The sequence below is a fragment of the Drosophila elegans genome, unplaced genomic scaffold, assembly GCF_018152505.1.
Source record: "Drosophila elegans isolate 14027-0461.03 unplaced genomic scaffold, ASM1815250v1 contig_476, whole genome shotgun sequence".
Taxonomy (NCBI): domain Eukaryota; kingdom Metazoa; phylum Arthropoda; class Insecta; order Diptera; family Drosophilidae; genus Drosophila; species Drosophila elegans.
The window spans coordinates 9,973,281-10,081,930 of NW_024545863.1; the positions used below are offsets into that span (position 1 = coordinate 9,973,281).

Below are 108,650 nucleotides of genomic sequence, written 5' to 3' on the forward strand. Positions count from 1 at the left end.
CATGATTGCTCAAAAATTAATACAAATTTTTGACAAACTTATGAAACCCATTACAGTGGCAATTGCATGAACTATAACCCCGGTCGTTAATGGAATTTGGCAGGCTTTAACCCGCCTGCTGTTGAAATAAAATCCGACTTTATAGCACAGAGCACCGAACACATGGAGAATCATTAAAAAGCAATTACACAGAAGACACGAAACAGCTGTAGAAACGACAAGTGGACGGCCCCCCCCGCGCTTATCAATCGTGATATTCTACTTCCATATTCTCCGGCATATGTTTCGGTGTTTCGGTGCAGCACTCAAACTGCGATAAGCGTCGGGCGTGATTAAAGCCGCAACTGAATTGAGGCTGCTGTGGTTCTACTGGCACTCGAACCGACAGATCGGATTGCACGGCACTCGCTGCTCGTTTCAGTTGTTGCCCGTCGATCGCGGACTGCGGAAGTGTTGACATCACTGACATCCTCGCACCGGACTACATTGTCCACCCTGAGCCTTATCCTTACCACACAGCGGTAGTGAAAACCCTGCGGTCACGAGCCATGGAGATCCGAGTGGGAGTGGGCGATCTGCTGAAGATGGGCACCAAGTAGGTGGGCACACCGGTGTGCATTTACAGTAAAAGCTCTTGTGAAAAGTCTCACAAAAGTATTCGAGAACGGGGTTTAATCAAAACACACGATAAGGTTTATTGAGCCTCGAAATAATCACAAATAGTTGACTGTTTGAGTGCCGATTATTGTGTACTTCAAGTGCACAAGAAAGTATTTTTGGAAAATACCTTAATGGCGTATTTATTTGTGTGTTGCGATTTATTTAGTTGTTCGTCAAAAGAAATAACTTTTCTAAAGACAATATTTTCATTTAAGTGATATTGTTCTGTTTTTATTTTCACTTTCTTAAATATTTTTTTGTAACTTAGGATATAGTTAAACAAATACTTTCACATATAATGTCTAAAATCATGTTTTTTTATAGCTGGTTCTTAATAATACGAATAGTCCTACTTATTTTGACTTAATCATATTTGTCGTTTGCTTAATTTGTTGTCAAAAGAATGGTTCACTACAGTAGATTTTACAGTACTCAATTGATCGGTTTTAGGCTCTCTCTCAGCGATAAGATAAGAAAAGCTTGTTATTAAACCGAATAATCTCTCTTACTCTTAAAACGAGGTACACAGAACAAAAAAGATTCAGATAGTCTTGTAAATTAACAAACAAAGAAGTTTGATTCCATAAAATCAGACAGCTTTCTAAAATATAAAGAGGTTTAATTGTAAAAAAATTGTAGTTTTCATATTGATTTTTAAAACAGACACACATTGACATTTCTTATACCACATTGACATATACCAAACTTTTTTTCTTTTTAATTTATGTTTTTTAAGTAAATCCCTATTTTTCGCGCAGGCTCATTGGCCACAAGATCGTCCAGTACCGCCTGGCCACCAAGCAGACGAAGGTGGTCTGCACCAGGGACGGTCAGGTGCGCGGACTCCGCCGCAGGACGCTGTACGACGACGAGCTGTACTTCGCCTTCGAGGGAATCCCCTTTGCGCAGCCGCCGGTGGGCGAGCTGCGGTTCCGAGCCCCCCAGCCACCACGCCCCTGGCTGGGAGTCAGGGATTGCACCTACCCGAGGGCCAAACCCATGCAGAAGCACTTCGTGCTCAGCATCGTCGAAGGCAGCGAGGACTGCCTGTACTTGAACGTTTACTCCAAGCGGCTGAGATCGGACAAACCACTGCCCGTGATCGTGTGGATATATGGCGGTGGATTCCAGATCGGCGAGGCCGGTCGCGACTTCTACAGTCCGGACTACTTTATGCAGCAAGATGTGGTCGTTGTCACATTTAACTACAGAGTGGGCGCACTGGGTAAGCTATTTAAGCTATTATTGTTCAAGATGTGTAAAGCAACTGTAGCAGATCGGATAAAATGTCCTCATTTGAGACTAGATGGCTAGGGTGACACAAGGTAAAAACTTTAAAAAGTTCCATCTTTTGTTGCAAATGCAATAATATAATTCAGATGGGGGATGCAGGAGTATTTTTCAAGTGATCACTGAAGTGAATTACTACTGTTTTTGATTCATTGTCCTCGAAAAATCAATATAGAAACAAAATTTGAATGACATTTGCTTGTTATGAGAATTATTATGTTATTAAGAATTCAAATACGAAGCATTTTACACGGAAAATGACAGGGAATGCTAAATTTGAACCTATAATTATAAAAAAATAAATACACTTTTCTTTTAATTTATTATATTATTAATTAAAAGTCATTTTTTTTTTTGGGCGTTTGTTCTAAATGAAGATTTTGTGTGTGTGTGAGTTCTTCATTGCATTTTTGGCTAATAGAAATTTCGGTTATTTCAAAAAAGTATACTTGCTTTGATCGGCTACCACCCTGGACTATACCCACTTTCGGGAAAATCTATAACAAACAAATTATACGTTGCACTTGCCATGCCATGCTAAGTCAATTGCTCTCGGAAATAATTTACAGACTGTAAAGTTTAATTGCCCCCTACTGCCAATTCCACAGTCAATCATTAGCAAAGAGATCATCACAACACCTGCAATTACTGCAATTATTATTACCTTAGCAATCAATTAAAATAATATAACAAACCAGATAATATATCGGTGAACGCCATTATTGTACCCTTGCAGAGGGTATTATAGTTTCAGTCAGAAGTTTGCAGTGAAGGTGGCTTTTCCGACCCTTTAAAGAATATACATTCTTGATCAGCATCACTAAGAGAGTCGATCTAGCCATGTCCGTATATCCCTCTACGCAAACTAGTCCCTCAGTTTTAAGGCTGCCAAAAAAGTTGTCCTTCTGTTGCAGGTAGTATATAAGTCCCATGGAAACAATCGAAAAAACGAAAATAAAATTTTGTCTTCTACATTTTTTACTTTTTTTTTTATTTCTTTGGGACCATAACTAAGATTTAATAATTTCAAATTTCGTTTTTAGTTTTATTCAAATCAAAAAACGATACGATCTAATAATTGAGCTGAAAATCATCATAGATTTAATTTGTTTTAAGACATATACGCTTATAAATGTTAATGTATGTTTTAAAGAATATTTAATTGTGCAATGCCTGCAAGGGTATAGAAACTCAAAGTATAATTATTCGATTAAGTTAAGTTGAAATATTTGCATTGATAATGAAGTTCAACTTAATATCATGTATAATAAACAAACATATTTATAGCTTTTAAAAACGGCATAAAATCGTAATTAAATAAATAATTACGACTGATTGCTTAAATGTATTTATTAAATATTTATTTTAAATGAAACCTCTGTCCCCTTGCAGGTTTCCTCAGCCTCGCGGATCGCGATCTGGATGTGCCCGGCAACGCTGGCCTCAAAGACCAAGTAATGGCCCTCCGCTGGATCAGCCAGAACATAGCCCAGTTCAACGGAGATGCCCAGAACATAACGCTGGTGGGCGAGAGTGCGGGGGCGGCATCCGTGCACGTGATGATGACCACGGAGCAGACGCGCGGACTGTTCCACAAGGCCATCATGCAGTCGGGCTCCATGTACTGCGAGTGGGCCAACGAGCCGAGGGGCAGGTGGGCGTACCGCCTGGCCCGCCAGCTGGGCTACACGGGGAGCGAGAACGAGAAGGAGGTGTTCCGCTTCTTGCAACGAGCGCCCGCCACCGAGATGGCCGCCCAGGGAATCGGCCTCGTCTCCCAGGAGGAACGGCGCGAGTACGTCCTGTTCCCCTTCACGCCCGTGGTGGAGCCCTATGTGACGGGGCACTGCGTGCTGCCCCGCTCCCACAGGGAGATGCTGCCGGCCGCTTGGGGCAACGACCTGCCGCTAATCCTGGGGGGCAACTCCTTCGAGGGTCTCTTCTCCTACCAGTCCATCCTGCACGACGAGGAGCACATGCTGAGCGCCTTCGAGGCCTTGATGCCGCGTGAGATCAGGCAGCGGAGCTCACAGTCGCAGCTGAAGGATCTGCTGCGTCAGTTCAAGGTGGACCAGTTCGAGGACCCAACTCGGGGGCGCATGGAGTTCAACGAGTGCCTGCAGATACTCTCCGCCAAGCACTTCTGGCACGGCATCCATCGCACCGTCTTGGCCCGCCTCCGACAAGCCCCCACCACGCCCACCTACCTGTACCGCTTCGACGTGGACTCGCCCCACTTCAATCACTTCCGGCAGGTGATGTGCGGCAGACACGTTCGCGGGGTCAGCCACGCCGATGACGTCTCCTACCTGTTCTATCACATCCTGGCCAACAAGGTGGAGAAGTCCTCGCTGGAGTACCAGACCATCCAGAGGCTGGTGGGGATGTGGGTGGCGTTCGCCCGCAGCGATAATCCCAATTGTCCACAGATTAGTCCGACCAGGTGGGAAGCCTTGGCGGAAAAAGGTCCGCAGATGTGTCTCAACATAGGGAAACAGCTGGAGTTTATGGTGCTGCCGGAGTCAAAGCAAAATCGGATTTGGGATAGCCTTTACCCTAAACACGACTTGTTATAGGTGGGAGGTTGGATAATTTGTAAATAAATCGCAACTGGCTGTTGCCACTAATAAAACTAGACCAAAGGAGGTTTTTGAAATTTAATACATCAAATGTCATTTGCTTAACATGAAAATAAAAATATAGTAAAATTGTAGATAAACCTTAAAAATGTTAATTTCTTTAGCAAAATACAAAAATGTCATATGCTTAACATAAAAATAAAAATAAAATTCTAGATAAACTTTAAAAATGTTAATTTCTTTAGCAAAATACGAGTAAGTGTTGTTCGCTTATATTAAATATGTACAATGATGCATGAATATAACAAAACTGGTTAAGGTGCTCGCATTAATCACAATAAGAAAACCTATTCGCCAGTGTAATGTACTTTTCCTTCACCATCGAGTCAAACTTGACCCTTGACAAGTGACTCGACGATGTTTTGTACTTAAGTTGAGTTAAGTGCTAGCGGTAACTGAGCGAACTTTTGTATTTTAACAAAGTACTTTAATATCATGTTTTGCATTGAAACAGTTTATTTGGAACTTTGTGTGATTTTTCCATTTGCTTTTATGCCAATTTAATTTGTACCTCGAGTTCTGATTAGCCGATTTTGGTCATCAACGATTTGTTAAACTTTCTGATACACAATAATTTGTTATTTGTTGTCGGAGAATCTGGAGCTACTATTTCTGCTTTAAAATGGATCTTTCAGAAAGCTAACAATTAATTTATCTCAATTATTTCTCGTTAAATCATTTTAAAAATTGGTATATGGATATTTTCCAGAGGGGCAAGCACGATCAGAAACATCCAAGTCAAAAAAGTATTTTTTTTTTTTATAAGGAATCTACTAAATTTAACTAATATAAGCAAATATTACATTTATTCATAGCACATTTTGAAACATTTCAATGCAAAGTCAAAAAAGTTTGAAATTTTTGTTTAGAATATATATATATTTTTTGTTTTGATTTATTTTTACATTCTAGGGTATAAATATTACCATATTGCATGTATTGGGACCAACCCTGATTAAACGGAGCTTAAGTCAAAAGAAATGTTAGGTGTTATTTTCTTAATCATGACTCCATGCAAGGAGTTCAACTACACCACAAAATTCAACTTTCATTGAGCACTTGAGTTAATAATCTACAATTTTGTAATTCATAATTGAAAGTCATTCAATCTGTTTGGTTTAAAAATTAGTACATTTTTCGGTCCAGATAACCAATAACCATTTATTTATAGAACAAATAATAGAAAACGTAATGTGTTAATCTCTAATTTCATATTTATAGATTTGGTAGTTCAAAATATGACCGAATACAAATCATTCATGTATTTTTATTTTTGGCAAGGCGATTAAAAAAAACATACATAATTAAAACAGTAAACAATAATGTTTTGTAAAAAAATAAATGATAGGGCAATTAGAATAGGCAATACGGCAATTTAAGAGGCGTTTAAGAAACTAATTATATTAAAGCGATTTTTAATAATTTTAAAAGAATGCATAGCTGTTTAAAAACGATCATTAGAACTATTCATTTTGCACACACAAGTGATACACAAATTTAAGGTCTAGTAGAGAGCCTCCTTGTAATAGAATGAATCCCACACGTCCATGAACTCGGCCTCCGGCAACTCCCGCATTTCCAGCTCAGAGCTGATGTTAAAGCACCGCTCCACGTCGTTTCCTGAAAGACGGACTGGCTCCCATTCGGCAGATCCCAGTTCCGGGCAGTTGGGATTCCCACTGGAGGCAAACGACGTCCACATGCCCACCATCCTCTCGATGGTCCTGTACTCCATCGACGACCTCTGCTGCCTCGAGGCTATGATGTTGTAGAAGAGATACGACAGCTCATCCGCATGGGCCACTCCGCGAATGCGATCCCCGCAAACCAGTCGCCGGAACTGATTGAAGTGCGGGGAGTCGAAGTCGAAGCGGTACAGGTAGGTGGCCGAGTTGGGGGCGTAGCGCTGACGGGCGAGAACCAGGCGGTGCAGATCATGCCAAATTTGGCGATGGGAAAATATGTTAAGAGCCTCAAACATCCCCATCGCTTCCTGCATCTCGTTGTTGAAATAAAGCTTCTTCAGCCGTCGAACCAGAAGGTCCTGCTCCTCCAGACTGCTGGATTGCCTGACTTCCCGCGGCAGGATGTTGTGGAAGTTCCTCATGCACCACGGATCACTTCGCAGCACTTGGTAGGAAAACAGGCCCTCGAAGGAATTTCCACCCATGATGATGGGTATATCGTTGCCCCAGGCCTCGGCCAACAGTTCCTTGTGCATCCTGGGCACCACGCAGTGGTCGCTCTCATAGGGCTCCACCACCGGCCCAAAGGCGAAGAGTAGGAAGCTCCGTATCTCGTCCTGCGTGATTACGTCCTGGTCAATGGCCGCAATCTGTCGAGCGGAAATCGTGCTGAGAAATCCGAGCACATCCGCATCCTTTTCTTCCCCCTTGTAGCCCAAGTTCTTCGCCAGCCGGAAGGCCCAGTTATGATCCGGACTCTCCGCCCACTCGCTCAGGGCACAGCCCGATTGCAGGATGGCCTTGTGAAAGAGACCGCGTGTCTGTTCAGTGGTCATCATCACGTGGACGGAGGCTGCCCCGGCACTTTCCCCCATCAAAGTGATGTTGTTGGGGTCGCCGTTGAAGTGGGCAATGTTCTGGCTGATCCAGCGGAGGGCCATCACTTGGTCCTTCAGTCCTGCGTTGCCTGGAACATCCAACTTGGGATCCTTAAGGCTGAGAAAACCTGTGAAAGAACAATGAAAGGTTTAACAAGAAAGGAGGCTCACTTCGGCAAGCCGAATTTTTTATACCCCTGCCGCTTTTGCTAAAACTAAAAAGTATTTTTTGCATCTAAATTTCGGTGTAGGAACATTGAAGCCAGTTTGATTTTTAGCTAAATTATATTATTAATGTTTTTGTTATAAAATGACTTGTCTTCCTAAAAATCGAATTAAGTCCAATTAAACAAAGAAAAAAATATGGCGTTGTTGCAAACAAACTATACATACCTACATCCGTTAAACAATTAATAAAATTGCTGATAAAGATTATATGATCGCGTCTAACTATAAATCTATAGTAGGTACTTTTGGTGCTAAAAACGCTTCCTTCTACTGATTAATTACGATTGAATGAGTAAAAATTAATATTTAACACAGTCCTTCTTCTTCCTCAACTCAAGTAAGTTTATATATATATTTGAAGTCAACAAAACGCAGGAAACTTACCTAGTGCTGCCAGCCTGTAGTTGATGGAGACGAAAACCACCGGTTGCTTCATGAAGTAATCGGGACTGTAGATATCCCTGGAGGCCTCGCCCTTCTGGAAGCCACCTCCATATATCCACACGATGACGGGCAGCGGCTTCTCCGACTTCAGGGTTTTCACATAAACATTTAGGTGCAGGCAATCCTCACTGCCCTCCACGATCCCCAAGAGCATGTTCCTCTGCAGGGGCTTCGATCGGTACGTGGTGCAGTTGAGCACTCCCTGCCAAGGTTCCGCCGGCTGGGGAGCCCTGAATCGGAGCTCGCCCACCGGTGGCTTGGCATACGGTATGCCCTCGAAGGCGAAGTAGGGTTCCTCGTCGTACACCGTCTTCCGCTGGAGTCCCCGAACCTGTCCGTACTTGGTGTCCAATGTCACGGTGTGACCTGTCGCCAGCCGGAACTGCTGAATCTTGTGGCCCACCAGCCTGTGGGGGAAATCGGGTGAGATCGGGGGTAAGGGAGTTTGGCTGTCCCGCGCGATAAGCGGTCAGGAATGATAACCGCAGGCAGTGGGTCGCACCAGGTCCGAAGGTAGCGATTCCCCAACCTTAGCTCTCTACTTTGGTTTTCGGTCGAATGTACTCACTGGGTGCCCATTTTGAGCAATTTTGGCCATCCCACTTGCACTTCCATAATTTTGTGGTTTTTGGATTGCTTTCGTTTATATATAATAGTATTTAATGAGTTTTATATCCACAGTTTTTATTTGAAGGCTGGTTGGATGGCCGGAATATTGGATTGATCTAGGTTTGCCGTGCGACTAATCGCTGATGTTTGGTCGCAGTACCTTAAATCAGCAGAGATGAAGGCAGCACACTCGAATGCATGTATATATAAATATTTATTTACGAGTTTTCCGGAGCTTTGTTCCTTATCCGCAATCGCACACAACAACGGATAGGCAAATAATACATTTCAACTTTACTATGATAGAAATAGGTAGCGGAAATCTAATTGATTTCTTAACACTTTTTCTACAATTAAAAAAAATATGATATATATATTATATGATTGAAAAATTTAAGTTTACTCCAATCTTTGTATGTTTTGCAAAAGCGTACTCATTTTATGTAATTTAAATTGGGTTTATAAAGTTTATGTTCAAAATCTAAAAGAACTTATTCGAATTTGTCAAATTTTTTTCAAAATATTTTAATATCTTCCCAAAAATCTATGATTTGGTAATTTGCCGAAACTAATAAGTTTTTAGTCACAATGAAATTGAAAACATACAGTTTTAAAGTGCGCATTTACTACCAAGGAACATGTGTACATAAGTGATTTTTCTAAACGTTTAATATTTTTATGTCTTTTGTTTACATATTCTGTTTTATTAAATATTCTGAATTGACAATGAACTATCACACAAACAAAAGATTATGTAAAACAATAGGAAAATAAAACAAGAAAGAAAACAAACTTCGGCAAGCCGATGATCATATACACTTGTAGATATTGCAAAAATGAAATGTTCTTAAAAATATTTAAATTTCGATTTATTTGCATATACTCTATGTTCAAACATATTATAGCTATGATGAGCCCAATCCTTCCTATGGCTGCTATATGATATCGTTTTCGATAGCTTTAAAACTGAGAGACCATTTTTCGTAGAAACAGACGGACATGGCTAGATCGAATCTCGTAGTGTTGCTGATCAAGAGTATATGTACTTAATGGAGTCGGAGATGTCTCCTTCAAAAATGGAAAGCTTTAAATACCGAAAGAATATCAATCAAGCTAATATCTATCAAGCTATTTACAAAATACACGTTTTTATTACGGTTTAAATTTCATCAAAATCGGACGACTATATCATATAGCTCCCATAAAAACAATAGAAATATATAATTTTTTTTTTTTAATGTAACTTTTCTATTTTGTAATTTTTAAAAAATTCTTTTTGACTTATTAATAATTTGACAGTTCAGAATACCGCTTTTAATTTTATTTAAATCGGGAAATGATATCATATAGCTGCAATAGGAACTATCAAATAATTGAGCTGCACATCGTCATAGCGAATCAATCATAACTTTAATGTCTTCAATAGCTGCAAAAGCTACAATAAATTTCGGCTTACCGAAGTTTGCTTCTTTTCTTGTTTAAAATATTTTATATGAATAACGGTTTTAATTTTGCTAACAAATGTAAATGGAATATTACTGTTTTAATGAAGAATTCATTTTTGAAAGAGCTGCAATGCATTAAAAACTGGAATAGCTGCAGGGCATATAAACTTCGGCTTGCCAATATTTGCTCCCCTTCTATTTAAAAAAAAATCTTTCAACAAATTTAATCTTAAAACCAACTAACTAACAAAAAATTAATAATATTTATTATTATTTTCAATTTTAAACTACGTGTAAATAAATGGAAAGACATAGATTTAATGACTAAAAGAGGTCCTCTTTGGGGTAAAGGGTGTCCCACACGGCCATGCTCTCGGCTTCTGGTAGTTCACGCATTTCCAGTTCATGGCTGATATTGAAGCACTGTTCTTTGCCACTTTCCATTGGCCGAATGGGCTCCCATTTGGCAGTTCCTATTTTTGGACAGTTGGGACTACCATTGGCGGCAAACGAGGTCCACATGCCTACCATCCTCTCTATGGTTATGTATTCCATCGAAGATTTATCCAGCTTTGAGGCTAATATAGTGTAAAAGAGGTATGATAAATCATCGCCGTGAGACACCCCGCGAACCTTGTTCCCACAAACCAATCGCCGGAATTGGTTAAAATGCGGGGAGTCAAAGTCGAAGCGGTACAAATAGGTTGGCGTGTTGGGGGCGTAGACTTGGCGGGCGAGAACCAGACGATGCACATCGTGCCAGACTTGGCGATGGGAGAATATATTCAAGGCCTCAAATGTGTCCATCCTTTCCTGCAGCTCATTCTTCAAGTAGTGTTTTTTTAACCGCCTAACCAGTGCATCCTGCTCCTCCCGGCTGCTGGCTTCACTCACCTTCCTGGGCAGAATGTTGTGGAAGTTTCTGGTGACCCAGGGGTCACCTATCACCAGTTGGTAGGAGAACAAGCCCTCGAAGGAGTTTCCACCCAATATGAGCGGCAAGTCATTGCCCCAGGCCTCGGCTAGCAGCTCTTTGTGCCGCCTTGGAACCACGCAGTGGTCGCTTTCGTAGGGCTCCACCACTGGCCCAAAGGCAAAAAGGAGGAAGCTATGAACCTCATCCAGTGTGATCACATCCTGGTCGCTATTCGCTATCTTACGCGCCGAACTCCTACTGAGGAAAGCAAGTACATCGGCGTCCTTTTCTTCCCCATTGTAGCCCAGGTTCTTTGCCAGCCGGAAGGCCCAGTTGTGATCCGGACTCTCCGCCCACTCGCTCAGGGCACAGCCCGATTGCAGGATGGCCTTGTGAAAGAGACCGCGTGTTTGTTCAGTGGTCATCATCACGTGGACGGAGGCTGCCCCGGCACTTTCCCCCATCAAGGTGATGTTGTTGGGGTCGCCGTTGAAGTGGGCAATGTTCTGGCTGATCCAGCGGAGGGCCATTACTTGGTCTTTCAGTCCTGCGTTGCCTGGAACGTCCAACTCTGGGTCCTTTAGGCTTAGGAATCCTAAAAGCATGAGTTACAAACTGGATTAAAGGGAGTTTTCTAAAAAAATACTGATAAATTTAAATGGATTTATTTGGTAAAAATCACCGAAAAGAAATTGAAGAATGATGCGTTTTACATTTCGTAATGATTACCGTATTACAGTAAATTAAAAAAAAAAACAGTAAAGGGACCCACGATTTACAAATATTTACTAGAATTTTAGAGCCACCGCTGATATAGTAAAATGTAACTAAATTGATTTCAAGCTAATTGATTACAGCTAAGCATAAACAAAAGAAGTAGACAAGTAATTAATGCGATTAAAAGTGTTTGGTTAAATTGATTGAAAAGTAAATTACTGTAAGAATTTGTTGATCATACAAGAATGAAAGCAAGCTTAGGCAAGCCAAAATTAATATATCCTTGCAGGTTTAAATATTAAATATTCTCTAAAACTTCTAAATTTCGAATTATGTGCGTACATGTTTACAAAACAATGAAGCTATGATTATTTTTACCTCAATTACTCAAACATAAAACATTATTCTGAACCGTTAGACCAATACTGTGTCCAAAAAAACTTTAAGAAAATTATAAATTATAGAATTACATTTTTAAAATTTTTTTAAATATTGTGATTGTTCTATAGGAGCTATATGATAAAGTCGACTACTTTTAATCAAAATAAAACCGTAATTGTAAAAATCTAAACCATTAATATATGACCGAACATAATCATTATTTATTATTTTGTAAACAAAAAACGCATGGTCACGGAAAGCTTTTAGAAGTATTTACTACTAAAGCCTTAAAGTTTCAAAATCCGGTTTAATTTCTATTTTTTCAATTTGTATTTAAAACTTGAAGAATAATAGATATTATTTTATAAAGATAACGATTATTTGTTATACCTTTGCAGAGGGTATTATAATTTTAGTCAGATGTTTGCAACGCAGTGAAGGAGACATCTCCGACCCTATAATATATATATATTCTTGATCGGCATCACTAGGCGAGTCGATCTAGCCATGTCCGTCTGTCCGTCTGTTTTTAGTTCTTTGACATATAGTAATGGTAAAATATTTCAGAATTACGGTTTGAATTTCATCAAAATCGGACAACTATATCATAATAGCTCCCATAGAAATAATAAAAATATAGAAATAACTATCTAACAATTAAGCTGCAACTCATCATAGCTTCAATTTTTTTTAACATATACGCAAGTAAATCATAATTTTAATGCTTTCAAAAATATTTAATTCTTGCAATAGCTGCAAGGGTATATGAACTTCGGCTTGCCGAAGTTTGCTTCCTTTCTTGTTGAGTTTTATTTTCGGCTCTACAAATAATGATTATTCTATGAGTTCTATTTTGTGTTTGACAAATAACGCTTGGCTTTTAAGTTTTATTTTTTGATACAAAAAAATATACTTATTCCTTGAGTTTTATTATTTCGACTGAAATAATTGCGAAGGATGGGGCAGAAGGACAGACATTGCTAGATCGACTATCCCAGTGGTGCTGATCTAGAATATATGCACATACTTTATAAGGTCATTGTAAGTTTTCTTATCTATCAGACGTGTATTTCGCCACTTCTCCTTAACATCTTGTTTTCGCTGTGTTCATCTCATCGATTCATCTCAATAATTTGACAATTTGTCAGTTACCCTGAAATTTGGTTGAATTTGGTTGCCTACATTTCGAACTATGTATAAACTTACCTAGAGCTCCTAGCCTGTAGTTGATGGAGACGAAAACCACCGGTTGCTTCATGAAGTAATCGGGACTGTAGATATCCCTGGAGGCCTCGCCCTTCTGGAAGCCACCTCCATATATCCACACGATGACGGGCAGCGGCTTCTCCGACTTCAGGGTTTTCACATAAACATTTAGGTGCAGGCAATCCTCACTGCCCTCCACGATCCCCAAGAGCATGTTCCTCTGCAGGGGCTTCGATCGGTACGTGGTGCAGTTGAGCACTCCCTGCCAAGGTTCCGCCGGCTGGGGAGCCCTGAATCGGAGCTCGCCCACCGGTGGCTTGGCATACGGTATGCCCTCGAAGGCGAAGTAGGGTTCCTCGTCGTACACCGTCTTCCGCTGGAGTCCCCGAACCTGTCCGTACTTGGTGTCCAATGTCACGGTGTGACCTGTGGCCAGCCGGAACTGCTGAATCTTGTGGCCCACCAGCCTGTGGGGGAAATCGGGTGAGATCGGGGGTAAGGGAGTTTGGCTGTCCCGCGCGATAAGGCGGTCAGGAATGATAACCGCAGGCAGTGGGTCGCACCAGGTCCGAAGGTAGCGATTCCCCAACCTTAGCTCTCTACTTTGGTTTTAGGTCGAATGTACTCACTGGGTGCCCATTTTGAGCAACTTTGGCCATCCCACTTGCACTTCCATAACCTTTTGTTTTGGGTGTAGTTGCTGGCGATTCTAATGCGACTAAAGTTTGTGGTGGTGAAATTCAAGGAATTTATTTCCAGGCGATGCGGGATTATTGGATCTATCGAAGTTTGCCGCGCGACTGATCGCTAATGTTTGCCGGCACCCAACTAAATCAGGAGCAATGCCGGCAGCGTTCGCAAATGAACAACACCAATACCGAGGCACTATCTTTTGTTGCCACGAACACACCCGGTCAACTCAATCAAACTCTTTTGGGGCTGTCCATATATAACATAATCACCTAGGGGTGTATAATAACTTTTGATTACCAGGGTCCAAAATCATTTAAAACGAGACAGCTTCTTTAATAAAAACATCAGAAATTAATTTTGTTTATTTGAATATTTATTTAGAATTTGTTTGTAACATTTTGAAAAAAATGGAAAATAGTTGATGCATTATCACCAGAGATTGAAACTAGTTGTCTTGACCGCAACATTATGTTTCGGTAAGTGTATGAGTGCTTGCGTATTTATAATCCGTGTCGTTTTTTCTTTACTCGTTTTATACCCCTTACTCGTAGAGTAAAAGGGTATATTGTAATCGTTGAAAAGTATGTAACAAGGAGAAGGAAGCGTTTCCGACCCTATAAATGTATTCATGACTAGGATCAACAGACGATTCGATTTAACCAAGTCCGTCTGTCTGCCTGTCCGTCTGTCCGTCCGTATGAACGTCGAGATCTCGGAAACTATAGAAGGTATTTGGGATTTGAAATGCAGATTCTAGTTATTCTTACGCAGCGAGTGCTTTTTTCAAAACGGAGCCACGACTACTCTAACGCCCACTAATGGCAAAAGTCTGTCACGACACTGCGAGACATATAGAGTGCTGCACGATCTTAACTTCTAGTGTTGGGGATGCAGTTCGACAGTTTGGGAATATTTAGTTTGGAATTTGTGAGCTGAGTAACGAGTATCTAATAGTCGAGGAACTCGGCTATAGCGTTCATTCTAGATTGTCATCGAGTTGTGTGAAATGCGCAACAAAAATAGAGCTGCTTTCAACAGTGCTTTTACATCACAACATTAAAAAGCTTTTCTTTATTTAAAAAATACGAATGTATGTACATTAGGGTGGACGCTAGTTGTTTAAGTATTAGAAGGCCGTCGATTGACCGTTTACATAAAGGTGCACCTTAACCAACAATTGGTCAGCAATAACTTTCATGTGCGTAGCTTTTAACGGAGATAATACCTTTAATTTTAAAAGCAGAATATTTAATTATATTATATATGAAATATGCCACACTTAGAACTTTTATTGCCATACTCATGCATTCGCGCTAATTTTTAGCGATGATTCATTGATGAAAAGGTGAATGCACAATGGGAAAAAACAGATAAAATAATTAAATTTGTGTAATGCTTATTTTATTTTTAAATAATAATTTTTTTTTATGATCTGACTCTTCTACTATAAGAAAACGAAATAATCAAGTTACCAGCTCTCTCTCTAATTTTCTTTTTCGGGAAATAAATACAAATATTCCACTCTTCCTTCTACTAGGAGGAAAAGTGATACGACTGGCGAAATTCATACACTTTGAAGGCTTAGCGATAGTACCCCTACAATTGCCTGCCTTTCGATTTCTTTAGATTGACCGCTACTGTGACTGTTAAAGTTTAATGCTGTTAGGGGCAGAAAGCTTTTTGCTGTAGATCACTGCACACTGGCAGTCTTTCTGTAAACGCCAAGGCCAGCTGATAGCAACAATGGATATTGCTCAAATACAACAACCATGGCATTAACCCTAAACTTTGACGCACACTGAGGCAGCGAAAGCTACAAAAGCAAACTGGAAATCAGCTGTCTCAGAGAATTTGTTGTTTCACTTGTATTTTGTTTTGCGCGATAAAAAGGGCCATAAATGCTTTTCCACCGCTAGATAAAATTGTTCGTGAGTGGCGCTGGCAGTTAACTGTGGATCATGGAGAGGTGAGGTCGAAAAAGTGCCCTGTTTTGGGCGAGAACTAACTTTGGCGGACTTGCACTTGCAGCTTGCAGGTGAACACGACCAGCGGCCCGGTGCGCGGAAAGCTGCGCAGAGGTGTCTACGGCGACGAGTACGTCAGCTTCGAGCGGATTCCGTACGGCCAACCGCCGGTGGGTCCGCTCCGCTTCAGGGCACCGCTGCCCGTGGAACCCTGGTCCCAAGTGCTGGACTGCAGCACGCCGGGCAAGAAGCCACTCCAGTTCAACCAGTTTACCAAGCAGCTGGAGGGCGTCGAGGACTGTCTGTACCTTAATGTCTACGCCAAGGAGGTACCACTGTCGTTGCATTAAGTACTCTACCCCAAGCTATCTATACATTCAAGGGGCAATAGGTTCATAAGACACCCAAAGAAGTAACTTAAGGTAACATGTGACACGTGAATTGCAGTCTATAATCTTGAGTTCTGAAACAAGCAACTCTTGTCGCTTTAATTTACTTCTTTTAAATTTACTTAAAATATCTACTTGGCTGTTTCAGAAGCAATATTTTCTAGTCACTCGCTGTTTCCACCCATTGCGGTCCGGGTAATGAAAATTTTATTCATTTAGATAAGTTTACCTACATACAAGCTAGTCGGTTTTTCAGAGGGCAAAGTTCTATATCAGTGCCTAAGCTTTAACAAGCTATAGAAGGGATTTGTTCAGATAAGACTTCTTAAAGATAACTACAGTCTGGATTGCCTAAAAACAGCAACTAATTAAAACTTTGAATTTTGTTACAATAAGCAGTCGACATTTATTTTTATAGCTGAAAATCTAGTTCCCTCAAGGTGGAAGTTCCATTGCAAAGAGACATTGTAATACAAATGCCACATAATGCATAGATAATCCTTTGTAAATATATTAGTTTCTGAAGAAATGGAATAATTTAAACTTATGGACAACTGATGAGTTAGGTTTTAAAAATTTATATTTATATTTCAGTATATATTGAGTGTGTGATGCTACGAGTGTAATCCAATTCCATCAATGCGTCAGTCATAAAATATTCACAAATAACTTAATATACATATTTTTTATTAAATTATTATATTATCACTAAAATTTATTTAACTGGCAAAATTTGTTGAATAGTTTTATATGAATTTTTTTTTTAATGTTTTGATTTTACTCTGTTAGGTTTTTAAAATGTAATTATATATTTCTGTATATATTTAGTGTGTGATGCTACAAGTGTAATCCATCAATTTCATCAATGCATCAGTCACAAAAGATTCACAACAAATAACTTAATATACATATTTTTTATTAAATTATTATATTACCACTAAAATTTATTTAACTGGCAAAATTTGTTGAATAGTTTTATTTGAATTTTTTTTTTAATGTTTTGATTTTAATCTAAGTGTTTGATGTGTATTGTTTATATCATGTTGTGAGAAAAGGTATGCTCGTTCCAGCTTTCAAAACTAATTCATTTTTTATATTGGTAGCTCAACTCGGCGAGTCCTTTGCCGCTGATCGTCTACTTTTTTGGCGGTGGCTTCGAGAAGGGCGACCCCACGAGGGAGCTGCACAGTCCTGACTACTTTATGATGCGCGACGTGGTCGTGGTGACGGTTTCCTATCGCGTCGGTGCCCTCGGATTTCTGAGCCTGCACGATCCCGCTGTGGGAGTGCCCGGAAACGCTGGTCTCAAGGATCAACTGCTGGCGCTGCAGTGGATCAAGGGAAATGCGGCTAATTTCAATGCGGATCCCAACAATGTGACCGCGTTTGGGGAAAGTGCCGGGGCCGCCTCAGTTCACTACCTGATGCTCAATCCCAGGGCAGAGGGTCTGTTCCACAAGGCCATCATGCAATCGGGCAATGTGCTCTGCTCCTGGGCCTTCTGTTCCACGGAGAACCTGCCCCATCGGTTGGCTGTCAACTTGGGAATGGATAGTGGCGGGCATGTGACCGACGCCATGGTCTTGGACTACCTGCAGAGTGTGCCGGGGGAGAAACTCGTGCGACCGTATCTCCTCACCGAAGCGGAGCTCCTGGACGACTGCTTCTTCCAGTTCGGACCCATGGTGGAGCCCTATAACACAGAGCACTGTGTGCTGCCCAAGCGGCCGCAGGATCTGATGCACACGGCCTGGGGAAACAGGATACCGGTCCTGATGAGCGGCACTTCCTTCGAGGGACTGCTGATGTACCCCCGGGTGCAAATGGCTCCGTTTTTGCTGACCAGCCTCAAGAAGGAACCGGAGCACATGCTGCCGCTGAATGTGAAGCGGAATCTGCCCCAGGCACTGGCCCGACATCAGGGCCAGCAGCTCCAGGAGACCCACTTCGGCGGATGCGACCCCTCGTCCATGTCGCCGGAAACCTTAATCGCATATTGCGAGGTGGGTAGTTTCATTGCGCACATGGTTCATATACACATAGCTATTTAAATGTATTAACAGTTTATATTTTAAAGTTCATATTTATGAACGGCACTTTCTAAACTAATTTAATCCCTTCTGCATTTCCTGCTTAAAAGCTTTCGGTGATTGCTTGAACTAACTTTCCAAGATGACGACACACTTAGTCTTGACATTCAAATTGCTTCGAAAAATCTAAACAAAAAACAAAGCAAGCAAGTTTAGGCAAGCCAATGCTGATAGAGCCTTGCAGCTATTACAAAAATTAAATAATCTACAAAAAGTCTATAGAAAGAAGAAACAATTAAAACTTGTCGATGTTCCGATGAATTTTTGATCGTGCCCATGGCAGGTAAATTATATCGTTGTCCGATATTAATACAATTACAACTGCAATTGCTAAATTGTAAACCATGACAATATCTCGAAGTACATTTGTATAAACTATTGATATTTTTGTACAATTGTTTCTAGGAAAGCTTTTTGATATATTCCACGCCAGTTTCGACAAACCTGCAACATAAACCTTTTAGAAAACTTTCAATCAGACAGTTTCAAAACTGGGGGCCTAGAATATATACATAATCAATAGTGTTAAAAAATAGCGTTTGCCCGTTTGCTAATACTTAATCATGTGTGTTGTACTGCGCCCTTAACTGCATAGTTTTATTAATTTATATTATAAGCTAAAGTAAAAATCAAAATTCAAAATGTCATTGTCCGTTTTCAATACAAGTTACATAGCGTTTTAGAATTACTTAATAACTGAAAAATCATAGTGAAGACTTTATCCCACACCTCAGGGGAACAATTCGCCAAAAAAAGAAATCAGAAACATTTTTTTTTAAATTTATCTGTTAAGGTAATGGAGTAACATTAACTGTTGCATTGAATATGCATTTAATAGTATAACTATATTATCAAGGCCTAATTCGCTATGAAGTTCTAATGTCACGCCGGACTAATACAAAATGAATGCATTTTTTCAACTAATGGATTCTTTAACGAAGGCAGTGCCCTACTAACTTTCAAACTTACGATTATCGGCAAGCACCGTCAAAACCACTTAACTTCTTAGATATTAGCTAGATTTTTGTGTCTACCGATGGATATGACCGAAACACACACATAGTGTCCAAAACCTAGGATGTAACAGTATATACATTCACGATTTCTAAATACAATACAATATACCATTTAAGAACACTCCTCATGGGCCATTTATCTTTAAGATAACTCTTTTTCAGTGATATTAATTTAAAACGAGATAAAACAAGAATGTACTGATCGAAGGTTTCATAATTTATTTTAGTACGCCAGCTACAAGGTCTTCTGGTATCCGATCCTGAGAACCCTGAAGTCCCGGCTCAGCAACTCAAAAGCGCCCACCTATCTGTACCGCTTCGACTTCGACTCGCCCACGTTCAATCACCAGCGATTAAAGTACTGCGGCGACAAGTTACGCGGCGTGGCCCACGTCGATGATCACTCTTACCTGTGGTACGGCGACTTCTCCTGGAAGCTGGACAAGCACACGCCCGAGTTCCTGACCATCGAGCGGATGATTGACATGCTGACAAGCTTCGCCAGGACCTCGGATCCGAACTGCAAGCTCATCGAGGACCAGCTTCCGCGAGCCAAGGGATGGAAGCCCCTGGGCAACGACTCCGCTTTGGAGTGCCTCAACATCTCAGAGAACATTAGGCTGATGGAACTGCCGGAGCTGCAGAAGCTCAAAGTCTGGGAGAGTGTCTGCCAATGAAATTAATGTCTTTAGAATTTACAATAATAATTATAATCAAATATTATTTGTTTTGATTAGGGGGTCATTTGGCTACTTAAAGTTTGGGCTTGACCGTCCTACCAGACCATGATGCGAAGTCCTATGAATTCTATAAGTTCAACACTATTGAAGTTATCGTTTCCTAGTAGCTTTATAAATATAATTCGCTCGTCTAAGCTTCCAGATTATTTTAATAATCTATTATTTTGCAATAATATCGTTTTTTATTTTCTGTGTTCTGTGGTATAATCCGTTAACGTTTCATTGGCAAGCAAACTTCTCTGCTTAATTAAATCGAACATTTTAAAAATCGGAAAATGCACTCTTGGTCGTTTGGTAAACACATGCGTAAATATATTACTGATAAAGACATTGACATGAAATTTGGCCCAGATGTCATTAGCAGTCCCGCCAATTCAAGAAAAAAAGAACTAGCCCAAAATGTTAGGCCCGCGAAGCTTTAATTGAAAAATCACCCTCCTTTATATATTTCTTTGGTAAAGCGTTTTCTGTAAAGATCTTCTTGTTCCAAAATGGTCGTAGCTTCAAAATTTGGAGCGTGGCCGCTTGTCCATAAGTGCTGCTTTTTTGTGTATTGGCTATATATAATGTATTAGAATTACGGTTTAACTTTTCTTCAAAATCGGTTGACATAAAACTCTATTGGATGCAAGGGTATATGAACTTCGGCTTGCCGAAGTTTTCTTCCTTTCTTGCGTTTATTTATTTCTACAAAAATCCTTGACCTTGAGCTGGAACAACATTAATTAATAAACAGAAACATTAAAGTAATAAACAATGTTATATGAGAATACTTTAAAGCTTTTGAGATAATATTCTTTTCTGTTTACGGCTTAATATTTTAAAAAATCGGTGAATATTTTTTGTTTAGCAAGAGTCTACTATGGCCTTTCGTCTTTTATTTTGTAGGCAATATATTAAAAGAATTAAGATTTTATAAATCTTCTTTATCAACTTTTTTGAGCCATATCCATCCCAGAAAAAAAGAGCCCTTCAAGATAGCATAAGTTCGGTTTTTCTTTTTTTTCTTTTTGTTTATGTGCAGCAAATTTACCATTGTTCGAGATACGAGAACGATCAGAGTATTTTTAGGTTGATAAGCTCCGGCTATCGGTGGTAATCTTCAGTGTTTGTTAACTCGAGAAGGCAGTATACGCTCGATACTGCGGTTGATCGGAGATGACGGACGACTAGTAAGACATTCAAAGTCAACGCATGTGTCATATATTTTTCAAGAATAAACATTAAATCTTTTAGCACCGAAAGTTCGCCGGTAGTGTGTACTACTCATGGAAAAGTACAAGGAACTCTGCTTAAATCGCTGTACGACGAGCAGTTCTACGCTTTCGATGGCATCCCATATGCTGTTCCTCCGCTCGGAAGTCTGCGCTTCAAGGAACCGCATGACCTGAAGCCTTGGCACGGAGTTCGAGATTGCTCCAAGCCCTTGAACAAGTGCCTACAAGTGAGCTCCTACACCAAGTTGGTGGAGGGTTCCGAGGATTGCCTGTATCTGAATATTTCTGTGAAAACTGTAAGTTAATCGCAGTGTTACACGTTAAAACAATTCGGTTTCACATATTGATAGCTTAGTAAAATGTTATTAACAATTCCTTTATTTGATAGCTGCTCGGCGAACCTATGCCCATCATGGTCTATATTCATGGAGGTGCTTTTAAGGGCGGCGATTCTTCAAGACGAGCTTGGGGTCCTGACTATTTTATGAAGGAAAATGTGGTCTATATAAGCATTGGGCATCGACTAGGGCCTTTGGGTGAGTTATAAAGAAACTGAATAATCTAAAAGGTCGTAAGAAGAGTTCAAACTTGCTCATAAACTAAAATCAGACAGATTAGTGACAACTACATATATAATAAAGTAGTCCGAATTTAACAAACGGATGGGTATAAAACCATCAATTGAGCAAAACCCAATCGCCGTTTCCCAAAGCCTAAAAAATGGTGAAGTTAAAGCAAACTGTAGCAAAAGTACGGTTAGATGAAATTACAAAAGAATATTTGCATATTCAGAAGGGTAAAAGCCAAGGGATACTACAAAATTACTAATTTAAATTCGGAAAATAAGTTTTATAAAAAATTGTTCTCATGAGCATTGTTTTATAGAAAATTAAATGTTATTTTGGAAAAAATATATTTGTTGAATTCTTACGGTTTTGTAATTTTTATGAAGAGGGTATTATTACTACTGAGTTCACAATGGTTCAAATAGGTACGTAATATTGCTAGGAAATAGTGCGTCGTTTAAGAGTTCTTCAGCGTCATAAGCTTCGGACATAATTTACATATAACTAATATCTTCAGCAAGGTTACAAATTAACACATTTTTTTCTACTTGTGTCTGATTTAAGGCTTTCTGAGTTTTGAGGATCCCACACTAGAGGTCCCTGGCAACGCCGGTCTTAAGGACGTAATCCTGGCCCTTCAGTGGATCAAGGCGAATGCGGCCAACTTCAATGGCGACCCGGACAGAATAACGATCTTTGGCCACAGCTCCGGCAGCATGACGGTTCAGCTGCTGCTGGCCAGTCCACGAACAGAAGGACTCTTCCACAAGGCCATCCTTATGGCGGGCTTCTCCATGGAGCTGAATCGTCTGCCTGATATGGAATTCCGCCTGGCCAAACACCTGGGCTACGAGGGAGACAATGTCGACAGCCAGGTCTTGCAGTTTCTCTTGAAGGCAGATCCGCATCAGCTCGCCTCAGCGGACTTTTTCACTCCGGCGGAGAAGAGTCAAGGCCACGTCATGGCCTTTGTTCCCAGCGTAGAGCGATATGCCACCCCAAAGGCAGCTCTCCTATCGGAGCCCGTCGACCTCCAGCGCACTGCATGGAGTAACCGCATTCCCATCATCCTGGGCGCCAACAGTGGAGAGGGTTTGACCAGCATTAATTTCATCAAAACCAACCCTTCTTGGCTGAAGGACTTCCAGCACAACCCCGAGCGGGTGTTGCCGTGGACTCTGAGGAATCGCTGTGATCCCGGACTGCGGCGTCAGTTGGGCCAGGCGCTGATCAACGACTTCTGCCAGGTTCACGGACACGAGCTGACTGCCAGCCACACGGACGCATTTGCGGATCTCTTCACCCATAGCATGGTGCATGCCCTGGACCGACTAATCCGAGCCAGGTTGTCCTATGGCCAGGCACCCACTTACCTGTACCGCTTCGACTTCGACTCGCCGGACTTCAACTTCTACCGGATCCGCTTCATGGGGAAGGAGCAACGGGGAGTCGGCCATGTGGACGAGCTGGGATACATTTTTGTGATCCCAGCCACCTTTAAATTGAACCCATCTCGGCCCGAGTTCACCGCCATCCGCCGCATGGTGGCCATGCTCGTGCAGTTCGCCGCCACCTCGGATCCCAATGCACCACTCACCAAGTCTCTGGTGGATTGGAAGCCCGTCTCCCGGTTCGGCCAAAGAATGGTGCTCAACATCAGCGAGGAACTAAGGTTCATTCCCCAACCAGAGAGGCCTAAGCTAAAGTTCTTCGATCGGCTCTTCGAAATGGCTGGAGTGCCTCTATTTTAAGAGATTCCTTCTAATTGTTAAATAAAAGAAAATCAATAAAAAATACCTGAAAACGTAGCCTGTGCAGTACATTTGATGGCGGTGCAAAATGATTTTTTTTTAACAAAATTCAAATATACAAATTTGGAATACTAAAAGATAGTAATTTTTAAAAATGTAAGCTTTTTTCACAACCTCTTCTGTGTTTATTGAATTTTTGTGGCAAAACAAATACTTTTTTGTTGCCTTTGTGAAAAAGCCTTTGACAAATCACTCGTTTAGTTGATAAGCCGTCGCCACAATTAGCGCCAGAATGGTGCAAAAAGCTCGATCACCAGACACGTTTTTTTAGCCACCACTGTGAGTGCTCGAACTTTTAGTTGCTTTGGCTTTGACTTTGCAAATTGATGGCTTTCTATTCAGTTTACGGACAACACGCGCTGCAAACGAACGATGTCGGAGAGGTGAGTTAAATAAACCGGGAAACCCCATGATTGTTATTAAATTAGCTTGGATGAAGCAGCCAGGAGACTTGCGAACTTACCCTGCCCCTGGGCCAAATTAAGGGCATCAAGCGGCGTAGTCTCTATGATGACAGCTACTTCAGCTTCGAGAAGATCCCCTTTGCGAAGCCTCCAGTGGGAGAGCTGCGATTCAAGGCCCCGGTGCCGGCAGAGGCGTGGCCCGGGGTTTTGGATTGCACCCACTTTGCGGAGAAGCCAACCCAGAGGAGTTTGTTGACGGGCGTTATTGAAGGTACCGAGGACTGCCTGTACCTGAACGTCTACTCCAAGCAGGTTAGTATGATGGAAGTGAGCCATAAACAGCTCATTGAAGAACAAATCGGGACGCAAAATGAGGTAAAACTTAAACAAGATTAAAGCATTTGATTTAGTTAATTTAAAGTACATTTAAAATGTCAAGCTAAATTTCTTAAAACATAATGCTTAGTGCCTGAATGTTCTGAAACCATAACTGCTGGTCATTATAACACTGATAACTGATTTGCTTTTCAAGTTGAAGACTGACAAGCCGTTGCCCTTAATGGTATACATATATAAAACAAGATTAAAGCATTTAATTAAGCATTTGTTAATATAATAAGGAATTCAAAATGTCAAGCTACATTTCTTAAAACTTAAAACTTAGTGCCTGAGTGTTATGACACCATAACTGCTGGTCATGTACCCCATCGATTATGACACTGATAGCTGATTTGTTTTTGCAGTTAAAGACTGACAAGCCGTTGCCGGTATTGGTCTACATTTATGGCGGGGCCTTCACAATCGGTGAGGCAACGCGCGATATCTACGGCCCGGACTACTTCATGGCCAAAGATGTGGTCCTGGTAACTCTCAATTATCGCGTTGATTGTTTAGGTGAGTCTGCAGAAATTGATAGCGGGTATCTTATCTATAATTGTCAAGCGATTAGGATGGTGCCTTATCTTGCGCTATCTGTGGGGTCAACATTTCAGTTCTAATTCTAATTTTGTTGTTAGATGCTACACTTGTTTGAAATGTTTGGTTAAAAAAATTTTAATGATATTTTTACTTTTTTATGGCAAGGTTTAAAGATTAACATTTTTTTATTGAGAAATGACAGGTGCAAAGTGACATTTTTCGCGCTTTTTATAACAAAATTTTAAAAAACTCGTTTATATTAAAGTAACATAAGCATCTAAATATTTTTAAATATAATTGTTTCACTGTTGAGGACCCAAGATTTTGTTTTAGTGGGTTTTGGAAATCTTTCTGGTTTTTTGGTCCTGGAAAAGTGAACTTAAGGAATAACATGTTGCTTTGTGGTTTTCCTCCACCCAGGATTTCTCTCCCTCGAGGATCCTAGTCTGGAGATACCCGGAAATGCAGGCCTCAAGGATCAGGTGCTGGCTATTAAGTGGGTCAAGCAGTACATTTCCAACTTCAACGGCGATGATAACAACATTACGCTTTTCGGAGAGAGTGCCGGCGGGTGTTCCACCCACTTTATGATGTGCTCGGAACAGACCAGGGGACTGTTCCACAAGGCCATTCCCATGTCGGGCACTGTGCACAACTACTGGTCCAATAACCCACGTGAGGACTTCGCCTTCCGCCTGGCCCAGCAGTACGGCTTCACTGGCGAAAATGTAGACGCCAAGGTTTTGGAGCACCTTCGAGGAGTTCCTGCCAGAGACTTGGTAAACCACAATCTAATAACACCCGAGCACCGACGGAACGGCCTGCTCTTCGCCTTCGGTCCCACCGTGGAGTCGTTTGTGGGTGCGGACTGCGTGCTGCCCAAGCCGCCTGTGGAAATGGCCCGAGATGCGTGGTCAAACAGTTTGCCCATTATGCTGGGCGGAACCTCATTCGAGGGTCTCTTCATGTACCCAGGTGTATCCGCCAATCTCAAGGCATTGGATAGCCTGAACCAGGACCCCACGAGGATGGTGCCGCGGGATGTGCGGGACGTCAGCAGCGAGCAGGATAATCTTGAGTTCAGCAAGCGTCTGATCAAAGCCTACTTCGGAGATTCCCCACCCAGTTCAGAGCGCTTCATGAACATGCTCGACGTGAGTAGATAGAAGTTAACGATACTCCAAAGCCTTACTCTATACCCATTCACATAATATCTATCCATAGCTATTCAAACATAAAAATGTTGTTCTTGATTTTTTTTGTAATTGTATCGTATTTTATTGAAGTAGGTTAATTATAAGGGAAATTAATTTGTGCACTGGTAAAAAAAAACCGAGAAAATCCAACCATGTGAGTAGGTAGAAGTTAAAGATACTCTTTACTCTATACCCATTCATATAATATCTATCCATAGATATTCAAACATAAACATGTTTTTTGTTTTGTAATTGTATCGTATTTAATTGAAGTAGGTTAATTATAAGGGAAATTTGTTTTATCAACCATTTCTACTAAATTTAATTATTTTGCGCTTTTCATCCATTGCGTTTTTTAGTTATAAAACGAAAATATTAATATGCCTTAATATTTTATTTGACTGTTCTTCGAGTTGGTTTTAATAACTGACTTTAATTTTAATATAAATTTGAATCAAAATATGCGTTGTATTTAAGATAATATACAAGCTTTTGCACGTTTTCCACATTAATTAAAGTATTTTAATATTAAATCTTGCCGTTAAATATATATAAGATTTTTAATTCAAAAGTCAGATCTTTTTTTTTACTATTCCTTTTTTTTATCAATGCTCTTCACCTAAAAAGACATATGTGTACCAATTTCAGACTATGTTTTCTGATTAATTGTAGTCTCTGGCCCATAGTCCATAATAGCTGCTAATCTAATCGAACTCCCTTTTTCCTTAGTTCTACTCCTATAAGGTCTTCTGGCACGGCTTCAATCGCACTTTGAACGCAAGACTTGCATATGCAAAGGCACCCACGTATTTCTACCGCTTCGACTTCGACTCTCCGAACTTTAACTTTTACCGGAAAAAGTTCTGCGGGGACAACATAAAGAGTGGTGTGGCCCATGCCGACGATCTGAGCTATTTGTTCAGGAACGCACTATCTTGGAAACTGGAAAAGTCATCTGCTGAATACCGCACCATCGAACGGATGGTTGGTATTTGGACGGCGTTCGCAGCGACCTCGAATCCCAACTGCCCGGAAATTGGTCAAGTGGACTGGAAGCCATCGACAAAGGATGATCCCAAGCCAGTGCTCAACATCAGTAACGAAGTGAAGATTATTGATTTGCCCGAGTATGAAAAACTTCAGATTTGGGATGGAATCTACAAACCGGATCAATTAATCTAAGTCGAACATATAGTTAATTGCTTAATGCCATAATAACAGATTCTAAGAGGGATACTATTTTAAAGCATTGTTGTGTTAAATTACCTATTAAAACAAAGTAAAATATTTTTTATTCCTGAAACTAGGCATTCCCGCAATAAAACAGATTTCTTTATTTAAATAAATACATCGTTTTACATCTTTCAGTAGAAAATTAGATTATAGTTGTAAACCTATGTAAAATCGTCATATAAATTTGCTGAAGAGGATATTTTTTTATTATTACCAGCTATAATTTTAAAGATTGTTGTATTCTTTTTTTTGAGTATTTAGCTTACCAAACTCCTTTAAAGTGAAACAGTCCACATTACCACATTACTTCTTCGTCCTAAAGAAGCAAACAAAAATCTGAAAACAATCGTTTTACAATCGTATACAAACGTGGATAAAAAACGTGTTTTATCCATTCGTGCAATTATATTATCAGCCTTTAATATAATGAGAAAACTTTGGACCGTGGTAAGCATGTGTGTCAAGCATCAGGTGAAATTCGTACGGCTCGAAACGGGATTCTTACGGCAGCTTCCAGCGCTGTTTACCAAGTTGTTTCTCTGGGAAAACCTATGGGAAACTTTACCCTTTTAATCTGTTAATGTTTCAGGGAAATGCCATTTGAAGTCCTTTCTTGGAATCAGTCTTCAGCAAGCGAACTGGGAGGATTCTTGCGTAGGACAGGTAGCACCTCTTCTAGGAATCGAGCATTAAAATATTGCTGAAACGTACTCCTAAGTAGCCCTTGTGGGCGATGTTCTGCATCTGCATACCTGTGGAGTGAAAATCACGAAGCACTTAGTTAATAACGGACTTTGCCAACTAGCTGCAAAAACAGCTCAATTATCTGTAAACTCGATAAGCAAATCAATGAACATTCGTTGTTAGGATACATAAAAGAGGTTTACATAGAAAATAGTATACATACATAAAATATATTACCACCCTTAAAAACCAGAAATGTTAGATATTCAGTTTAAACTAACAATTAATAAACAAAATGTACATATGATTAATATACGTTTAATATAGATTAAGTTTTCCCCCAAAAACGTGGATAATAAAATAACTATCTGGGTTTCTTGTGTTTTTTTTATTTTTTTTTTTTTGCTCGCTTTACAGAGTCGACTGAAAATTATGTTCGCGAATGGGAGCATATGAAAACAAACAGCGTTTAGGGGGATGCGCCTATCCACTCCTAGTACTCCTCAGCACCCTCGCCCTCGCCGTCGCCAGAGTCCATGCCGACCTCCTCGTAATCCTTCTCCAGGGCGGCCAGATCCTCGCGAGCCTCGGAGAACTCGCCCTCCTCCATGCCCTCGCCGACGTACCAGTGGACAAAGGCGCGCTTGGCGTACATCAGATCGAACTTGTGATCCAGACGGGCCCAGGCCTCGGCAATGGCCGTGGTGTTGGACAGCATGCACACGGCACGCTGCACCTTGGCCAGATCTCCGCCAGGCACCACAGTGGGCGGCTGGTAGTTGATGCCCACCTTGAAGCCAGTGGGGCACCAGTCCACGAACTGGATGGTGCGCTTGGTCTTGATGGTGGCAATGGCGGCGTTCACGTCCTTGGGGACCACATCACCGCGGTATAGCATGCAGCAGGCCATGTACTTGCCGTGCCGCGGATCCACCTTGACCATCTGGTTGGCCGGCTCGAAACAGGCGTTGGTGATCTCGGCCACCGACAGCTGCTCGTGGTAGGCCTTCTCGGCGGAGATGACCGGGGCGTAGGTGACCAGCGGGAAGTGGATACGCGGGTAGGGCACCAAATTGGTCTGGAACTCGGTGAGGTCCACGTTGAGGGCACCATCGAATCGCAGCGAGGCGGTGATCGAGGACACAATCTGTCCAATCAGACGGTTCAGGTTGGTGTACGTGGGCCGCTCGATGTCCAGGTTGCGGCGACAGATATCGTAGATGGCCTCGTTGTCGACCATGAAGGCGCAGTCCGAGTGCTCCAGGGTGGTGTGCGTGGTCAGGATCGAGTTGTAGGGCTCCACCACGGCGGTGGACACTTGCGGGGCCGGGTAAATGGCGAACTCCAGCTTGGACTTCTTGCCGTAGTCCACGGAGAGTCGCTCCATCAGCAGCGAGGTGAAGCCGGAGCCGGTGCCGCCGCCGAACGAGTGGAAGATCAGGAATCCCTGCAGGCCGGTGCACTGGTCGGCCAGCTTGCGTATCCTGTCCAGCACCAAATCGACGATCTCCTTGCCAATGGTGTAGTGCCCGCGGGCGTAGTTGTTGGCCGCGTCCTCCTTGCCAGTGATCAGTTGCTCCGGATGGAACAGCTGGCGGTAGGTGCCGGTCCGCACCTCGTCCACCACGGTGGGCTCCAGGTCCACGAAGACGGCGCGGGGCACATGCTTGCCGGCTCCAGTCTCACTGAAGAAGGTGTTGAACGAGTCATCGCCACCGCCCACGGTCTTGTCGGAGGGCATCTGGCCATCGGGCTGGATGCCGTGCTCCAGGCAGTAGAGCTCCCAGCAGGCGTTGCCTATCTGGACGCCCGCCTGGCCCACGTGGATGGAGATGCATTCACGCATATTGATTTTTAACGGCTGGCTTCCGATACTAGGTTTCTCACACGCGACTACGGAAATTCACTAAAAGTGTGGAGCTACGATTTGGCGTCTGACTCGGCGAGCGTATACGTTGGAATGCCCGACTACGGGTGGGGATAGACGCAAATAGCACGGGGCTCTGGGCTCCGGACTTCACAGCAAACTTCACAAACTCGGTCGGAGATTATTAGATAATACACGCGTTCACCAATCGATTTTGCTCTGGCGGCAAGGAAAAGCTCTGTCAGGCTTGTTTTTGGTAAGTTTGTTCGAATTCGGCTTGAGTTTGAGACTGCTTTCTACACCACATTGCTAGCTCTTGGCCAAAATTGATTTACCATCGGCAGGAGTGCTGGGATGCGACTATATTGGCGGTATTTACCCAATTTAAATATCTGTAAAATTGGCCTCAACACAAACACGCTTGTTCTGTAGGTTTAGTGTGGCCGTTGCGCGTTCGCTCAAATATACCGCCTGGCCTGCACAAAATACCAAAACATTGCTGGCTTTAGAAATTGCAACAAAATTAGGGAACGTAAATATGAATTATTAATTTGATTGAACAAAATAACATCTTAATGTTTATTATTGTTTTGAGCGAAAATAAATTACTCAAGACATAGTTAATATATTTTGGGCGGATAAGGGATAACGTATTTGCTTAGCATTGTAATAGCCTGATTCCATTGCCGCATTACTTTTAAATTGACTTTTTAAAATCAATTGGCGCTTAGCATTTAGCTAATGTTACTCCAAAAAGTGAGGGGCACGAACAGCTGATCTGGGTTTGTTTACTTTTGAATTGTATAAGCGACTGGATGAAATTTCACCTAAAAATATTTCAAAATTGCTGAAGAGCCAGAGTGGTCGTTCCTTCCTACTTAAATTGAAAAGGCAACACTGGCCCCAACATGAAACTAGTTTCCAAATATATGCAAATTAAGAAGTTTAGACAGACGTTAATAAATACCTTTGTTCGTCTTTCTGCTTTTCCTTTTTCTGGGCATTTTCCTCGAATTCAAACAAAAGCTAAGACAAAAAAAACTGGAACAACTTTTTGGCTCGTTCCCCGAATTTCTGAAGAAAATTATTAGTATATTATAAATAATATATAACTATATCAAATATATATATTAATAAAAGATAACTTAATAATTAATATAAATAAAATGTTCCTGAACAGGCACGCAATAATTCAGACCCACAATAAGCGTCCGTCTTTTTTTAGTATTTCCAGTGCGCCGCAATTTTCGGTATTGTGCAGTACTGCGCAGCTATCGATACATTTCGCGCACTTATCGATTAAGCTACCGCGAAAATTGAACACTGAAATTTAGTATTGGCCCTTCCAATATTTTAAGATCTTGGTAGGCAAGTACAGAAACGATAAATAATTTGGTGTGAGTCCTAGCAGTTCACGCCATTTACGTTGCTGTGTATAAGTCATAAGATTGAAATGTTTTTTGAATCTTGCCTAATATTATGGACTGCTCTAATTTTTATACAACGATCTGAAAACACGTAAGTTGAAGACGTAGATAATGAGTTTGTTTTTTTCACTTGTGCCATACCTTTGGGTATTCCTTATCTTCATATTTGGGGTATTAATGCAGTACAATTAAAACATAAATATAATTGAAATTCGATAAAAAGCTCGGAGGTGAAAGTCCTTTAAAACTATTCTTAAACTTTCCCGAATTCAGCTATTGGTTGAATTGGTTGAAAGTTGTATTTCCTGCCCATCTCGTTGGCCGTCGAAATACTACTCAGCTCTAAAAACTTTAAAAATTATGTACTCTCAGCCCATTACCCCAATCCGTAACTGAAGAAAATAAATCCGAAAAAATGAATTCCGTGACTTTGAAGAAAACTGAGGACTCCAGTCGGCTGTTTGTGGTGCTGAAGCACCTGCTGCTGTGGCGCAACTTCCGAATGACGCTGATCGTCTTCACGAGCGTGCTGCTCCTTTTGCTGGATGTGATGGCCCACTCGGTGATCAGTGTGGTTAGCATGGCAGGCATCACTGTACTCCTTGCGGCCATTGCTCATCGCTGCTACTTGCAGTTCTGGAGGTCCTGGAAAAGAGATGGCAGCAAGGAGCAGATTCCACGATGGTACCCTCAGGTGACTATCGATATTCCCCGGGAGGAGACTATGCGACTGGCCGGAATGGCGGTGCTTCATTTAAACACGATCTTAAATCGTCTGATGGGATTGTTTCTTGTGGAGAAGTGGGAGGACACCTTAAAGTTTCTGGTATTGCTCTGCGGCATCAATTTGCTGGGCGACTGTTTCAACGGCTTGACATTGCTGCTTTGTGGTAGGTGGATACTTTTAAAATTATCTCCTTGTGTTTAGGAGGCTCATTTATATCACTATGCAACACAGACCTGCTAACCTAAAAATCCATTAAAATATGTACTCTTTAGAGATTTGAACAAAACAAATTCGGCGCAGAAGAGAGTTGAACTAATGATCATTTTAATATTTTTGTTAAAATTATCAATACTATATATTATAATGGTTTTTTCTTGCAAGTCTTTCATAACAAAACAAAACTAATGTATCATTTGCTTTATTATTTAGGACACGTCCTTGTTTTCACCCTACCAAAACTGTACGAGTGGTACAAGCCATTAATTGATGCCCAGGTCCGAAAATTCCGTAAGTGCAAGCAGCTAGAGAAGAAGACTGTATCCGAAACTACGACTGAAAAAACGGACAATATTCAGGAAGAATATCCGAAGGAAGTGCCTTTTGAAGGCCAGGAGTCCAGTGATGGCAATATACTGTATCTGCTGGAGGAGGAGCACCGCAAGGGATGTCGTTGCTGCGATTGCGAGCTTCAGGATTTGCCCATCAAGGCACACCAACTGTAATCATTTAATAGTTTCCTTTGATGTTTGTGTTCAAAATTTGTTTTGTGACTTATATTATATGTTTATTTCCCACTCAGTTGACATTCGTATATGCTTCATTTCTCGACCTAGTTCGTAAAATTTTAGAAAGGGGAGCTGGGATCGAGTTTGCCGTCCGTCTCAGGTCATTCGATTATGACATGTGGAAACTCTACCAGCCGAGTAGACGAGCTGGGATCAAATGCTTCCGATTTATCAACCCGCGTTGTGGCAACAGCATCAGGCGAATAGCATGCCCATCGGATGACCAGGAGGACTTCAGGGTCGTTGAGCTGTCGGTGGGAAGTGTACGGGGTCGTCGGCAGAGCGGTATCTATGGCGACACCTTCTTCAGTTTCGAGGGAATTCCCTTCGCCAAGCCCCCGCTGGGAGAACTTCGGTTCTTGGCACCTCGTCCGGCGGATCCATGGAACACAGAGCTCGATGCCCGGCAAGAGAGGTCGATTCCTCTGCAGGTGGATAGGCAGACAGGACAGGTCATTGGCAGCGAGGATTGCCTGTACCTAAACGTGTACACCAAGCATGTAAGTAATCGTTACACATCAAATTCCATACACATCAAACGTGGTAAGAAAGCCGTGACTTTTGTACCTACGACTACAAAAATATTCACCGAACAGTCTTTCCTATTTCGAGTGGCGTACTTTGCCTACAATCTCGCCTTTACATATTTTTACTTAGAACGCGCCGAATAAGAACACTTTTGAGAAAGGTATTAATAGTAAATATCAATTATTTCACTTTTGACTGGACTGGACTGGAAACGACCAACACAGATTCAAGAAAATATGCAAAGAATTTTGTAAATTTATTATTCTGATATGCATATATATGTATATCAGCAAATCACCTACATTAGTACTATTAACCTTACGCCTCGGCAGTCACGAAACCAAACCCACAATTTCTTTTAGAAAAACACAACTTGACAGAGTGTTTTGGGATTACATAATGCAAAATAAATATTTGTTTGTTGAAAATCCCTCTCACGACATATTATAAACCACTTTGGGCCTGCTGCGGCTCACCCACCTGCTCATCGTCTCTTTATTTTTCTTAAATTAACTATTGAAGAACTAGTCCAACAGTCAGTCAGATGCTTTAACTGACCAACGTTCGAAAGGCTTATTAAATTGCAAACCATTTTGTACATATTGTAGTTCCAGTTGCAAATTGTTTTTCTAATAAAAGTGAAATTATATATAATTGAAGCTGTTAAAGCAAGAGAATCATAATCGTTCAAAACTTATTCAAAAACAAAAATCTGGACAGGTTTTTAAAAATTGAAGGGTTTCACCCGTTGTGGGTACTTTAATCAAATAGTTTTTTTAGTATGTATTTTTAATGTATTAAACAGCTTAGGATAGCTATATTCAAAACGCCTTTAGTGCCCAAAAGATGGCGATTGCAAGTCTTTTGTTGGCCGTGCAAAAAGAGCTGTATGTGCGCCATCTGCTGGACAAGAAGAAAAGCACATAAGTGATGACATATTTATTTAAAAACTGGTAGACAAAGCATCGTGTATCTGCTGATCGGAGCAGCTTCTTCTTGATTAGATTAAGCTAAACAAATCTAAAAAAGGGTTACTCCAGCTCTTTCGAACAAGTGATCGTAAAACCTAAGCTTGGGCGTCTCTGGCAGTGGAATAAACTTCAGTTCCTCGCTGATGTTGAGCACCATACGAGTTCCAGATCGATTGACAGGCTTCCAATCTACCAACGGCTTAGTCAGCGGAGAGTTGGGATCCGAGGTGGCGGCAAAGTGCACCAGCATTGACACCATTCTACAAATCACGGTGAACTCCGGGCGTGATTCATCCAATTTAAAAGTAGCCGGAAGTACATAGATGTAGCCTAGCTCGTCCACATGTGCAACGCCGCGCTGCTCCTTTCCAAAGAATCGAATCCGGTAAAAGTTAAAGTCTGGGGAATCGAAATCAAACCTGTAAAAATAAGTTGGTGCCCGGCTGTAAGCCGTTCTGGACCGCACTAATCGATCAAGCGAATGGAAAGCGTTGTGGGTAAATATTTCTGTTAAGGCATCGAAATGCTCAGTGCTCAGTTGTTCGCCATGCGCATTGCAGAAACACTCCAACAGTTCCCGACCCAATTCACTCTGCAGGTCGGGACCGCACCAACGCTTGAGGGTCCAGGGAAGCACGCGTTCCGGATATTCCTGGAACAACTTAAGGACCTTGGGATCGGTCCTCCCACCGATCATGTCAAGTAATCCTTCATTACTATTAGCGCCAAGTATGATAGGAATGCGGTTGCTCCAGCTGTTGCGCATCAGTTCCTTGGGATTCGCCAGAAGAACAGCGTTGGAAGTGGGATACCACTCTACGCTAGGTGCAAAGGCAATAGAAAGACCTTTACCCTTCTCCGCCGGACTGAAAAGGTCCGTTGAGATGAGCTGATGCGGATCTGCCTTCAAGAGGAACTCCAAAACCTGACTATCAACGTTATCTCCCTCGAATCCCAAGTGTTTGGCCAGGCGATATTCCATATGAGGCAGGCCGTTCAGCTCCATGGAAAAGCCGGCCATTAGGATGGCCTTGTGGAAGAGTCCTTCCGCTTGTGGACTGGCCAACAGCATCTGAACGATCATACTACCAGAACTGTGGCCAAAGATGGTAATCCTATCAGGGTCCCCGTTGAAATTGGCTGCGTTCGCTTTTATCCAACGTAGAGCCATGATTATATCCTTAAGGCCTGCGTTTCCAGGAATCCCCAGTGAGGGATCTTTAAAACTGAGGAACCCTGAAATATAGGTTTAAGAATTATAGACAAAATGTCTAAAAAAATAGTATTTTTAGGCGCAGGGCTTCAGTAAAAGATATGGAGATCATTATATTATCAAACAAAAACACATCTTGACGAGGTAAAATTGACGTGACGATCGCACCTTCAACTCCAAGCATTTCTGATATCATATTTTGTGACGACTAGTTTTTATTTTACCAAAGAAAAAATACTTTGTTTTTTTTTTCAATTTGTTTTGTAATCGGCACGCTGCTTTGAAATGGTTAAGTAACAAGGCTATCGTCACAAAATGCGATATCAGAAGTTTTTGTTTTTTTAATTCAGTCACAAGTTTTAAACGCGGTGAAGGAGGCATTCCGACATTTTAAAGTATATATATTCCTGATCAGCATCACTAGAAAACTCTATCTAGTCACCTTGCCGTTTCTAACCAAACTATAAGTTTTCTAAAAAGTATTATTTCTATTGCAGATAGAGGACATTTCAAAGAGAAAAAAAAAATTAAAACTGTTCTTAAATTTGTATTAAATACTATACTGGTAAAATATGATATATCATATTATAAAGCTCCCATAGGGACAATCGCAAAAATATATGTAATATATTAACAATATCATATAGCTGCAATGGGAACGATCGAAAAATTCATCGGAAAATCATTCACCGCTTCGTTGTTATAAGGAACATTACAATTGTTACTTAAAATATTTAGTTAGTAAAGCTAAATAAATTTGTAAGAGAGTAACTCACCCAAGGGTCCCAAGCGATGGCCGATGCTTACGTGAAGGACATCTTCTCTCATTAAGTAGTCCGGACCCCAGGCTTGTCTCGATGAATCTCCGCTTTTAAACAATCCGCCATGGATATAGACCATCAATGGCAAGGGTGTCTCGCTGTGCAGCTATTACGAGGATTATTATTTGATTATTTTTGATTAATAACAATTTACCCAACACAACATTCAGTATTAAACCAGTGTTCGAACAAGTATCAGTCTTGTGGACTTGAAAAGGTTTAAGGTAGACCAATTTCAAAAAATTAAAACTTCGTTTTTTTCAGATTATTTCAACTTCCATAGCTGCAATGAGAACGACACAGTTTCATTGCTTTTAAGTCTTTTAGTAGGCGTGTTATAGAACATTTTATTTAAAAAAAGCTTCACGGGTATAAAATCTTTGGCTCATCGAAGTTTACTTTCATTTATTTTTTAATTCGAATTTTTTTTATTTCTTAATCGTTTGGGTGGGAATAAGCTTTTCTTAAAGTTGAAGTTGAATTTTGGTATTTTGATAAAAACTCTAATTATGTTTGAATATGGGAATAATTACGGTAAAATTGCCTTATCTTTAAGTTGTTGTGTAATTCTGCTACGGAACTGGCACCAAATTAATTCTATGAAAAAGATCAAAGAAAAATATTTAAGTACCGAGCTCAGACAGTAAGTAGGAAAGGTACAAGGTGGCCACTTATTTTCTTTTCCTAGATATGTTTTAAAAGTATCTTGGTTCTCCCCAACACTGTATAAAACCAACGTTTCCGAATATAGACTAGATATTTTTGACACTTTAAGACTCACAGTTTTCACTGAAATATTCAAGTACAGGCAGTCCTCGGAACCCTCCACCAACTTGGTGTAGGAGCTCACTTGTAGGCACTTGTTCAAGGGCTTGGAACAATCTCGAACTCCATGCCAAGGCTTCAGATCGTGTGGCTCCTTGAAGCGCAGACTTCCGAGCGGAGGAACAGCATATGGAATGCCATCAAAAGCGTAAAACTGTTCGGCATATAGTGATTTAAGCAGAATGCCTTGCACTTTTCCATGTGTCGTCTTTACTACAGGCGAAATTTCACTACTGCAAGTTATAAGTATATTATATTATTGTGGTGCGAGTTGGCCTTAAAAATGTTCGCTTACTAATCGGACGTCATCTCCAAACTCGAGAAGCACACAACCTTCACTGTATGGAAATTTTATAAGAAGCAGAATTCCAGCGAGATAGTAGCTTCTTATCAAACTTAAAGCAAACTAACTATTTACAATGTCTAATTTCATGCACTTAAGCCACAGAACCACAGAATAATATATATAAAAACCATGTGATAAGTATCATGAACTTCAAACACAGTCACAGTAAGCCTCGTAACTCTAAGCCTAATTGGAAATGCTGTTTGTTTTACGATTTGTAGGAGAATTGCTATATATATGAAAACAAGTTGACCAGAATATTAAGCAAAAAAATGTAATGTTAAAAACAAATTTCTGACTATTAAATATATAATTGTATATTGTATATTAAAATGAAATTTCATAATATTATATACATTGCATATTAAATTACTTGATTAGATTTAGATATTAAATAGTTCCTATTTGATTAAAATCCATTTTATTTAATTTAAACATGGTTTAAATTTAAATTTAATTTTCAGATTTTTTAATACTATCCGAAAATATTCAAATGAAACAACTTGATATAGTCGTCCGACTTAAATACTACTTGCACTTGTAAGACAATTTTTAGAAAGTTTCATGCTGATAAAATAAGAGACTAGTTTGCGTATAAAGAGATTGCTTTATATTGTTACTGTTCTAATAACCGGGGAACTCGACTTTATAGTTTCTTCTTGGTTTAGTTCTGCAATGTGTTTCTAATGTTACACAAAATATATTGAATGCCTCCTCTAGTTCGATGAATCGAGGCCACCCCTACCCGTTATGGTGTACATCTACGGCGGCGGATATCGCACGGGCGGAGCGATAAGATCCAAGTACGGTCCGGATTACCTGATGAGCAAAGATATCGTATATGTGCTATTCAACTATCGGCTTTGTTCGCTCGGATTCCTAAGCCTGCCGAGTCGCGAATCGAATGTGCCGGGAAACGCGGGTCTCCACGATCAGTTACTGGCACTTCGCTGGGTAAGCCAGCACATCCGGAACTTTAATGGTGATCCGCAAAATGTAACGCTCTTTGGCGAGAGTGCTGGAGCTGCCTCGGTGCACTTCATGATGTGTCTACCGCAGGCCAAGTGTCTCTTCCACAAGGCCATTATGATGTCTGGGTCGATGCTAAGTCCCTGGGTAGAATCCCCCGAGAGTCAGAGTTTGTTCTGCCGCCTGGCCCTTGCTGCAGGATACAAAGGACCTGCGGAGGAAACATCCATGTTAAAGTTCCTGCGCCGCGTGGAAGCTGAGAAGCTGATGGGTCACGATTTCATCACAGCCCGCGATCGGTGCTTTGGATTTCTCAACGCCTTTGTTCCTGGAGTGGACCTTCTGGAGGGTGGTCTCATTCAAGTCCCCTTTCAGCAGCTTATGAAGGAGGCGTGGTCCGCAAAAGTGCCCCTGCTGCTGGGCGGCACTTCCTTCGAGGGTCTAGTCTGCTACCCCTTCTGCCAGCTGAACAATGGCTATATGCTGGAGCTGCTGAAACAGGAACCCGCGATGGTTCTGCCCCACGAGCTATACTGCTCGATGAGCGTCGAGGAGCGGAACATCGCCGCTGAGGCACTGGTGAAACATCACTACGGACCGCGCGGAATCACGAAGAATAACATCACGCAGATCTTAGATGTAAGTGGGCATTTGTTGATTTAACAAAAATATATAAACTCTTAAACAAGTTAAGTCTTAAACCACACGAAAGGCTTTTACAGAATGCTTAAGCTGATAAGAACAGTAAAAATATATATCTGACTGTTGAACTCCAAATGTTATATTTAATATTTAAATTTAATATTTAATCGTAATATTAAATACAATGTATATTAAATAGATAGATTTAATAGTAAAATATTTTAATTAATGTGGAATTTATTGCGTTTAAAATAGTTCTTTATTGATTTTAATGCATTATATTTAAGTAACATGGTTTAAATTTAAATCAAATTTTTAAACATTGAATTCACTTCCGAAAATACTCAAATAAAATAAACCTATTTTAATTGAGTACAAAATATTTCGATTTACTAAGATTTTTTACCAGTGTCGTTATTATTTTAAAACCTAAGTTTACGTTACGTTTTTGGAATTATATTTCTGACGACATGTCGTCTTTAAAAAAGTAAGTCGCCAGATTTGTTAACTCTTTCCGTTCACCCAGCTCTTTAGCTACAAGCTTTTTTGGCACGGCATGCATAGGGTTGTCCTCTCCCGATTATCCCACGCCCAAGCACCCACGTATCTATACCGGTTCGACTTCGATTCGCCCAAGTTAAACCTGATGCGAAACCAGCTTTGCGGTGACGACATCAAACGTGGTGTCTGCCATGCGGACGACTTGGGCTACATATTTCACAAGAAGGCCCAGAAGAAGCAGCCCGTGGATTCCGCGGAGTACCTGACCATCCAGCGAATGGTGGGCATTCTGACGACCTTTGCCAGGACCGGTGATCCCAACTGTTCGGAGACGGGGCCGGATCAGTGGCTACCCGTCACCACAAAGTCCCCCTTTAAGGTATTGAACATTGGACAGGATGTAGAGTGCGTAACGCAGTTTGAAAAGGAAGGACTGGAGGTGTGGAATCGGCTTTATAATAATAGGAAATTATTTGAAATGTAATTTCATATTTTATAATTTTTATAGCTATATTATATTATTGACTAAAATTTTATATTATGTAGTTTTCTGTGACCGGTTTGATTTATTTTGAAGATAAAAATACACATTTTCCTTCTTTCTATAAATTTAGACTACATCTGTATCACACACATAAATCAAACCTGACAATGCTTTTGGAGTTGTACGATTCAAATGAGCAGTGAATGAAGAAAATTGACAGTACCCGATATCCGATAGTAAAATACTATATGGAATTATTACCTTTAAATGGTAAAAAAAAATATCTACCTCTAACTCTTCCTCTTTTTTTATAACCTTGCAGAGGATATTATAATTTGCAACACAAAAAAGGAGACATCTCCGACCCTAAAAAGTTGGGTTGGTAGAACTTAGATAGTGTGCACTATCGAAGGTTTTACCTATCGATTGTGTCCGATATCGATAGTATCAAAAGTTTTTCAGGCTCTGAAAAATAGTACGAAATATCAATAAAACAAAACCAAATTTTTTAATTTATAGCTGAATAAGAAAATAATAATTTTTCGCTATAAAAATGTTTTCAATTTGGCAAATATAATTTGATTTCTGGGTTTGAAAAAACAACATAGCTCGTGCTAACATAACTGTTCGAAAAAGTAATGAAAATGAAAAAATTTCGAAGCTAAATAAAAATTTGATAATTCATAAAAATCTAAAAATCTAAATTTTTACGATGCGTGAGCTCATTTTTGTAAGTCAAACATGTTCAGTCCATCGTCTTAATTGTTGTTAGATTAGTTAGGTAATATGAGTCTTAATATAGTCATTTTATAAATACGAACAGAACAAGTTTTAGGACATACGAGTATACAGCATACATGTTTTTTTACAGAGCCAGAACACCGATAGAAGCAGAACTCACTTTTCGTATACGTGATATTTTTGTACCTGCACATAAAATGGTATTTCATTTAAAAAGGCGTTGGCTGTGAATATTTCTGAGTACGACACGTTAAATTACAATTCATTTCATGTTGTGCACCATTGTTGAAGTTGTTTTTTATCAAATGATAGAAAAGTTAAAATGTAAAATACGTTAGAGGTCAATAAATTTTATTTTTAAAAACTCTTGAAAAATAAACTTTTAGTCATTCCAAGGGCTTGAGTCTGATAAAAAACATACAGTATTTTGTGAATCAACTTCTAACTAATTCACAAACAACCACAGTTGTTCCATATTTGACGTCTTTTTACTTAAATGACGTTCAGAGGTTTCTTGACCATATAGAATAACGGTCTGAAGTTATAGCTTACAATACTCGACCAAAATCAAAACAAATCAATCCAAACAAACGGTTGGCAAATAAATTATTCAAATATATTTAAGTTTTCTCATTTTTTTTCAAATTGGAAAGAGCACTATTATTATTTTGACCGGGCGAAATCAGTCCACAGTCAGTCTTGTCAGTCATAACAAGATGTGAACGAAAAACACAACAATTACAAACATTTATGGATGAGGGGCGTTAGCACTACTATTATTGATTATACTTTGAGACTTTTTTTTTAAATCGTTGTAACGTTCGAAAAGTACAGTGGAAAATCGGCATAGCCTCTCGTTTTAGAGAAAATTTAATTTTCGCCATAAATGCACGGGTATATTAACTTCGCCTTGCCCAAGAATGCTTACTTTCTTGTTTAAAACATGCCTTATGATTAAACCTTAAAAATTGCAGTTCTAATTATATGATTTGTAAGATTGTTTTTTTACATTTTTATAATATTTTTGTTTTGGTTATTTTCGCGTCGTTCAACGTTTATTATTGTGTATTTTCACAGATTAATCACCTTTTGTTCCCACTGTTCAGATTTTCTGTGCTAAAGCTGATTCAAAGCTTTGCGGCAACGCCCCACTCCAGTCAAAAGCTTGGTGACCGTGTAAACAATTCCAGATCGCATCAATTTGTTTGTTTACATTAGTTTGGCCAGCGCGATCAAAATGTTGTTGACCCACTCGGTGGGCGGCCCACCCCTTTTGCCGCTTGATTTAGTGCCAAGAAGCTTTACGTTAGCCGAGCTGTTAGTTCCAGATACTTGGCTAAGTTGAAGATCAGTTAGATTAGCTACTAGAGTGAGCTTTTTGATTACCGACTTATGTGACTTGGATACTTGTCAATTTTGAAGATACTTAACCAGGAGAATTTTGTGCAGTGTTTATTAATTATGCATTCGTTTCCACCCGACGGCCCACGCTCGATGATCGCTTGTGGCTATATCAGTTATTCTGTTTATCTCGGCTCCGCACTTGAAACACAATTTTGTGTTCTTTTTGTATTTTTTATTCTCTCTGCGGCTCTCTACGCTCTTCTTTTTTGAGTAATTTGTATTCTGATATTTGTGTTAATGTAGTATTTTTTTTTCTATAATATTTTTTTCACTTGTTTTTGCCTATTTTGCGGGCTTTTTTGCTGGACGCTCCGCCGCTGGAATTCACTGTGAAAAAGTGTGTTTTTAATTTCAGTTTCGGTTTGGCGCTGGCGCGATTCAGTACGCAGCTCGTGGATATATCTATATATAGTTAATCGATCGGTTCGTGTGTGGCTGGCTAACTAGTCTACCCGAAATGAACAAGAACCTCGGCTTTGTGGAGCGCCTGCGCTGGCGCCTCAAGTAAGTTTCGACGTTGACCTTAATGCCGGGAATTATTTATTAAATTACCGCCGATTAATGCCGGAGAGTGTTCTATACTTTCGATTATTGTTGTTGTGCTTTTGTTGTGGTAGCTTTGTCAATTGAAGCGGTTCGTGTTTCAAGTTTTTTTGTTTGGTCCTCTCTCTTTTTACCAATATTTATTAGAAATTTTTGTTCTGTCGAGCATGACTAATTCGGTGGAAGATGGGGATTATTAATTTTTGGCGTTTTAATTGAGGCAGTTTTGCAGCCAGGAGATTAGATTTTGTAGAATTACGCAACCGTCATTAATACGATACGACTCATCGACGAACATCGTTGCAAGCTGATAAAATTGTTCTTTATTGACAACAGGCAACAAGCAAACAGCGAATCTTAGTTAAATTTACGGGGTCTATAAACTATTTTTATATGCGTAACAAAGCCTGTTTATACTTAAAAAATTAGTTCATTTAGTTCTCACCAGAAAATTATAAACATACATAAACAATTTTAGTCCACCAAAAACATTGCCAACAAAGTTTTCACATTTGCTTCTTTAATTCGAGAAAGTTTTTGCATAGGTAATAAAACTGTCACTTGTAACCATTAAACGATTCAATTCATAAATTTATATTTATTGCTTAATCAGAATAACGTGAACGATTTATTTTATGTTTATTGGCCTATATACCAGTAATTTCATGGCTTGCCATTTAATCGATATAAAAATTAAGTTGGTGTATGTAAATGCGTTCGAACTGTGCTGTATACTTTGTCATGTAATGTTAACAGTTTGGCCACTAATTGCATATTTTCACAATCAAAAAATATATAATAACTATTGTAGCTTTATTCCAAATATAATAAAAGTAGCTTGTCAATTGGCAATGATATCAAATATTGACTTTAGATTGATGTGGTCCAGTCATTGATATTCTCGTCCGGTACTTATCACACTTCAACCTTGATAATAAAGGTAAAGACGACTTGTAAATAGGTTCAGTTTCAACTCGCTCCACGTCATTTCACTTAAAATGTATTGCCACTAATTGTGAAATTAAAATTTTATCACGATGACAGCTAAATAGGTGTGATTTTATTTTGTTTCCTTGCTGTATTGCAATTAAAAGTCTGTAAAAGTCTGTTTGTTTCCTTGCTGTATTGCAATTAAAAGTCTGTAAAGGGTTCAGAATAATTATCAGCAATTTTCAACATTCTCGTCGTTATTACTATTGGATAGGATACATATGCACACGCATTTAATTCATGCTAGTAATTTAAAATTAAAGTGTATTTTTAAACGTCAATAGACCTGAAAACGAACGTATCTCGGGACCTTTCTGCCTAGAGGCACTTATTTTTAAATATAATCAAAATAATTAAGTCTACTTAAGAGCTTGGCCTGTGATAACAAACTGACAGCTGCTGATAAGACAGAACAATTGCCCATGCTTATTATATATTCAGAAGATTATGACGACACTTTGATGTTCATTAACGGCAGTAGAAGGGGTTGCCTGAACTTCAAATGATTTAAGTTCTGAGTACTGCATTGGTAGCAGCGGGCAGAGTTAATTTATCACAGACAGACACGTCTGGTTAGCAGGTGAACCACACAGAGGACTAAGCCACCCAAGCCTTATGTCCAGGATGAGCCTGCATCTATTGTTATGCGTACACTCAACCAAATTCAAGTCTACTTATTTTAATTCGTTAGAAATAAAACCCACTTTTCTACACAAAAAAGCGTTAAAAAACCAAGATAAAATTAGAGATAAACTCTTTACTGACAAAAACTTAATTCGTAACATAAGATTTTGCCAAATTTTCCTAAGCTATTAATTAAATGCTCATTGTTTTCATGAATTTGCCAGTCAGTGAAAGGTTTCTGTGAGGGAAAACTAAATTTTAGAATTATCAAAGCCATTTCTAAATATAAATAAATACGCACAGTTTTGTACCCTTGAAAAGATTATTATAATTTCAGTCAGTTTCTGTTACAGGTATTAAAAAAATCGGTGCAAGCCAGATCGGACTACTATATTATACGGCTTCCATTTGAAAAATTGAAAAATAAATGAACAAAAACTTAACCTTTGATTTTTTCCTTTTGAATATACATCGAGATAAACAGACAGTTACAGTTTTCAGAATTCCGGCATTAAATTTATTGAAATAGGGCAACGATATCATGTAGCTGCCATGGAAACGATCGGAAAACTATGCGGAAAATAGGCATAGCCTCTCCGAATTGGCGTTATAATGAATATTAAACATTTACGATAGCTGCAAGGGTATATAAACTTTAGTTTGCCGAAGTGGGCTTTCCTTCTTTTTTAACATTATATACAAATTCTATAAAGTTGATTTTAGCTTAGAATTAGACTAATATATAATTTATTTTATGAGCCGCTTATCAGCCTTAGTATTAAAGAATATTTTTCTGAGTGGTTTTGTAGAGATGAGAATTGGATTGTGATGAGCTGGTGGATGCAATGTGATGAACACCAGCAAAACAATTTAAATTTAATGCAATGCATGCAGTCTGCCTACTGGCATGTGGCTTTGAAAATAAATTAAAATAATTGGCTCTGTGACAAAAATATCAAATTATCCGGCTGCTAGTCGATCCCAATATTGTTATGCTAATTATACGTTCGCTCGGCGATTGCAGAACCATCGAGCATAAAGTCCAGCAGTATCGTCAGACGACCAACGAGACCGTAGTCGCCGACACCGAGTACGGCAAAGTGCGGGGTGTGAAGCGACTGTCGCTCTACGACGTGCCCTACTTCAGCTTCGAGGGAATCCCCTACGCCCAGCCGCCGGTGGGGGAGTTGCGGTTCAAGGCCCCGCAGAGACCCACCCCCTGGGAGGGGATTCGGGACTGCAGCCAGCCCAAGGACAAGGCCGTCCAGGTGCAGTTCGTCTTCGATAAGGTTGAGGGCTCTGAGGACTGCCTCTACCTGAATGTGTACACCAACAATGTGAGTATGGCCAAAGAATAGAAAATGATGCAGATAAACATACAATATGAAGTACTAAAAAAACTATGATATGAACGGCAAGACTCGAACCACCAAAATTTGTTTGACAGTCTAAGGCTCTTCATTCACCAACTTGTACTATGCGCTTTGGTGCGTTTAAGGCTTGATCATTGGCTTTGAAGCCTATGATTTGAACTTTGTTTTGCCATCTATGCCTTAATGTGTTCTAATTAAATTTAATTCCAGTTCAATTAATTCCAGTCCAATACGTAAATGGAGGATGCTGATTACCACATCTCGTTTATTAATTAACAAGTTTTGTTTTATAATTTCTTACATCATTTGTGACGGCATTCTTAGCCAAAACGCCTTCATCTCATGCCTTGCTGACTAATATTTATTTTGAGAAAACTTTTACTTACTTTACGAATAATGCCATCATTGTGCAACATGACAGTCAAATTTATTAATGAAGATTATGCGATAAAAATCTTGTAATCTTTTGAGATAAAATTTGGCACCAAAGTTCGAGAAGATAAGTCTGTTTTTGAATATTTAAACTCAAAGTAATTTTTTAAATCACTTAAATATTTGTATTTGCTTAAAGTAAACACTTTTTATTACGATGTTTGTGCTGCGAATATTAAGATACTAAAGACTGTTTATTAAGACATTTTAAATTGAATTCTGTCAAGAGTATTTGCTTTGAATAAAAACAAGAAATTTGTGCCTTGCAATCTACTAAAACCTTTTTCCATTTCAGGTAAAGCCCGATAAGCCCCGTCCTGTTATGGTTTGGATCCACGGAGGGGGCTTTATTATTGGCGAAGCCACTAGGGAATGGTATGGTCCAGACTATTTCATGAAAGAAGATGTTATTCTCGTCACCATACAATATCGACTTGGAGCTTTGGGTACGATACAAGTCCGAATAGCAAACAGTTGTACTAACTATTTTACACCAACAAAGGTTTTATGAGTCTGAAGTCTCCCGAGCTGAATGTTCCCGGAAATGCTGGTCTCAAGGATCAGGTATTGGCTCTCAAGTGGATCAAGAACAATTGCGCCAGTTTCGGTGGAGACCCCAACTGCATCACCGTCTTCGGAGAGAGTGCAGGCGGAGCATCGACCCATTACATGATGATAACCGAGCAGACCCAAGGACTCTTCCACCGCGGTATCCTGCAGTCGGGCAGTGCCATTTGCCCGTGGGCCTTCAACGGCGACATCACCCACAATCCCTACCGCATAGCCAAGCTGGTGGGCTACAAGGGCGAGGACAACGACAAGGATGTGCTGGAGTTCCTGCAGACCGTCAAGGCCAGGGATCTCATACGGGTCGAGGAAAATGTCCTGACTCTGGAGGATCGCATGAACAAGATCATGTTTGCCTTCGGGCCATCTCTGGAGCCTTTCGTCACGCCCGAGTGCGTGATTCCCAAGGCGCCCAAGGAGATGATGAAGACCGCCTGGAGCAACTCAATCCCCATGATGATAGGGAACACTTCCTACGAGGGACTGCTGTGGGTGCCAGGTAGTTTTAGTTACTTCGCTTGTCTCCCAAAATGAATTCCGCACTGCTCACATTCACGCTCTTCTTTCACAGAGATCAAGATGATTCCACAAGTGGTGCAGCAGGTGGATGCCGGTACTCCCTTTATTCCAAAAGAATTGCTAGCCACGGATCCCAGTAAGGAAAAGTTGGATTCATGGAGCGCACGGATTCGCGATGCTCATCGCACAGGAGCAGAAAGCACCGCGGATAACTATATGGATGTAAGGGATGTAACTATATCAGCAAAGAGCTTAGATAACTTTAAATGCTCATTCTCCGCCAGCTCTGTTCGATTTACTACTTCGTGTTTCCGGCCCTGAGGGTGGTCCATTCCCGACACACCCATGCCGCTGGAGCTCCTGTGTACTTCTACCGCTTTGACTTCGACTCCGAGGAGCTCATCTTCCCGTACCGCATCATGCGAATGGGTCGGGGTATTAAGGGAGTGAGCCATGCCGACGACTTGACCTACCAGTTCACAAGTCTGCTGGCTCGCCGACTGCCCAAGGAAAGCCGCGAGTTCCGCAACATCGAGCGAACCGTGGGGATCTGGACTCAGTTCGCAGCCACCGGAAATCCGTACAGTGAGAAGATCAGTGGCATGGACACTTTGACTATGGGTCCAGTTCGGAAGTCCGACGAGGTCATCAAGTGCCTCAACATCGGCGATGAGCTTAAGTTCATCGAACTGCCCGAGTGGTCCAAGGTCAAGGTCTGGGAGAGCCTATATGATGACCACAAGGACTTACTGTTTTAAAGGGATCAAAGTGAATAGCTGAATGAATAGAACTTGTACATATATAGGACAAAATGCTTTATAAAATATATTCAATAATTTGCTTGTTCGATAAGAATACTTTTATTATTCAGGAAAATACGTTTGGAAGTATGTCTGTTTTATTTGCCAAAAATAGTTTCTAGCATTGTTGTGCTATGCAATCTACAAAATAAACATTTTTTTTTTCTATGGCCAATGCATCTATTATCTATTTTATATAAGTTAATAGACTTGATCTTGTTTGATTTATTAATGTTTTTCTTCATGTTTGAATATGTGGAACAGGGCGTCCCAGTCCCTTTCGACTTGGTTGTCAGTTTTCAATTAAAGCAATAGGGAAATTCTTTTTTTTTTTTTAGACTTAAACAAATTGAAAAGTTATTTTTCGTCACGCACGGAAAGCAAAGGAAACACTCTCCGATTCCGTTAATAGAATGGCTGCCACTCGCCGTCTGACCCGGGAGCTCACCGATTTGATTGGGGCCAAGATGAGCACTCTGCGGGACATCGAGAGCAGCGACGATTCCCTGCTCATGTGGACGGGTTTGTTGGTGCCGGAAAAGGCGCCGTACAACAAAGGCGCTTTCCGCATCGAAATCAGCTTCCCGCCACAGTATCCCTTCATGCCGCCCAAGATCCTTTTTAAGACGAAGATTTACCACCCCAATGTGAACGAGAAGGGCGAGGTATGCCTGCCGATAATCAGTACAGACAACTGGAAGCCGACTACGCGCACTGAGCAGGTCCTCCAGGCCCTGATTGCCATCGTCCACGACCCGGAGCCAGAGCATCCGCTGCGCTCCGACCTGGCCGAAGAGTTCGTGAGGGACCACAAAAAATTCTTGAAGGCCGCCGAGGAGTTCACCAAGAAGAACGCGGAGAAACGACCGGAGTAAGGTCAGCAGTTCACGTAATTTGTATATCAAAATTAAATAAAGTTTAGGCCATGAGTCACAGCCTGTCGCGCATATATGGTCCTTACTTTAATTGAGCAGCTTACGTCGATTTTCCGCTGAATTTTTCCATCCATCCTTTGGCAGCCCTATGATACGTTGTCCGATTTTCATAAAATGAAAATCGTATTTCTGAAATGGGTAGGGCTCAAAGGCCAACAAAATATCTAATTTCGTGTTATCGCTTTTTAAGTGTGGGCAACTTAAATTTTTTTTTATACCCGTTTCATATTGTCATTTTAAGTATATATAAAAAACAAGAAAGAACAGTCTAGTCGAGTTTCCCAAAAGGAGGCAGAGGACTTCAAAACCACATAACTTCTAAAATATTAGCCCGATTTTGAAAATGTCTACCGATAGATATGACCGAAACACACACACAAAATCTTACCTACGGTCTAACATATCTCAGAGCGACGTGACAGACCTGTTTTGCGATTTGTGTGCGTTTTGAAATAAATTTGCACCGAAATTCGTACTACATTTTTTAATAAATGTGACAACATCTGATTTGTGGAATTGGCTTAACACAGTTGGGAATTTTAAGAACACATGAGGGAGAAAAAACCGAATGGTTAAAATTAATATGATTGGTTTACTACTAGTTACAGAGAAACAGAGAAAAACATGAAAGAACGCTGTAGTCTTGTACCCTGACTGTTAGATTCTCTTTACTCAGCCAACAAACTTTAACCTTAGTATTTCCCCTACAAAACAATCGAAGTTAAGGTGGCGCCATCTGTCGAACTGCATAGCCATCACTAGAAGCGTGCAGCACACCCACCCCCCGCTTACAGTTCTGTAATTCTCACTCTCTCTCTTTCTCTCTATCATCTGCTAGTAGCGGCAAAACAGAACATACTTTTCAGTATACCTTTTTACTCTACAAGAACACATAAGTTTACTGTCAATACAGTAAAGTAAGGTATCATAATTTTTTAGTAAGCTTACTATTAAAGTTCGTTTTCTCATGCAACCAAATTTATTGCTATCTATTGATAAGTATATCAGAATTTTTAAGAACAAAGAACATAGTCAAAAGATGGTTGTTTTCTAGCATTCGATCAAAAGTCCTTCAGGGTAAAATTTTTAATTTTGGGCCTCCGTCCAATTCATTGCTCCCCATAAAATATATATATATGCTTTTGGGAATCACATGTTTGTATTTTCAATTGAAAGTTCATTAAAATTTTGACATGGTCGTGATGAGGTGAACCTAATAAACCAGCCGCTTTATAAGTGGGAATTACCCTCTCTGACTTTAATTGACCAATTAAGTTCTGAATAAAATTTGGCATATAAAAATGAAAAACGGTTTCTACTATTCATAGTAAAAAGTTATAAGCTTACTTATCACAAAGAAATAATTTTGATTAAAGCACGTCAGGTTGCGTGGCTAAATGGGGGGAATGGCGCAGTAAGTCGAAGTAATACTCTATAATTACGCGAACTATATGTTGCAGGTAATTGCCATCAAGGGAATATTACTCAATTAGTTGGGAGTATTTTTTCGATGGTCTGCCATGTTCTTATATCGATTGTGTGTAATGCCCTTGCTGTACAATTCGAGCCAATGATGGTATTTGGTAATGAAATCATGTAGATTTATCAATGTCATGTCATAGGGCACTTTAATTGTATTTAACAGCACTTAATTAAATTACTGGAATTATTAAGTAATGCGGAAAAATGCTTTATTATTCACTGAGTCAAAATAAATGTATTAATGAATAATATATAAATGCAATTAACAGGGTTAGGCAACCTTATACTCACTTCAATCCAAATTGCTTTTATTGTACAAAAATTAAATGAACAAATTGTTTTGTAAGCCGTAACTTATGTGTAATTGTTAATAAATTTAAAAAAATGAGAAAATTAAAGTGATAGTTTTTTTTTTGTCAAAATTGTAAAACAAAATTGTAATAATTTAAACAATTCTAAATTGTTAGGTAAAGCTATCTTATATAAACTTCAACACAATAACCGAAAATGAACTAATTTAATGGAGTAATTTAGTTGTTAGGTGACTGCTGTAAAACTGTCTAGGCAATTATTTGAGGGCCTGTTTGAGGTTCAATGCAAAGCAACAAATTTTATTTTAACGAATTGACTTTCAACTTAATGCGGTAAGTGCCCCGAATAACTGTTTTAGATTTTTAACGTTAAACTTTTGCATCTGTTTTGAATTGCTATATATATATAGTTAAGACTAACTAAACATAAATATTTTAGGATTACTAGGCAACCTTAAAGGAATGCCCGAAACTCCGCCTATAGTTGGCAATAACATTAATAACAATTGTGGGGGTGATAGGCTAATACCGGCGCATACTATAAACAATAAACAAAGCGGCAGCAACAAAAACGATAACGCCTAAACAAAACAACGGCGCCCAGAACGGCCAGCAAGCGGACTCACTCGAGCAGACCGAATGCCCAAGGCGTTTGAGTGCACAGCACACACAAATGCGCGGCAACCTAAAGCTAGAATATCACTCATACGACCCCGTGGCCAGTGCGGTATGGGCAAACGAGTGGAAAATCATCATCCACACGCTGCCAGTGCTTTTGTGTGCGAGTCGAACGTTGGCGGGCACTAAACTTAGCCGGCGCTTACTTTGAACGCTCAGTTGCCGAGCGGACCCTGAGTAAAGCGCAACGTCAGCCTTAGATTCTCAGGCTAGAAATCGGTCCCTGCAATCCGGTGCCTTTATTTCAATTAATTCTCATCTGTGAAATTAGAGCAGTTACGGCTACGGCAACAAGTGATGTGACTTTGTGGGTTCTGTGAAGCGTGTGAAAAATCTGAATTTATTTCGCATAAAAACAAAAAGTTACAAGGCACACGTTTTAAAGGGCCAGCAGCTGGCTCGAGTTCCATTGCGCATTCGCCCCGTTGTCCAGTTGTGATTTTATAGACATTCCGTGTATGCCGTCCGCGTTTATTTTCAATGGGATTTTGAACAGCTTGCCACTTGTGTTTTGTGTACTTAATAATTTCTCACATATAGACATATATACCCGGAAGGGAATTGAGTGTGGCCGGCGGCGTGAGACCACATCAAGATGTCATTCGATATAGCCGTGGCCGATCAGATGCGCATTGCGCTGAAGTAAGTCTAACTGTGCCTTTTTTTCGTTATTATTGCAATTCTTTTTGAGTCAACAATGCAACGATATTTGCAGTGAATAAGTGTCTAAGACACATATTTCGGGTTACTTCAACAACAAACATTCCGTCGGCGTTGAGTTTAGTTAATCCATCAATCAGTTAGGTCAATTGGGGAATAGCATACTCATTAGCATACGAGTCTCAAGTTGAGGCGCATTGATAAGAAATGTCTGGCCCGCCGAGCCTTATTTCTTATCAATCGATTTGAGGCTGCTGTAGTAAAGACCCGAATCCGGTTCACCATTGGGGTCTTATTAATAGTCATTAAGCCACCGATAAGCCCTCGTGTCTGCATCCGCATCACCGTCGTTGCCGATAATCAAATCAAAGCGTAATCAAAACGAAGTCTCGCCAAAGGAATGATGTTAAAGCCCGTCTAAAATCAGCAGACATCTAGTGTGTACCTTGTACCTCTTCAGCATTACGCATCAGTTCTAAAAACCAAAATCGGGGATCCTGAGTGCGAAAAAGTTCAAGTGAGTTATGTCGAAGCAAGCCACAAAACTGATAACAGACAGCTTGTTAGTGCTGCTGTTTGGGCGAATTATCAATTATCAATTGTCAGTATCGGCATATAGACTGATAAGATTTTTAAATACCTTGGCTTACAGCTCAGTTGACGCTTCTGGTGCGTCAGTACGAAGATTACTCAACTGTTTTGCCACCCGTTGATATAAATCATATGTAAAAATAAATACAAACACAACTATAGTTTGAGTGCCAAATCAAAATAATATTTAATAAGAATCACGTTTGTGAAATTTCAAGGCAATTATTATTGCAGTCTCAGCACAAAAGTTTTAACCTAAAAGTCAAAAAACAAAGAAGTCGAGGAAAAAAGAAGCTAAAAGCACTAACGAAGAAGTCAAGCAAGGTAAACAAGAGACCAAGAAGTTCAATGGATGAATGCAAATCGTTTCGTCTTTAAAACAACAATCGTTGACCTTTGCCTATGCCGTACATAACTACCTATTTTTGCCCTTAAATGCCTAATTTACTTCCCACACGATACATTTAATTTCCAATCTGAATGTTTGAAGCAACTAAATTGGCTTGAGAACTGAAATCAATTTGAACAAAATTACAATTTCAATTGTATATTTATTCCATCAATTCTTTTAATTCGTCAGCAATCCCAACGATTAAGAGTACTCAACTAGAAACAGTTGCAGATATTATTCAACGTTTTTTTATCAAAAGGTTAAATTTTTTTGAGAAGAAAGGCAAAACAAAAAGTAAATAAAACGAGTTTGATCAAATATCAACCGCCTTTTATAGCATTCTGCATCGCTTTACACACGAATGCATGAATTCGATAGATAAAAAATATGAAATAATATATTTTCTTTATTTTTTTTTGGGGCGAAAGTATTGAATACTGAATGCACTCAAGCAAAATGCCATTGACCTGCATGCAACGCTTTGATGCATGGCAATATTGATTGATTTTCTGAAATTTTCCGTTTTCATTTCCATTTCACATCTTCTCATACGAATTTTAATTTGTAAATATTTTGAGTTGCCCTGTGCAAAGTTTATTTTCCTAAAAAGAATACAAACACACACAGGCAATTATTTTTGAAATGGAATTGATTTTGGATTTCCTTAATCTGTTAATTTTGATTCCAAGACCAGAAAGGCAATTCTCTGATAATTTTGTGTCCATGCGGGTATGAAAAATCAAATGTTCAATGGTGCAAAAAATCTAATCTGCTTAACTGAGAACAGTCAAAAATCAAGTTCGAAGCTGGAATTATGTGTTACTCAACAACTCGACTTAGGGCTCGACCTCGACTCAAAACATGCAATTAGCACTTGATCTCTAATAGATCACACCAATTGCATCTCAAAAAAGATTTCTACTGGAATTTTCTCAAGGCTGTGGCTGCAAAATCATTAGAAGTATACGCTGGGCAGCTGTTAATTAATCGTTGCCTCTGTTTACTACCCGTAGACCCGTTTGCTCATATGATTTGTGCTCATCGCACTTGACTCGGCGTGTCTGGGCCGCGCAGTCCGTCTTCCTTAATTTATTTCACCGTACGGGTCTAATATGGCCACAGACATTTATGAGTTCTCCTATATTGTGGCTGCGTATGGCGGCCTGTTGTGGATCGGCTCACGCGTCGATTAGAGCGCACGTTTCAAATGGAATCGCACTTGAAATTTAAATTGGCCGCGCCTCCACCGATATAGGGTATTTCCGATGATACCCATGCCCCCATTCAAATTCGATCTGGTTGCTTCGATTTTGTTGTTATTATTATTATTTTTACGTTTTCATATTGAGGACAGAGCTCTTTGTTGTCAACAACTTATAACTAGAATAAAACATTCATTTTCTTGACAATATTTAGAATTTTTGTTTAAAATCCCTAGAAGTCATTATAAAAATAATTTGATAAAAACTTAAAGTAAAATAATAATATATTTTTCGTATTTATCGTTGTATTTGTAATATCTATAAAAAAAAACATTTTGGAAACTATTGATTTCCCTTTAATTTCATGTGTTTGGTAATACAGGGCATTTTCAAACTACATCACTTATTGCACACATCGTATTTTCACTATTGGCTATTTATATTTAATTTTGTTTGCGCGCTTATTGAAAATTGGCAACAAAAATATACTGGAAGTGCCAACAAGCGTTTGTTTACAAACAAAACCGAAAGCTATATGCCGAGCACTTCGAGAGGTGTCTTCCCCAGCAAAGTGTTTCCGACTTATTGTATCTCCGTGATTCCCTTGCAGCTACGTCAAGTTCAAGACGAACCAGCAGCGCCTGCGCAGCAACGACAAGGTGATCGCCGACACAGTCTACGGCAAGGTGAAGGGGGTGAAGTGGCAGTCGATCTATGGCAACCACTACTACAGCTTCGAGGGCATTCCGTTTGCCAAGCCGCCGGTGGGAGACCTCCGCTTCAAGGCGCCCGTGGAGCCTGACCACTGGCCAGAGGTCAAGCGGTGCACCCGGGTCCGCTCCAAGCCCTGCCAGGTCAACATCGTGCTGAAGCAGGTGCAAGGCAGCGAGGACTGCCTGTACCTCAACGTCTACACTCGGGAGGTGAGTCAAAGAAACCAAATGGACAGAGTGGACCCACGATGGTTAAAAATGCTTTGAAAGATGCACACCCTGAAAAAGACGACTAAAAAGGAAAAAAATTACCTGCAATCATAGAAAACATTACCTAAATTGGGTGCAAATACCATTTAAGGCTTAGAGATTAGGAATTAGCGTAGTCAAGCTATGAGCCTAACAAAAAAACAATATATCTTAAAATGTTTGCATTGAGGTGTTTATTGCTTTTTTGGTATCATTTATTCCTTTAATTCTAAAAAGTAATTTCCGATAACTAAAAATTTTGCCCAGCTCAGAACCGATTTTGTAGTGCACCATAAGATTATGTTATTTGTATTCAATTTTTAGAGTTCTATAATGCAATTTATGAAACAATGGCCTGAAAATTTGTTCTATGCAAATTTAGGAAAATATTTCATATATTGGTATTTCTATAATGGAAAATTTAGTCTGTGCAAAACCTTAAAAAATTAAAATTAAATTTATATTTATTTATAATATTATATTATTTAAATATTTAATGTTATAAGGGAATAATTTTTAAAAATGTTTTCTACACATACCAAAAAAGTATTATGTTTTTTTAGATATTTCATTATTTTTTATTTTTTCTCAGAACGTACTGTATGTGGTGTCAAATAGATTTCTAATCGTTTTCTCAATAAAATAAAAAGCTTTTTATTTGGTTCTTTTTTAATAAATCGAAATGAACTGGGCGCCCATTTTTGTCCTTTTATATTAACAGTAGATTATTTTTAAAATTAAGAAACTTTAACGAAAAACAATAGTGAATAAAACATTTGCGATAGAACAAACATTAGGCTTCAGACAAATATTTACCTTATTATGTAACACAAACTATTTATATTTCGTTAAAATGGTTGAACATGATAAAAATATTTTCAAAGTTGAAATATAAAAAATGAAAGAAGGTTAAAGCTATTGCAAAAATGTAATAATCTTAAATATTTAGATTTTTATGCCTATATATGAAAAAACATTCGACATTCAGATTAAAAGTTTTAATGGCAGCTATATGATATAGATGTCGGATTTAAAAAAAAAAATATTATTTAAATAATAAACCATTCCAATACCTCAATGAATTAAAAATAGCAAAGTTATATTTTGTTTCTTGTTTTTTTCCGTTGTTCCAATGGAAACTATATGCTGTAAAAAACTGAAAACCGTATTCCGAAATAATACAAAGTTAATTTATCTCGAAGTGTTTTCATATAATTTTGCCTATTGTTCTCATTTCAACAACTTGAAAACCGTAACTATTAATTGATAAATCATTGCTATGTCTCAAAGTTTTTTCAAATAACCTTAAAAACAATGAGTGTATATTATTTTTTCCTTAAAAATAATAAGCCATTAAATTATCTGACTTATTTACTACTTGCAATACAAAGACAACTTTTGGAAAAGTTTTATTTAGATATCTTTGAAACTGAGAAGCTGAGCTTAAATGACCACCAGTTTGCCTATTAAAAAACGTACATCGTGATACAAGCCAAAAGTCCAAATGATGAAATAGACTGTTCTTATCAGCTTAGTTAATCATGGTATTATTATTTACGGCCAATAATTAAGAGAGTTAACGCCTGGTAATTGTTACACTACTCAAAATAAATGTTGTATATACTGTGCTTTGAGTTTAAAATTCCATTTCCAATTTATTATCTCATAGTTGCATCCTCACAGACCTTTGCCGGTTTTGGTTTGGATTTATGGCGGCGGATTTCAAATGGGCGAGGCCTCGCGCGATCTCTACAGTCCGGATTACATAATGATGGAACACGTGGTGTTGGTGGTGATATCGTATCGTCTGGGAGCCCTGGGCTTCCTCAGTCTTGAGGACGAAGAGCTGGATGTTCCTGGAAATGCAGGGCTCAAGGATCAGGTGATGGCCTTGCGGTGGGTGAAGCGTAATTGCCAATTTTTTGGTGGCGATCCGGAGAACATAACCGTTTTCGGCGAGAGTGCCGGCGGGGCCTCCACCCACTACATGATGCTGACGGATCAGGCAAAAGGACTCTTCCACAAGACTGTAATTATGTCCGGATCGGCTCTGGCGCCCTGGGCTCAGACCCCTGCCCACATAAACTGGCCCCATCGCCTAGCTCAAGCCACGGGCTACACCGGTGAGCCGAACGATCGGCAGATATTTGCTCATCTCAAGAAATGCAAGGCCAGCAGTATGCTGAAAGTGGCCGAAGACATCATCACCATGGAGGAGCGTCACCAGCGGCTGACCATGTTCAGCTTTGGTCCCACTGTCGAACCCTACCACACCTCGCACTGCGTGATCCCCAAGTCACCACTGGAGATGATGCGCAATTGCTGGGGCAACAGCATTCCCATGGTCATCGGTGGCAACTCCTTCGAGGGACTCCTCATGTTCCCCGAGGTGAACAAGTGGCCGGAATTGCTCTGCCAGCTCGGCGACTGCGAGTACCTGGCGCCCATGGATGCCCGCCAGAACGTCGAGGACAGGAGAGCGTTCGGGAAGCAGGTGCGGCAGGTATACTTTGGCGACAGAACTCCTAGCAGGAAGACCATATTGGAGTACAGTGATGTAAGTTCAAAGAAAATGGCTTAGTGGTTTAACGAACACATAAGTTTGTTAGACTTCAAGTCAGCTGTACTAAAGATAAATCATTGAAATTATTAAAATTTTATGCAGGGACTTTAAACATTTTATATAAAAAAGTTTTCTTTTACTCTTAAGTTATTTAATTCAGAGGATCAACAAAAATTATACATTTAACGCGACTTGGTCCTTGAAATGTGTTAATACATTACCTTATTTCCGATTGACAAGAATTTTTAACTAGATCAATGTGAAAGTAACAAGAAATTCAGCAAAAAACTGATTCCTAAAAAAACAATTTTTAAAATGAATTACTATAAATGCCCCTTTTATTTCAGCTCTTCTCGTACAAATACTTCTGGCACAGCATCCACAGGACTTTGCTCTCGCGTGCCCATCATGCTCCATTGGCACCTACCTTCCTCTATCGATTCGATTTTGACTCTAAGCACTTCAACACCATGCGAATTATCACCTGCGGACGCAAGGTGCGCGGCACTTGCCACGCAGATGACCTTTCGTATCTGTTCTACAATGCGGCGGCCAAGAAGCTGAAGCGCCGCACGGCCGAGTTCAAGACAATAAAGCGGTTGGTGTCCATGGTCGTTCAGTTCGCCATTTCTGGAGATCCCAATATCCCTTTGGTCTCCCACGACGAGAAGGAACCGCCCCAGGGGGCGTGGCTGCCCATTTCGCGGGAGGACGAGGTGTTTAAGTGCCTGAACATTTCGCACGATGTGCGTGTGATTGATTTGCCCGAGGCCGAAAAGCTGCGACTTTGGGACAGCGCCTATGGCAGAGAACTCCTATACTAAAAGGCCATACCCTTCTGCCCATCGCAGTACCAACTATCTATAGCCATATAGCCTTACTCTTAGATATAGCCATTAAGCTGGCCCTGAGGTGGCCTTAAAAGCACGTTATATGTACACATGTAAATAGTGATTCTTTAAAGCTTAGACCTAAGAATAAACACAACAAAATATTATATGTACATATATATGTTGAATGGTTTATAAACTTATTTTTTGTCATTCTTCAATGAAGTAAACTGGGGATTATTTATTTATACTAATTTATTATTTATTATTATTATTATTATTATTATTATTATTATTATTATTATTATTATTATTATTATTATTATTATTATTATTATTATTATTATTATTATTATTATTATTATTATTATTATTATTATTATTATTATTATTATTATTATTATTATTATTATTATTATTATTATTATTATTATTATTATTATTATTATAATTATTATTATTATTATTATTTATTTATACTAAACAGAAAATTTGCAGTTTCGCCTGCGAAAGTTGTGACTGCGACAGAATCACGCATGTGCTTTGTGTTGCTTAAATCCATACAAAAGCCTCCCATAAAGTATGCAACATGTTATGATATTAAAAATACTTAAGCGCTCAAACATGACAATATTAACACCTGTACAAAAACGAAGCACACGTACGCATACAGATGATAGCTGTCAAGTGACAAAACCAAAAGCCCGCGCACACCTGTCCGAAGATATAAATACACAAACATACATGTATGTTTGTGCTACATCCCAACCCATTTCAAAATTATATCAGCCGTGTGGTGCTTCTGTGAATGTGCTTGTGGCAACTTCAAAGCCCACTAAAAACACAGTGCACACACACATCGAAATCGTTAGCCTCTGAACCGCCATCCCTTGCCCATGCCACCCAAACGATTAATTGTAATTAAAAACTTACACGTGCTTCAAATTTACTGAGCTTGGTTGCGTTGACTTTCGTTGACCTTTGCCCAACAACGGGATTTTTGGGCATTTTGTTTATGCTGTAAAATTGTAATTATTATTTACGGGTGCTTAGCAAATTTTGTGGGATTTTTTGCATTACTTCGTTGGTGGGTCAGCTTTTTGTGGATTTTGATATGAAATTTTTGCGTCGGCCCCAAAATATGCAATATTTTTCGTTTGGATACATTTTGCTGTTAAAGATTTAAGTTTTAAGATTCAGAAGTATGGAACCCTGAATTGATATTAACCAGGGGTTTTATTTCGGTCAATTATTAGAGTTTATTTTTATTAAATTTTCATAATTTGTTATCAAATACAAAAATTATTCGCAATGGCTTTAAAGTGTTAGTTCTTTAATAAGACTTAAGCGTTTACAACCGAATGATTTATGTCGCCATTATTTTTCCACGTGTAGAGTTTTAGCAGATTAAAGTGAAGATTTCTATTTTGGTCGCCACAAAGCTCTTTGGGACCGCAAGTATCAATACTCGTTGAAGCCGATTCCTTTAAAGAGCTATCCCATTTCAGTTATTCAACCCAATTCAAAGCAGACCTTTGCCCTTAAGTGTGTCAGAAGTTCTTGTTCAAATTTTTAAAATCACAGACAATAGTTCTGTGTCACGTGCAAAACCGACGAACGGGAATGGTGCTTTGATGGCTGGGGAAAATATTCAACCCGAGGACCTCCTCCAATTATCCTCGTACAACGAAAACAAAAACAAGGGCGCATGTTAGCCGTGCACTGTAATCAAGTCACGAAATGGCATGGAAAAGTCACGCGAACTGCCGGAAAATTATGACTTCGCCGGGGCGGAAAAGGGGACCTGATGAGGGGCGTGGCAAAGGGTCCACTTTGATTTGATTCGCCTTTGAAAAATTCATGAGGCAATTGTTGTGCTGTTGGGCGGCGCGAAGTGCTCATGATTATCATGTGCGACTTAAACCACTGAACTGGCACGTTGTTTCGAATCAGCTCCTGGAAATTTGATATTCTGTTAACATTCTCTTGGCCAAGTTTGAGGCAGAAAAATCTGAAAGCCAAAATGATTTTTTAATTAAACGGAATTTTCGTTTTCGGGAAAAATATTTACTCATTGCCCTAAATTCCAGTTCGAAAAGATGAGCCATAAAATGTTCATGTCAATAACTCACTGAAAAAAGTAGGCTGTAGGCGATGTACGTTGATTTGATTGAAGACCATCTTATACTATTTCAAATGCTATAATTTTAGAGGTCAAACTTCAAGAAATTATTGTTGTAATGAACTTGAATTAATTATCAATATAAATTTGATCTTCAATGCTTTTTTCTAGGTGCATTTTTCAAAACATTATAAGCAAGGTAAACAGAGGAACAACAGGGAACCAACAAATGGCCAACGTGAACCCCCGAAAACAATAATCAGAATGGCAAACTTTCTCTATTAATAACATTTCCACATGCCACTGATTGGAATAGTTTGGTTTAATTAAAATCATTTAAAATCTAACAATGTGCGACAATGTGACGGCCTGACAATGCCAGAAATAGTCGTTGCTGAGCTGCACAAAAAACGACAACTTTATTTAAATTGATTTAAATGAATTAGAGAACCATTCGTACATATAGCGAAAAAACGTGCCAGTCCCAGAGCACGCGATCGTTCCCAGATCGGTATATAAAGAGATAAATCGAGAGAGCAGTATAATCCGTACAGCGTGCAAACAATATATATATGTATAACAGCCAGTTCTGATTGAAAAGCTCAACGAGCGAAAAGCGCATGGCAACATAAGCGCCAAAAGTCACGAGAGTTTATATTACCCCCCGACCAAGGTTATTTATTTAGCATATCATAAATATAAACAAATCTGTCGGCTGGGCATATAAGCATGCACAGAGAAAAATTTCTTTGTTCCAGATCAATGTCGTTTCTTACAGTTTTTTTCGTGTTTTTAGAGCTGATATAGTTATCTCACAAGATCTCACATGTGACTCATAATCTGGTCTGTTTTAGTTTTGACATTCAAAAGATTCGATTGTAGAATTCGTTTTCAGCTTGCGATCAGTTTATTTTTTTTCATTTTTTTAAAAAGCTTCTGGGCCATAATAAAATGTTTCCTGCAGTGTTATAGATAAAAAATAAAGTAATAAGTACTTAAACACTCTTTTTTGCTACATATTTATTTGATTAAGCATCATAAACATTTGTAAAATGTTTTGCAACCTTATGAGATATTTTTCCCAGTGCATAGGCTTATTGGCACATGGGCTCGTTTAATATATCCCATAATTTGATTAGGTGTAATCTTCGCTGATTCCAGTCTGTAGCGGTTGCGTGCTAGCTTAACTGAAGAGTAGAACTGACCATAACTAGAGGCAATTACTTGAGGCAGACCAAATCAAATAACACCATCATATAAATCCAAATCATTCCGTCAGTTAAAAGCTATAAAGCGAAAAGCTTTCGAGCAGTGCTTGATTTGGCCTAAATTTGGCCGAGAAAACAGCTTTTTGCAGCAACAGGAGTCAGCTCCTTCGACCAGCTGTGTTTATCCTCTTCTTCATTTTGTTTTCCTGACAGACTTTGTTTACTTGGCCTGTAGTGGCTACAAGAAAAACAAAATGAGTATGACACGCTCCTAGTGAATGACTCTGTTCGAGAAAATGTGTGTGGTATACATAATAATTTGAGAAGGCTTCCAAAAATATATTTAAAGTACAAGGAATTTAAATACAACAAATTTATGATTCTTTTTATGTACATAAAAAGTCCAACCTTGAGTTTTTCATATGAAATATAATTTTGTTCAAAGCAATTCAAGATAGCTTATAAAAGTCCCGAATGATTTTTGCCCGATAACAGCTTCCTAGAAGTTCCCTCCAATAAAAAATGACTCATTCGTGAAATTGATTTTACGCTTTCTTATCAAACCATGAGTGGGCCATAAAGATTACTGCCGCATGACACCCACATCAAACAAAAAAAGAACCAACCAAAAAAATATTGTCGAATCAGCGCAATCACAACTTGTTACCCATTGCGAATCAATACGATTATTGCTATCTCTGCGGTTTTTTTTTTTTTTTTTTTTGGACAGTGATAAAGTGTATAATGTGGATATTGGCAGGACAAAGTCAAGTTTTGTGCCATGTAATTGGCGGTGAGTGGTGAGTCAGTTCGAGAGAAGTGCCCATAGTTGCGGCTCTATTGAATTATAGATAAGGGCTCGCGGTTTGCTAGAAACGCTTTTATGTTTCGCACACGCTCGAAAGCTTTTCGACACGCTTAGAACTTTTTGTGCTTTGGCGGGCAGTTGACGAGCTGCCTTCATGCCAAGCGGACGCGAAACGGCAACAAATGCCAAACCATATATAACAACAATAGACCATCCATTGCCCACAAAAGCCACAAACTATATACAAGACCAGCGGGCAACGGCAGTGAGCAAACCGATCCGCTAAAGTTGATTTCGCGACATCAGCAAACGTTATGTGATAAGTGTTTATTTTTTCGTTCCGGAATCGTTTCGCATCCTGCGTCCTGATTTTCCAGCGTGCTGTTCGACGCGTGTGCGTGTGCGTGTGCGTGTGTTTGTGTTTGTGCGCAGGACATAAAGCTCTGTATTTTGTTGATATACGCAGTCCTTGCAAGGCCACCGAACAGCTGGCAGTTCCTCAACTCGGCTAGGGATAGTAACCAAAACAATTTTTATAAACATCTTTTTAAAAAAAATATACATTGAATCGCCACCGAACCCAGAAACGTATTTACATTTTACAAGTACAAAATCTACAAAGTCTACAAAATCTACTGCTTTGGAAAAGCATTGATTGAACTCGAGCCGAAAAGAAACAGAAGAAAGATAGCAACATGTCTTCTATGGCTGCGTTTGACCAGTTCAAAATTGGACTCAAGTAAGTAGAGAATACCACTTAGAGAGTTACCAATTAAAAGTCTCATTTAACTGATAAATCAGCTTGCTTAAGTACTGGGTTCCCTACTTGGTTGGGCACTAAGGTTGGGCCTTAAACATTTAATTTGCTCTGCTAAGAGCCGAATGAAAATCGTTCCAACTATACTAGGCACATGACATCAGCGCATTGTGTCATCCCGAATGAAGCAAACTATATAATTAAACTGCACACCTCCAAAAGCCTAGTGTGATTCGTAACTGACATATTTATGATTTATGCCCAGAACTACAGGAATGCTCAGTAAAGACGACTGAAATGACCGAATAACTCTATCGCCGGTAAAGCTCTTACTCATACCAATCGAGCATTTTCCTGGAACGACAAAAAACGCTTTACGTCAAACCCTATGGCAAAAATATTTATGCTCGGCAAACACAGTTTTTTATGGATTTTTTTTTCTACGCAGCTGGGAGCAATGAAATTGCTTCTATATTGCTGAGCAGCTGCTTACAATGTCCTTCCCCAGGGATTGGCTGTCCTTGTGGAGAACACGCACACATATTTAATTATGTGCGAGTGAACAACAACAACAGACAGGATACAGGTGGACAGTGATGGCTTCAAAAAATTGCATGTAATTAAAACTATGGTTGAATACAAGTTTTTATATGAAAAAAAGATTGAAAACTTACTTAGTCATCTTCTATATTGAAGTGTATAATATAAAGTAAAATAACGAGAAAACAAAATGGATTTGACATGTTTTGTTTTGGTTCTAGAGCCAAATTAGTTATATCGCATGCACAATTAAATAAGCACAATCCTTCGTGTTATGAAGTTCCTAGTTAATTTTCATTAGGCTGCGGTGGCTCCTTACTGCTCCTTTCAAGCTGTTCCTCCCATTAGCCTTCTATTGGTGCTATGAATTTGTAGGTTGTCTTTATTATGAGCAAACATAGAGTAGACACCCACCAGCACCATAGTGTTCTATAGAACACAGATACAAGGCAGCCGTCACTTTTCGATTCGATTGTGTTCGGTTCTTTGGCCCTCTCTTTTGTCTGTGGGTTTTGTGGGCCGACACTAAAACTGCGCAAATAATTAGGTAGCAAACTAGAAAGCCTCCGAAACCCCGCTCCCAGATGTCGGCGGGATGTATGTAAATTATTGTGCTGTGTAAACCATAGTAAGCCCATGTGACTCATATTTTGGGCTGGTGTGCATAAAAAGTGTTTGACGTTTTGCAGAGAATGGGAATGGTGGTGAATGAGATCAGCTTGGTTTGGTGGCTAACTGGTTTCGTTTCAGTCCCCTTCAAATGATGATTTCATTGAATTTCAAATGCCATAAGATGAACTGTAGCGAATGAGATGGTTTTTAATTTCCCTTTGAAATTGCTACCGCATAATTCAGAAGAGCTTATACATATTATTTTTGTAAGCGAAATACGCTGTTTGTTTGTTTCAAGCAGATATATCATTTATTTCAACGTATTTACTTAAAAAATGTTTCCATTGATATGGCCTGTAGATATTTGCAATATAATGACGCCATATCAGAAGCAATTTTTTATATATTTCAATTGTGCATTAATTTGCATATTCAAATCGTTGTTTTTGTGATTGTTGTCAGTCGCGACTGTTTGAAATAAATTCACACAGCCCACATTCAATCAATTTGGCACATATAAATTGTCAACTTGCATACAATATATTTTCTGCTTTGCTTTTTAAATTGCTTGCCTTTAAGTATTTGATATTAAAATTTGGTCAATTCCAATTCGTTATTTATTGGCTGAAATCAATTTTAGTCATTGCTTTGATCAATTGACACAGCAAATTCATCGCTTGGCAGCCAATTAACCTTCAATTACAGACAATCTCTGCTGGGAATTCTCAGTTCTTCTTGGCACGTGCAAAAATTTCGTTACGAGGTATACAAATATCTCTTGGAAATTCTTTGTCTTCTCATCTCGACTTGCCGAGATTGATCTGGTTCTAGCCGGTAAAGATTTTTTAGTACTCTTCAGTAGCAAAAAATGATCATAATAATAATATTATTGTACTTAACAACAATTGGTTGACTGATAATGACAGATAGTAGAATAATGAATACATAAAAAAAAGCTCATAAATACTTCATTAACTTAAAAGAACCAAAAAAATCTAATAAACTTCCAACACAGTTACCCTTACAAAATACATCTGAGCATCATTGATCAGACTTTTCTCAAAATTTGATTTCCAAAATTTTTGACTCTTTCTAATGAAAGTTGAAAATTGAATAAAGCTTATAAAGCTTATAAAACAAATCAATTTTAACTCGATTTTCGCAATGCTTTTGGCCCGTTTAACCCATGTGCTGCAGGGAAGATCGCTGCGTCTCCTGGGCCAGACCGGAGGTCCTCGTCTTTGGAGCTCCACCCAGCCCCAGATGAGGAGCAGTCCACTGGGTCACGCTAACTCCGTAGTGCCCAAAAGGGATATGCCGGGGGTGGGGATGAGGAAGTATTCCAGGGAGTCCAGGGATCGCGACCGGTCCCACTTGGAGAGCCGCACCAGAGGACCCTCGCTCAAGGATCGCATGATGGGTCCGCCCAGTGAAAACGCCTATTCCATGGGCAAGGGGGCTGCAGCAGGAGCGGCCCTGATGGGCCTCGTGGGTCTGTGCTACTACGGTTTGGGCCTCGCCAACCAGCCGAGCATCTATGACCGCTCGGTGGTGTGGCCCCAGTACGTGAGGGATCGAATCCATGCCACCTACGCCTATTTCGGGGCATCCTGCGGGGTGTCAGCCGCTTCGGCCGTGGCCTTCTTCCAGTCGGACGCCATGATGGCGCTGCTGACGCGTTCCGGGTGGATCGCCTCACTGGTGACCCTCGGTCTGGTGATGCTCAGTGGAGCCGTCGCCCAGGGCTTGGACTATGAGCCCGGATTTGGGGCCAAGCAGCTGGCCTGGCTGACCCACTGTGCCGTTTTGGGGGCCGTGCTGGCGCCCATGTGCCTGCTGGGCGGACCCATTCTGATCAAGGCTCTGCTCTACACCGGCGGCATCGTGGGCGCCCTGTCCACGGTGGCCGCCTGCGCGCCGAGCGAGAAGTTCCTGCACATGGGCGGACCGCTGGCCATCGGACTGGGGGTGGTCTTCGCCTCGTCGCTGGCCTCCATGTGGCTGCCGCCCACGACTGCGGTGGGGGCGGGGCTGGCCAGCATGTCACTGTACGGCGGACTGATCCTCTTCAGCGGCTTCCTGCTCTACGACACCCAGAGGATCGTCAAGGCGGCGGAACTGCATCCGCAGAACAGCAGCTCACTGTACGACCCCATCAATCACGCCCTGGCTATTTACATGGACGCCCTGAACATCTTCATACGTATTGCCATTATTTTGGCAGGAGATCAGAAGCGAAAGTAACAGCAAATTTACGGAAAGCCATTGATATTCCTGCCGCAATTGGCCGCCTTTGCGTATAAATTTAAAATAACCAGGCACTTGGATGAGCATTGTACTCATAGTATCTTCTTTTGATCGGTAATTTGTAAAAGTTTTACTCCAAAAGCAATTAAACTTAAGTCCGGCAATCTTATAGATATACAAGTAAGATAGGAAAAATGAAGAATGTTAGTTGTAGGTGTACCATCTTCGTCTCTATCAAATTATGTTATCGTATAGCATCTCTTGATTAAATCATATTAATACCCGCAAACGTTTTAAAAGTACGTAAGAAGGAAGCGTTCCCGGCCATATAAAGTATATATATTCTTGAACAGGATCAATAGCCGAGTCGGTATAGTCTGTATGAACGTCGAGATTTTGGAAACTATAAAAGCTAGAGATTGGGGACTTGGCTTGCAGAGTAGTTCCTAAGCAGTGCAAGTTTGTTTCAAAACAGAGCCACGCCCACTCTAACACCCAGAAATTGTGAAAGTATGTACTGTCATTCTGAGACATATTAGAAGGTTGGTGTTGATTGTTGCTTGTGCGCTTCGGTCATATCTATCGGTAGACCCAAACAATTTTTTAAATCGAGCCACCTTAGCTTGTTTTGTAGGAGAAATATTTAGGTTGGGTGACTGAGTAACGGGTATCTAATAGTCGGGGAACTTGACTATAGCGTTCCTTTTTTGTTTTTTTAAAGAATAAATAAATAGATTACCATAAACATCTTTGGCCAGCTGCTTATGCCGTCCTGATCAAAATATTATTTTAAGATTTCTGTACTTTTCAGCATTCTTTTGTTCTGTATGCTTTATTTATGACGCTGCGCTTACGTAGCTGCGGATACAAACGCGGCATAAAAATTCGTCTGTGTAGCATGTGAAATTCTGTCGCTAGTCGTTCGTGCTCGCCGTCTATCTACCGCCCACTCACACCAACACACTTGTCGACTGTCAATTCATTCCATTTAATTTTGCAGCATTTTCTTTTTCTCTATTATTTTTTTACCGAGAGCTTTTCTACGGCGAAAACAATTTTCTTTAAATGAAAAAAGAATGAAAGAATTGCCGCGACAAGAGCGAGCACTCTGATAAATTTGTATGTATGCATAATGTGTATTATAAGGATTTTTCAATGAATGAGTTCAAATTTTAGCGCATTCATCATCAAATTAAGGCACGCAGATCAGTTCGAGCTGTTCATTAAACACATTTATCATATTAAGGTTAATAAAGTGATCATATGGCCATTAATGCTATTCAATTTTTATTAACTTAATATTTTATTAAATATATGTGAAGTGATTGTCAGATTACCTTCTTATATACATATATTGTTCTAGTATTATTGGCAGGTTTAACACAAGTGTAATTTGTTTGATTTATAATATTTTTTTGTTTACTTGAGTATTGAGCTTGATTTCGGCCTTGAACCCATGTAACCCTTTCAATGATCTAAGTAAATGTTGTTTGCAATTCGTTTTTAAGGCACACACATTATTCAGATGACTCCTTGACCTGTGGCTTGACCACACCTTCCCCCATATTCCATCAAAGCTCCACGAATGTAGCTTTTGCAGTCTTGTCAAGGTCATCGTAATGTCCATGAATACGTCTGAAAAAAGAAGCCAACTTTTTATGGATACTCCGAGCGGAAATTAAATTCTCGCGGTTTAATGTCTTTAGTTTTATACGAGAACTAATCATAATTCTCGTGTGATCTCATCTGCTGCAAGAAACTAACGTGGCCATGACTGTCTGACAGCCTGTCCGCTAGACAATATTTGATTAAGCTTTAGATTAGATGGTTCTACATTTCCATCTATCGCGTGCCGGATTTATTTTACGTCTAGCTGATAACGCACAGCCAAAAAGATTACGAAGCGAGTATGCAAAAATAATTGAATCATATATGACACAAGCCGAGCTTATCACTTCCCCGAGTGCATAAGAACTAAACACAAACTAAAAATTGTATGGAATTGTTCCAAGTATTCTATTGATAAGGTGATCTGAATTATAGATTTTTCAACAGGTCTTATTGCTCCACTTATTTTATTTTTGTTAAATTTTAGAAATTTTGTTTGCTTTGGGAGATAACTTTTATTTTTTTTATAAATAAATAATTATTTACAGTGACTGTTATCTGTTGATATGCCATTTGAAAATAAAAATTATACATTATTTTTTAATGAAAAAATTATATTCTCTAATCAATTTTAAGTACTTGATTTAGTCTTCAAATATATCTCGTGAAAACAATTTTTAATTTTGTAGTATTTTTTGTTACCTATTTTGACACAGCTGTCGTCACTTGTTGTGAATAAGCAGCAACATTTCTTCCATCTTTGTGTAAGCAGAATTTTTTGTTTATTTTGCTTAAAATTTATCGCTGCAGCAGCCAAAAATAGCACATAAATCAGTTGTGACACACAAGATCGTTAAACAGATAAATTCTTGACGGAAAAAAAAAAATGAATCGGAAAATCAAATTTTAAGCAGCACTAAATGATTTAACGCAAATTGTTTTATGTGTACTCATTGTAATTTGTTTATATTCGTCTAAGAAAAATAAAATTTGCCATGGACAAAGTGATACATGTAGGTTCCATAGGCTTTCAGAATTTTAAAAAATGTTCAGTGGTCAGTTCGCCCCGTTTGGGTGCGTCTAAGGACCACCAATTGAGAAATGTCCTTGCTACACGCAAGCCCGGCATTAGGTCACAATTTTTATGGCCGGGGCAGAGCCGTCATAAACATTATTTATATTGACTTTCCTTATTTTTAATAGGTGCCGACCATTAGCTTAAGCGCTCCTTTGCCATAACAATTTCCATGGCTAAGTTCAAGGCCACATTTTGAGATAGTCGCTGCAAATTGCTACGGATGTATTATTCACATCATGCGTTGGGGCTTCGGCTTCCATCTCGACCGAAAAATGCTCGTTGCGGCTATTAATAAACATACATTTTGATATATTTTCGCTGCCCTTGGGGTGGCTTCAGCTGCTGATGGCATTTGCAAACAACGACGACGGGAACAAAACAAAGAGTGGGACAGATCTTCTACTTATAGTTAGGTTTTGGTGTTATCGTTTTGGTTATAACATATACGGGATTCCGCAGGCATTAATTTAAAGTTGAAACACGTTCCTTTCGACGGTTGAGCTCACAAAAGCGATTGAAACAATTTTGTTTTGGCTCTTATAATCAAAAAATGGAAATAATGACAGAAACGGTTTTGTTTTATATATACATAGTACATGACTTGGCCATAATGGATAGCTATAAACAAAAACCGCCTTATGGTGATCTAAAATTGGGGGTCTCTAGGGTAGGAAACATTTGAAATCACTATATGGGTACGAAATGAATGAATTTTTGGGACACCTTATCAAGGTAACTTAATGCTTTTATTTAGACAATTAAAAAATAGCACCTCAGACTTTGTAGGTTAACAGTTCCCGCAAAAATCACGGCACCTCGTTCTATTTTTAAAGCACAAAATATGTAAACAATTGCCAATTTGTGGAATGCCTTACCAACGGTTTAAAAACATTTCTATTTCAATGGCCTTTGCCTTGAGTTTTTGCTAAACGAATTGTATCTGTTTTTTCATTGCACTTTAGGCCTTTATAAATAAATAATTATATGAACACATAGCCCAGTTGTGATCGGTTGTTAAAAGTTTAGTACACTTTTCAGTTTCAATGGCCTCTACCCTTGAATTCCTCCACTCAAGTTGAATGACTTACACAACTCAAAAAATTACCCAAAAATTTGTTTGGCTAGCGGTTTGTTTATCTTTTGATACCAGGGTGCGTCGGATTTTGTTTGCACGTTAGTCAGAACAAATAAGCCGAAAACAAAAATCGGAAGGAAAAAAGAATAGCAAAATATCGCAAACTGATTTAATATGTATCGTGGCGAGCCGAGGGGCTTATAAATGGTGCACACCTGGCCCGTCAGCCACGGGCTGATAAAAAAATAACCTTATCAGCAGAGCACTAAACGGAAAAGATACTCGCATCAATACCAGCGGGGCTGACGTCGTTTATTGTCTCTGATTAATGGCCGCAACGGCTCAGATCCGTTGGTGGAAATCGGAAAATGTCTTGTGGAAATCCTGTAAGCTCATTTCGGTCTCTCTCCCCGCAGAATGGTTGACTTTAAGGTCCAGCAACGCCGCTACAGGACCAGCGAAAAGACTGTCGTCAGCACCACCTACGGCCCCATCAAGGGCGTGAAGCGGAAGTCCATCTACGGCCAGTCCTACTTCAGCTTCGAGCGGATCCCCTTCGCGAAGCCCCCTGTGGGCGAACTCCGCTACAAGGCCCCTCAGCCGCCGGAGGTTTGGACGGAGGTCAAGAGCTGCACCTCCCAGGGCCCTAAACCCCTCCAAAAGCACTTTGTGTTCGAGATGACCGATGGCTCCGAGGACTGCCTCTACCTCAATGTCTACACGAAGAATGTGAGTTAAAAGGTGTCCTGAATGGAAATGATTTCAAATAACACATTCAAGGCACTTAACTTTTATAAATGCGCTTTTTACAATGTTTACTTCCAAAACGGAATAGTTTCCTTATTTTATGATTCACCAACAAATTACTTATTCAACAAAATTTCCAGCACGTCAGTATTTACAAAAACATTTAGAGTTTGATCATTTTAGAAATATAATAACGGACAAAGGAATTTTATTTTCTTCAAGAACAGTGTTTTCTTTAGAACGGTGTTTTAAAGAAAAGTGCCATTCGAACTAAAATAAATCTAAAATGGCTAGGAAGAAATATTTAAATAGTTGTATGAAGTTGGAAAAAAAATTAATTGTCATAAATTACCAACTTGCCTTTTTTCTGTCATCTAAAAACGCTTATTCAGAACTTTGCACCGCAATCAATTCCATTTATAGAATAAAATAAACTAAAACTATAAAATTATCCAATATTTATGGACAATATATTTAAATTACGATATATAATACAGTTTTACCCTGAACTAGAATTTCAAACTAAGTTTGTGTATTTCTCCGACAGTTATATCCCACCAAGCCCATGCCTGTGATGGTCTGGATCTATGGCGGTGGCTTTCAATTTGGCGAGGCCTCTCGCGAATGCTACAGTCCGGATTACCTGCTGCGCGAGGATGTGGTGGTTATTTCTATTAACTATAGACTAGGCCCACTCGGTAAGATAGGAAATTCGGATATGGTAAATAAAAAAAATTCTATTGTACCTTAACTTTGAAGGATTTCTGTGCCTGGACGATCCCGAGCTCGATGTGCCCGGCAATGCGGGCCTCAAGGACCAGGTGTTGGCCCTTCGATGGGTGAAGGCCAACTGCTCCCGTTTTGGAGGCGACTCGGCGAACATAACCATTTTTGGGGACAGTGCGGGCAGTGCATCGGTCCACTACATGATGATAACTGAGCAGACGCGCGGACTCTTCCACAAGGCCATCTGCATGTCGGGGAACTCGCTTTCTCCGTGGGCGGTCACCCCCCAGAGAAATTGGCCATATCGGTTGGCTGTGCAGGCGGGTTATGTGGGCGAAAACAATACCCGCGATGTCTGGGAGTTCCTGAACAACGCCAAGGGATCCGACATCATCAAAGCCAATGGAGAACTGTGCATCGACGAGGAAAAGAAGGAGCGAATCGGCTTCTCCTTTGGACCAGTGATCGAACCCTACATAACTAGTCACTGTGTGGTGCCCACGAAGCCCATCGAAATGATGCGAACCGCCTGGAGCAACAGCATCCCGATGATCATCGGAGGCGTCTCCAACGAGGGTCTCCTCTTGTACTCCGAGACCAAGGCGCATCCCAAGTGTCTAAACGAGCTGGATGACTGTCGGTTTGTGGTGCCCATCGAGTTGAACATGGACAGGGAGAGTGCCCTGTGCCGGGAGTACGGAGACCAGTTGAAGCAGAGCTACTACGGTGACAAGACGCCGAGTCTCGACACCCTCCACGAATACCTTCAGGTAGGTTTGATATAAGGCTTAAGTCAGATTAGTGGATATTCTAGTCGCAAAACTTAAATTATACGAAATTATTGCCAACAAGTCTCGTGACTCAGCAACATTATTCAACCGAATTGGTTTTAATCTTGCTACTTATAGCAGTGTAAGCCTCATATATTTGGATGTTTAAGGCTAGTTCTCTAATAGTGACAACTTAAATTAATATATTTTGAAAGTACTTAACAGCAGCTCTGCTAATTACACATTTTCTTAAAGGGATTACGAAAACAACTGTGATTTTAGATTTTTATGTGCTGACGTCCTAAACTAAATATTTGTCAAACACTCATTCTCTGCCTCGTTATTTAAACTCTCAAATTTTTAATAATTATAAACGACTTTTGCCAACATCATAGTCATATCAGCGTTGTGTTTGCTTCAAAATTACTTAAGCAATTCATAAAAGTTCTTTGAATATGTGTCGTATTTGCTGAAAACGATTTGTGAAATTTTGCCTTCATGTTTAAAGAAACAAATCATATTTAGATGCCGTATTTATTTATTAAGGGTTAAACAGCTCAAAGTTTGAATACATTTCTTTTCATTTTATTTTATTAAAATGTATATATTTGAACAATAAATAAGTTTATTGCTACCCATGTATCAGCCTGAGCACGTTGAAATTGAATATATTCTAAAACATGAATTCGTTGGACAATTTACAGATGGTCTCCCATGAGTACTTCTGGTTCCCCATCTACCGCACAGTATTGTCCCGCCTGCAGTACGCCCGCGGTGCGCCGACGTACCTGTACCGTTTCGACTTCGACTCGAAGCACTTCAATCACCTGCGGATCCTGAGCTGCGGCAAGAAGGTGCGCGGCACATGCCACGGCGACGACCTGTCCTACTTGTTCTACAACTCGCTGGCGAGGAAGCTGAAGAACCACACGCGGGAGTACAAGTGCATCGAGCGGCTGGTGGGGCTGTGGACGCACTTCGCCGCCAGCGGAAACCCCAACTTCGATCCCGAGCAGGAGGATCTGTGGCAGCCCGTCGACCTGACTTCCGTCGAGAAACACCAGCTGAAGTGCCTTAACATATCCGACGAGCTGAAGGTCATCGACGTGCCCGATCTGAAGAAACTGATGGTCTGGGAGAGTTTCTTCCGACGCGACGAGCTGCTGTAGGGATCTGCAAGGAGCCACGTAGACTAGATCTGTAGCTTTATTTGAACGAGGGTGGGCCAAGAAACTACTGGGATACTTTTATTTGGTCTGAATTTAAACCAAAATAGTATATACAAGCAAGTCTTGTGTTTTCTATGACCAAGGGACTCTGTCCGTGGTTTGAAACCACCGTTGTCCACAGAATGCAACATCACCCTTGAAGTTTTTTGGCATCGATGCCAAGTGAGCCCACCCTAACGTTTATGATTCTGTAAGCTTTACGTTGAAGCCTCTGTTTGAAACAACGCAAAGCGTAGCTTAAGACCTGAAATCAAGAGAGTTTATTGCTGTTAAGTTTGACAACGCGAAGTATTCGATTTAGGTGTGTTAAAGATAGTCCTCGTTTATCTATATCTTATCGAATCGAATCTGTAGTCTAAGCAGGCTGTTTGTATGTAGCAAGACTCATTACTTGCAAGTGTGAATTAAGTCGCAACTGAAGTACCTTCTATGAGAATCTACCAAACCAACTAAACCAATTAAACCAAACTAAACAAGACAGCCAAGGAATCTGAGCAAAGAACTTATATTTAAAGTTCATTTAAGTCGCGCTGATATTTTTAAAAAACCAACTAATATCAACCGTATTTTATACGATTCAACTTATTGGAGATCGTTTAAGTCCTCAGCACAAACCTGAGTTAAGGGTTCCATTATTTTTCTTCCATTTCAATGAGAACGCACACATCTACCAAAAGGAAATTTCCATTTGTGTTTCCTAAAAAACAAATAACTGAGACAACTAGTTAAACGTAACCAATTTATTTATATTCTTAGCCTAAGACTTTTTAGACATTTAGCCTTTTGTATACATAGGTTGTTTTTGGTAAAATGTTATTTTGAACAAACAGAAAACCTGTCCAAGTTTAACATAATTTTTAGAAAATAAAAAAATGAATCCAAACAAAACAAAAACTATTTATACGAAGTCGTTTATGAATGTCCACAAAAATATACATACTAAAGACAGCTGGTTATAACTAGTTTGCCTAAGAGTTCTCTATGTATCTAAATCTGTTGGAAATTTCAAGTTAAAGTCGATAAGCTTCAAAGCTATGTGATGCAAATAAACTATGAAAATCAATAAATGTAAAAAACCATATTTTATTTAAAAAAAAAATAAACAACTTTGTGTTTTGTAACAAAGAAATAAAGTATTGAAAAGGTGCATTGAACTACTTATCACACAATTGAAATGAGAAAGTATTTAGTTGCTCTCACAAAACTGAGACACTTTGGCATCAACCAAAAACACACTGTACCGCAAGCTTTCACGAATGGTGACTTTATCCAACAGTAAGTAATCCTTAATGAAATCAGCTATCTCAACATGTGCCTGCCTTTTTTAATTACCACCGCCATAAAACTTCCCATCTGTAACATAGGCCTGCGTCACAAATTTCTGTCTAGCACTCCTATCATCAAACTAACGAAATAGCTACAAATTATCGCATATGCGTTGATGCGAAAACTTAATACATATCGCGAGATCAAATACAGCGTGACTAACTCCGTGCTAATTGGAACGTTTATTTTTTCGCATTTACTTGGTCGCGGTATTTAGTTTTAATAATTGTATAATATTGTTCAAAGTGAATGTCAAAGCGCTGTAATCAAAATTTGTTTGATCTCTCGTCTAATGTCGGCGATTGTGCCATTGGCTGTGAATCAGCTGCTTGGTGCTAATAGCTAGTGTAATCTTCTCGGTTACTCGTATAGTGCTTATATATCTGATCATGCAACTGTCTATCAGTTATATTTGGAACTCGTAGCTCGACAAGTCGAAATGGATGCAATATTGAAAGTTATCTTGTTGATCAGGTAGGTTCGTTAGTTCATTGGCGTCTCACAAAATTAAAACATGTTTTTAGTTTTTATTTTATGGCTGTAACTTTGCACTTTGGGTTGTGTGATGATGTTCCATCCGCCGATGCAGACACAGTGGTAACAGAAAGTGAAGAACACTACACCGCACCAGATGACTTTGACTTTTAATGGATTTGTTAAACAAACAAATTAATCCCAGTCATAGATAAATAAATAAAGATTCTTTTAGCATCTCCAAAATTTCTTTTGTTAACACTTTTCGACGGCATTCCAAAATTCAAGTTCATTGACTCTTGAAATATTACAGTAAGGCCTAATTTTTGCTTACAAAAGGTAAATTTGCATATATAGAATGGTGCAATCAAATTAAGAAATTTTCACATTTCAAAATAAATATACAATCAACGTTGGCGGGCAATAAGCAATGGCAAAAATTTGTAAAAACAAGAAAGGAAGCAAACTTCGGCAAACCAAAGATAATATAAGCTTACAGCTATTTACATCATTAAACATCATTAAACATCTAAATTTCGAATAATATGAGTACCCATTGAAGCCCAATAAAGCTACGATGACTTTCACCTCAATTTTTTGATCGTTCCAATCATTTTCCGCTTTTCATAAAATACAAGGCATAGTTTTGAATTACTAAACCATTCCTATGTCCAAAAGAATTAAAAAAAAGAATTGAATTAGAATTAGAGATGTTACAATTTTTTAATCTTTAAGCCCTTCCAGAGAGTATTTTAATTTCAGACAGAAGTTTGCAAAGTAGTGAAGGAAATAATAATAAAATAATAAAACATTACTAAATATCGGAAAACTATAAAAAACAAAGTTATAATTTTTTTTATCAATTTTTTCCTCGATTGTTGCAATCGTTCCTAATTATATACTACCTGCAATAGGAAGACAACTTTTTGAAAGGTTTCATGCAGATAGCTTGATAACTGAGAGACTAGTGGAACAAACGGACAGACGAACATGGCTAGATCGACTCTCCTAGTAATGTTGATCAAGATATATATATACTTTATAGGGTCGGAAATGTGCTTTCATTTACTTGATTTTCTATTTAATGGCGAAATTGCTTGCAGTGTACTTACAAAGGGCTCTCATTAGGGGTCTTGCAAGAGCTTAAAATAATAGTTGGAAATCGTAAATTAGCCAAGTTCATGTTCAAGGTGATCTTGCGGCGTTGGTTTTATAGGTTGAATATTCAATTTCTGAGCTTGATCATCTTGCTTGTGAGTGTCATATCAAGTAGCTCTTTTTAAGATTTAAAAGTTCAAGTATTTCAGCATTGCCAGCAGAAACAAAAATAAAAGCTTAAGTTCAATGGTCTGGACAATACGATACCCTGTAAATTTTTTTTGTAAAAATGTTGCATTTTAATTATTTATCATAAATTAAAAAATATATATTAGAGTAAAAGTAACCCTGACGCATTATCTATGCAGTAAAAATAAATTGATAAGTCACGTTTCGGAAAGTTGATGTGCTGATTAAGAAAAGTAAAATGTATGTTATATGTATGAATGTTTGTTGCGCTGTTGTAGTCATAACTATTATTGAAAACATAACAGTAAAGAAAAATCGGAAAGTAAGCCACAAAACCGGTATTTTTGAGAGCAGTGAGCTATAGCCAAACAGCTGATCCCGATGAGCAACGCTTCCGATGCTCATGCACACTGAGAGAGAACAATATTGCTGAGGTGAGTGGTTTTATCGGCATAGTAAGACCCGATCGGTCAGTTGTTGCTGAACGCTCTTGAAGAGCGCTGTGTTTGTACCGCTCGCCATTTACCGCCCGTTACTCCAGCCGGTTGTGCCTACTTTGTGCTTCTAGTTTGTTGTGACACTTTTCCGGAATCGGTGCCCGTTATCGAAGCGTGTATAGCGTTACCATCAATTACCTGTGGGTTTTTCGGTGTTAATGAAAAAGAGTGCGCGAAGAGACATCCGAAATGGCTACGCGCTTTATGGATATGGTGAAGCTGACCTTTAAGTGAGTTTTTCCAGTCTCGGCTTCTCCACAAGCGTTAAACGGTTTTTTGTGCTTTGGGCGGTCGCGTCTTGGTTTTGCAATAACTTCTGCCTAGCATGCATACAAAAACACACATATGCACTAAAAAAAACATTTATAAGTTTGTTTCTAAAATTTTATTAGTTTAAAAGCTGTTTGGCTTATTAAATACAACTTTACGCCTAAAATTATAATGTTTATATTTTAAGTTTAAACTGACTATATGGCCTTTATCGCATTAAACAAATATAATTATGTTTTACAATTTTGTTTTTAAAAAGATAAGGAAATCATTCTGTTTCACTAACATGCCTGAAGTTAAAGTTTAAGTTGTCCTTAAAGCAGCTCAAAAAGTTATATTTGCTATTAACAACATCAGCAATCAATTTTGATGAAACACTTTAAGCATTACATTAAAAAAATATAATTATAATTTTTCTAAGATATGATTTATTGCTTAATACAGATAAGATAAAACAAAATGTTTGTTTTAAGGGGTCAATCAATACACAATTTATTTAACTTGAATGATGTTTTCTCTGTGTACTCGGCACACACGTAAATTTATGTGTGTTGCGTTGGTGAAATTGTTGCGCAAACTTTGCTGCGGGTCGGATGTGTTTTTTTATGTTTTTTGTTTTCTGTTGTTTTGCATAAACTTAATGATGCTGCTTCTTCTTCTGCTCATTTCTGTCCGCTTTGTTTTCCCCGCCTTTTGTTTTTTCGCCCATGATTCAACGATGTTTCACAGTGGAGACATTTGTTAGTTTTTTTTTTTTGTTTTTTTGATTTGTGTTTACTATTTTTTGCACGTTTTCGCAGGTTTATTAGCAGTTTTGCGGGTAGTTAGTATTTTTAAAGTAAATTATTGCAAAGCAACACACAATCGTGTTAATTGCATGTGCCTATATTTATTTATCACTATTTGTTTATGTGGATTTTCAATTGGCGAAATCAAAGATGTGGGTTAGGTCAGTATGGAGTATTTTACGATGGCTTTTGAAGAACTTAAACATTGCTTATATGTATACAAAATATAAAAATATCTATTAAATTTAAATTTCTTTGAAGTTTTTGCCGCTGTTTCAGGTTGAACTTAATCGTCGTCATGACTCTGATTTTAATTTAATTGAAGACAAGTGTACTTTTATCTTCAAACTGGTTTCCGTGCAAGTTAAATCCATATATTAATAAACACACGTCTGCGATACTATAACACTGAGTCAAGTTAATTGTTTAAATTACCTGATAAGTTCCTGGGGTACAGGGTTCATTTCACTTCCAGGTGATAGGTATTCTCATATTTTTCTGCTCTGTGGGCATGACATGGCAGTTTTTACCTATTTTATTTGTATACATTTCTGAATAAATAATCATTGACTTATTAAAACTATACCGGCTTATATTGTTTGTCATACCGGTAACTTGTATTTTGTTGCCAAGTGACTGACTTTAAAAATGACTGATTGTCATGCTGATGATAAGAATAACTAAACTTTGATTGCTGAAACATTAGCTTGGTACTTAAGTTGCAGTTGCAGAATGAGTTTCTACTTAAAAGAGTGTTAAGCTCTGGGTTAAGTGAGCGAATTAGTCTTAATTTATTACCGTCATATCTTACGCTTGGCTACATTTGCTATTGGGTATTTCAGGCGTTATGCCATCCAAAACAAAACGCACTGGCAAAAAAATATTTCAGAAACCAAGTTAGTTTGAAATGTTGAAAAACGTTATTATTGGGAGTTAGCCTGCTCAGACTCACGGCAGTCACGTACTGTCCAATCTGCGCCGACTGATCTCGCCTTTCTCTCGATCCCAGCCGTAATTACCGATTTGTATGCACTCGTGTGCAGGCAGTGATGTTGACTCAAACTATGTCAGTGCACTTGCAGAATGCCAGTTGGATGTTCGACTTGCGCCTCTGCCGAAGGTGCGCAGTGTGAGCAAATAGAAATAGGCCATTAATTGCATTAAAGCGCCTCACGCCCACCCACAAATTAGCCATAAAAATCAGAAACAAACAATCCCAGGCGTAAACAAAGGAGAGTTATAGAAAATAGAGAACTGGTCGTGCATGCAAAACGTGAAGCGTTGAGGTTGGTCAAAAGCCATTCCAAAGCAGCAAAGACCTCCAGCGACATTGAAAGTGTTGAGTCGGCATTTCGGTTTTGGTGCCCGCTGCTGAGTGCTCACTGTGGTCATGTCCCCAATGCGTGACAGCCGCTGACCGGATTAGTTTCGCAGTCATCATTAATATATATATTTGAAAGAGGAGCTATCTTTTAACAAACCGGAGAGTATTACGACGTTTCCAAGAAGTTTACAGGCCACTGAAGGGGGTTTTTCCAATCATAAATGAGGATGTATACCATGACCATGAAACAGCCAAACTCTTTTCACTGATTTAAAAAAAAAAATCATATAAAAAAGAGGAACTCATTTACTGATCGATTAAGCTTTTATTTAACTAAAACTATACTAAATATGTCATAGTAAATCAAAGCTTAATTAAAGCTTAAATGATCAGTCAATTGAATATAATACTGAATTTGCTTTTAAAAGTTGTTATATCTATGTACAGTTGGGGTCAAAATATACGCATTTAAAATTAATTGCGCTGCTTTTCCTGAATCATGTTTATATAGTGTACTTTTATTAATATTTTAATTTAAATATTGTAACTTTGCACTTATTCTTTTGGTAAGAAACCATTAACAGCTCATTTATTTGTACTTTTAGCGTGAAAAAGTAGATTTGAGAAATTATTTTTAAATTCCGATAGACGAGTTATAAAAATAACCACTAATTGCTTTTATTTTCCTAAAATTAATTACCATACCATCACGGAATAGCATTACCTGTTTAAAAAAAAGCTGTTCCGTAAAATGAATTTAATTTAAAACACTCGCGAAAGTAACTAAAAAACTTTGCTGCTTTCAAAGGCTCTTACTAATTAATTAAAGTGTAAACCGATTTTGAGGGCTTTGCAAATAGTATAATACAAAAAACTAAAAAGTTAAATAAAAATCTCGCTTACATAACCTATCAAAGGGCTTATGAATGCCAACTAGAAAAACAAGATAAGAGCAAAACGCGTTTTAAAATTTTTAATTCGACTTCTAATTGTAGTGACAGCAACCCATTAAACGGCCGATTACTTTTCTAATTTAAGAGATCGTATTCTTGAAACACGTATCTATCTGAATATGCAGCAAAACGGTGTGATTTTTTTGATTTCACAAGGTAGAAAACTTTATTTCATTGGAGTCTGGGTCAATTCTCAAGCAAGACAACAAAATTAAAATCTAAAACAACAAAACAAAAAATTAATATAGATCTCAAAATATATAAATATTTTTTTATGGGATTTAAACTAGTTTATAATTTTCATCGCGCCAAGAAATCGTTTTGACAGAGATTAATATCATTTACATTAACATAAGGTTAATGAATAAGTCACTAAAACTCCATAGTTCTTTAAATTTTAAAATTAGTTTTTTCTGTGTGTTGTGTAGCCAAAAAAAAACAGCGTCTTAGTTTGTATTGAAAAAATAACGTAATGGAGTTCCAATAACCAACTTTTGTAATGTTATTAACCATTAAATTCGGATTACAGGGTGCTCAGTTTTAAGTACGAACAGCGCAAGTTGGCCACTGCAATCTATTCTGTGATAAAGACCAAGCTGGGACCTGTGCGCGGAGTGAAACGGAACACAATCTGGGGAGGAAGCTACTACAGTTTTGAGAAGATACCCTTCGCCAAGCCGCCAGTGGGAGCGCTTCGATTCAAAGCCCCCCAGCCAGTGGAGCCATGGGACCGGGAATTGGACTGCACTTCGGCGGCAGAAAAGCCCCTGCAGACACACATGTTTTTCAGGAAGTACGCGGGCTCTGAAGATTGCCTGTACCTAAATGTATATGTCAAAGATGTAAGTTTTAAACAGCTTCTCGTACGAACAAACACTAAAGACAATCTTCTTCTTTTAGCTGCAACCGAATAAACTGCGTCCCGTTATGGTTTGGATCTACGGAGGAGGATTTCAGGTTGGAGAAGCCTCCCGAGATATGTACAGTCCCGATTTTTTCATGTCGAAGGATGTGGTTATAGTCACGGTGGCCTATCGACTAGGTGCTCTGGGCTTCCTTAGCTTGGACGATCCTCAATTGGATGTGCCCGGAAACGCCGGTCTCAAGGATCAAATCATGGGCCTTCGCTGGGTGCAGCAAAATATCGAAGCTTTCGGTGGTGATCCCAACAATGTAACACTCTTTGGCGAAAGTGCCGGAGGAGCCTCCACTCACTTCCTCACACTAAGTCCCCAAACCGAGGGACTCATCCACAAAGCTATCGTGATGTCGGGCAGTGTTCTGTGTCCCTGGACGCAACCGCCGAAAAACAATTGGGCCTATCGTCTGGCCCAGAAACTGGGGTACACTGGTGACAATAAGGACAAAGCCATTTTCGAGTTTCTGCGATCAGTGAGTGGCGGGGAAATTGTCAAGGCTTCCGCCGCAGTCCTCACCAATGACGAAAAGCATCATCGGGTTTTGTTTGGCTTTGGACCGGTTGTAGAACCCTATACCACCGATCACACGGTGATCGATAAGTCGCCCCACGAGGCAATGCAGAGTAGTTGGAGCCACAGGGTGCCCATGATGTTCGGAGGCACCAGTTTCGAAGGCCTGCTCTTCTACCCAGGTGAGTGGTGTTCTTATTCCCATATGACAAACCTAATCACACATTTACCCATTGCGTAGAGGTTTCAAGGCGTCCTGCCACCTTGGATGAGGTGGGAAACTGCACAAACTTACTGCCGAAAGATCTAAGCCCCAATTTGGATCCCAAACTACGAGAAAACTATGGCCTGCAGCTGAAGAAAGCCTATTTCGGCGATGAGTCCTGCAATCAGGCCAACATGATGAAGTTCCTCGAACTCTGCTCGTACCGCGAATTTTGGCACCCTATATACAGGGCAGCTTTAGCTCGAGTCCGCCAGTCCAGTGCACCAACCTATCTGTACCGATTCGACCACGATTCTAAGCTATGCAACGCCATTAGGATCGTCCTTTGTGGCCATCAGATGCGAGGTGTTTGCCATGGCGACGATCTCTGCTATATATTCCACAGCATGCTGTCACACCAATCTGCCCCCGAGTCCATAGAACACAAGGTGATCACCGGAATGATCGACGTGTGGACGGCTTTCGCCGCCAACGGTGATCCAAACTGCGAAAGCATTAAGTCCCTGAAATTCACCCCCCTCGAAAACGAAACGGATTTCAAGTGTCTCAACATTGGCGAGCAGTTTGAAATGAAGGCACTCCCTGAATTGCTAAAGATTGAAACTGTTTGGAACAATTTTTATGCCCCAAATGAACTATAGATGCAGTGCATCAATAAGAGGATTTGAAAGCTTTAACTGTCTTAAATGCATGAATTTGGATGATCTTAGATTGTGTGAATACGTTGTACATACGTTTTGGTTATTTAAGTGTTTGAGATGTTTGTTGTTCAATTTGAAAATGCTGTTTTAGGTTTACCATGACATAGAATTAATTTCACAGGGCACAAAATTAATAAAATAAATGTTTTACAACTACAAAAAAGTTTAGCTATAAGCTGGGGAAGGTGAGGAGAAACATACACCCCGAATGGAAAAAGTCAAAAAGGTGTTAAAAATATTTATATACCGGTTGCAGAGGTTTTATTGAAACGCAATCGGAAATTTCGTGAACAAAACCCAAATGCTTAGTATTTTAACTGCTTGAGAAGGGTAGGGCGAAACCAACACCCCGTGAGGCAAAATCGACTCCATTAAAAATAATTATATTTTTGAAATAAAACACAAAATTTATCAAAACACCTCATAACAAGGCAAAAAAAAAAAAAAACCGTGAGCGATGAACCTGTTTTTATTTTGTTTCAAATATAGTAAAACATTATTACCAGGGGTTTGACAAAAAATAAAGATTTTATGCGTTCCGAAAAAAACATTATAAAAGTGAACTTGTTTAGTTGTCAACAAATTTGATATCAGAAATTATGTGAGTTGAAAGTGCGATCGTCACGATATTTTTTACGTCGTTAAGAGACATTTCCGATCCTAAAAAATATATATTCTTGATCAGCGTGGCTAGGGAGTTGTCCCAGCCATGTCAGTTTTAGAACTATCTTGATTAATCATTCCCAAAAGTTTTTATTCCATTGCAGGTAAATAAGTACGTCTTCTGTGTGGAGAGTTTTGACGATATTTTTTCTTTGACCTAGAAAATAATATTTAAGTAAAACAACTATAAACGAAAACAAGAGGGAACAACAAACTAGACTAGAAAACTAGTCTCCCAGTTTTTAAGCTGTCTGCATGAAACTTTCCCAAAAGTTGTCTATCTTTGCAGATTGAACGAATATAGCATAACTTTTCTTTTTTATTTCTTTTTTTAGTTCGTTGAGATATAAATAATTTGTATTTCAGAACTACGGTCAAAATTTGATTAAAATCGGACGACTATACCATATAGGTCCCAAAAAAACATTTAACAAGTAAAGTACGCATAATCAAAAATTTAAAATGCATTCTTCGGCATGGCTCAAACAGTCATGTGCTCTGTGCGAGTTCTGGAATCAAAACTATTTAATCCATTTATAACTTTCCCTTGTTACTCTGTTCGATGTACGCAGTAATAAATATGTGTTGTGACAGGGTAGTATGGGCATGTTTTTAGTTTGTTTAAAAATAAGTGCCTTTACACATCCTAGCCAACGAAGGAAAGAAACGCAGTTTAGCGGAGATGCTCAATCCGAATCAGTTTAATATCTCAAACAACATTTTTATGAACAAATTAGGAATTTCAACACCCCATTGAAATCAGAAAGAAAACATTGAAACATTGAATGTTTTCAACATTAGCACGAAAATAAAAAAAAAATAAAATATCACCAACGGAAATTTCAACAGCAGGAAAAAAATCGAATAGCTCAGCAAAGCGTCGCCGCATGACAATTCAAAATCTTAAAATTAATTTTTCTTCAATTTTTTCGTGAAACCATAAGTAACAAACGAAAAAAAACCAAAGTTGGTATTTGGCGAAATACATGCGTTTATCCAATTTGATGAAAAAACCGATATACATAATAAATGCCCGAGAACGAAAAATGTGTTGAAATTTGAGTGCACGGGTATCCTGTGTTGAGTTAATTGTTATATGCCATGCTTATGTATCTTGTCTGTATATCTAAAATATTTACATTCCATGTGGAGGATCCGCTTAAAGTTTCAATTCAATGTCAGTAAAGACAACGTGTTACTAAACCTGTCGGTTTGTGTAAAACGTTTATTTTTTCGTTCGTCTATACGGCTAACACCAGGCGGAACTATCAGTGCCAGCCCTTCCACCCACTTGGCTATATGCTGATGTGACATTTATGTGTGTAAGCCGACGCTTGACAATCAAAGGGGACAACAATTTCCGCAATGCCACCGCCAACAACGACAGGCAGGATGACACTAGGGAGCGTGGGAGTGTGGAAAGAATGAAAAAAAATTCCATTAAAATTTTTGCAAGTTTTTAATTCGTTTTTTTTTTTTTTTAAAGGCGGTGGGGCTTTGCCGGAATACGCCCAAAATGTTTGTGTGGTAAATGCAAAAGGGGTTTGTTCCCGTGTGTTCGGGATGCGTGTTCCCATCAGCAACGTGAAAATTTCATTTTGTCGACAGGCTAGATGGTCGCACAGAGTTGGGCAATTTTTCGTTAAATCTTTCCTATATATAACACTTTTTTTGCTCAGAATTAGACTGTGTTTTGGTCATGGCTGTGGCATGCGGCCGGGCGTGACCAACGTATGGGGGGTGTCCCGAGGGTTTCCAGGAGGGGTTAGCGCCCAAATCCCGTGCATGTGCACAGGGTGTAAAAATGGGCGTTAACTCAATAAATTAGAATTTTTTCCGTTGCACAAAATTGTTTGAGAATGCGATTTCTCGTTTTTCACATTCCTTTTTCTCTTTCTGGCGCTGGCATTTGATTAAATATTTTTTCAATTTGGTTTTAATGAATTTGTGCATAAAGTTAGGTTCTAATTTCAAACGTTTATTTTAGTTCTATTTTAGATTTGAGATTATCTTTCATTATTGTTTTTGTTCAATAGAGGGGTGCTACAAAAACAATAAAGTTTAAAAAAAAAAATGCTTAAGAGTATGCAAAGGAAAAAAGCACCGTCGTCTTTGGTGATGAATATAGCAGACCTCATGACTACCAGAACATTATGTATTGCATACATTTTTAGCCACCCTTTAAAGTTATTTCAAAGCCGCAGGTATTCCGTAGCACTTCTTTAGGTTTAATAACTAAATAATACATAAATTATTTATTTATTATTATTTGCGAATAAATAATTTTTTTACTGGCTAATAAACTGTAACTGAACTAATCATTAAGGGACAAACGATAGTTTTATATTCTTTTCTTAGCTGAATCACTAAGTGAGCATTGGATCATGCTCAGAAAACAAAAATTTCTTGATTACAAAATTTTATAAACATCTCTAAGCATGTATATTATTAACAATCAATCTTTTTAACAATGTATAAGGTGATTTCCCAACCAATACTACTCTTCCTAATAGGAATAATTTTTATGAAATTATAGAATGTTTTTTATTTGGTGAAAATATTTGTTTTAAATACAATTAAATGTTAAGTTCCCCGATCCTTCGTTCTCTTTTTAGTTACATTTTCTCTAAATAGACACTTAATTTAATAAATTTTGAATGCCACATATTTTTACACTCATGGTTTTTTTTTTTTTGTGCCAGCAGTTCAGATGATGAGGAATTTTTTCCGCCACCGCAGAAAAGTATGCAACGCTCATAAATGTTTTTTTAGCTTAACATTTCCATGTGTCAATGTGGGTGCGTATGCTGCATCCGCCGTGTTGCCACTTGCCGTACGGGAGCTTCCCTTTGCCTGTTGCTTGTCGTAGTCACTCGTCGGATGTCTGATCATATTTGTTTGCGGTCTGAACTGCGGCGGCCGCTTAACAAAAAGTGGTCAGTACACACACAACGACCACAATTATAATGGCCGACGAAGTTCAACTTTTATCAAATTAAATTTGCCGGATTACAGGTATTTAGAGCTGAAACAGTCTGTGGCCGGGGCTTCAGGCAATACAAGTGGCATTAGCGGTTGTAATTGAATTTCAGCTATGTGCATGCATTCCACCTTTTTTTCGAGCCCGTTGTTTTTAACTGCGGCCTAATTGAATTTACTTCACATTTAAATAATAAAATAAGAAGACAATAAACGATTCTGGTTTGTGTGCGGACGCAGCATTTTATTGTTTGAATATCTGGCTGTTTGGATGGGATCTTCCCGAACTCAACGGTTTTTACATGTTTTTATATCTGGTATTTTTTAGCTGGTCGAAGTGACTTTGACAGCTCATGGCGCAAAAAGATTATTCCTAATTTCCAAATTGAAAAGCTCACACTGAATTAAAAATAATGTTAAATGAAAGTTTAGTTCGAAATGAAGTTAATTAAACAACATCAAACTTATGTAAATATTTATTAATATCGTTTCATTCGCGTAGATTAGTGGAGAACATGTATTTTGTTTAGATTAAGATTGTACATTTTTAAAATTAAGATTGTCCTAAATAAAAAGCGTTACTCTCACCATTGAATATAGTAGTGATCGGCTTGCAAATAATGTATTCGACAACCAAACAGTTTTATTTTAAGTTTAGGGCGTTGCGCAGTGTCCATAAAAATTACTCATTCGACACGTAAGCCAGTCCAAATTTTGGGTAAAAGAATTTTTTACCGTTTCCAAACTTGTCAACTCTTGATCTCGCTTAAATAGTAGTCCAAATATGGAGAGCAAATGAAATTCTCACCACCTGCATGAAAATAAGTTTTTTCTTCTGGGATGCCCAGAACACCAATATTTATTAAAATGAGAATTGCTTTCCACATTTAATAAAATTTAGCAACGCATATTTTCTTTAGAAACAAGCCAGTCTTGAAAGACTTGTATATTTAAAAAAAAACTATTGAACCAAACGCATTTAAAAAGAGAAAATTAAACTATTTAACCATTGTCCGCCAATAATCAAAATTGTTCTACCTTTCTCTGCAAAATATTTCATTCGAAGTCAATTAAAACACCTTTCCGTCTTTCAGCTCCTTGGTAACATCGTCCATACATTCATGTTCACTTCTGGCTTCCAAGTGTTTGGCACTGAGAAAAGGTTGCTGTTAGAGTCGAGACTGAAAACGGAGGCAGCTGCAACTCAATTACGTTGCAAGCATAAATTATTCACTTAAGTGTCACAAATTACCTGAAAAAGGTTGCCAAGGGGGAGCAGTTGACTGCGTTTTACCTGCAAAACACTTCGACGCACACGGACGCAACTCAATTTGAGCATAAATTTCATTTGGTCCAAGTGAAAACAACAGCAGCAGATTCCGAAGAAGCTGCGTCCTCACCGGCTTTAATAACAAACACAATTTAAGTGCTCATAAAGCGGCTTGCCAGGCAGCTGAAAGCCCGGCTCCTGCCCTCTTGCTAACGGAGTGCAGCAGGAGTTATGCACTCGTAGGATATGCTCCGCATTTTATGCACTCCCAAGTAAAGTTATTGAGTAATCAGCTTTAAAATTTCCGAGCCACTCCTTCCCCACCTCCCATCTGGTGCTGGCCATTTGTTTGTTCCTTTTGGCCAAAGTAGCATGGGGCCGGGCCAACTCCGTCCTGCTCCCATAAAGTGCCCGAAATGTATGCCGGGGCACGTGGCAGCTGAAAATGATTGCGCGACATGCTTGGTTTATGCATTTTGGGTGCCGCAATTTATGTAGCAGTGCAGCTCTGGCTCCATGACCTCAAGACGCTCGAAACTGCACTTAGCCACAGGCAGCGTGACGTATCAGTGTTAATGGGTTCGCTTTCCCACATGAACATGCAGCTAATCTGCACTTTTGTTACATACATCTAGGTGTCACTTAGAAATAGATTATTTTTCGGTTACAAACATTTTAATAAAATTTCACAACTTATATCAATATTGCTATTATTAGGAACTACGAAACAAACAATATTTAAAGTAGTAGTAGTAAAACATTAAAGCTTTTGTTATCCTGTGGTTACCACTTACTAAATAATATTATATATATTTGTCACAAAGTTAGTGTACACAAAAATAAAACCTGATATGTATTAAATCAAAATATTCAGATCAAATAGATATTAAAGTTCATCAAAATATTTTTTTTTAGATATATTATAAATATTTTTGTATTATGTTTTCACATTAGAACGAAATGTGAGACACCTTTACTTTTGCTAGTGGGTGCTAAAAATTTTGATATTTTTCCAAAAATCTATATTTCTTAAAGTTTTTATACTTGTAAGTTTGGTATTAATTTATCCAATATACCCACTCTAAAATACCCACGACTTGGAAGCTGGTCGATGAAAGAATTGTTAATTATTAATGTTTGTTGACCAACAGCATCATAAATTAGACGCAGACAATGAGAGATGTAGTAAGTCCATGTTTGAGGGCCATATATATTTTTTTACTACCCAGTTGTCCTTGGCTCCTTTCTCATGCGTCTCTGCACATATTCATACCCGTTAGTCCAACTGTAAAAGGGTATATTGTATTCGAAGAAAAGTATGTATGTAAAAGAAGAACGTTATTCCGACTATACAAATTAATTATATTCTTGATCAGGATCAATATTCGGATGAACTTTTAGATATCGGAAACTATTAGAATGTGGCCACGCCCACTCTATTGAGCTTTATATGTTCATTCGGTCTATATCTACCAACTCAAACACAAATTTGTAACTCAAACGATTGTGAGCACAAATCTAAATACTCGGCAGATGGCGCCACCTAAGTCCCGGTTATTTGATAAGCTGAGTAACAGGTACCTTATATTTGGGGCGTTCCTTCTTGTTTTTGCAACTTATTCCGGTGCTGTGTGTATCTGTTTCTGTCCGCTTTTTTTCTGCAGCTCGCCGACTCATTAAGCCCAGTAATGACACTTTAACACTGTGAGCACGTTCTAAGCAATAATTCATGCCACTGAATGATTTGTGGGTCCCTCTAAAACGGCGAGGAAAATGGTGAGCGAGTGACCGCCGGTATGGGCAGTCGTCGAAGTTCAGCCCCCGTTGAAGTGTGAACATAATTTGTTGGCATACTTCAGGTAAAACAATAGGTAAAGTTGTTTCCAGCAGCTGCTAACCCAGACAATGGTAAATTATTGAGCGATTCTCCCTAATTTTTTCTTTAAAGATTTACCCGAGCAGAGTGAACTAATTAAAGGATTAATTATTTATGAAGCCGTTCCAATAAGTGTGCTTTATGTACCTTTATGCTTTTATTATTTTCTACGGAATAAATGCTTGTTTAACTATGAAATCGACCTAATAAATTGCTGATTGTTGCACATTTATACAGCGTAATACTAATCATTGTGCAGAAATGCTAAAGATTGAACGAAAAAATACCTAGGACGTGAGTTTGCCGAAAATTCAGGCGGAGATAATTCAAGTTAAATTTAAAAATTCAGTGACCCACTGAAACTGGTGCGAGTGCTTATGGTCGACGGTGTAAATATTTACATGTTAACATGCATATATACACGATGTGGTCAGCAAGACAGAAAGCGGCCACATGCAAAAAGCCGCAGCAAACTAATAATAGCCAGCAAAGCCACATGGCTAAAAAAAAGTGCGAGGGACCAGGAAGCTGGAGATATGTGCTAAGTGCGCCCAAAGTGGACAAAGGGGGCGTTGGGAAACGGCGATGGCAACGCGACACAGCAAACATAATTGCAGCCCGAAATTTACAAATGGCTTTTAGTGTCGCCGCTAAATACAGTGCGCTTGCACACACAAACACACTGCGAGTGAACACTTCATCAGACACTGGGGAAAAAAATGTCAGCTTGGCTTACAGAACAAAATGTTTAACTCCACAGTCTTTAATTAATTTAATTTCTAAAAAAAATAATCGTGGAAAACAAATAGATCCCAGGGAGTTAAATATAAATGCGGCAATTCTGTTTTTTAACGTAACCACCGAGCTGGAAATGAGCTTCATCTGAAAACATGATTTTGCAATACAAATGTAAAAAAAAACACATTGACAGCAACTCATTCAATCCTGCAAAGCTGAACTTTACTGCAAGGCAACACATTGGTTCTGAGTGCACATAGATGCAACTAATGCACTCAATGCATATCTGCGGCGGGGCATTCCCGTGTGGCAATATCGCTAAACAAATGCACCGAGTGGGAGCCGAAAGGATAAGGAAGCGGGGTCTGCGGCTCGGGGAGTGCAGCAATAAGTTCGCCACTTTGGACACTCGAGAGAGCCCGTCCAATTTGTCATGAGTCAGTGGGATGGAGGCCGGCAAAAAATTGTTAATGCAAAAAGCGGGAGCTGCAAGCTCGAAGCCAGGATTCCGTCCATGTCCATGTCCATGTCCTTGGCCACTAATTAATGCGGCTTGTTTGGCTCGCTGGCCAGGGCTTTTTTGGCAAGTCGCAGCCAGCACTTGTAACTGTCGGTAGAACCGACATTGCCACCCGAAAACCCAACGCCCCGCTTAGCATTAGGCGTTGCCGGCTTCTGTTGAAAATTTTTTGGCTTGGCTGCATGGCCGTTGGCTGGAAATTAATTTTTGCATTGCCGCAGCGAGCTTTCTGAACGATCTCAGTACCGAGCTCTCGACTTTTTCGCATTTGTTTAACGTGGCCCTGTTGCCGCCCACAGTGCGTATGCGTAATGACATATTTGGGGTTGTTCGAGAGTGGGCTTTTGGGATTGGTACAAGAGTTTTATGGCCGTACCCAGCATGTTCATGTTGCAACAGCACTCAACATGTCAGAGAGTATGTGAAAAGTATGTGTGTGTGTGGTAGTTGAGGAAGCCGTGATAAAGGAGCCGTTTTGTTGCTCCCAAGTTGTTTTTCTCTAAAATTGTTAAATACTGGCGTAAATCGGGCCAAATATGGAATTTTCCATTTAAAACGGTACCAGAAATCAATTTCTTTCGCTTAATTGTTGTTTTTTCGCACGAATAACAACGTTTGAAAGACAAAATATTTGGTATCTCATATCTTTAACGAGATATATAACTTCAGGCATAGCCGTCTACCTGCTGTTTGCATTACTGCATAGAGTTCTAAACTCGGTTCTCTTAAAACCACGACAAAAGTTTAAACCAAGAAGGAACGCATTAATCGAGTGCCACGACTTTTAGATACCCGTTACTCAGATTATCAATTTTAAAAATAGAAAACAATTTGGGTTTAGGTGGCGCCATCTGCCGGGCTGTGGCTCAATTGCTCAATTAATTGCTCAATTTGAAAATTTTTGTTTCTACCGACTGATTCGACCGAAACACAAATACACAGCCCAATTACTAACAATAGTTTAATAGTTTTTTTTGGCAACCAAAATTGTGCTAAGCCTCTTTCTCACCAAACAAATGTTCCATAGTTTTCCGGTCATTAAAAGTTCTTCAAGCCTTTAACTCCAAGCAAACTCTGCCGGAAAAATTAGTATATATATCGACAGATTGGGAATCTCAAGGGCTGCAAGCTCTCGAGACTGGAAAGAAATCGACAGATTTGTATTTAACTAGGTATAATCGGTTTCTACAAAATGTAAATATTCTTCAACAGGCTGAGTCGATTGATCCATGTCCGTCTGGTTGTGGGTATGAACGTCGGGCTTTATACGAGATAGATATCTAGTTATGTCTATGCAGCGCAGGTTTAAGCCATGCAACTATTTAACGTTCACAAACCGGAAACTCTTCAGACATTGTAGAATTAAAAAAACATTTATGAAGGCATATTTAATTTGACATTGGTTACTGTGAAATGGATACCATGTAGTAGAGGTACTAGGCTAAAGCGTTCCTTCTTGTGTATAGTTTGAATAAGAAAATAATGTAATTTTTTATTGATTATTTGATCTGTTTGCAACATAAGACCATATTTTTTTTCAAATACTATAAGCCATAATGCAAAATAAAAATCCGAGCAATCCGAAAACGACGCAGTAGACAGCAGCATTTGTGCCATGCCAAAAACTTTTCTCATTACAAAATCGTTGCAACAAAAAGTAAACAACAGAAAAATGGTTCCCCTCTTCTGGATGCAACAAGCAAACATTTTTTCGAGCAAAAGTAAAACAATGCTCAATAGTTTGTCTACCCCATTCATTTGTACTTTGGCCAACTTTGGCAAACAATAAAAGTGCAAGCCAAATATTTGCCGTATGATAAAAGTTAGGGCGTCCTTGGATCGAGAGAAAATGCCATGCTAAAATGGGCCTCAGCAAAAAATGGAACACCGACAAATATATTGTATCAAATTAGCTAAATTATAAATCGTTTTCCTTTCTACTGCAGCAACTTTCGGGTGAAAAAGAAAGTTGTGCCGACAGCAGTTTCCGGCGCTCAGCTGGCAGAAACGGAAGGAAGACATATGCAAAATGCTGACAACACCTGTCAGCAGGTGTGGGAATCTAGGAACCATCTTTCCTTCCAAGGACACAGCTACATTCGCAGTGGCAAAGTGGCAGTGCCATCACAGACAGTTGGCTGTAACTTTGTTCCAGGGGCAACTTTTTGCTAATTATCAGCCGGCAAGTGCTGCACGTTGCTGTGTTTTGTTGAGGGCACAAATTGCCTGAAATATTTGCATTTCCGTTACGTAATTTATAGTTGAACTCCGCATTAGTAAGTTTATAGCCTGACATCACATCAGCTCCTATGTGCGTGTGCAAATTGTGAAAGTTTTTGGGTCTTGTCTTCAATCTGCAATTAATTAAAGGCGACTCCTTCCTTTGACGAGCTTATTTTCACTTTGCCAATATTTCTCACTACTTACATACGACTTACTGAACACCAGAGCAATGAAGCGAGCTTTAAGCAAAACATAATATTCTCTCTTGTATTAAACTTAATATCACTTCCGCGAATTGGAAGACAAACTTAAAGGCTAACTGAGGAAGTTCCATGGCATCCCACATGTCTGTAGTTGCAATGTGTTAATGCAACAAATAAAACCAACAAACTGCCATGATTTCGATTATCTAGTAAACACATTAAATGGTGTGGCAGACAATGGCAGCAGGACACGAAGGACGAGACCCAGACCCAAAACCGAAACAGAAACATCTTGAGGCACAAGCAAAATAAGCTTAGGAGAAATCGAACCTTAAGATACTCAGTACTTAAAATATAATTAATATTCATTGGCTATAATTTATGTAACTTTTATAAGGATCGCAAAACAGAAGCACCTTTGTAATCATAAACTTTAAGACAATTTAACTCTGGTCTTAAGAAACTATTAAATAAGTATTTACTGTAAAGCAAAATAAACGAAAGTTGTGATAGTTGGTTTTTATGAAGTAAATACAAATCAAGTAAATATGAAATAAGTAAATATGAAACAGGCAACAAAAAATTGTAAAAACGCTTTGAAAATATTAAATTGGTTTTATATGTCTGAGCCGATTTAACATGCCTTTGTGCGCCATGAGTAAGGGGTGTAAAAAAAGAAAACAAAAACATGAAAAAATTCGCGTGCGCCAAAAAATATTTATTGGCCTCGAGCGCAGCCTTGGCAGCGTTAAAATAGAAATCGCAGTGCCCCAGCTTTAGATATGGCAACGGCATTGGCCTCAGCTCCAGTTTCTGGAGAAAATTCGATGGAAATGGTGGAAATACAAAGTTGAGGTATCAGACCAGGAAGTGCATATCGCGTCAAGGAAATGCGCGAACAACAGCAAAAACCCGGACAGCTTGATATCGTAAATAAAATGCAATACAAATGCAGGAGTGCAAACAAACCAAAGCCGATATGCTTCCAAATTACTAACAGTCACAACAGTGAAATTCGACTATAAAATTTTGCTTGTTTTATAAATTTGGATCGCCTTTTATACTTTCTCTGGGAAGTTTAGTTGGAAGATTTAATTTATTTGAATGCGTTGTGTTACAAAAGAACAACTAAGATTTATTATTGATTGTGTTTAGAAAAGTCCCGGTATTAACTATAAAAAACAGTTTGGTTACCTTTTAATACCCGGTTATATTAAAAAAATATAATATCTCTGCTTTGAAGTGAGTTCAAGCCAATTCCCCTTTCGTTATTCCCTAGTGAATATGCGCTGTAGTCATGTATAAAACACGCATGGCGACTGGCAAATAAAATAGCTGAGCAAAAATCAAATGGCAGCCGACATTCGCCGTGTGGACAACCGCGTGTGTGTTTGCGCTGATATTCCACAAACTGAAACTGAGTTGGAGCGATTGGGGCGGGGGTTCAACTTTATTTTCGGCTCTTGGGAAATTGGAAAATTGCAAATCACGTAGTGCAAAGAAATAGAAATTCGCGTTTTGTGTTCCTGTTCCCTACTTTTTTTCGGAAGAATAAACCTCTAAACCAAATAAAAAATGCATTTTTATTGCCCTACGTCTTTGTATGCCATATGAAAAGTTCCGATTGGCCAACTTAACACGGCGATGCTTACGATATTCGCAGGTCCCCCCCTTTTTGCTCATTTGGTAAGCAATAAAAAACTTGTTGCCAGGCAAAGAGTGTTTACCTTTTACCTTTCTCGACTCCCCAGCAAAACAAAAACCTTTTTCATGGCTTCCTTACATTGTTTCGACACAAGTCAGGCGCTATTTGGCTGAGGGCGAGAGTAAATTTAAATTTTCCAAGTCAAAATACTTTTGACACGGCCACAACACGCCTGGTGGCTCGCATTATTGCACGCCTTGCATGTGTCAACACTGGGAATCCCAAAGTATGCACTGTTTGTTTAGGCGCCTGGTAAACATTTTGCCCACTTTATCCAATCCGATACCCTTTCAAAGGGTAACAACCCTCCGGTCCTCCTCAAATATATTCTTCTTTTATACTGCTGGAGGCTTGCCTCTTTAGGAAGCCCTTACAAAATGAACTCTATAAGTTACAAAATTTAATATTCAACATTTTGTTCTAATGTAAATTTAAATCACAAGGTAAAAAGCTGTAATAACGAAAAGAAACGAAAAATAAGTATGACGTTGGGCTTGGCTTAGTCTATATAAACATAGTTTGGAGCGCAGATAGGCCTTTGACCAAGAAGTTGTTCAGAAGTAGTTAACCGAGCTGTTATTCTGTCCTCTCATTTATATTAAAGCTATCACTATTTAAAATTAATAGGTAATAGGTTTATATCTATCCTATCTATACTTTTTTCAAAATGTTTTAAAAAAAATACTTAAGCCAAAAGGGTATCAAAAATTCCCTTTCTAGTTGTCTTTCCATTTTATCGCATTTTGGTTGGTCTTCATTCTTCTTGACAAAGTTTACGAGCATAGAAAACTAAATTTGAAATGTCTATTGTGGGCGTGTTAAGGGTAATCCCAGTGGTTTTAGTTGCTCAACCAAGGACAAGCGTTTTATGACATTTTTGATGAGGGTAAAAAAGTGATCGAGTAAAGGTGTACAATGGCTTTTACTTATATTACTTTTTTAGTTATGTGCGATTTTCAAAAATCAGTGAACGCAAAACCAGTTTATTTTTTATTTCAGTTCAATAAACCTGAACAAATTTTCAGTTAGTTTCTAACAATAAACCCAATTGGAATTTTTGCCATTTTACGCATTATATTCGCAATCAAATAAATTAATGTGTCGATGGAAAAAGTCACCAAAGCGTTTAGTACCATTTTATTAAATTAGCACCAGCTCAATGTGCAATGAAATTAATTATCTGCATTCGGTTAAAAGCCGCGTGCCTTAGTAAAGTAAAGTGGTTGTTGTTGGCGCTGGAAAAATAAACACAAATATACTAGCAACATTATGCGAGATTAGCGAGTGTGAAATGAAAACTGCAAATTTGTTTCTCTTAATTCGTATTAGCGCATTCAACATTATAAATCAAATTAGTTTCGAGTTATTTGGTCACTTGTGTAAGGTAATTTTGGCATGTACATTTCATGTCACGATGCTTGAAAATAAAAATATAATGTATAACAAAGAGGACTACAAAAAGGATTCAAAAATGACAGGCGTGCAAATTTATATAATTTAATGTGGCTGATAACCACAAGCGAATTTGAATAATTGATCTATATTAAAACTGTTGGAGGATTATTTTAAATAATCAACAAATTTAGCTTAATAACTTTTTCCTTAACCATAACTCAACTAGTAATAAAATTTCGCTTAGAGTCGAATATACACAATTGATAAGCATCACATATTTATTTAGATAATGACCCTGTTTGGTTAGTATGTTAGGTTTTGAGCGTTGAACTTAATCTAATTGTTCCAAACATATATAATATAGATGTATACAAAGCATCTCAACTTTTATTAACGAGTGTATATAGCTGGGCCAATTTATTGGTTCAGATATGTTGTTTCCGTAGTGTAGCGGTTATCACGTGTGCTTCACACGCACAAGGTCCCCGGTTCGAACCCGGGCGGGAACAAGTACAGTTAATTTTTTCAACTGTTTAGTTTTTTTTAACTGGTTTATTTTCACTTTATTTAACAATGGAATGGAATAATAGCCGACCTTTATGAAGTTACATAGCGCTGTAGTCGAGTGTCCCGACTTTAAGATTGTTATATAACCGTTTCTCAGCCTATCAATTTTAAAGTAAATATGCCCAGGGAAAACAATCGGGTTTTAGTTAGCTATGTCACTACTACAAGGGCAAGCAGCTCCACGAGTTTTCAAATAAGCAAAAATTTAGATTATTGCTAACAGCCCAACGAATTTGTCAATAGATATTGACCGAGTTAACATAAGAAATCTAAATAACTGGCCTCTTCCATGTCTGAGAGATATAAAGCAGACTTCCGCGATTTGTGGGCATTACAATGGGCGTGGCCACATTCTAAAATAAGCTTGCGCTGCAAAAGCGTCACTAGAATAAGCTTATCAAGTCCCCAACTTCTGACACTTATAGTTTCCGGGATCTCCGGGAAGACCGAAATGGCTAGGTCGACTAATCAAGAATAAATAAAAATAAAATCCAAATACGCATCTTCTACCTGTTACATATTTTTCGGCGAATACAATATACCCTTTGACTCTGCGAGTAACGGGTATAAATATGAGCAGCGTTTTGCAGACTTTCCATTCTGAGTGCCCTGCGTTTGCACCAACATTTGAGAATATAGTGTAGTAATTAACTGTTGTTGATATATGAAGTAAATAACAAACATAAACACTTTTAACCATACATTTAAGTGAAGGGGCAAATATGGTTAAGTGCCTCACAGGTAGATCCATCCATCGCATGTTCCATGTGACTTATAAATTCAACTGGCTGTTTTTGTCGCTCGCAGCAGTCTTGTTTAAGGACTCCCATTCTGTCACTGAGCTCCCAAACATTCCTTTTCCCTGTTTTGCATTTTCGGGCACGTTCTGCATTGCGTTTGTGTAATGCCAAGTCATAATTTCCTTATATTACTGTCCTTGGCCCCTTTGCCATTTGTTTTTTGTTGCCCTGGCAGTGCAACATTTGCTTTGTGCAACATTTTAATTACGCATTCAGTTGGCGCAGACTCGCAAGAATTATGACCCAGGGCGGGTAAATGGAGGGCGGTGGGTGGCGCGGGGAGTGACAGGGTGCGTCCTGCTGCCGGCAGAAGTCAGCTGTTGTTGCCACGCCCCCGCTCCCATTTTGTTTAACATTTCGCGCTATTTATGCATAATTTAGCCATTTTATTTTATTATTTGCGCCCCGCTTGCTGCAAATAAATGGCAGCAAATATGCAAAAATAATGTACAGCGCCAAAAACACTGTTGCAATGCCGTAACTTTCGAGTGGCGGAAAGGGAAAAAGGGTTCTTGGCCACAGCCTGAGTAAATGTTTGATTGGGATGGCCTAGCCGAAAAGTTTTATGGCCCCCGAACTGCGCATAAAATCTTCGCAACTCCCAAATTAACCATAGAATCTAGTTAGGCCTGCCCTGCGGCCTGGGGTTCTTTTCCGTAAAGCATTTTAAGTTTAATGGCAATTAACCTACGCTCTGCGAAATTAAAATCATGAGCCCGGCTTAACCCGCGTATGTGGCTCTACATAAATCTTCCTCCCAAGTCGAAGTCGGGTTGCGAGTGAATGGAGTCCGCATGAAGGCAGACATGACACGTATTTATAGCGCGCCAACGACCTCACTCGGGCCACATTGCTAATACGCCATGTTGGCTGCTGCTCAGTTTTCTGCCCCGGCATTGTTTTATGTGCGCCCCAACCCACACACACACACTAGCATACCCACTTCGAATGCAAGTCAAGTTGAAGCTGGCCTTGCTTCCTTTAGTGCAGACAGAGAAAATGGTTTAGCCTACTCATTTTACATAAATTATTTTCAACATCTATCTATTTTGTTAAAATTGTATATTAAAACTAATCATTTACTTAAGCATTGTTTCCGTGAACTTGAATTGACAACTATTTAATTTAAAATTAGAAAATTGTGATTTTTTGAGACCAGGGAGGCCAGCACATTAAATAATAAGTTTTTAATTGTAATGGTTGGTTCCCGAATAAGAAATAATAAAAAATATATCAAAGTAGTGGCTATTAATTTAAAGTTACATAATAATAAGTTTGATCTTTCTTATGCTATGTGTTTTGAGAAATTTTCAGTCTGAAAAAGCTTGTAGCAATGTCTGCTTCCGACCAACGGTAGAATTATCTTCAATAGGGGCAACTTTCCAAGTATTCAGAAACTAAATTAAATTAAGTTTTTCCTCGGTGCACGCATCCTCGACTCTGCATTCGTATTAGCTGATTGTGTGGGGCGATGCAGTTGAAGCAGAGGCAATTGGCGCGTACAAGCTCGTAAATTGAATAAAAGTTCAAATGTTGGCAATTAATAAACCGAAAAAGTTAATGTTAAGTTTTTTCTCCAGCCTCCGGCCAGTTGAAACCACAAGAAACTGCGCCTTTGCAGGAAACAAAATTACTTTGTCAAGCCCACACTGAATTGGATTCATAAAATATTTTAAGCCTTGAAGCTCATAGAATTTTTGCTTAGATGTGTAAGGAAAGATGTGTTGCCTATTTGTTAAATTTCAAGGTAATTTTCTCTTGCTTTTATCTGTACCAAGTTGTGGTTTAATAAATGAAGATGGTTGAGCTTCCACAACACAAATGTTTATTTCAGTAGTGTACTCAGTGCCAAACCAGCAATCGTGTGTGCATATAGAAGCTTTCCCCGATGTATATAAATAGAGCCATTCCCGGCTGAGAGGCAATTCGTTTTGTTAAAATTGTCTGTATCTAGCTGGCTTTTACCTCTTCCTTTTAGCCATCTGCCGAGATTGTAGCACACGCTAATTGCTCGAAGCGCTTGCAACCTCTTGCCATTAAAGCTCCCCCCGAAAGCCCTTCTAAAACAGCCCCCTGTTTTGCCATCCATTTTGCCCTAATGCGTTGCCATTGTAATGAAGTCGAGCAGCATTTTGAAATCGCTGCAATGGGGGCTCTGAAAACAATACCGGGTCTTAGTTTTTGTTTTTTTTTGCATGCTAGGTATTGCACATTTTCTGCAGTTAACACTTGTTGTGTATGCTCCAACCTATTTTCACTTCTAGCTGGTGTTTTTGTAATTTAATTGCTGTTCAAGTTCCCACAGCATGTGTATGGAGAAAAGCCAGTGCAGTGTATAATTAGTGATGTAAAATCTATTATTTGGGCCACAAAGTGTGTACGTAATAACTCAATGTCTAATAATCAATTCATATTGTGCCTTTGATTTTATCGAAATAATTTGGTTGTTTTAATTGTGTTATACAACACCTATGTCTTGAAAATCTTACAACAGCATTTAAAAAGCATTGATTTATCAATTAAGAACTCTGTAAAATCCGCAGTGGAAGAAAATGAGAATTCATTTTTTACCAAATTACATAGCGAACCGGCTGCCATAAACAAATAATTTTGTTTTGCACCTGTTTCGTCATAATCTTGATAGCCCTGCAAATTGTTTGCCGCAAACTTTAAATTGTTTTTGTTGTGAGCCGATGATTTGTTTGCCCAAATCAAACAAGCAACCCCTAAATGGCCAAAACAGGCCAGCGCGTTAATGCTTTTTATAATGCTTTTTTTAATGCTTTTTTTAATGCTTTTCTGTGAACAGTCGCGCTTTTTAATTATTTAAAGCCGAAAACGCGGCGTATGCGCGTTATTTAATAAATGACAGCTATTTGCAGGAAGTTCAGAAATTATTGCGCCCATGGAGAGACGATTTCTTATAGCTTTTCTCTGCACGTTTTTTTTTTAATTCCCCTGACAGTCGTCCGACTCCTGTTGATATTTGTTTGACTGCCAGCGCCAGGCAAACAAGGCAAAGGCAAATCTAATTTCTAACACAGAAAGGCACAAAACAGATTACGCAACAAAAAACGGCCAGATCTGGGAGTGAAAAAAGAATTCTCCTTTTATTTTGGCGAGGCAGAAGAAAAATCAAGAGACGTCTGACAGCCGAGCCCCCCAAAAAGCGTATGCAATGCATGTGTGTGGCATAAATCAAAGCTAGACAATTTTGGCTTGGGAAAACATGAGCAGCGAAAAATAAGAAAAACAACCAATGGGGAGGAAATCAAAAGTAAGTGACAAGCAGACAGGCAGACGCACGAAAAACACATGTGCACCGCAAACAAACAGGATGTCGGTGGAATGGGGCTAAGTGATTGGGGAGGGGGCTTCGGGGGTTCTGGCATGACAAGCTGCGCTTTGAATATTTAGAGCGATCCTTGCCACGGACCGTTTAAGTACTTTAATTGTTTCTTGCCAAGTTGATAACATCATGAAATTGGCAAGGACAATTCGGGAGAGTTTCCAAATGGTCACCATTGATATTTCATTCAATAAACAAAATTGTAAATAATACATGCAAAATACACATCTTTATTTTGCAGACTAAAGATAAGTGTTAGATCATTTACATTCATACATACATGTTATTACACCCCCTTAAGTTCACTATTAAAATGCTTACGACATTAATCTCACTTGAAATAAATCTCTCCATTTTGGATCAAGCGGTACATCTTATCAAAAGTTTATTTTCAAAGGCTAACGATTGGAGAAACGCATTTGTAACACGCTCCGCTCAATGCTTAAACTGTTTCCAATTATTTTACCGCCATTCGCTTGCACAGCACACACAGCTCTTATCAGGACTCAATAAATTGCTGTCTCGACACGAAATGCACACCTGTGCTTGGGCGAGAGCAGAGGATCAGGTAGCTGTCAGCCGGCTGCGAGTTGCTTAACCTCTCCCGCCAGCCAGCCAGCTAACGTTTTGTTATTTTCTGCGCCGTGGCTGGCTTTTTTAATCACTCCTCTGAAACCCCGACGCCAGACAGTTGGGTATACAAAATATGTCAACAGAGGCGACAGCCGGCAAAAAGAAGGCGAAACGAAGGCAAAACTCCGGCCACTGTTTGCTTAGACCTTTAGACACTGGCCAGACAATGGACGGTCATGTCAGCGGCATTTCTGCCTGCCTCGCACGAGGAAAGCACTCAGTTTTGCAGCGATTTGCTGGAATTTTCCTATGAATAAACGGATAACCGCACTGACATCCCGCCAGGACGTTCAATGGACTCGAATGAATCGAACAGCAATTATGTGCGGACTTGTGAGTGGTCAACAATTGCATTAGGCAGTGGTTAACTTTGAAAGCAAACCATTGTATGCAGATTGCTACGAAAATCATTGAAGATGAAGTCGAGATTATGCGCTACTTCTGTACTGAGGAAAATCTCGTGGTCCCAAAGGCAGTAAGTAAATGGACCAAGCTTTACATAAGCAACATAGATTTAGTAATTTATTTATAATACATTCCTTTCAAAATTGCCGATTTTATCTTAAGCAAACGCAAGTGTAAGAATAAAAGTGTAATTTTTAAGCAAAACACCTTTTCTCCGAGTGTGCGAAAACATTCATCGAACTCCATTGATTCTTTTGGGGTCTGTGTGATGAAGTATGTATGTGGATGGTAAACCGCACAAACCACAAGGGCTTACTACATCAGAAGAAACCGCAAAAGGGGTTAATGCACTCATTGCACATGGGACGCAGCAAGCCAATTGGGTTTAGTTTACTGAGCATTCAAAGGTGGCCAGGGTCTGTCATATGCTCGCACATTTAATATTTATTAATGGTCGGGAGGGAAAACAAAAATGGGAAAAACCAAACCGAAAGTTAATGCATAAGCGAGCCAGCTAATATTAAATTGCCGCATCAATAAGCACAACAACAACAACAACAACAATAACAAAGAGATAAATTTGATTGAGCATCAATATATAACCAGTGCGGAAAACTATGCGGAGTTGGGGCGGTTGAGGTTTCCACCCGAACATCAAACGCTTCATAAACGCGGCAGCATAACCCGAAAAACCCAAAAAAAAAGGAGCAAAAACTTATGGCTCCCCAGGGAGACACTTGAGTGACTACGACGACCCGGGGCGAAGGGGTAAGAAACCGAAACTATTTCTTTGCGCAGCGTTGTGGAAAATTAAAAACGCCGAGGCCTAAACCTTAAGAGCAACCTCCTGCTGATGCTACTGCATCTTCCGCTTATTAATATCTGCGGCGAAGGCAGAACAGTTATTAGACTTAACATACTTGAAATGTGTGCTGTTCCACTGCCACCATACAGGCTGGATATATCCAGCCCGGATCGCGGCCGTTGAACCTCTCGACAGGCACTGCAATATGCAGACGCATTCCGAGGTCCTCTTTCCATTCCACTTCCCTCTAATCAGCACTCACATTACGCATACGCCTGGTTGTCATAATTTCGCTTTATTGATTTATTAGGTCGCAATGTTTGCATAGCCGAATGTGACTGACAGGGCGATAAGCGGCCTGTTTTTGGCCTGGTTTTTGCATTAGCATAAATTACATGCCGATTGACAATGCGGCGTATGTGTGATCGAGGAAATAATGTTTCAAGCTGAGTTTAACTGAGCTCTGTTTAGGCACTGTTTAGGCATTTTTTATTTACAAACTTTCAAGTCCGAATGGGTAAACATAAAAGATTCTTTTTTTAAGATAAATGTTATGTTTTCTATTTCCATTGTTTCTTCTTAAAAAAAATCGTTGTCTATCAATTTTATTTGAGATTAACAATTAGATATCACATGCTACAATTTATAGATTTATAGATTTTTTTCAGTTAAATTTGGTAATTTCCAATGCGTTGCATCGCATTTTGTTTTTTTTTTTTCTATAGAATAATTAAACTTGCAAACTTTTTAAAATTAATACCAAAATATGCTATCCCTCACAAATTACCTCTATTCATACTCCTATCGTTTCTCTTTAAGGCCATAAATAAAGCTTTCTTCAGATATCTTATATCGTTATTAATATTTTCCGTCCTTCAATTAAGCCACTCAGGCTGGAAACGTTATTCCCCAATTAGAATCAAAATGGCCATTATTCCGAGCCGCCAAGGCCTCAGCTTTGCGAGCCTTGATTAAAGTCGAAACCAAGGTAAAGTGGCACAAGAATGCAATTGTACTTAAAAGCGCAGCCAGAGCAGTGAGTGAAAATGGTGGATAATAAAGAAGGGGGTGGAAAATGCGAGGGATGGTGGAGTGGGGGTGGGGTAGGGGTTGGGGTAGGGGTAGGGGTAGGGGGTAGAGTCGAGAAAGCCCCTGCGAACATCATTTATAAAAATGGCTCGGTATTTTGTGGGTGCGGCCGGGTGGCAGGGACACAGCGCGAATCCGAAACGCATTCAGGCAAACAATTGCAATTGTAATTGAGCCGAGACTTCTCGAATCACTGTCTGTGTGTGGGTGTGTATCTGTGTGGGGTCCTGTATCAGTATCTGTATCTGTAACTGTGTCTGTGTCTGTGCGAGTGTGCGTGGGCCGAGTCTGTTTGCATTGTTATTTTTACGTCGGTGGGTCGGTCGGTCGTTTGTTCGGTCGCTTAGTGGCAATAAAAAGAGTGCGCGTTCCATGGGGAAATTATGAAAGCGGATTCCTTTTGTTTAGAATCGTTTCTAGATTGCATGCAGCCAAGCGGTACGCGTACGCGTGTGTGGGTGGAGTGTGAGTGTGTCTGCGCAGGAGCGGTATATTCGCCATTCCCGCTTATTGCTAATGCGACTGTTGCTGCGGCCCTGCCGCCATTCACGATTACCCCTACGCCTCGCCCCACTTGAGCCTGTTATGTCTAATGCTGATTGCAGCATCAGATATTTATTAATTTCCATTCTAACGGCCACATGGAAAGGGTTATGAGGAAGCAGGGATGGTGCGGCAAGTCAATCAGATCATTAGTGTAAGCTTTATTAGTTGTTCTTGGACTTATTGTAATGTTCAAGCACATAAACATTGCATATACATTTAATTCCTTAATCTTATTTATATGAAGGTAAAAACTGAATATGTCTCTCGTTTATAAAACTTTACATTTTGTATACTTATTACATTTATGTGATATAAGGAAATGTTTCACTTTAGTTTTGGGCTAGTGCTAAATGTCCTAATTGGAGTTTCGAATAAAACATCATCTGCTTTGAGCTAAACTACTCTTAAATATGCCTTATACTATAAATGTTATTTAAGAACTGTACCTAATCATGTCCTCGAGCTTAGGAAGCAACTAAAATGTTCTAGTTATCTAGATGTCACCAAAACTAAGATATAAGTCAGTATTAGTATTAGATCTACCTAAAATTTATACCGACAATTGGATTCGAGTGGGTTTGACCTGTCACAACCAAGTGGATAGGTGGTAACACAAGCCTATCCTCACATTAAGTAAGTATATAAGAAAAAAAAAAAACAACTATAACCTCTCTGTGATCTCACACTAAGTGTTTTTACTTTTCTTTCAGTTTATTTGAGATACAAATTCTCAGCATTTTTTTTTACCAAATTCCCATTTCGCTTGCATGCCAGAGAATCCATTCAATGTGCGGCAAATTAAATTGCGAAAATATCGCATTATGTGCCAGCATGTATGGCTATAACTGTAATTAAAGCGATGCCTTGAGCGGCAAAAATTCCTTTTCAACGCTCGCTTTCAATCACCAGCACAGAGTTAAGCTGCTGGCTCCTCCAACTGCAAATTCAATGGATGATGCTCCCCCGAGTGCCATAAGAAAATCAAATTTTTTATGATTGAGCAGCCAAGGAGCATGAAAATGCCATTTCCTTCCCCGCCATTCGAATGGCTTGCTATTTTGTATCATCATGCAATATGACCAGGGAACGCACTCCGACTTTATGCCAATTTCAGCGAGCTGCTGCTGATTTCATTTCCTCCTTAAGCGCGAATATAATTTGCATGCGAGTGCGAGTGCAGATGCGGATACGGATGCCAAGTATCTATCTTTGGGGTCATGGGGGAAATCGTAGTTTTATCAAGTGTATCAATTTGCATAGTACAATGACAATTTGCATAGTATCAATGAACTGTGATGACTGATCGATCTGGGTGCTCTATAAGCGATAATGGAGATGTCACCACTCTAGAAGGTTACTGAAGAAAGCAGGCTATCACGCCTTGAATATATTCCGCAAGATGCCTCCTTAAGTCAACGTTTTGTTGGGTTCAAATAAATTCCTGTCTCAATTGACTCGCCAGCGTGGCAACAAGAACAACATAATAGCCGGGGATAACAATGCAACTTCAGACGCTGCACAAAAACAAAGGACTTAAGATAAATATTTTCACACGCGACGTTTTCACTGCTAATGAAATTTTGCTTTCAACTAAATTAGTATCTGTCTTTCCGGCCACGCCTGAAACAAAGACAGAAATAAAATTAAATAATGCAAGCACTTTTAGGTTAATTAAACCTGAATAGCAGCAAACGGCTGGCAAACTGAGCGCCAAACTAACCAGAAATAAAGTGAGAACGAGGAGCCCAGCTCCCGGGCTAATGCCGACCGCCTCAGCAACTCGAGGAGTCGGGCTTGTCCTTGTAATTGTTATTACAATACTTGTCCTGTTTTGGTGCATTGTCTGGCTGTCTCGCATTGCACTTTCACATAATTGTGCCGAATGCATTTGCAGTAGTGCATGCCGAAGCCCAACAAAGTGCCAGCAGCCGGGCTCTGGCTGCTCCTTTGGCCCAAAAACCAAACTACTTCTGGTGGCTTCTCTGGCCAAGGACTGGCTGAAATGGACTCGGGGAACGGGAACGGGAATGGGAACGCCTGCTCCTGGTTCCGGTTGTGTTGCTTTTTGGCTGCAAGTCTGCGAAAGTAAACAAAAGTGTTGCCAACTTGCCAGAGACAAATACAAGCGGCAGGACAAGAAGCACAATAAGGATTCGTCGGAAAAGTCTGAATCTTTCCACACACTTGCAGAAATGAAGCCTGTATTTTTTATAAAAATGTCGATTTGAAAATATGACTATGTATGCAATAGCAGAGCATAAAAACACTAGTTAAACCTGCTATTTGTAGTATTGTATCTGTTGATAATTAAGTAACATATGACATAAACAAAATTATATATATTCTTGATCAGGATTATTAGTTATTATTACATCTATCGACTCATACAAAAGTCTTACAAATCGAACAATTACTAAGGCGCCACTTAAAACCCGACTATTTTCAGGGGTCATATTTCTTTTTTTGGTTTGGTGTTTGTAATCCTCGGGGCACTCGATTATATCGGTTCTTCTTTTTTGTTTTATTTTTATTAGATTTAAGAAATGCTATTATTGTATCTTATCAAGTTGGCCCTCAGTTGGAAACTTACAACATCCATACATTAAAATTTATTAATATCAAGTATGAATTTAATTGTTGTACGTTAAGCACTAGCGCTTGAGATTTTTTTCAAAGTGTTTATATTTGTATTTTTGTCTGAGTGCAACAACAACTTCCTGAAATGGCTGCCTGCCGGTTTTCCTTTCTTATTATAATTGCCTGCGATTTCCACCTTTCCCCGAAAACTTATCCAGCAGACGTGGGCGTGGCAGGAACTTCGGTCGGCAGTGTCCTGCGACAAATGTAAGCAATGACATTGTTGCTGCTTGGCCATTTTTGAGTGAGAGAGAGTGTTTCTGCTCGTGCATTTGTTTTCCCCTGCACATATTTATTTTGTATTCCCAAGTTTGTCGGCTTGGGAATTGTTATTATTTGTGTTGTGATTGTTGGCAGCATGTCTTTGGCACAAAGCAGCTGAAACGAAAGCAAACCCAGTCAACATTGTGGTCAGCAAACGGAGATGGAATGGATTTTGAAGTGTTTTAGGGTAAATAGCAGATATAATGAAAAGATAAATTAACATGCAGAGGTGGTCAACTAGGAATATCATTTTTATCTAATATTTCTTGCATTATGATGGGCTAATATATGTTATCCATAATCGGGTAACGATAAGTAAAAGTTTGATTCGAATAACCAAATATTTTTTTTTTATTCTTTGCCATTTTTTAATGTTGACTGGTGAAAGTGACTGAAATTCTTCTTAAAATTTAGACCTCATCACTGTGAGCAGAATTCTCCGATCACAATTAATAAA

General features: G+C 39.2%; 16 protein-coding genes and 1 non-coding gene across 22 annotated transcripts; 13 read left to right on the plus strand and 4 right to left on the minus strand.

The window, feature by feature from the left end:
* The first annotated feature begins 372 nt into the window (after positions 1-372).
* Positions 373-4,710, plus strand: LOC108140985 (esterase B1). The gene is made up of 3 exons (XM_017264059.2): positions 373-595; positions 1,419-1,885; positions 3,343-4,710. The coding sequence occupies exons 1-3, from the start codon at positions 549-551 to the stop codon at positions 4,524-4,526; spliced, it is 1,698 nt and encodes a 565-aa protein (XP_017119548.1). The 5' UTR covers positions 373-548; the 3' UTR covers positions 4,527-4,710.
* A 991-nt stretch (positions 4,711-5,701) lies between these two features.
* On the minus strand, positions 5,702-8,579 carry LOC108140983 (esterase B1). The gene is made up of 3 exons (XM_017264056.2): positions 8,393-8,579; positions 7,765-8,231; positions 5,702-7,280 (listed from the first exon to the last, which is right to left on the minus strand). Exons 1-3 carry the CDS (start codon positions 8,437-8,439, stop codon positions 6,094-6,096), a joined length of 1,701 nt encoding a protein of 566 aa, XP_017119545.1. The 5' UTR covers positions 8,440-8,579; the 3' UTR covers positions 5,702-6,093.
* A 1,567-nt stretch (positions 8,580-10,146) lies between these two features.
* Positions 10,147-13,932, minus strand: LOC108140984 (esterase B1-like). 2 transcript variants are annotated; one of them, XM_017264057.2, is made up of 3 exons: positions 13,728-13,932; positions 13,099-13,565; positions 10,147-11,389 (listed from the first exon to the last, which is right to left on the minus strand). In XM_017264057.2, the coding sequence occupies exons 1-3, from the start codon at positions 13,772-13,774 to the stop codon at positions 10,203-10,205; spliced, it is 1,701 nt and encodes a 566-aa protein (XP_017119546.1). In that variant the 5' UTR covers positions 13,775-13,932; the 3' UTR covers positions 10,147-10,202. The 2 variants fall into 2 exon arrangements, with proteins under 2 accessions (XP_017119546.1, XP_041565650.1); XM_041709716.1 differs by lacking the exon at positions 10,147-11,389 and adding an exon at positions 12,952-13,045 and having other exon boundaries at positions 13,728-13,925.
* A 1,652-nt stretch (positions 13,933-15,584) lies between these two features.
* On the plus strand, positions 15,585-19,968 carry LOC108140990 (esterase B1). The gene is made up of 4 exons (XM_017264065.2): positions 15,585-15,757; positions 15,820-16,084; positions 17,248-18,147; positions 19,478-19,968. The coding sequence occupies exons 1-4, from the start codon at positions 15,750-15,752 to the stop codon at positions 19,925-19,927; spliced, it is 1,623 nt and encodes a 540-aa protein (XP_017119554.1). The 5' UTR covers positions 15,585-15,749; the 3' UTR covers positions 19,928-19,968.
* Positions 19,969-21,007: 1,039 nt separating this feature from the next.
* LOC108140989 (esterase B1) lies at positions 21,008-23,581 on the plus strand. The gene is made up of 4 exons (XM_017264064.2): positions 21,008-21,162; positions 21,227-21,503; positions 21,596-21,743; positions 22,338-23,581. The coding sequence occupies exons 1-4, from the start codon at positions 21,149-21,151 to the stop codon at positions 23,522-23,524; spliced, it is 1,626 nt and encodes a 541-aa protein (XP_017119553.1). The 5' UTR covers positions 21,008-21,148; the 3' UTR covers positions 23,525-23,581.
* A 295-nt stretch (positions 23,582-23,876) lies between these two features.
* LOC108140988 (esterase B1) lies at positions 23,877-27,444 on the plus strand. Of its 2 annotated transcripts, none has more exons than XM_017264062.2 (5): positions 23,877-23,967; positions 24,027-24,300; positions 24,732-24,882; positions 25,327-26,060; positions 26,832-27,444. In XM_017264062.2, exons 1-5 carry the CDS (start codon positions 23,957-23,959, stop codon positions 27,282-27,284), a joined length of 1,623 nt encoding a protein of 540 aa, XP_017119551.1. In that variant the 5' UTR covers positions 23,877-23,956; the 3' UTR covers positions 27,285-27,444. The 2 variants fall into 2 exon arrangements, with proteins under 2 accessions (XP_017119551.1, XP_017119550.1); XM_017264061.1 differs by having other exon boundaries at positions 23,946-23,967; positions 24,024-24,300.
* Positions 27,445-28,388: 944 nt separating this feature from the next.
* LOC108140991 (tubulin alpha-3 chain) lies at positions 28,389-30,332 on the minus strand. The gene has a single exon (XM_017264066.2). The coding sequence runs from the start codon at positions 29,863-29,865 to the stop codon at positions 28,513-28,515; it is 1,353 nt and encodes a 450-aa protein (XP_017119555.1). The 5' UTR covers positions 29,866-30,332; the 3' UTR covers positions 28,389-28,512.
* Positions 30,333-31,295: 963 nt separating this feature from the next.
* LOC108140992 (reticulon-1-A) lies at positions 31,296-32,838 on the plus strand. Its single transcript, XM_017264067.1, has 3 exons — positions 31,296-31,404; positions 31,686-32,203; positions 32,470-32,838. The coding sequence occupies exons 1-3, from the start codon at positions 31,340-31,342 to the stop codon at positions 32,760-32,762; spliced, it is 876 nt and encodes a 291-aa protein (XP_017119556.1). The 5' UTR covers positions 31,296-31,339; the 3' UTR covers positions 32,763-32,838.
* Positions 32,839-32,903: 65 nt separating this feature from the next.
* Positions 32,904-48,170, plus strand: LOC108140949. Its single transcript, XM_017264017.2, has 10 exons — positions 32,904-33,325; positions 38,250-39,137; positions 39,667-40,121; positions 41,973-42,042; positions 42,683-42,774; positions 45,452-45,764; positions 46,528-46,678; positions 46,735-47,298; positions 47,371-47,540; positions 47,603-48,170. Exons 1-10 carry the CDS (start codon positions 32,942-32,944, stop codon positions 48,074-48,076), a joined length of 3,561 nt encoding a protein of 1,186 aa, XP_017119506.1. The 5' UTR covers positions 32,904-32,941; the 3' UTR covers positions 48,077-48,170.
* On the minus strand, positions 34,278-42,670 carry LOC108140987 (esterase B1-like). Of its 3 annotated transcripts, XM_041709718.1 has the most exons (5): positions 37,479-37,739; positions 37,140-37,416; positions 36,314-36,464; positions 34,744-35,560; positions 34,555-34,688 (listed from the first exon to the last, which is right to left on the minus strand). In XM_041709718.1, the coding sequence occupies exons 1-5, from the start codon at positions 37,490-37,492 to the stop codon at positions 34,655-34,657; spliced, it is 1,293 nt and encodes a 430-aa protein (XP_041565652.1). In that variant the 5' UTR covers positions 37,493-37,739; the 3' UTR covers positions 34,555-34,654. The 3 variants fall into 3 exon arrangements, with proteins under 3 accessions (XP_017119549.1, XP_041565651.1, XP_041565652.1); XM_017264060.2 differs by having other exon boundaries at positions 34,278-35,560; XM_041709717.1 differs by lacking the exons at positions 37,140-37,416; positions 37,479-37,739 and adding an exon at positions 41,953-42,670 and having other exon boundaries at positions 34,278-35,560.
* A 221-nt stretch (positions 48,171-48,391) lies between the features above and the next one.
* Positions 48,392-49,067, plus strand: LOC108141008 (ubiquitin-conjugating enzyme E2-18 kDa). Its single transcript, XM_017264081.2, has one exon. It carries the CDS (start codon positions 48,532-48,534, stop codon positions 48,991-48,993), a length of 462 nt encoding a protein of 153 aa, XP_017119570.1. The 5' UTR covers positions 48,392-48,531; the 3' UTR covers positions 48,994-49,067.
* A 2,628-nt stretch (positions 49,068-51,695) lies between these two features.
* Positions 51,696-58,896, plus strand: LOC108141157 (esterase B1). The gene is made up of 4 exons (XM_017264383.2): positions 51,696-52,166; positions 54,979-55,291; positions 57,000-57,887; positions 58,241-58,896. Exons 1-4 carry the CDS (start codon positions 52,120-52,122, stop codon positions 58,715-58,717), a joined length of 1,725 nt encoding a protein of 574 aa, XP_017119872.1. The 5' UTR covers positions 51,696-52,119; the 3' UTR covers positions 58,718-58,896.
* Positions 58,897-62,983: 4,087 nt separating this feature from the next.
* LOC108141054 (esterase B1) lies at positions 62,984-75,326 on the plus strand. The gene is made up of 5 exons (XM_017264203.2): positions 62,984-63,600; positions 71,195-71,507; positions 72,073-72,223; positions 72,285-73,021; positions 73,726-75,326. Exons 1-5 carry the CDS (start codon positions 63,557-63,559, stop codon positions 74,188-74,190), a joined length of 1,710 nt encoding a protein of 569 aa, XP_017119692.1. The 5' UTR covers positions 62,984-63,556; the 3' UTR covers positions 74,191-75,326.
* On the plus strand, positions 65,729-67,181 carry LOC108141056 (growth hormone-inducible transmembrane protein). Its single transcript, XM_017264206.2, has one exon. The coding sequence runs from the start codon at positions 65,935-65,937 to the stop codon at positions 67,012-67,014; it is 1,080 nt and encodes a 359-aa protein (XP_017119695.1). The 5' UTR covers positions 65,729-65,934; the 3' UTR covers positions 67,015-67,181.
* Positions 75,327-75,409: 83 nt separating the features above from the next.
* On the plus strand, positions 75,410-83,689 carry LOC108141055 (esterase B1). Of its 2 annotated transcripts, none has more exons than XM_017264204.1 (4): positions 75,410-75,525; positions 81,699-82,011; positions 82,070-82,781; positions 82,841-83,689. In XM_017264204.1, the coding sequence occupies exons 1-4, from the start codon at positions 75,425-75,427 to the stop codon at positions 83,464-83,466; spliced, it is 1,752 nt and encodes a 583-aa protein (XP_017119693.1). In that variant the 5' UTR covers positions 75,410-75,424; the 3' UTR covers positions 83,467-83,689. The 2 variants fall into 2 exon arrangements, with proteins under 2 accessions (XP_017119693.1, XP_017119694.1); XM_017264205.1 differs by lacking the exon at positions 75,410-75,525 and adding an exon at positions 77,813-78,064.
* LOC108141057 lies at positions 75,948-76,296 on the plus strand. Its single transcript, XM_017264207.1, has 2 exons — positions 75,948-76,050; positions 76,101-76,296. The coding sequence occupies exons 1-2, from the start codon at positions 76,016-76,018 to the stop codon at positions 76,222-76,224; spliced, it is 159 nt and encodes a 52-aa protein (XP_017119696.1). The 5' UTR covers positions 75,948-76,015; the 3' UTR covers positions 76,225-76,296.
* Positions 83,690-97,534: 13,845 nt separating the features above from the next.
* Positions 97,535-97,607, plus strand: Trnav-cac. Its single transcript has one exon. It is a non-coding gene; the product is annotated as a tRNA-Val (tRNA).
* The last annotated feature ends 11,043 nt before the right edge of the window (positions 97,608-108,650 follow it).

Coding starts and splice junctions, on each gene's coding strand:
- LOC108141057 (XM_017264207.1), top strand. CDS start 76,016: ATGGATGCAATATTGAAAGTTATCTTGTTGATCAG. Junction 76,051..76,100: donor AAAGTTATCTTGTTGATCAG/GTAGGTTCGTTA, acceptor ACATGTTTTTAG/TTTTTATTTTATGGCTGTAA.
- LOC108140984 (XM_017264057.2), bottom strand. CDS start 13,774: ATGGAAGTGCAAGTGGGATGGCCAAAGTTGCTCAAAATGGGCACCCA. Junction 13,566..13,727: donor TTGCTCAAAATGGGCACCCA/GTGAGTACATTC, acceptor TTTCCCCCACAG/GCTGGTGGGCCACAAGATTC. Junction 11,390..13,098: donor CTACAGGCTAGGAGCTCTAG/GTAAGTTTATAC, acceptor TCATGCTTTTAG/GATTCCTAAGCCTAAAGGAC.
- LOC108140987 (XM_017264060.2), bottom strand. Junction 36,465..37,139: donor TGAATATTTCAGTGAAAACT/GTGAGTCTTAAA, acceptor TCCTCGTAATAG/CTGCACAGCGAGACACCCTT. Junction 35,561..36,313: donor CCATCGCTTGGGACCCTTGG/GTGAGTTACTCT, acceptor CCTATATTTCAG/GGTTCCTCAGTTTTAAAGAT.
- LOC108140988 (XM_017264061.1), top strand. Junction 24,301..24,731: donor TGAACGTCTACTCCAAGCAG/GTTAGTATGATG, acceptor TTGTTTTTGCAG/TTAAAGACTGACAAGCCGTT. Junction 24,883..25,326: donor TTATCGCGTTGATTGTTTAG/GTGAGTCTGCAG, acceptor TCCTCCACCCAG/GATTTCTCTCCCTCGAGGAT.
- LOC108140991 (XM_017264066.2), bottom strand. CDS start 29,865: ATGCGTGAATGCATCTCCATCCACGTGGGCCAGGCGGGCGTCCAGATA.
- LOC108140990 (XM_017264065.2), top strand. Junction 16,085..17,247: donor TTAATGTCTACGCCAAGGAG/GTACCACTGTCG, acceptor TTATATTGGTAG/CTCAACTCGGCGAGTCCTTT. Junction 18,148..19,477: donor CCTTAATCGCATATTGCGAG/GTGGGTAGTTTC, acceptor AATTTATTTTAG/TACGCCAGCTACAAGGTCTT.
- LOC108140983 (XM_017264056.2), bottom strand. CDS start 8,439: ATGGAAGTGCAAGTGGGATGGCCAAAATTGCTCAAAATGGGCACCCA. Junction 8,232..8,392: donor TTGCTCAAAATGGGCACCCA/GTGAGTACATTC, acceptor TTTCCCCCACAG/GCTGGTGGGCCACAAGATTC. Junction 7,281..7,764: donor CTACAGGCTGGCAGCACTAG/GTAAGTTTCCTG, acceptor GTTCTTTCACAG/GTTTTCTCAGCCTTAAGGAT.
- LOC108141055 (XM_017264204.1), top strand. CDS start 75,425: ATGAGAAAGTATTTAGTTGCTCTCACAAAACTGAGACACTTTGGCATC. Junction 82,012..82,069: donor TAAATGTATATGTCAAAGAT/GTAAGTTTTAAA, acceptor TTCTTCTTTTAG/CTGCAACCGAATAAACTGCG. Junction 82,782..82,840: donor AGGCCTGCTCTTCTACCCAG/GTGAGTGGTGTT, acceptor CCCATTGCGTAG/AGGTTTCAAGGCGTCCTGCC.
- LOC108141054 (XM_017264203.2), top strand. CDS start 63,557: ATGTCTTCTATGGCTGCGTTTGACCAGTTCAAAATTGGACTCAA. Junction 71,508..72,072: donor TCAATGTCTACACGAAGAAT/GTGAGTTAAAAG, acceptor TTTCTCCGACAG/TTATATCCCACCAAGCCCAT. Junction 73,022..73,725: donor CCCTCCACGAATACCTTCAG/GTAGGTTTGATA, acceptor GACAATTTACAG/ATGGTCTCCCATGAGTACTT.
- LOC108140949 (XM_017264017.2), top strand. CDS start 32,942: ATGTGGAAACTCTACCAGCCGAGTAGACGAGCTGGGATCAAATGCTTC. Junction 42,775..45,451: donor CGCCTGCGCTGGCGCCTCAA/GTAAGTTTCGAC, acceptor CGGCGATTGCAG/AACCATCGAGCATAAAGTCC. Junction 47,541..47,602: donor CCGCGGATAACTATATGGAT/GTAAGGGATGTA, acceptor ATTCTCCGCCAG/CTCTGTTCGATTTACTACTT.
- LOC108141008 (XM_017264081.2), top strand. CDS start 48,532: ATGGCTGCCACTCGCCGTCTGACCCGGGAGCTCACCGATTTGATTGGG.
- LOC108141157 (XM_017264383.2), top strand. CDS start 52,120: ATGTCATTCGATATAGCCGTGGCCGATCAGATGCGCATTGCGCTGAA. Junction 52,167..54,978: donor CAGATGCGCATTGCGCTGAA/GTAAGTCTAACT, acceptor ATTCCCTTGCAG/CTACGTCAAGTTCAAGACGA. Junction 55,292..56,999: donor TCAACGTCTACACTCGGGAG/GTGAGTCAAAGA, acceptor ATTATCTCATAG/TTGCATCCTCACAGACCTTT.
- LOC108141056 (XM_017264206.2), top strand. CDS start 65,935: ATGCTTTTGGCCCGTTTAACCCATGTGCTGCAGGGAAGATCGCTGCGT.
- LOC108140992 (XM_017264067.1), top strand. CDS start 31,340: ATGTTTTTTGAATCTTGCCTAATATTATGGACTGCTCTAATTTTTATA. Junction 31,405..31,685: donor ATACAACGATCTGAAAACAC/GTAAGTTGAAGA, acceptor ATGTACTCTCAG/CCCATTACCCCAATCCGTAA. Junction 32,204..32,469: donor CTTGACATTGCTGCTTTGTG/GTAGGTGGATAC, acceptor TTTATTATTTAG/GACACGTCCTTGTTTTCACC.
- LOC108140985 (XM_017264059.2), top strand. CDS start 549: ATGGAGATCCGAGTGGGAGTGGGCGATCTGCTGAAGATGGGCACCAA. Junction 596..1,418: donor CTGCTGAAGATGGGCACCAA/GTAGGTGGGCAC, acceptor TTTTTCGCGCAG/GCTCATTGGCCACAAGATCG. Junction 1,886..3,342: donor CTACAGAGTGGGCGCACTGG/GTAAGCTATTTA, acceptor GTCCCCTTGCAG/GTTTCCTCAGCCTCGCGGAT.
- LOC108140989 (XM_017264064.2), top strand. Junction 21,504..21,595: donor TGAATATTTCTGTGAAAACT/GTAAGTTAATCG, acceptor TTTATTTGATAG/CTGCTCGGCGAACCTATGCC. Junction 21,744..22,337: donor GCATCGACTAGGGCCTTTGG/GTGAGTTATAAA, acceptor GTCTGATTTAAG/GCTTTCTGAGTTTTGAGGAT.